We start from the raw sequence: 133,093 nt of genomic DNA, 5'->3' as shown, positions 1-133,093 counted from the left end.
AACTCGTTATAGACTGAACCAGATGATGAAGGAAACCAGATGGTCCTATTCTTCCCAGGAAATGCATACCTCAGGCAAGGCTTTCCCTCACCCTAAATGCCTCAGGAATGGGAATATGTTGAGGGAACGAAGCCAGTGCCTGACCTAAGGCGTCACTGCAAGGTGCTTTGGGCGCTGGGTCCTGTCTAACAGGCCACGGGGCAGTCACCTGCCCCCACGAGCATGGGGACAAGGGTGGCTCCACGTTGTTCAGCACTCGCCTCCACTTTCCAAAATCACTCTTCAAACATGCGGTGAAGGGGGCCTGGCTGTGCAGACAGAGGCTGTGTCGGTGCTGTTGAGGCCACCGTTTGATGCTCTGGAGATGCAGCTCGTGTTTGAGTTTCTGACATGAGTGGATTCTCTGAAATCCAGGTTCCTAGCTTGTTTTCTGTGTCCCTCTCATCTCCGAGGTCAGAGGAAAGCAGTTTATCCAAAAGCGCAAAGCCAGACCTTGAACTCAGCCCCATATTTACAGAGGAATATGTATCTACTATGCCAACGAAGGATCAGAAAAAAGTCATTTTTCAACATGCGAAAAATGCAGTCATTTTTCGACTTGGAAAATACAAGTCTCTCTTCACCCTGTGTTGTCTCATCATGATTTAGACAAGAGTTCTAAGTCTTGCCTCCTAAATACCAATGATTCTATAGAACTGCCTGTGTGCTGCTGAGAAGCTTTTCAAATTATTTCTTGTAACAAATACCTTAAATTTTGTTTGCCTTTTTACACAGGCCTGTTGTTTATTCATTTAGGGCTCAGGCACAACGTTTTTTACTCTCTGCCTCCCTCTGCCGCTGAGATGAGAAGAAATCAAATAGAAGTTCGCCTGGTTCCTATTTCCTCCCCTTTTATTCAGTTTGTCCTTGCCCTGCCTTTATAAAATGCAGCCCCCAGCCCCCGCAAGGTAAGATCTTGAGAATTCAGTGGCCCTCACTGAATCTCAGTGACTCCATCTCAAATGAGATGCACTTAGAAAACCCCATGCAGTGCCCGGCACCAGGACCAGACCAGACATGCAGGTGCCCTGGGCAGGTAACAATTTGTCACCCCTTTAAACATGCTTTGAATATTCATTCAATATGTACTTGGTAGAGATGCGGGAAGCTGCTTTTCTATTAGTAAAAATCATGAACCTTTATGTCAGCTGTCTATATCCTTCTCCAAAAGCAAAACTCTCACAAGAGTAAGGTAGAGCTTAAAGATGATTGAGCAGAGAGACAGGTGGAGGTAGGGGGTCCTCATAGCATTTCTGTCAAACACTCCCAGTAGACAGTCTCTTTTCCCAGGCCTCATGAGCAGGCCTCTCAGCTGCTGGGTCTCCCCTCTCTTTTTCCCCCTCAGAGCGTCCTACTCTTTTGGCCCTTCCCAGATCTGAGGCCCTACACCCTCCAGTCTCTCTCTCTGACTGGGCTGTTTAGCATTGTCCTAACCACATATTTCAAGCCTACACAAATCACCCTTTACTAAATCCCAACTTTGAGAGTATTAAATGCCCATCATATCAAGGGAGATGTTTTAGTTTGTACTCATCAAAATAGATGTCTTTCAAGGGGACTGCCCTGGCAGTCCAGTCGTTAAGACTTCACCTTCCAGTGCAGGGGGTGCTTCCAGTGCAGGGGGTACGGGTTCGATCCCTGGTCAGGGAGCTAAGATCCCACACGCCTCGTGGCCAAAAAACCAAAACATAAAACAGAAGCAATACTGTAACAGATTCAATAAAGACTTTTAAAAAGTGGTCCACATCAAAAAATATCTTAAAAAAAATAAAAACTAAATGTCTTACAAATCACAGTGTCCAGGGGAATGTGATTGTCAGCTGGCGAGGTGTGCTTGCAACCTTAGGACCTGAGGCAATGGGATTCTAGTAGGGAAAGGATGGTTTCTCAGTTACCTCAGGTTGTGGTAACTTTATCAGAAGAGGAATAATCGATTTGGACCATTGCATATAACATGCTGAATAAAGTCAGAATGTATTTGGAAAAATAAATGTCTTTCAGTTATCAAGATTCTCCCTTCCTTCAAGGTGGTTTCCTGTCACAATTTTCAAATTCCAAATAACAGACTTATTCACTGTGCTGAATGGAAGTAGGACCAATTTGCATTCCTTAGGCTGGTAACCTAATGAATGGCATGTGAAAACCCACGTTAACTGGTCCTGACCTATTACCAATTATTCCAATAATATTTGGTGCTCCTTGTAAATTAGTACCCAGGCAAATGTTTAAACACTGGGGGGGGACCACCTATGTGAAGAGAGTTTCCTTCTAGTCTTTCCTTGAACTGGGTTAGGATTCACATCCTTGTCTTATTGCCTCTATAGTATTTCATAAAGAAACTACTCAGATCATTATGGGGAGAAAAGAGCCATTCTGTCACTCTTTTCGTAATAGTCTGAACCAGTCTCAGGCAACTGCTCTGTGAAAAGGGAAATCCTGAAGAAGTAGCCAAGTGAAGGAGCATTGATTCAGTCTGCATTAAGAGGCCTGAGGGAAATTTGCTGGACCTGTGATACCTGGGCAGAACAATACATCATAAGCCTCATTAATGGCTTCAAACTGAGGAAAGATAAAAATCTAATCATTTCATCCCTGCTGCTTCAGCTTGGAGTCTGTCACCTCGGGAGAAACGTCATATCGGGGGAAATCCATTACAACAGTAACATTATTTACCTCCTGCTGCGGGCCAGGCGCTCCCCCAGGTTATTCATGCGTGCTGTCTCAATCCATCCAACAAGGTTTTATTTGGTGTGTTATTCCCATTTTACAGATGAGAAAACAAATGAAAAAATAACTTTCTCGGGCTTCCCTGGTGGTGTAGTGGTTGAAAGTGCGCCTGCAGATGGGGGACACGGGTTCATGCCCCGGTCTGGGAGGATCCCACGTGCCGCGGAGCGGCTGGGCCCGTGAGCCATGGCTGCTGAGCCTGCGCGTCTGGTCCGGCGGAGCCTGTGCTCCACAGCGGGAGAGGCCGCAACAGTGAGAGGCCCACGTAACGCAAAAAAAAAAAAAATTAAAATAATTAAAAAAAAAATAACTTTCTCAACATCTCATGACTGTTCAGAGAGGAATCCTGTTTAACCTACAGGTCTGCAAAGCCGTTTCTTCGGAGGTTTAGGTAAACAGCACCCAAGATTAGCACTTTACCCCCTCTCACCCACCCGGGTGTTTGAAGGCTCACAGATCATGCTCTGGTTTTCAGAGCTCACTGGTCTCCTATCACCTTTACGCCCAGCGCTTCCTCCTATTCCATATCTATCCTAGTTTGCCTTCTCCTGAGCCAAAGAGTCACCTCCTATCCTTTTTATTTTCCCCCTTCATCTCCTAAAGTAATTCTAGAATTGTGGGACTTTCCAATTGGAAGAAACCATGGAGACTTTTTCCGAAGAGGAAAGCCTAAATGGCTTGTCCGAGATCACAAACCCACTGTCTGAGGGAGGTGGTACCTAAGTCTGCATGTCCCCCTGTTTAGTGCTCTTTCCACTCTCTGGTCTGGCTCTCAGGAGCACAGATAGTCTATAAGCAAAGCCTAGTGGAAGAGCCCAGGCCTTCTCCCTAACTGCAGGTCCTGTGCCTTCTCTAACAAGGTGCATTCATTTTAGTTACGTCCTGCATCCTGATAATAACCCTTCCTGTGCCCATGCAGTACTGGGCTCAAAGCAAGTGAGGCTTCTTTCCCCATTTCACTTGTAAGAAAACTAGACTCTGAAAGGAACCATCGGTAGTTACCATTACTGAGAACTACAAAAGCATTTGTCATAGTAACAATCACGAATGTTTAAAATGCTCCATTTTATAGAAAAAAGAAATTGGTCCAGGATGGTTAAATGACATATTGGGTTATATGTTAGATTATATAGCTAGGATGTGGCAGACCCAGGTTTGAACTGGAGACCCTGTACCACCAAGTTTCTGCTTTTTGTATAGTGTACGCTCCCAAGGTAATATGACAAGCAAATGATGGTGGCGTGAGAACAGCCTAGGGTTTCCACATCTAATGCAGTATTCTGCCCTTTAGACTGTGCAAGGCATTCTGGGAAAAGATTGATATGCATGCAGATACATACATATACACAAACACACAGTTTTAAACACCCTTTAGTGTAAATATAACAATTTCATCCAAAGGACTAATGTAATTTTAAACTTCATGGTTATTTTTGAAGCAGCAGAGTTTTTATTTCAATGTCCTAACCTAAACTATGAGCACATGTGCTCTCATTAGAAGAACAGAGTGCCATTCTGAACTTCAGACCCTGTGGGAGACGATGGATGAAGAAGGTACAAATGGGGCTCCCAGTCGGTTTGGGTTTTATGCAGAATTGCAGTTCTCGTTTAACTCCCTGAGAGTCTTGATCTATTATAGGGAGAGGCTGGCAGACATTTTAGACTTGCAAAATGACTACCAATCACAGTTCAGGCTGAATTGGTTCTAAATTCGTTCTGCTGATGTAGACGTTTGGAGAGTGAGGAGGAGGGACGGGTGATGCTGTCCTTATTGAATTCCTCCTGTGCTACAGATAAGAAGCTGTGCTCCTCACCCTAAGCAGATGGTGTGTCCCTCCCTGGCTCTGCCTATTAGCTGAACACACACTGCTAAGCATGGAGAAAGCCTCACCTCAAGCTCTAAGAACCCACTCCCTGAAGCACTGGTTCACTTGGCATTTCCCCTTGGTTTTTACAGAATGCCTGCCCTTCAAGACAAGGGGCATGTCAGACCCACTGTGAGCTGCCCAGATCAGCCGCCTCCAAGGCCCTTCACACAGTGGGACTGCAGCTCTCACATGACACTCCACCCCTTCACCAAGCTTGTCTCAGGAAGAAAAGATGACTTACCAAGTGACTTTGCACCATTACATTAGCTGCTTTTTATATTCTTCTAGAAGATGAAAGAAACTGGCCCGCCTCCCTTTTTCTTTCTGGTGGTGAGTCTAACTCCTCCAGCTTAGAAAAGACCGCCCACAGAAAATTATTTTTGTAAGACTGGAAATGAGCCAGATGGCTGGGGTGCTGCCTCAGATAATCAGCAGAGGCCCCAGCTGAGCTCCTGACCGGAGGGGCTGCAGGAAATCAGCTTCTCGGGGTGAGCTGTGGCTCGGGAGTTTGGAGATGCTGAGGATGCCAGAGGCCAGCTCATAATGGGAGAGAATATGGGGTCCTTGTGACTTCTAGGATTTGGCATTGGCCCTTGCTGCTGCCGTTTCCAGTGTGATCTGAAGACGCCAGTGTGCTCAGGGTCCCCGTCTAACAGAGGCTAATGAGAGGATGAGCTTAGGTGTTCCCTGGTGTGCCTTCCAACTCCAGTATTCGGATCTATATAAGATGCTCAGTGAGTGGGAAGTGTTGATGAGGGTTAATAATGAGTAATTTTCTTAAGAGCTTGAGCATGTCCTACATTTATTTTTTAGCTTTGTAAATGACTCAGTTTTATGACATATGAACAAGTCTTTTATTAGCTGAAGAACTTAAAGCATAATAGCCAGTGAAGGAGGATGGGATGGTTTTCAAGTGTTGCTCTGCCAAGCACCCCACCAGGAGAGCCAGGTGTGCAGTGAAGAGGAGCCACGTAGGGCAGGGCAGATAGGAGCATTCCCAGGAGGGCCTTCATCAGCTCTGGCTACATTTCCCTTACTAGGAGAAACGGCCTCAGGTTGCACAGGTACAAAGGTGACCTGGGACGTTCTCTTGGGCTTTAACACCGAAGTGTGATATCTGAGGCTGATCTGGGACCAACAGATGCCTCCAAGTTTTCAGTTTTGGGTTTCTGTTTCATGGGACTCTGGGCCTAAGTATTTGGTCAGCTAATAGGTTCCCAGTTGGAGAGACACACCTCCAGGCTTGGGTGTACTGAGAGATGTCAGCTCCTCCCTGAATTTAAGGTAAAGCCCCAGTTGTACCAGCTCAAGGGCAGACTGTGTGCCCATCAGGCACCAGACCCATGGTGGGCTGTCCTGGAGCTGTGTGCTGTGTACCTGTTCTGTGCTCTGGTGCCCAGCTCAGGACTTCTCCAGGCCTCGACCTGGCTCTGCTGTGTCTAGAAGAAGAGGAGAAAGCAAGTCCATTGTCTTAGAGCTGGGCTGTCAGCCAGCTGCCAGGAAGGCTCTCAGCTGCATCCTGGGCTGGTGTCTCATCTCTACCAGTAAGATTTGGGTAACCTTATCTCTCTGAGCTTCAGTTTCCTCATCTGTAAAATGTAGACCCTATTCTACAAATATTTAGTGTCTGCTCCTAACCAGGGCCTGCCTTAGGTATTGAGGATACAGTGGGATCAATGGGAACAAGACAAACAGGGTCCCACCATCATGGAAACAAACCTCTCGGTCTCAGGAGTATCCCAGGAAATTATGTACATGCTTAGCATTTTGTCTGATCCCCAGTGGGTGCTCACTTCGTGTTAGCTCTAATGAGTTTTCCTCCAAAGGTGGTAAAAAATCTTTTAAAATACGCTCTTTTCCACTTTGCTCTTTACACATGTATTTCTTTCTGCCTGGAAGGCTCTTCCATGCTCCATTTGTCGCACTAACTCGGGTTCACCCACTTCTCCAGTTAAATGCTCACTTCCTCACGGTAGCACCTGCCTGACCAGATTTACGTTCCCCCATTGTGCGTTCTCATGGCAACTGGCACTCTACTTTGAGACAGTATTACCTTGGTAATACTAGATACCATTACCTTGGTAACTACTACTTGTTTAACATCTGTGTTCCTGACTAGACTGTAAACCTGGTGTAGACAGCGTCCATGGCTACCTGAGCCTCAGCACAGGGCTTTGAGATTCTCCGTGAATGTCTGACCATCCTACTGGCTGACATGTGTGAAGGGCGTGTTCTCCTCCAAATGAGAAAAGTACACCAGACCAGGACAAGAAGAATCTGACCCATCAGGAGCACATGGGCCCTTTCTTTCCTCCCTTTCTTCTCTCTTCTAATATGAAGAGGAGGGGCAACCAAGAGATGGCTGAGAAAACCATGCCCTGGGAAGCATCCTAATCTCCGGGGGAACAAACAGGTGAACAAGTTACGGTGCAAAGGAAGGCATGTTGGGTTTCCCATTGGTAAGAAGCATTTATCCACCAGCACTGAGGGCACTGCTGAGAACAGGGCAGTCAGAATCTTCTTTGAGAAGTCAAGTCACACTCTTTTTTTTTTTTTTTTTTTTTGACATGAAAGTGTTTTACTGTACCAGGAGTTCACAAATCTGTGGACAGCACACCCCAGTGAGGATTCCACATCATTGGGGAGGGCAGATGCAGTGGTGCTCAGCACCTGGACAGAGACACAGACAGAGCCCTTGGACCCACTGTTCACACAGCTTCACATGGGGAAGGGTAGGGGGAGAAGGAACAGGCAGGGTCGGGTGTAGCCCAGCTGTGGATTTTGGAGAAAGATTGCATAGCTCGTTAAACCTTGTCCTTTTTTTTTTTTTTTTCACTTTGCCCTGGGCAACCAGGGTGCCTGGCCAGCACTTGGACAAGTCAGCACCCCTGCCCTGTTAGGGGTTCTGTCTTCCCCTCCCAGTAGGGCCATTTCTGATGGGGAGAGGACCAGGGTGTGGGGAAGCTTGGGGGGGGATAGAGGGAAGGCCTGTGGACAGACCACAGGGGGACAGGGAAAGGCCCTGCTCCTCACATATCCCCCCCTCCCTGGTTAAGTCACACTCTTGTCTGTTCTCTCACTGCCAGGCAGCGCGATTAAAAGAAGTCTTGGGGCTTCCCTGGTGGCGCGGTGGTTGGGAGTCCGTCTGCCGATGCAGGAGACACGAGTTCGTGCCCCGGTCTGGGAAGATCCCACATGCTGCAGAGCGGATGGGCAGTGAGCCATGGCCGCTGAGCCTGCGCATCCGGAGCCTGTGCTCCGCAGCGGGAGAGGCCACAACAGTGAGAGGCCCACCTACCGCAAAAAAAAAAAAAAACACGAAGTCTTGCCTCTTGTAACTGTAGAGAGAAGAAGGTTGAGAAAATGAAATCCAAGGCCACATGACGGGAATGACGTCAGCATCAGAGATGTAACTGTGTTGACCCTTTACTCTGTAGCCCAGTATGGAAGAAGCCCCCCATCCCCACTTAAGTACCTTGAGAAAGAGGCAGTCATTTACATGTGACTCACTGGAAATATTAATGTTCTTGCCCTTTGGTGCACTGTGGGATTTAACAAAGCAGCCATGTGACCTGACCCCAGTGGTTTGCTTTTGGCCAGATTCCAAATCCTCGGGGCAGTGCTGGACTTCCCATGTGCATTCCTACAGGCCCAGCGCAGGGAACGGCGTGGCAGTCCTCTGTGCCAGGCCTTTCCAAACCTCCATGCCTTTGCCCATGCTACTCTCTAAATCAGAGGTCCCTTCCTTCAGTATAAATTTGGAAGACTGTCTATCATCTATCTATCTACCTACCTACCTACCTATCTACCTGTCAAACTTCCATTCATTCTTTAAGACTAAGACAAAATATTTTGTCTCTGACCACCTTCCTTCCCCCAAACTGAAGTTCAGTGCTTTTATTCCTGAACTTTATAATAACGTAGTGAAGTTATTTATAGATTTCTTCCTCAGTAAATTGACAACAGAAACCAAATCTTGTTCGTCTTTGTATCCCCTTCAACTAGTACAGCACCTAGCACATTGTAGGTATAGAATGAATGAAAAGCAGAAAGCCAGGCATTGGCAAACCTCATCCCAGGGCCAGTGGGTCAGCCAGAAAGCTTAAGGACAAGTGTATGTGCCAGAAACTGCTAGTGGGTACTTCTGTGGACAGACTGTGAAAGAATAAGTTGTCGGAGGCTTGTGGGCAAGCCTGAGGAAGTTTCAATAGAACTTGGGGTACATGATTTGAGGGTATAATGGGTATGATGAGGTTATAGCATAAAAATCTTATGTTCATTCTACAGATGAGAGAACTGAGGCTTTGTTAAATGTTTTACAAAAACACACACAGTTAGTAAACAAAAAAATCTGGTTTAGAATCCAGATCTGATTTCAGAGTTTGTGTTCTTAGATACTATGCAAAAACTCAACCAAGGCTACAACCACAACCTGGACCTAGTGTCCTTGAGGTCTTCAGGGAACATTCCCCCAGCTTGTTAAGTGACTCCAGAATGTCACTAACCCTGACTAGGCCCACTTCGGTTTCCTCTTCGGTAAAATGAGGAGCATTGAGCTAGGTGACTGTTAAGGCCAATTTTAGTCTCTGAAATGTCATGATTCTCTGTGGAATACAAATGGACTTCCTACCCTGGAAATCAGCATGGTCAAAATGTAAGTGCAGGGCTTCCCTGGTGGCGCAGTGGTTGAGAATCTGCCTGCCAATGCAGGGGACACTGGTTCGAGCTCTGGTCAGGGAAGATCCCACATGCCGCGGAGCAACTAGGCCCGTGAGCCACAACTACTGAGCCTGCGCGTCTGGAGCCTGTGCTCCGCAATGAGAGGCCGCGACGGTGAGAGGCCCGCACACCGTGATGAAGAGTGGCCCCTGCTCGCGGCAACTAGAGAAAGCCCTCGCACAGAAACGAAGACCCAACACAGCCGAAGATAAATAAATTAATTAAATTAAATAAAAAATTTAAAAAAACCCGTAAGTACACTCATTTATTGGCCCTGAAAGACTTTCACAGTTTGCAATCGTGACTCCAAAACACAACAAAGGCTATGACATATTACCCTAAGTATTATCTTAAAGGTTTAATTATTCTTCCCGAGTGGGCATTTAAAATATGCCCAGGCACTGAAGTATGACTCTTGAATTCACAGAAAGCATCCATTTCCATGAATAGTCATACTTAACTCACAGCAAAGTTTTCACTCACTCTCCACGGCTTAGGGCCTTTATTCTACCTGTAATTCTGTATCATACTGAAAGAAAGTTCAGCATCACACTACCCGGACCTGCGGCACCCCACCCCATCACATAAGTCTCCATCAGACATACGTGCACTTCTCTGCCTTCAGGCTGAATTTTAGGGTAGAGCGCCTCTGAAAATGTCTGTGTGGTTCAGAATGAACTCTGAAATGAAAAGTTCCCACCCAAACCACTGAATAACATTGTGTTGTTGTTTGCATCAAATCTATGCCGTCGCTCCTTTGATTTGGCTTTCATTTGGAATGATCTGTCCGATGCCATTTTTTCTGAAACATTCAGAACAAGATACAATCTCATTATGGTCAGCTACATAGAGTGGACCTTTCAGAGCATAAAGAAACATCTGTCCTCCATCTGTGGTGTCTAAAAAATAGGACTTTCAATAGAGTACATTGTAGGACTCTAATGTTTTTAAAGGGCAAGAAATCCATTTTTGACTAAAATCTCCATAAATATGTCTAACAGAATATTTTCATCTTACATACTGTTTTTCAAAGAGCATTTCAAAGGCCACTAGTGCAGAGCATTTAGTAAGAACATAATCTTTAGGTTCAACCAGACCTGGTTCAAATACTTGTTCTGTCATGCAGTAGCTATGTGATCTTGGAAAGTGACTTAATCTTGATAATTTTAGGTTTTCTCATGGGTGTAAAATAGAATAATTGTACCTGTCCTAGGAGATCATGTTTTCAAAGAGAATGACACTTAGTAGGGCACTAAATAAATGTCAGTTGTTGTTCCTGCTTCACTGTTGCTGTTGTTAATACTTGAGGCAGAGTGGCCTGATTCCTCATGCAGCTGAAAGAACACGGGATTTGGAATTAGAAGACCTGAGTTTGCACCCCACTGCTGCCACTTACTAGTTGGGTGACCTTGGGGAAATCACTGAATCCTTCTCAACTCAGCTTCCTCATCCCTAAAACAAGGAAAATAAAAACTAACTTACCAACAACATATGTGAGGTGTAAATGAGGTGATATATGTGAAATTTCTGTGCCAACTGCCAAACTCTGTATGCATGCATTATTGTGTCATTGTTAATATTATGGACTCAGTGTAAGCGTCCCCTCCAGAATGCAGATGTTGAAACCCTAACCCCCAATGGGATGATGTCAGGAGGTGGGGCCTTGGGCAGTAATTAGATTTAGATGAGGTCATGAGGGTGGAGCCTCCACAATGGGATTAGTGTCCTTATAAGATGAGAGAGTGTGGAGCTCCCTTTCCCTCTCCCCATCTTAATTCAGCTGTTACAAGCCAGGAAGAGGACCCTTAACGAGAACTGAATTGGCGACATGTTGACCTTGGACTTCTGGCCTCTGGTACTGTGAGAAATAAATGTCTGTTGTTTAAGCCACCCAGTCCGTGACATTTTGTTATAGCAGCACCACCACCAGAACTGAAGAACAGATATTTTTTTTCAGGAATTTTCACTTACAGAAATCTTGGTTATGTGCTCAAGTGATGATAACTGATTTCCACTTAGCCTCTGAAGTGAAGATTCTGGGGATGGAGTAAGGCAGCACCGAGGATAGACCGTCTATCTTCCCCAACAAAATGTCACCATTATTGGGTGCTTGTCTTAGAGCTGACCTCTGTGAACATTTAAAGTCCACAGGTCTGAAGAGGTGCTGAGACAGAGAAGGGTTGTTGACTATGGTCTCTTCCTATTGTGTGTTGTTTTGATGTTATAATTCTTAGTTTCTCAGATCTCACCTCCCAACCCCTCCCTGCATTTATTTTATTTTACTTTTATTTATTTATTTTTGGCTATGTTGGGTCTTCATTGCTGCACGGGGGCTTTCTCTAGTTGCGGCAAGCAGGGGCTACTCTTCGTTGCGGTGCGTGGGCTTCTCGTTGCAGTGACTTCTCTTGTTGCACAGCGCAGGCTCTAGGCATGCAGGCTTCAGTAGTTGTGGCACATGGGCTCAGTAGTTGTGGCTCGCGGGCTCTAGAGCGCAGGCTCAGTAGTTGTGGCGCACAGGCTTAGTTGCGCCACGGCATGTGGGATCTTCCCAGATCAGGGCTCGAACCCATGTCCCCTGCATTGGCAGGTGGATTCTTAACCACTGTACCATCAGGGAAGTCCCCCTCCCTGCATTTAAAACAATTGGCAATCCAGCCCCTCTCCAACCTCCTGGGTACCTGATCCCTTTGTCCTCCCCCTAGGGTGGAAGTCCTTGGGCTTGGGGCTTTGAAACCTGCCAGACTTAAGTCTGAATCTTGCCTTCCCAACTTTCTAGCTGTGTTACCTTGGTCAAGTCACTTAACCTTTCCACACCTCCATTTTCTCCTCTGCAAAATGGGAGAGAATAACTGGTTGGGAAAATTCAGTAAGACAGTACATTTAAAATTCTTAGAGCCACGTCTGTCAGCCAGGGTCACTCACCAGCTTCACCCTCTTCCCTTGAGCTCTCATCTTACCCCCTGCTTGCTTCTTTTACCTGATTACTGACACCTCTCTGGGGCCTTTGCTGAGACTGATCACCAAGAGTCAGTAGCTATTGTGCACCTGTAAGAAAGTGTCCTTGGGAAACACTAATCAATACTGTATCTCAGTAAAAACAATAGACTCAGTTGAATGCATTTGCTGATTGAATGTTTGAAAGAGAGAGTGTGTAAGCTTGGATATTCACAGTATCTCTGGTGGATACACACACACAAAAATGATAACACTGTATACCCTTTTCTCTGCATATCTTTTTGTATTTTCTTTGAATTTTGCATCATGTACATGTAATACCTATTTAAAATTACTTTTAAAATGTCAGTGATGTTGGAATACATTCTTGGCTTAGAAACTCTAGAAAGAGTTCTCCAATGCCTTGAATGTTAGCATAGACTCCAAAACTTTCTAATATATGGACAGGGGAAATTGTGGTTCTTGAAGCTGAAAACCACTGTCTAATAATAGCTTGTTAAAGGCTAGAAGAAGAGAGTCTAATCCTGCGGCCTCTTTGCCTTAGAACATCTGTAACCTCTCTCCTCAAGATTTGTAAAGTAATCATTTGTCACCAATAATAGTAGTAATGTTTATTGAGACCTTACACTGTCAAGCACTGTTCTGCGTACATTTCACACACTACCTCACAACAATCTTGTTAATCTGTGTGAATCTGCACAACAGTCTTGTGAATTGAGACATTGTTATTCATATTTTACAAAGTAGAAAGTTGAGTCTCAGAGAGTTTGCTAACTAGCAAGTGACAGAGCTGAGATTCAAACCTGTTAGAGGTTTTCTAATGTTTCTTTTTTTTATTATTATTTACTGGATAAATTTGACAGATAACATTTTGTAAATTTAAGGTGATATTTATTTATCACATTACATACTTATAGTACAGTATTACTGTCTCTATTCATGAACTGTACATTAGATCTCTATGGCAAATCCACTGCTCATTACAAGTCTGTACCCTGAAACACCATCAATCTTATCCCCCCACCCCTGATCCTCTAACCACCATTTTATTTTGGTTTTTGTTTGTTTGTATAGGTCAAACCTGTTGTAGCTTTATAATAAGGGGCATTGGACTGTTATAAGGATTAAATTAATTAATACATTCAAAGTGCTTAGAACAGGATTCCTCGTAGTATTCCTCCCCATTAAGCGCCAATATTAACATTCTGGAGTCAGGGAGGAATTCTGTAAGTTAGAAACATGAACAAGTCAGCAAAAGTACATGAAGTCGTTTTTATAAACTGAAATGTAAGTTAAAGTCCCATTTATTCTGTGAGCTCTATGTTATTCAGGATAGTTTTCCCTTTGTTTTTATTTCCTATGTATGCCATTGCCTAGAAGATCTCCTGCCATAAATTTTAAGTTATTTGTGCCCCCCTCCAGCATTTTTATGTTTTTCATCACAGAGATTTTTAACATAAAATCAGAGAAAGGCAGTATTTTTAAATGTAGCCATTAGGATGACCACCCACACCAGCAGAAGCTTTGTGATTGGATCTTCCTTCGTGGTTTTGATTGGGGTGTGTTCCTACCTGTGGGAGGTAAGAACAAGTGAAGCAGGAGACTTGCAGGGCAATTTGCTGTTCCAAGTGGTTAAGGCATAAAGACACTTTGAGATCCTGTTTGCAACATGTACAGGAGAGGGAACCACATAACTGCCTGCTATATAAAGCAAAGGAACAAGTAATATCTGAGTCTGACTGACAAAATACACCACATTTCTACAGTCAAACGCCAGGCTCATAAAAATATAAAGCAAGAGAGGAAAATCCCTCCATTTTGCCACCAGAACTACCCTGTCCAGTATGACAGCCACCAGCCACATGTGGCCACTAAGCTCTTGAAATGGGGCTACTTTGAATTGAAATGTTCTCTAGGTATAAAATATATGCTGGATTTCAAAATATTAGTGAAAAACAATAAAACATACCAATAGTTTTATATTGATTACATGTTGAAAGGCTATAAGTTGAGTGTTTAGGGTTAAATAATGTAATTAAAATCAACTTCATTGCTTTCTTTTTATTTTGTAAAATTTTATTTTATTTTCTAGTGGATACTAGAAAACTTAAAATTACCTGTGTGGCTCACATTACGTTTCTACTCGGTAGAACTGCTCTAGACAGAAGTCTGAACTTTACGCTGACCTGACCCTTAAGTCTCCAGTACCTTAGTACCTTAGAACTATATAAAGTGACTAAATTCAAATCTAGAAACAAGTAAATTTATTGTGCACATATTAAGAATACAAAGATTAACAATACAGAGTTCTTGTCCTTAAGATAAAGGAAGTAAGTTTCACTGGGTCCTACTTGAGGTCCTGGGCACCCTTGCAAGCTAGATATAATTTCCACTGCACAACTCAACTCTAGCTTCACAGTCTTCTCTGTTTGGAGGCCCAGAAAGCTTCTCCAAACCGATACGTGCACAGATATTCTCTTCCCCATGATCTTTCTTGACACCCTTAGTCACAAATACCCTCTTTCCAACTCTAGCCTATGTGTCAGTCCACTCAGGCTGCTATAACAAAACACCATAGGCTGGGTGGCCACCCTGGACTTCTTGCTACTCCTCAACAACAGCAGGTAATCTCCTTCTCAAGGCCTCCACCCAAGTGCTCCGATATCAATGTGGCTCATTCTCACTCCTCCTTCAAGCCTTTCCTCAGCTGCTTCCTCTCCAGTGAGCACTTCCTTGACCCACATACTTTAAACTGGTAATTGCTCAGCCCAGATACTCCCTTCCCCTGCTTTATTATAACCCTTATCACCCTTATATTATGCCTCCTACTCTTTTATTGTTTATCTCGCCACAATAGAATCTAAACTCCACAAAGGTGGGGACACTATTTTGTTCACTGCTGTCTTCCCAGTTCTTAGAACAGTACCTGCCACAGATGTTCAATAAGTATTCAGTATTTGCTAATGATTGAATGAAATTCTCCGAGCAGGATAACGAGGCACAGAGAAGCTCAGTTTTAAGGTCACAGGACTAGTCTGTGCCAGGGTCAGAATTAGAATTCAGCCAGCGCTCATTTCACCCTCTCAATCTGGTTCAGCAACTGAAAGGGGGCTCCCCATCGAACCGCAAGAGCTGGCCGGCTGTGCTGTGCTGCAGGGGAAGCACACACCAAGGTTCAAACGCAAATCCTGCTGGAAGGACTGAGCTGAAACAGAACCAAGTCTTTTGGCAGCACCGTTGACAGTCTCTGAGATTAAGGAAAGTCATTTGAAGGCATATGCTGAAGCTTTCCAGTTTTAAGACTGGCTTTAACTGCTTTTCTTTCAGCTGTAGCTTTCTGGGATGATGAATGTACCATATGTCTGTATCTCCAGGTTCCCATACAAATTAGGAAACTAAAAATGCCCGATGATTACAACAGATTTCTGCTTGTTTCCATGGGAAATCAACTGCTGTGAAACCTTAGGAAACGGGAGGGAGACTGTTCAGCTCTAGGTGCTGTCTGGGAGTGGCTACACTCTGCCTAGGCTCCAGTCCAGTCTGTTCACAATTTTGGACAGGTGAGATGCTGTCCTAGGCTACTTGCCCTGATTGTGGCCAAGTGCCACCGTGAAGATCAGTGTGTCTTGTCTGACTCCTTTGAGCCTCTGCCACCAGTGGACTGGGCACTCTACTCCAGGCCCTGCAGTGTTAGATCCTGAGCCAACCATACTAGGTAGGGCCCCTTCCTAACGACAAATAGACACTGAACAGTGCCGAAACCTTAGCCTCATCCTCCCACTGTGGTTTCAGCATGTGTTGAGCCCACTAGCAGGTCTTCTGGTGGACAGAGGGATGCACCCTCAAGGATTCTTGCTTGCAGACTCACTGCTGGCTACTCACAAGCAGGAAGAGTTAATCTGGGGAAGAGGGGGGTGTGTTCTAAACACAAGAAGGGGTCCCTGGGCAGCTGCACCAAGGACGTCTCTAGGAGGCTGTGATGGTTGCTTGTTGCCACCTGTCCCAGAATTAGCACCAATTTGCCTAAAAGAGAGAATGCTGAGAGAAAAGGTTGCTAAAAGAGTTCAGTGTTGCTTGCCAGTGGCAATCTTTGACTTATCTGGGGAAAACTGGCTCAGGTGCTTACTCTAGCCTAAGTTGAGGATTGATTAAACCACCTCCACTCTCCTCCAACCTCCAGGCAAGTTGAGGGTGAAAAGATAACCTTTCTCTGCTTTCCTAAACCATAGTGTAACTCAGGCTGCCAGGGTGAGGCCCAAAGCTGGAAACTTGGCAGTAGAGTTGAGTGTAGAGTTTAAATTTGCATCCAGTCGGCTTACTAACTCACTAGCTGGGAGACCTCAGGGAGCTCAGAGCCATAGTTTGAGAGCCTGTAGAGTGGAGATGACGATACCTCCTCCTCAGCGAGGTTACCAGGATGAAATAAGCTAACTTAAGTGAAAGCACTCATCCTGAGCCTGGTAGGCGATAGGTGCTCAGTGCCTGTGGCTTCTCTTTTTCTTTCCCTTTGTTGCTATATTTTACTGGCAAAATTGGAAACAGATAGCTTGTTGAACAATAAATAGGCAATGCCTTCCCTCCTCCCATAACTATTACTACCAGCAGTAGCAGCTCGATTCTTCTCAGAATTACTACTGGGGATGCAGACAGTACAGAGAATTCCAAATCCTGGTACATAACACCCCTATTTACTTGTAACTCATCAGCCAGGCTTGGTTGTCTTGCCTAGGTGGAATATTTCTCAGAGACACTAAGTGGAAAAGGACACTTATGTTGTCTTCTGCCAAAATAAACCATTGGTAGGACCTTGTGGAATTAAGACCATAGATCACAATGCATTCCAAATGCCTTGCCCCAGGCTGGTCAAAATATTTGGACTCCTCTTTAAATGACTCACAGGCATGATTCTTTACCATGAGGCCATCCTAACAGGTTCCAGGTAAGCCAGATTAGAGGAAGCAGAGTTATCATTTTGTGGTCCTGGGGAGGCCTTTAGTAAATCAGTCTTTCCATTACACCTAGGATGTACAAAATCATGCTCTGGTAACTTGATCTGTTTCCATAGATTTCCAGGAATAGCTTCTCAGTACTGTGGGCTCTCTTTCTACCCCAACCCAGTTCTGACACTGACCACCCAGAGTTGGTACAGACTCCACAGGTTAAGGGCAAAGTCCCCCGCAGGACCGCCCTCACTTCAGATGCCAGCCGTGAGTCTTGGGAGCTCGCGAGGCCACCCACTCTTCTACCCAAGTGGCTACAAATTTGGGGGTTCCATGACTCCCTTCATTTTGAAAATTCACTAGAATGACCCACTGAGCTCAATGATTACAACTTTATTGGATACAACCAAGAGCAGCCAAATGAGATGCATAGGATGAGGTCTAGGAGAGAGCACACAGCTTCAGCGTCCTCTCCCCATGGAGTCAGGGCATGTCACTCTCCAGGCACATCTGTGAGTTCGTTAACTGGGAAGCTCCACTGAGCTCCAGTGTCCAGGGTTTTTATAGGGGTTTCACTGCATAGACATAATTGATTATATCATCAGACTCATGATTGAACTCAATCTCCAGGCACCCCCAATCCCAGAGGTCAGCCTGGCCCAAAGTTCCAACACTCGAATTACATGGTTGGTCCTTCTGACGTCCAGCCCCTACCCTGAAACTATCTAGAGGCCCAGATGAGTCACCTCATTAACTTCACAAAGGCACTTCATCACTCAGGGAATTCCAAAAGTTTCAGAAGCTCTGTACCAGGAATAGACAAACACCAAATATATTCTTTATTATACCACAGTCTTTTATTATTTACAAACCATCAGGGCTTTGAGTTTAAACTTTTTCCTTTGTGCAGTGGGGACTTACTTAAAGCAAGTTGAAGTTATCATGTATTGAGCAGCTACTATGTCCAGCCATTCATAGTATTTGGGCAATAAATTGGGCGATTGCATGGACAGTGGTCTGGCTGAAGCTAAGACGGGAAAACTGGGAAAGAGGCAGTAGCCGCTGTGTAGCCACGAAGTGGTGAGAGCTAAACTGGCAGAGCAGAACTGCAAATGGAAATGGAGGAAAGGGAGGAGTTGAGAGAGATTTTGAAGGAAGCTTTCGACTTATCATTTAAAGTTTTGTCTCCATTATAAGAGGCCACACAATGGACTGAGAAGTTAGAACTACTTGAAGAGTTAAACTATCTTCTAAAGATATCCAAGTAATATTGACCAAGTGGGTCCCCTGTGATTAACAGAACTTTGTATTCTAAACATTAAAAATTCAACTGTACACACTGCTATATTTAAAAAGGATAACCAACAAGGACCTACTGTACAGCACAGGGAACTCTTCTCAATGTTATGTGGCAGCATGGATGGAAAGGGAGTCTGGGAGAGAATAGATACGTGTATATGCGTGGCTGAGTTGCTTTGCTGTGTACCTGAAACAATCACAACATTGTTACTCGGCTATACTCTAATATAAAATAAAAAGTTAAAAGAAATTCAACTAACATTAAAGATCTTAATCTTCACTTCTTGAACAAGTTTCAGGACCCCTGTCCTGATCTTTAACACCATATTCCCATTCATTCTTCTGAACAAAATATGTGGACTCCTCTTGTCTTCAAATGGAAGACTGTTTCTGTTCTAAAATGAATACTGTCAGTTTTTACCTTTCAAACAACTTTCTGAAATGTGTTCACTTCTGAGTTCAAGGTCCTTCCTCTCCTTGTAGATCACAAATTCATGATGTATCCCTGTATAAATCATGTATAAAAGAGAACCTGTAATATTGTTGTGTGAAAAACCAGCTATTTCTTCCCGCATACAGATTTAAGTAAACAATAAAAGTAATATTTCAAAATTCTCAGTGTGTACTTTCTTTCCACACTAATTATTAAAACAGTGAATCGCTCATATCAGAGGAAGTACTGCAATATGACAAATATTTCAGATAAGAATTTTTCCAAAAAAAATTTAATGGATTTAAATTTGGGGGTGAAGAGATATGATGATTATTTTAATGTATCATGGGTGATATGTTACACTGAAATAGAAATGAAATAGTAAAAATTATATATAGTTTATTCAGGCAGTAAGCACTCATTATGCTTACTTTAAAATTTTTTTATTATATATCAAGTTAACAAGTTGACTTTTAAGAAAATTGGCAACTGGCAACTCTTCATGTTTGTCAATATACTTAAAAAACAAGCTTGATAGAAAGACTCCTCCTTTGACATTTTATTAAAATAATTAAGTGAACAAGTAATTTTTGAACATCAACTATGTGGGAAACAGAAAAAAATGTAAAGTGTCAAAAAAGAAGATGTAATTAGCTGTTGAATATTAATGAAAGTTAACATTTATTGAATGTTTACAATGTGTCAGGCACTGTGCTAATCTAATCATCACAGACACACTATAAATTAAATACTATAACTATCCCTGTTAAACTATGCCTGAAGCTCAGAGAGGTTAAGCAGCTTATCCAAGTTCTCACAGCTATGGAAGATAAAAAGATGATTCATTACTGTAAGAGTTTACAGAAAAAGTGTTTTTTAAAAAAAACTTTATGGAGAGAGAATTTGAATAGGACATTTTAAAAGGCTGACAAAATTTGGAGGAGAGTGGAGAGATGAGAAAAGAGAAATGAGAGAAAGCAGAAGGTAGTGTGAAGACCTGTACAAAATCAAGGTGGTAGTAAAGAGTTACAAAGGCATGTGCCAATGGGATGAGAGTGTCCCCTCAGAGCAAACAACTGCAACACTTACGAAGGTGATTTGGCCAAAAAATGTTGGATCCATAGACATTCAGTTATCATATTAGTTACAAAAACACACAATGCAGATTAAAATCCAGATAAATCCAAATCCTTTTAGTTAAGGGATTACACTATTTCTGTGCAGCTACTTGAGGTCTCACAGAGGTCAGGAGATGGAACCACACTTGTGTTGGGGGAGGTCACTGAGAAGACGTGACCACTGGTTTGACCTGCAAGCTGGACCCGAGCAGTTGGAGGAATCCCACCGCTCCCCTGTCCTTGGAATATGTGCTCCACTTGCTTCCGCCATTCCCAGAAGCTGCCCCAAGAATGAAGCCTTCAAATAATAACGTGGTGATGAGACTATCTAGACTGTGTACGCGACTGAACCCAGTTAAGACCTCAATATAAACTCTTAGATTCCAGCGGGCAGGTGCAGAAATCTACTTGTCCTGCATCTGCACAAGACAAGCCTTGTAAGTAAATCTCCGTATGAAGCCTTCCACCTACCAATCTGGAGTGGTCTGCTTCTTTCTTCTGTCTCTCCCTGCCCTCCCAGTAAGGAAGCCAGCAGCAGATCACAACCAGGAAGCTCCCAAGGAGCTTTGTGAACCATCAACTCACTCCTCTTAAACTTCTAGATTCACTCCAGATTTGAAACTTCTTCCAGTCCTCGACAGAAAGAAAAATACCGACCAATCTCCACAAAAGTCGTTCCACAAAGACCATGATGACTCCTGCATTTTCTTCTGAAAATGGTGGCAGGAGATGCAGAAGTGGATCTTGTTCTTGCGGCTGAAATTTGTGCCACACCATTTGTCTTCATTAGCCAGACACTGAACAGATCTAACCTTGCAGAGAGTTTCACGTGAAACCTTCCTATCACAAATTTTCAGAAATCATTTTGGAGTTCCAGAGGCTGGCCAGCAATCTACAAATGCTGTATATTAAATGATCTCATCAACCTAAGTAGTAGTCAGCCAAGATTTTAAAAATTCCTTTCCCCTTAAAGCACTTAGAAGTCCCCTATTATTGCCCACCTCCATTCTCCTTGGTAGATTAGCTGGGATAAGCCGCCAGTCTGATTTAAAGAAAAGCACTGTGATGTGATGTGATTGTTAGCCTAGACAGGGTCACAATGTGTCCATCTGGGGACTGTGGCAACCGTGGGTGATTTGGGGACTGGTAGTAGCACCACTCCTGATCATGAAAAATTAAAGTTTGCCCAAGTAAAGAACTGGTAACTTTAAAAGTATTGCTACTTTTTCTTCCTTCTCTGGATACAGACTGAAAGACAAACACTCAAAATTTTGTATTTGTTTTAGATTATTAAAAGATTTTTCGAATGCTTCTTGTATCAGGAGTTTAAGGTGCATCAAAATAGAACATTTCAAGGTGGCTTAATTGGAGTGTGTCCCTGCTCAAAATGAGCTACACAATATCTCTCTTCTCAGTCAACATGGGCTGATGTTGGACATAATTCATCCTTAATGGTGGTCCTGACATATATTCATTACGGAGAAATGAAGGACAAAACATTATATCTGGGAAGATAATCTACAGATAAAACTCCAAAGAAGCAAGGAAATTGATGTTTATTTCCCTTAAGCATTACAGGAAAAAAAATCACATTTTCTAGAAGTTTAAAAAATTCTGATGTTATAAGGCAGAAAGGAAGTACAAGAGTAGAGTAAGAGTGTAGGCTTGATTCCATTGTAGGCGCCTTGATTCTATTCCTGGCTCTGCCACCTACTAGCAGCATGACCTTGGGCAAGTCACATTACCTACTTGTGCCCCCAGGTTCCCCATCTGTGAAATGGGGACAGTGATAGTACCTACTTCATAGTGTTGTTACATGGAGTAAATGAAATCATACATGTAAAATGCTTTAGACCCTGCCTGGCAGAGAGCACTTAACAAATGTTAATTTACTACCCTATTTGTGGCATTCAAATCACTGTAGCAAGTTATCAGACTACCTCTTAAAAATTCCAGACCAGGTTGCTCACAAACCTATTATTGTTATGTTCTAAAGTTCCTGAAACCCTTTTGATCAGAAAATATTTGTTTCAAAGCAACTGGTCAAAAGCATAATTACAGAACTCATAATTTTGAGTTCTGGTTTAGCCAATGAAATCAACAGTTAATATGAAATGACATCAGATAAGGTGTAAATAGACTGTTGTAGGGAGTATCTTACAAACTGAAGAATGTTGTTGACATTCAAGAAATCTGGATGTTTTCAGTTTCTTAAACTTGGTCACTGTTATTTTCATGTTATGGTAAAATCATGCTGCCTTTGGCCACGTGAAGCAATTTATCTTATCCAAACTCTAGTCTTTTTTTTTTTAATAAATTTATTTATTTATTTATGGCTGCATTGGGTCTTTGTTGCTGCGCACGCTTTCCCCAGTCGTGGCGAGCAGGGGCTACTCATCGCTGCGGTGTGTGCGGTCTCATTGCAGTGGCTTCTTTTGTTGTGGGGCACGGGCTCTAGGCATGCGAGCTTCAGTAGTTGTGGCACGCGGGCTCAGTAGCTGTGGCTCGAGGGCTCTAGAGCGCAGGCTCAGTAGTTGTGGTGCACGAGCTTAGTTGCTCCGCAGCATGTGGGATCCTCCCAGACCAGGGCTCGAACCCGTGTCCCCTGCATTGGCAGGCGGATTCATAATCACTGCGCCACCAGGGAAGTCCCAAACTCTAGTCTTTTCCTTTATCTACATTGCTTTTGGAAGAAGTCAGTTAACTCAGAAGTATCCACCCCTCCCGCCCTCAGACACATACTTATCCATTCTTTACTGTAAGATGGTACTTCCTTTTCACTGAGGATTAATTTTTAAATTCCTTTAAAATAAGATAGAAAGCAAGATAGTTTCTAATCATTTTAATGAAATATTATCATGCCGGACAGAAATTCATTGTGCCTTTCTTTGATATCCCATAATCAGAGCACATCACTTCTATCAGCCCTCTACTGAATGTTCCTCAGAAAGTGGGCTGGACAGCTATTAATGTTACAACAGGCCTAGAGAAGCACTCATAGGAGAGTATGTTCACAGCACCAGGGAGGGAGAACACCTAAGGACATGAAGTTATTCCACCACTGTCCAATTCATAAGAAGGAAAAAGCCAGTTACTGTTAAGGACTGTGAAAAGCCTGAGACTTTTATTATTTGCAAGCTAAAAAATCAGCCTGCTCCAGTTTCTTGGATTCTGGTAGAAGACATGAAGCTCCTGGATCAGAGATGGAAACATGTTCATCCCTCACAGCAACAGCAGTAGCCAGAAGTATCAGCATTTTTTATGTGTCCATTCCTTGAGCTCTAACACATTAACAGTAGGTTGTGTTATAAGAGAGGGGACCATGAGCTCAGAGAATGTGAACCCTTTATAACGAGTGTGTCTGCCTGTCCTTTGCTCTGGAGAGAGACATTACCTTTATTATACTGGACAGTAAGTATGCATGCCCTTTGCTCTAGAGGCAGACATTATCACCATCTTTAAAGGCTGTTCACTATACAAATATCTTTGAAAATCTAGTCTGGAAGAAAGGGCAGTGAGTGTCTTGCTCATAAGATGTACAGAAATACTAGAGACCCATGGAGAGCTGTCTCCCAGTGGTCATTGATAAACTATTCTATGATACCTCTTCGAGTGCACAGAATGAATGTGTTTGTCTTATACCACTTTCAACTATTTCTAAAAGAATGTCAAAGAACCTGGAGGCCAGTACAAACGTATAAAGGCAAGGGAATATTCCTCAGTGTAAAGGAGCAAGGTTACACTATTACCAGTGAGAATGGGGGCTCTTTGTCCTATTGAAGACAACAGGCACTTTATTGTGGCTGTTTGTAAGGAAAATGCCTGCAGATCGCATCTATCAAGAGGGCTCATCTTTGTAGGCATTCATTAAATTAGTTAACACGGCCTATAATTCCCTTCTCTTTCCAAAGGGGGAAAACCTTACGACTGTTCTGAAGTCTTTAACTCTAGAATAACAATTCAAACATTCTATTCTGAGAGAGTTTATTCTTCTTGGAATGTTGATAGATATGACCAAGGAAATAGTTCCACTGTAAATGAAGTTAGAGACATGCTAGGTTCAGCAAAGTCAACAAGTATTTTTAATGCAGGACTTCTCAGAGCCCTAAGCATGTTAATATGCATTGTGAATCTCCAAGAGGAATATAGTGTTGCCCAAACGACTTTGACCACAGACGCCTATTTCTCAGGGTACTCAAAGGTTCTACAGAATGCTACTTGGAAATGCCTCAGTAGAGGAATGGCTCTGTCTCACTGGTAATGGATAGTGTAAGACAGAGGTGCTTTGAGAAGATGTTGCCTGATTGGTCTGCCCTGCTCTAGACATATTTCCTATAGATAACAGCACTGGATGCCTTCTTGGATTTTTGGTTACATATTGGTGATTATATGCATTACTGACTGAAATCTAGGGAGGATAAATATGTACCATTTTAAGATCAATGTGAAAAGTTCTAGCACTGAATAAATCCTAAAAAATCACCTATTCCAACCCCTTCACTTCAGATCAAGAGAGCAAAGATCCAAAGATATTAATAGGCTTGTCCTAAGTCACAAAGTTAGTCAATGACAGAACCACACCTGGACTCCGGTCTCTTAATCTCGGTTTACGCTCTTTTCACTACTAGCAATAAACGTGATCATAAATGATCATTATCATTGATACTGAGAAAGCTAACCAGGCTTTCTTGTTGATTTTTTCCCAGAGAGGTAAACAACATGAGTAAATTCAGGAAATTAATAAATGAACTGAAAAAAGGCTCAAGAAAATGTGTCTTGTGTCAGTATGGGTGGAAGCTTTAAGAAGAGAGCATCCAGGCACGCTTGTAGCATCTTCTAAGTAAACAAAGCACAGTCCATGATACTTTTCCAAAGAGAGAGTCATGTTTATGTGAGTAACAAGGGCATCTTCAATTTCACTACCCTGATAAGGTGTCTTGAGCCATGGATCTTCATGCCTCAGAGAGAGAGAGAGAGAAAGAGAGGCTTTTTTAGTCAAAGGAAAGAAGCAATTCCTTAGGCCTGAAATTAGGTGCTTTGTCAGGGCTGATGTCACTGAAATTTGAAGCAAGTTGATGTTAAAATGTGATCTGAGATGTTCTAAGGTACATTCTACGTGCATAATGTGATACAGTATTGAGAAAAGGCTGAAAATGTTGAGTCCTGGGGAAAAAATGAGTTTCCTTCCATAAGAGGTAAATCCTAATGTATTTTGTTTAATAACTACGGAAGTTCTAAACCCCTTAAGAATGTTTCATTATCTTTAAATAATTTACTTCATGTACAGAGCCAGTCATTTGTAGATTTAATTAATGAGTTAATACATATAAGGTTCTTAGATCAGTGGCTGTACATGATTAATAAATAGAAACAAGCAAATATTATTTAGTAATGCAGTGATAGCAGTGATATTTGGGTACAAAAAAGTCACTCCTGAGAATGTCAAACTCATTTTTTACTTTAAACTTATACTACATATCTATCATGTGAAAGTTATTCATCATTGGCCCATATAAACAATAATTCTAAGAATGAGGCTCTCTGCCTGGTATCTTTCATATTGCCTAAACTCAGAACCACAGACACTTCATGATCTTTCATTAAGTTTGCTTTCAGTGATAAAATGCTTTTCAATTAAAGAGTAAGCTGTGAAATCACCCTAGGAAGGCACATTTAGAATATGAATACATGATTGAGAAAAGTACAAATGAATGCAATTTCAAAAACTACTGAAAAACTACATTGTTAACCTTACTGAATATACTTCATGGATTCACTTTAAAAATAAATATTCCTTTTCCATGGATTGAGTAGTGGTTAAGCCTGAGAACTCTGAAATTAGACTCACCTGGGTCCAAATCCTAACTCGTCCACTCATTGGTCATGTGACCTTTGGCTAGTTACTTGATTACAAAGTGCCTCAGTTTTCCCCTCTCTCAATAGCAGAAAATAACACTGCCTACTAGTGGATGACGACAGCGACTAAATGAGACAATATATATAAAGTTAGTACTTAGCACATACCATGTACCTAGTAAGTGCTTATTCATTATTATTATTTCCAAAGAATATCCCACAAGTTACTAGTACCAACTACTTCCAACGCGTGTGCATGTGTGTGGAGGGAGGTGTATAAATTATACAGGGCTGATTTTAGAAGAATTTGACCCAAAGTTTTCTAGAATCCTATTTTTAAGTCCTCAATGACACCACCCTCTCCTCTGGCACAAATTCTTCTGCCTTTTTAGGGTCAAGACTACATTTGACCACATTACCTCTTGGGCAACTTCTTGCTCACACGACTTTTTCTAGGGAAGGTTTCCCTAGCATTTTTATTGGCATAGAGTCAAGGATTTCAAAATTGTTGCTAAAGGTGGGTTTTATCTTGCAGCTATTAATTCAGAAAGTGGTAATGGTTGCAACAATGTTAACAGCTGAAACTTAAAACAACCATGTTTCCTGTTAGCTCAGGATCTTTCCCACAAAGCTCAGAAAAGGTCTGGGGAGCAGATGTGCACAGAGTGGGTAGAGAATGCTGAGTAAAATCCTGCTGGTGGTTTTGGTTTAGAATTTAGATTTTACTTTCACTATTACTGGGAAGGATCAACTGACATCACAAAACAAAACAAGCATAGCAGGTTGGTCTTAAAGAATAAGCCCAGCATTGAAAAATCAAGGTTTAAGCAGATACATGTTCAAAATACATAATTTTAGTATAAACTATGAGCAAAAGGGTTCAGGTTTTAGAGCCTGCAGTTTAATACAAATTATAGTGAAAGTCAGAACCAGTACAAGAAATTGAAACATTTTTAAACTTGTTCTTTCAAAATTTAATGCCAGGCTCTCTGCTAGGTGTTGATGTAGAGATGAATATACAGTAGAGAAGCAACACATAAAGAAATAAATGGCAGGACACCAGTTAAGTTCTGAAACAGAGGTTCAAAAATAAGTGCTGTGGGAGCATAAGGAAGTGAGAATTACACTTGGCTGGATCCTGCAGAGCTCCACAGAGAAGGCGGCTTTTGAAATGTGATTTAAGGAATGATATAGTCCAGCCTGCTTTTTCTTGTAGCTAACAAGACAATGTAATATAATCACCATTTCCATACAATCCACCGGAGCGATTGCAGATATTCTAAGCCTCACTAGAACCTTCAAAAGAAGGTATTGCTATTCTAAGAGACAGATGGGGAAACTGGGCTTCAAAGATTATGAAGCTCAGGGTCACATAGCTGGTTAGTGGTGGACACAGAATTTGAGCCCAGATCTACATCATTCCAAATTTCTTATCATGGTCATGCATTGCTCAGAAAGGTCTACTTCTGCTCCCTATTTGTCAACCAGTACATAGTTAACTTCTGTGTGGAGTCTAAGTATGGAAACTCACTCTGGAAGCCCATTTGGAATGTCAAATTTTGGCCTAAAGAATTGGGTATTCAGTGAAAGATCAAGATGGTGGCTCTGGCCCACAGTTCCCTCCCCTTTCTCTGAACTCCAACCACATTTAGTTAAAAATGGTTTATTTTGACTTATATACATGCCAGATTCCCTCTCATGCTCTGTGAACACCTTGAAGTCAGGGAATAAGACTTACACTTCTTTGAGACCCTCAGGGTTCAGCCTTCACAAAAGTTGGCTGATTGCTGATTCATCTAGTGTTTTACAGAAGGCTTGATAAGTGTGTGTGTTGACTTACAGTAGGTTGACTGAAGTGAGGTGACTAGACTTACAGCTTACATTCTGTAAAATAAGGACACCTAAGCAGTACAACATAGCGGCTTTCAGACTAGCGCCTCTCAGACTTTAGTGTGCACGGGAATCACCTGACTACACGCAGAACTGTCCAGTTCACCCTACTAGAAAGCAGGCACAGAGTAGACAAAAGTATCACAATTAAGCAACTGTCGGGGATGGGGTGGGAGAACTCAGCTTGCAGGGATTCAAATCCATCTCCAAACCTCCTTTCTGTTTCTGGTCCTTTTGTTCTCAGGGCAATGAACTATAGTAAATACAACAGCTACCATTTACTGAGTACTTATAAAGTGCTTGGCCCTGTTCTTGGTGATTTAAGCATGTTATTTAATTCTCACAGCACCCTATAGTACTAATATTGTTGATGGAAAAAAAAAATGTAGCAGTAACTTCCTTACATTTACACAAGAAGAGTAGGGACTTCCTCCTGGTTCACCTGTGTCCAAAGTCTAGAATTGTGGTTCCTTGACACTGGGTAGTGTGGGAGCATTTCAGGGATGACTAAGCTTGAGTTTAGGGTGCCAGTGGCACAAGGAAGATAGAGGTGCACTCAGAAAGCCCTTGGAGAATAAAGCCCTCCACAGGACATTAGTGCCCTTAGTACTCACCTCACTGAGCATTTAAATCCCGGCAAGGCATTGAAGAGCTGGAACTACCTCAGCTAGTACCTGGTGGCCTGCAAGGTACTCAGTACTTTTTAGCAAATTGCTAATCAGTCTCTGTCTTTTCCCTAGGAAACTTCCAGGAATTTTTCTGCCTGCTACCTAGGAGAATGGCTCCACTCTAGAATTTTGTGTTGATCTAGGTTAATTAAGGCTAGTATTCAGGTCATCTCCTAAGGCCTGAGAGGGTTTCAGGTTGTCTTCTGGGAAAGACACCCAACCACAGTACTGGAATTGGAAAAAATGTAGGAGTTTGCCAGAGGAACATGGAGAAATCAGTAAAAAGCCTAAAAGAACAACTTTTGGACACATTTTAATTTTGGCGTGGGGTAAAAGGAGGTGCCTGCTTTCTTAAGAACCAACCAACCAACTGTGTAAAAACCAACCAACTAGTGAAAGAGGACTAGTTGTCTATGAATTCCTCTTTCGGCATACACCTGTCTTTCCCTGAATGCCAGGACAAAGCAATAGTTTAATTGTTTGTGCTCTTAGAAAAGCTCGTATTGGTAATGCATCCCAGAAGACCCTATATTACTTAGTAATCTTTTCTGGACACTTTTCCACTGGGCAGATTTTCCATACAGATAACTGTCAGCTTTCAAGAAGGCAGAGTTCGCTTTTCATCCTGAAATTGGGTAGGGAAAGGTGGAGAAAAAAATTGTTCAGATCAATTTAAAAGAAAAAAAAAAGGGAAAACCTCTCCCCCATACTCTTTAGACAACAGGTGGTTTTGACGTGCCTGGTCAACTCCTTCATGCACAGCACGAAACTGTAGGCAGAGCGTTCAATTCCAGCGTCCCTGGAACCTGCGGCTGAGAGATCCAGGCGCCCTGTTGTTAAGGTCCGGGAACTTGGGGGTTCCTGCTGGACAGGAAGCTCAGGTGTCAAGCGACCGGCTCATGGGCTTTATGGTCCAGAAAAACTGGTTTTTGCCTTTGTTCTCTGTCTCCTTCGGTGCGTCCCACCACCCCTTCCCACCGTTCTGTTCTTCTGTGCGGGGAGGATGATAATGAAGAGGGATTATCTCTATCCTGACCCCGGTCCTTCCGAGGAGTTCCCAGAAGGGCTATTTTTAGGGGTAGCTGCTCCCCTCTAACTTACCCAGGGGAGGAGCTGCGGTTGTGGAGCGAGCGCCGAGCGCAGGGAAGCCTCGGGTTTTCCGCGGATTGTTAGGGATGGCGGAAGGTATTAGCCCCAGCCGATTCCCCCGGCACTGGCCGCCAGGTGGACGTCATAAAGGCCGCAGTGGCCCCGCCGGGAAGCGGCGGGAGATTTTCTTCCGTGTTCTGAAGGAAGTCCCCTTGGCGGCTGGCCCGGGCTTGGGGTGGTCTCCGCGGGGGAGGAAGTTCCCGGGCCCGGTGGCCTGCGTCACAGCGGGCTGGGACGGCGGAGCCGACCGGTGGGCGGCGCGGCGACCCCGGGGCCGGGCGCTGGGGGGCGCTGGCTGCCGCTGGCCCGGCTGCTTGCAGGGCGGCGCTGGAGGCGGCTCCATCCGCGGCCGGGGAGGCGGAGGGGCGGAGGGCTGCGAGGCTGGGGCGTTAGCTGCGTCCCGGCTCGGAGCCCGCGAAGAGGACTAGGAGGAAGGCGCCTCCGTGGCCGCAGCCGCAGTGCTCCGAGCGCGACGAGCCATGAGCAGCGGCCCCGCGAGCGACCCCGCTGTCGCTGGCCGCCGCTGAGCCCGGCCGGGGGACGGCTCGCCGCTCCCCAGCACCCTTTGCAGACGGCACCCTCTCGCCTAGAGGTAAGGGCGGGGACCGCCGAGGGATGGGATGGAGAGGGACGGCCCGCCGAGGACCGGCGGCTCAGTCCGCTAGGTGCGCTGGGGCCACGACTCGCCCCGCCTCGCTCGCGTCCCTGCCTTTCCCCGGCTCTCGGGAGGGCAGACTGTAGTCTCCTGCCCAGCGTGTGGTCCCTGGAGCCATACGCTGCTGGGGCTCGGGGACCCGCCAACCCCTTCCCCACCCTTCCCCACGCCAGCCCCAGCGTCGGGCGAGAGACCCCAGCCTGGCGCCAAGCGCAGCGCGGCAGGTTCTGCGGACTTGGGGGGATGGGGCCAGGGGACCAGGAGAAAACGGGGCCACGCTGGGAGCGATCGTCGTTCTACCTTAAAAACTCCTGAGACCCCAGGGCCTGCCCCTTCTGGTCTGCTCTTCCCTTGCCGCCCCCGAACCCTGAAGTTAGCACTTTCGGAGAGAGAGAGGAATTAGAAGGTCTCCGAAGGGAACGAGAGCGTGATGTCTGCTCCCCAGCAGGACCCTAGGGGAGAGAGGGTTTCGCCGGATCGCGCGGGCCCCAGAAGCCAGGTGTCTAGGCCGGCGGTCGAGGCCAGGACCGCTGCCTTCGACCCAAACCCAGGCTCGCCGGTCTTGCCCTTTCCAGCTGGTTCTCAACGACGAGATGGTGAGGGATGGAGTTAGCAACTCAGCAACCTTAGGATGTGCTCTGTAGACCCTAATTCCTTCTTCTCTCCCTCCGCCAGTTCTTCCCTCCCCCACCCACGCCTGCCGGGGTACATCAGATTCCGGTCCCTTCAAAACCTCGCTCTGTACCTAGCTTTGAATGCCACGGACACCTAGCCCACATCCCAGGACGGATATTTCAGAGGGTTAGGGCCAAACTTCACTTTCGAATTCTTTTTAAGCATTTTAAACTCCCAGCAACCAGTTAGGAAACACTTTCAAGTCCCCATCCACCTTAAAGTAAAAAGTAAGACCCGATCAACCTGTGTGGGAGTGCCGGTGTTGGGCAGAGGGAGACTTGAATGACTATTTCATGCAGCCTTATGGGGGAGGAATAGGTAAAGGAAATGGCAGCCCTATTTTAGTCACACGCTTCTTACAAGCCATCGATAGTGTAAGAAATGTAGCCTTAACCAACGGTCACATTTCCGGACAGGTATGTAGTGGTTTCCTAAGGCATGCCTGAGGTTTCTTCATGGACAAGTCATTAAAATGCCATCAAGATGAGAGATGAGGACAAGTGGTCTTAACCCTCTCGGCACAATACTGCAGAATCGTCAGAGCCAATCAGCTTTATGTGTTTTTCTCTCTATTTTTTAATGATTTATGTAAGCCCCAAAGGTAAGCCGAACTTCCCAAAATTTGCTCAGATTCATAAACCATGTGTTGGGTGTGTGGACATAGATAACAGATTAGATGTATACAACTCTTATCTGTGATATTTGCATTTCTTGTGACTTGCTTTAATAGGGAAGACCCTGGATGTGACCCTGATTTGCTTTACTTTCGAGTGATTATATACTCTTTAGGTCAGTGTGTTTGCTTTTGAGGGAGAGGTGGGAAGCAGCTTTGCAAGGATGGATGTTTTTCATGGTTCACATAATAGACTGACCACAGATAAGGCCCACTAACCCAACAACCATATCAGAGATAGCAACCATGTTTAACAACTTTCTTATTAATAAAATTATCAAAGCCTTTGTTAATGGTACTAGTCTCTTATTTCTCAGATTGACTAGGCACTTACCTAATGAAGTGTGTGTTTAGAAGGGAATGCTTTTAGTAAAAGTAAAAAGTATGAGGAACTGTAAGAGAAAAGAATGAATAGTTTTCCACTTATAGGAAGTTTATCTTTTAAAAAACTACAAAGTTAGCAATATTTTTAATTTCTAAGGTATCTAATTTTTACCAAATTTTTAATGATTCTTAATAGTCTGTAGTATTTTTAAGTTGTAGTCACCAATGACTTTATAATAAAGCCCAAGTTTAAAAAGAAATAGAGTGGAAACACACACTTATTTTGCCAAGTGTTGTGTTAATAATTTAATATGGAGCACCACTATAATACGGTCTAGTTGCTGTAGGTGTCTGACACATTATCTCAGAATCTGACAACAAACCCTTAAGGTAGATGGCCATTCACATTTCACAGAAGAAAAAGGCTCAGAGTTTGTGACTTACCCAAGACTCTACAGCTAAGTTAATGCTTGAACGAAGCCAAGCCTCTAGTATATTTTTTAAAAGTTTTATTGGGGTATAATTGATTTACAATGTTGTGTTAGTTTCAGGTGTACAGCAAAGTAAATCTGTTATACGAATACATATATCCAAAGCCTCTAGTCTTAATGATTTACTTTTTTTATCCAAAGCTGCCTCTTTTTCTTTTTCCTACATAAATTTTTGTTAACTTACCATAATGACTGTATGAGGAAATGGAGATCAAGGAAGTTTAAGTCACCTGTCCAGAGTTTTCCATGTAACTTGTATACAGCAGAATTCGAATTTGGAATCAGGGCCGTTTCCCAAATCCCTGTTCTTGCCACTGATTTCTATTAAATGACTGATTTAGAGCTTAACCTAATGAACATTTCACTCCTGCTCATCAGCTCTTCTCATCCACATGATAATGATGGCCTCATGGGCTGCAACACACTCCCAAAGACTTTATACTCAGTCCCTGGAGTGCTGGCTATATCTCTAGCCCCAGAACACTCATGAAAGCATCTTGCAACCAATATGTGAGGTGACATCACTATGCACCTCGAATTCACTTAATTTCTCTTAAAATGTAAATCATTCTAGACTGGCATAGGGTAAAGGGCATGGCCTCAAGATAGGAAAAGCTGATACAAATTCTGGCGCTATTGCACAATACAAGTGCCAACTAACTCACATTATTGAGCTTCTCTGAGCCCCATATTCTTTGTGTGTAATGGGGTTATTAATAAAACCTACCTAGCTGGGTCACTGTGTAGATTAAATGTAACAATACCTGTGAAGGACAGCTCCTGTCCACCTAGTAGATGCTTAATAAATAGTAGGGGTTACTGTATTCTAGCATGGATCGAAATTTCTGCTTTATTTTACATTTGTGTATTTTATGTGCATATAGCGATTAGTCGATGTTGTCAGTCGATGTTGTCAGTCGATTAGTCGATGATTCACTCTTTTGTATAAAGACCTTATCTGGTTTTTAGCATCTTTACCTTTTGTATCATGTCCTTTTTTTGTAATCTTGACTTATAAACATTTACTCACCTTATGTAGTTTTTCCTTTGCTCACTCTGCACATTTTTTGGAACATTACTAGCCATATTTCAATGGGATGGAATTTGTATTTTTTGGCAAATGCACTATCCTGTTTTCTGCCTCTCCTGTGTGGCCTTGAACATCTAGAACATTAATATACTCCCATTTGCTCCCAGCGCTGGCACAGAAGGGCAAGAGGGTAATCTCAGAGCTTTTCTTAAAGTAGATGGTTTGGCAGGTATATTGAAAATTTCCTAAACATATTAAAAGATAGAGAATAACTGAACTCATTTCCAATATCAGGCATGAAACAAAAAATAACTTGGGCTCTTTACTTAGAACTGTAACACACTGTCACAAGTTCTGGGAGTGAATTTAGGATCCCTTTCTAGTGTTGGATGGGTGTCCTTTTAAAATATTCTATAGTCTGTGAGTGGCAGTTGGTAGAGACATGGTAATATTTAGAAAATGAACAGAGTTAAGAAAAGAAAAGAGGAAATCGGCAAAATTCAAAAAACAATTTTAAGAAAAATGCTGTAAAGCTTAGAGAAACAACTGAAAGTGTTCCAGATGACTGAAGTATTTGGGGTCAAAGGCATCCAGGAGAACTATATGTTCTTTAAAGAACCCTTCTAAGAACTCAGAAGAACCCAAGCTCTGCCCATACTGGAGAGGGGTCGGTCGGAAGAGCAAGGAAGAAAATTAGTTTGGCTAAACCCAAACACTGCCCGAGGGCTGGAAGCACAAGAGAGAATAAGGAAGCTCTTAGGGAAGCATTTCTCAATCTTTAGTTCATTACTACCCTCCCTCCAGAGTTTTTTTTTAGATACATTGTAATGCCACAGATACACTGGTATACCCATTTATGTACTGTGGCCTGTTGGCAGGCTACAAACCTGAAGATTCGTTTACCCTGCCCCACAGACCCAATTTTTGACAGGGACAGGATTGCCCCCCTGTTGAGAACACATGGTAGAGCATGATTCTGGATTATGTTTGAAAACCATAAAAGAGCCATATGGAACTAAAAGACATGAAGAATAGTATATACGTATACATTTTTTTTTCCTTTATAAAGAGGTATACTTTATTGGCTCTCAAGCTGAAATATGTTTGTAAAAATATGTCTTCCAATTGTCCCAGTTTCATCTGGGCAAAATTATTAAATTCATTAAGTTATCTTCCAAAACCACCTCTACCTGTGTTGTTTTGTTTCTGGGTGGGAAGCCCTCCCCAAACTTTAAATACTCAGCATCTTTTATTTACTTACTTCTATTATGCCGGGAAGGCTCTGATACTAAACATTCATTCTTGTGACTGGTCAATTACACATGAGTATAAATTAGTTTGTATTTATTAGAGCATTTGCATTTTACAGTAGTTATTTATTATTATGAAATACTATGTTCTCTATCTAAGAGATTTTAACTCATAACAAGTAGCTATTTGGGGGTAGGGGTGGGGCTTCTGAAGTCACTCAGCTTTTTCATGTTCGGTTCCTTGCTTTGGTTCCCTGGGGACCATGAGCCTGGGCTTTTGATGTGGAACCTCAGAACTGTTAGGGTTAGAGGAGCTTGGCTTCTTTCAACATTTGGAGGCTCTCAGCCTTTGCATGCTCCTTCCCCGACAACAGCTGATCCTCTTCTTCAGCTTCTATTTTAACCATATTGTTCTTTTCCCTCTCCTTTCCCCTCAAACCTCCAGAAACATCCTTGTTTTTCAACATCTTTTCTCTGTTTGATTTTTGGAGCTGCACTGAAAGTCCCACGGGGGCAGAGGCCATATAGGCCATTTCTGTCTTGCTCACTTCTGTATCCACAGCACCTGTACAGTGCCTGGGACAGAGCTGCTCAAGAAACAGTTGTGGAATAAATATTTAATGGTACATTTTACAGTAAAGTTTCTAACATCTTAGAGTGTATCCATTTCCCTTTCTATTATTTTAAATTCTAGAAATGAAATTTGAGAGTGTAATTAGAAGTTATTCTTCTCAATAGGGTCATGAAATATGTATACAGAAATATTTCTATATGTAATTGGAAATTTGGAGTACTATATAAAATATGAAGTCAGAACATCAAAACCAATCCTAGATAAAAGTCACTAAATAAGCTAAATAGATGAAAGCTTTTGGGTCCTGTGTTCTCCCTGTATATATGAGGAACTTGTCAAATCAATAAAAATTACTAACTACTCTTCCTCATATACCTTAGAGATTTATAAAAATTAGAAACAGGTTCAAATATCTTTTTTTTTTTAAATGGGAAAGATATAACCTATAAATCCAACTCCTGGAAAAATACAATAGGGGATTTTTTAGCTAATAACACCTTGATTTTTAAAAATAACTATGAGGATAGCTTCGCTAGGAAAAACCAGCAGGCTAATTTGTATTATCGCCCTTGAAATTAGCAAGGTCCAGGATAAAGTTCTTAAAGTCAGCAAAGTTAGGAAATACTGTACAGAAATTAGCAAGGTCCAGGATAATGTTCTTAAAGTCAGCAAAGTTAGGAAATACTGTACAGCATACAAAAAACCTTTCTAGTTAATGCACAGCTATGTGGATCCCTGTAACCAGAAAATGGTTAAAGTTGAGGAGGTAGCAGCTGGAGGTGTGTCTAGGGTTTGGATGTGTGTTGAGTGTTTAAGCATTTTATCTAAGGATCTGGATAACATAACGTGTTATATTTCTGTGAGTGGCTCCACAGTGGATAGAGAAGTACAGTGTTGAAGGAAAGACTGGAAATGAGCTTGGCAAAATAAAATAAAAATGAAAGGAAACAGTCAAAACTGAGCAGTGAAATTCATTTAAGGAAAGTATAGAATTGTAACTTGAAGAAAACTAAATAAACCAGCCATACAAATATACTAGATTTTTGTTTGTTTTGTTATGTTCATTTTTGTATCACCAGTATCTAGAACAGTATATGTTAGCAAAGGACCAGTAAATATTTGTTGAATGACTACATGAATGAAATGCAAGATGGAGAAAGACTAGCTACATGCCATTAGGGCAAAAGTAAAATTAATCCTAAGGAGATGGTGATAGATAACTGTACGACTGAATAGACTGTTAGAAAACACTTTTTGGACAAATCATTTATGACTATGTGTTAAAGTTTTACTTTAGTCTTACATATAAGAGAAAAGATTTCTGGTAGGTCAGTTTTAAAATTCATCCTGACTAGGGACATTTTATAAGCATATGACTGGTTAGGTATCATTGTTAGGTTAGATAAAAAAAATGTGGGTTCAAGGTCATTAGACTCTTGCCTAACAGTTGACAGTTAACTGATTACCTCTTTAGCTGGTTTCCAAGGACGAGTCTTATCCCCATTCAAGATCATGCAGGAGGCTAGCCAGTGCAATGAGGATGAAAAAAACTAAAGACATAAAGATTGGAAAGGAAGAAGTAAAAGTATCTCTCCTTACAGACTTTGTGTTTGAAATCAGGATTCCATATCCCAAGGAATCTACAAAGCAACAAATAAAGATAAATGCCACACTAATCTCTAACGGACATGTGGGTATTTAAAATTTACAAACAAAATCTTTGAAGTAAATCTGTTGACAGTGACTGTTTCAGTCAGCCCTTGTACCTGAACTTGAAGATGATTTTACTTATCCTGAAAGGGTATCTGATAACATAATCACATCACTAACATTTTATCTAACTTTTTTTTTACTTGACAGCTTTCCCCTAATGTACTTCAATAAGCAGAACAGCCTACTGTTGACCTAATTAAGGAATTTAAGGAGCAAATCAATTACAACGAATTATTTCCAGCATCTTTTTTACTTATGAGTGCCACATCCTGGATTATAGGAGAGGGAGCACACCTTTGGTGCTCCCTAGAGGCTGTCTAGTGTGTCTCAAACATGTTTTGAATATTAAAAAACTGCTCCTTTTTCTATTGCTCCAAATTTGAAACAGTCTCAAAGCAACATTTTAAAATGTTGCCAGATAAGAATGTAGATGCCCAATGATAAAAGAAGGCCATATTGATGGCTGGCTTATTAACTACAACTAAGAAAGTGTTTAAGAAATCTCAGAATTTTAATTTCTCTAGAGGCCAGGAATCTCTTTATTATTCCGCTTGTTTTCAGTTATTTATAATTTTGAATTATCAAAAATCAGCACAAAAGCAGGAAAGCTAATTGCCCCTTCTGAAAGAACACATTTGGTTTGGGTGAGTGAAAAAATATCTTTTAGCAACTAGGTAGACTATATGGTAAGTAAATAATTTTACAGCTTCATATTGAGAATTTTTTTTTTCCTCAGTTACCAGTTACCTATTCTATTAAGCTAATTAAAAATAATTTTATCTCAATATGTGTTATTTATCATATAAATCACATAAACTAAAAACATGGTGGATGACAGCATTTAATGTGTTATGCTTTGGTTTTTAAGATAAAATTAATTTTATAAAGCATGTTATATAAGACAATTATCGTATTATTATTTAAATGTTATGAAGAACAAATTATATTTATGTATAGATATGATACATAGGTTAAAACCATCATATGATAGTATTTGCCAAAGGTTATTCATTATCTAATTATAATATTAGTCCCAGGTCTTAATATTAATTATGTTTAATTACAATTTACATTGCCACTTAAAAATGATATAATCACAGTTCATATTAAAAATGTATCAGGGAAATATGACATTTCATGGTTTCATATTACTGCAGGAGTATAACAAACATTAAATAAATTGGCACTAGTTATAATTCAGTGTTGTTGAACATATATACAAAGACTTAAATCTTTAGTGTAAATAATGATCTAGGGAGCAGTCTCTTAGAACTATCTGAGATGCTGTGTCCTCAGTTTTATCTGCCAGATAAAACATAATTCAACAACAACAACAAAATGATCTGACCTATGAGACAAATATCAAGAAGTTAGTAACTTCCAATTAAATAGGCATCCTATCAGAGGACAGATCAGTCATGCATGAACTAAAATACATTTTAACAGCTTTATTGAGGTATAACCTACCTTCTATAAAATTTATTTGTTTAAAGTATACAATTCAGTGGTTTTTAGAATAATTACAGAATTGTACAACCATTACCGTAATCTATCTTAGAACATTCTCATCACCCCCCAAAAAAGCCTGTAAGCATTAGCTATTACTCCCCACCATACCCCTACTTCTTCTCCCAAGCTCTAGGCAGCCCCTAATCTATCCTCTGTCTCTATGGATTTACCTATTCTGGACATTTCATGTAGATGGTATCACACAATATGTAGTCTTTTGTGACTGGCGTCTTTTACTTAGAATATATTTAAGATTCATCCGAGTTGTAGCATGTATCATTACACCATTACTTTGAGTTGCCAAATAATATTCCATTATATGGGTATACTGTATTTTCTTTTTCCATTCATCAATTGATAGACATTCAGGTTGTTTCTACTTTGGAGTTATGAGGAGTAATGCTTCTGTGAACATTCATATACAAGGTTTTGTGTGGGCATTTGTTTTCATTTCTCTTGGATAGATATGTGCAGAAGTGGAATTGCTGGGTCATATGGTGTCTCTGTGTTTAACATTTTGATATAAATGAAGTATAATTTTTTCATCATCTCCCAAACTAGAATAAAATCAGGGCTAAGACATTTAACTGTCTTCTAAATGAAATTTAACAAAATAGTTTAACTTGTCCAAGTACTCATTATCAGGAATATCAATTGAACTTTGAATTTTATATAATTCAGTCATAGTTTGTGAAGTACTGTTAAAGTACTACTGAATCTCTTTGAATTAAAAGTTCTGATTGAGAAATATAGAAAGAGCTACTGAAGGCTGACCAGAAAACTATTTGCATATTTTTTTAGTTCCTTATCATTAGTGACCTGGATACCACCACTACCTCCAAACTTCCCTTTTGTGCATTTTTCTTCTTTTTGTTGTGGGACAGTGGTGAATATTTTTCATATTCTCTTATTCTAGATATACATATTTATTATCTCCTGCTTGGAATATGTGAATTCATTCCTTTGAGTCTTTACAGTCTTGTTAATTTCCCTCTGGAAAGAGGTAAAGGCACTTTTAAAAGTAAAACACCTTTCATTGGCTAACATTCTTTCAGGCACTACTCGTTTGCCCAGGATGGTGATAGAGGGACTATCTTTTTAAACTGTAGATTCTATCTGTTTTGGTCTATTAGAACTACTCTTTTAATTCACTATCAGACCTAGGAGAAATTTCCCTTAACTCTTTCCTACACACTCTTATGAAATCACCCAGGCAGATTTCCCCTTCTCCCTTCATTTCAAAGTGAATCTATTTGTTAAGGAGGTGTTTTCCTAGCACACACAGGACAAACTTCTGTGACCACTTAACTTTCATTCTTAGAGGTATTCGAAGCAAGGGAGAAGCTATACGTCTAGTAGGTGCCCGAAGAAATCACTGACCACAAAAAAACAGAGCACTATAAATAACCACTTACAGAAACAGGCAAATATACAGAAAACCTCTGAACCAATTCCGACGTACATTTTTAAGTTAGACAAATGCAAATACAAGTGCAAGTATATACACAAACCTACTATAAGCAAAACACAATAAGACTTCTGTGAATGTTGTCAATGGGTAATTTTCGAAAAGTTAAACATGACTCAAATATAGAACGAACATGTCAAAGATTTATTCAACTCCTTAATGAAGGAGCTGGCAAGATGGCAAACCGTTTGGTTTAAAGAGCATTCCAGGAACTATTTTAAAAAGGAATGTTAGGGCTTCTCTGGTGGCGCAGTGGTTGAGAGTCTGCCTGCCGATGCAGGGGACACGGGTTCGTGCCCCGGCCGGGAAGATCCCACATGCCACGGAGCGGCTGGGCCCGTGAGCCATGGCCGCTGAGCCTGCGCGTCCGGAGCCTGTGCTCCGCAGCGGGAGAGGCCACGGCAGTGAGAGGCCCGCGTACCGCAAAAAACAAACAAACAAAACAACAACAACAAAAAAAAGGAATGTTAGAATAACATTGCTAGGTTAGATACAAAACTAGGTAACATCCTTCAGGGCAATAAAAAACATATGTTTTGGGTTTTCTTCTCTACCGAACAAAAATCTGCAAGTCTGGAATGTAATGAGTAGTAATTAGCAAGTCAAAAAAAAAAGATATTTCCCTAAATTATCCTTGCGTAGGCCAGTTAAACAGTTCTTCAAGATAATAATAAAAGGATATTCTGCCCTCCCTTTGCCTCACTTCCAAGTTTTAGATACCTTTTTCGCTAAAAATGCATAGTTGCTCATCCTAAACTTACTTTATAAGGGCTTTGGTTTTTCTTAGTATAATAACAGACATTTGGCCATTGAATGAGTCAAATTCAAAACACTGGCCATGGAAGTTCTCAAATTTAAAATATGGGTTGGAAACTTTGGGTTCTACACTTGACTTCCCTTCTTGGGAGTTCTTTATTTCATTCAGATATCAAAATACCTCTCTGATCTCATCCTGGGGAGGAGTTCTGCTTTAACTCCAACCCCAAGTTTAACCAATTCTTATGGCCCAGCCTACTCTCCAAGCTCTCAACTTAGATAGTAAATCACCATAAGCCCAGTAGAACAGGAGTGCTTTCAGATAGCCACTAGACTTTGACATTCAAGGGCTCAAATTGCCGTAGATCAGCAAAACATCCCAGGCTCAGGAAGAGAAGCAAGGGATCTCAATAGCGTACATGCCATGAAGTTCCTTGATCCAGCGGCTGCTCTGTTGAGATGAGCAAATCTCCATGGGACCTCCAAGAACCATTACAACAGAAGTCAGCAAACTGTGGCCTGCATAGTTTGGGTCTGCAACCTGTTTTTGTATGGCCCACTTGCTGAGATTGGTTTTTACATTTTTGAAGGGTTGTTTAAAAAATTTAAAGAATATGCAACATAGACCAGATGTGACCTATAAGGCCTAAATATTTACTGTCTCTCCTTCTATGGAATAAGTTTATTGATCCCTGCATTTGAAAAACAAAAAACAAAAAACTTTGTACTTAGCATGTATCAAAGAATTACAATCGATTTCCTGTTTAAAAAAAAAAAGCTCTCTAGTAGGCTAATTCAAAGATTTGCACTTGGTAGGGACATTTTATAGGAAAAGAAAATGGTTAGAAAAGTGTTAGATTCAACATCAAAAGAAAATAGTATTTGGTTAAAGGCTACTAAACTCTTGGTTGACAGTTTATCAACTGCTTGGGTGGTAACTAAATTCCCAGAATTTCTTAATGTCATTAAAGTTCATGAGAATCAATTAATTAAGCATTGTATCAGGAACATTAATTTCTGGAAGGAGGTTGCAAGTTCTATTACACAAACAGATTTGGAAATTTGTTTTTTATAAGGCAACGTATTAGTATGTATTAAAAGCATACAGTACGTTATAATAAAAGAAAAGTAGATTTGGGTTCTTTTGATGTCACACTAATACACTTTAATTTACGACTACACAAATAAATAGGAAGATGAAAAACTTGGAAAAGAGTCAAAAGACCATGACAAAGAGGGTTACAGCATTGAAAAACTGATTCTATGTGGAATAAATGAAAGGAACTGGGATATTTCAGCTAAGACAAGGAAGACAAGCAAAAATTTAATTACTTCCAGTGATGTGAAGGGATCTCCAATGGAATCTAAAGAGTGATTGTATATATCTTCTGAAAGGAGATAGAAGTTTAACTTACAGCATATGAATTTTTTTTTTTAGATTCTATATATATGTATTAGCATATGGTATTTGTTTTCCTCTTTCTGACTTACATCACTCTGTATGACAGACTCTAGGTCCATCCACCTCACTACAAATAGCTCAATTTCATTTCTTTTTATGGCTGAGTAATATTCCATTGTATATATGTGCCACATCTTCATTATCCATTCATCTGTCAATGGACACTTAAGTTGCTTCCATATCCTGGCTATTGTAAATAGAGCTGCAATGAACATTTTGGTACATGACTCTTTTTGAATTATGGTTTTCTCAGGGTATATGCCCAGTAGTGGGATTGCTGGGTCATATGGTAGTTCTATTTTTAGTTTTTTAAGGAGCCTCCATACTGTTCTCCATAGTGGCTGTTATCAATTTACATTCCCACCAACAGTGCAAGAGGGTTCCCTTTTCTCTACACCCTCTCCAACATTTATTGTTTCTAGATTTTTTGATGATGGCAATTCTGACTGGTGTTAGGTGATACCTCGTAGTTTTGATTTGCGTTTCTCTAATGATTAGTGATGTTGAGCATCCTTTCATGTGTTTCTTGGCAATCTGTATATCTTTGGAGAAATGTCTATTAAGGTCTCTGCCCATATTTGGATTGGGTTGTTTGTTTTTTTGATATTGAGTAGCATGAGCTGCTTGTAAATTTTGGAGGTTAATCCTTTGTCAGTTGCTTCATTTGCAAATATTTTCTTGCATTCTGAGGGTTGTCTTTTCATCTTGGTTATGGTTTCCTTTGCTCTGCAAACTTTTAAGTTTCATTAGGTCCCATTTGTTTATTTTTGTTTTTATTTCCATTTCTCTGGGGGGGGGGTCAAAAAGGATATTGCTGTGATTTATGTCATAGGGTGTTCTGACTATGTTTTCCTCTAAGAGTTTGATAGTGTCTGGCCTTACATTTAGGTCTTTAATCCGTTTTGAGTTTATTTTTGTGTATGGTGTTAGGGAGCGTTCTAATTTCATTCTTTTACATGTAGCTGTCCAGTTTTCCCAGCAACACTTAGTGAAGAGGCTGTCTTTTCTCCATTGTATATTCTTGTCTCCTTTATCAAAAATAAGGTGACCATATATGCATGGGTTAATCTCTGGGCTTTCTATCCTGTTCCATTGATCTATATTTCTGTTTTTGTGCCAGTACCATACTGTCTTGATTACTGTAGCTTTGTAGTATAGTCTGAAGTCCAGGAGCCTGATTCCTCCAGCTCCGTTTTTCTTTCTCAAGATTGCTTTGGCTCTTCGCGGTCTTCTGTGTTTCCATATGAATTTTGAAATTTTTTGTTCTAGTTCTGTGAAAAATGCCATTGGTAGTTTGATAGGGATTGCATGGAATCTGTAGATTGCTTTGGGTAGTATAGTCATTTTCACAATGTTGATTCTTCCAATCCAAGAACGTGGTATATCTCTCCATCTGTTTGTGTCGTCTTTAATTTCTTTCATCACTGTCTTATAGTTTTCTGTATACAGGTAGTTTGTCTCCTTAGGTAGGTTTATTCCTAGGTATTTTATTCTTTTTGTTGCAGTGGTAAATGGGAGTGTTTCCTTAATTTCTCTTTCAGATTCTTCATCATTAATGTATAGGAATGCAAGAGATTTCTGTGCATTAATTTTGTATCCTGCTACTTTACCAAATTCGTTGATTAGCTCTAGTAGTTTACTGTTAGCATCTTTAGGATTCTCTATGTATAGTATCATGTCATCTGCAAACAGTGACAGCTTTACTTCTTCTTTTCCGATTTGGATTCCTTTTATTTCCTTTTCTTCTCTGATTGCTGTGGCTAAAACTTCCAAAACCATATTGAATAATAGTGGTGACAGTGGAAAACCTTGTCTCATTCCTGATCTTAGAGGAAATGGTTTCAGTTTTTCACCATTGAGGACGATGTTGGCTGTGGGTTTGTCATATATGGCCTTTATTATGTTGAGGTAAGTTCCCTCCATGCCTACTTTCTGGAGGGTTTTTATCATAAATGTGTGTTGAACTTTGTCGAAAGCTTTTTCTGCATCTATTCAGATAATCATATGGTTTTTCTCCTTCAATTTGTTAAGATGGTTTATCACGTTGATTGATTTGCGTATATTGAAGAATCCTTGCATCCCTGGGACAAACCCCACTTGATCATGGTATATGATCCTTTTAATGTGCTGTTGGTTTCTGTTTGCTAGTAATTTGTTGGGGATTTTTACATCTGTGTTCATCAGTGATATTGGCCTGTAGTTTTCTTTCTTTGTGACATCTTTGTCTGGTTTTGATATCAGGGTGATCGTGGCCTTGTAGAATGAGTTTGGGAATGTTCCTCCCTCTGCTATATTTTGGAAGAGTTTGAGAAGGATAGGTGTTAGCTCTTCTCTAAATGTTTGATAGAATTCGCCTGTGAAGCCATCTGGTCCTGTGCTTTTGTTTGTTGGAAGGTTTTTAATCACAGTTTCAATTTCAGTGCTTGTGATTGGTCTGTTTATATTTTCTATTTCTTCCTCGTTCAGTCTCACAAGGATGTGCTTTCCTAAGAATTTGTGATTTTCTGCCAGATTGTCCATTTTATTGGCATATAGTTGCTTGTAGTAATATCTCATGATCCTTTGTATTTCTGCAGTGTCTGTTTTTACTTCTCCTTTTTCATTTCTACTTCAACTGATTTGAGTCTTCCCCCTTTTTTTCTTGATGAGTCTGGCTAATGGTTTATCAATTTTGTTTATCTTCACAAAAACCAGATTTTAGTTTTATTGATCTTTGCTATTGTTTCCTTTATTTCTTTTTCATTTATTGCTGATCTCATTTGATGATTTCTTTCCTTCTGCTAACTTTGGGTTTTATTTATTTATTTATTTATTTATTTTTTGCGTTATGCGGGCCTCTCACTGTTGTGGCCTCTCCCGTTGCGGAGCACAGGCTCTGGACGCACAGGCTCAGCGGCCATGGCTCACGGGCCCAGCTGCTCCGCGGCATGTGGGATCTTCCCAGACCGGGGCACGAACCCATGTCCCCTGCATCGGCAGGCAGACTCTCAACCACTGCGCCAGCAGGGAAGCCCAACTTTGGGGGTTTTTTTGTTCTTCTTTCTCTAATTGCTTTCGGTGTAAGGTTAGGTTGTTTATTTGAATTGTTTCTTGTTTCTTGAGGTTGGAGTGTATTGCTATAAACTTCCCTCTTAGAATTGCTTTTGCTGCAACCCATAGGTTTCAGGTCGTCATGTTTTCATTGTCATTTGTTTCTCGGTATTTTTTGATTTCCTGTTTAATTTCTTCAGTGATCCCTTGGTTATTTAGTAGTGTATTGCTTAGCCTCCACGTGCTTGTAGTTTTAAAAGATTTTTTCCTGTAATTGATATCTAGTCTCACAGCATTGTGGTCAGAAAAGATACTTGATACGATTTCAATTTTCTTAAATTTACCAAGGCTTGATTTGTGACTCAGGATATGATCTGTCCTGGAGAATGTTCCATGAGCACTTGAGAAGAAAATTTATTCTGTTGTTTTTGGATGGAATGTCCTATAAATATCAATTAAGTCCATCTTGTTTAATGTATCATTTAAAGCTTGTGTTTCCTTATTTATTTTCATTTTGGATGATCTGTCCATTGGTGAAAGTGGGGTGTTAAAGTCCCCTACTATGATTGTGTTACTGTCGATTTCCCCTTTTATGTCTTTTAGCATTTGCCTTATGTGTTGAGGTGCTCCTATGTTGGTTGCATAAATATTTACAATTGTTATATCTACTTCTTGGATTGATCCCTTAATCATTACGTAGTGTCCTTCTTTGTCTCTTGTAATAGTCTTTATTTTAAAGTCTGTTTTGTCTGATATGAGAATTGCTACTCCAGCTTTCTTCTGATTTCCATTTGCATGGAATATCTTTTTCCATCCCTCACTTTCAGTCTGTATGTGTCCCTAGGTCTGAAATGGGTCTCTTGTAGACAGCATATATAGGGTCCTGTTTTTGTATCCATTCAGCCAGTCTATGTCTTTTGGTGGGAGCATTTAATCCATTTACATTTAAGTAATTATCAATTTGTATGTTCCTATTACCATTTTCTTAATTGTTTTGGGTTTGTTATTGTAGGTCTTTTCCTTCTCTTGTGTTTCCTGCCTAGAGAAGTTCCTTTAGCATTTGTTGTAAAGCTGGTTTGGTGGTGCTGAATTCTCTTAGCTTTTGCTTGTCTGTAAAGGTTTTAATTTCTCCATCAGATCTGAATGAGATCCTTGCTGGGTAATCTTGGTTGTAGGTTTTTCCCCTTCATCATTTTAAATATGTCCTGCCACTCCCTTCTGGCTTGCAGAGTTTCTGCTGAAAGGTCAGCTGTTAACCTTATGGCGATTCCCTGGTATGTTATTTGTTGTTTTTCCCTTGCTGCTTTTAATATTTTTTCTTTGTATTTAATTTTTGATAGTTTTATTAATATGGGTCTTGGCATGTTTCTCATTGGATTTATCCTGTATGGGACTCTCTGCGCTTCCTGGATTTGACTGACTATTTCCTTTCCCATATTAGGGAAGTTTTCAACTATAATCTCTTCAAATATTTTCTCAGTCCCTTTCTTTTTCTCTTCTTCTTCTGGGACCCCCTATAATTTGAAGGTTGATGCGTTTAATGTTGTTCCAGAGGTCTCTAGGACTGTCCTGAATTCTTTTCATTCTTTTTTCTTTATTCTGCTCTGGAGTAGTTATTTCCACTATTTTATCTTCCAGGTCAGTTATGCGGTCTTCTGCCTCAGTTATTCTGCTATTGATTCCTTCTAGAGAACTTTTAATTTCATTTATTGTGCTGTTCATGATTGTTTGTTTGCTCTTTAGTTATTCTAGGTCCTTGTTAAACGTTTCTTGTATTTTCTCCATTCTACTTGCAAGGTTTAGGAACATCTTTACTATCATTACTCTGAATGATTTTTCAGGTAGACTGCCTATTTCCTCTTCATTTGTTTGGCCTGGTGGGTTTTTACCTTGCTCCTTCATCTGCTGTGTGTTTCTCTGTCCTCTCATTTTGCTTAACTTACTGTGTTTGGAGTCTCCTTTTTGCAGGCTGCAGGTTCGTAGTTCCCGTTGTTTTTGGTATCTAACCCTGGTGGTTAAGGTTGGTTTAGTGGGCTGTGTAGGCTTCCTGGTGGAGGGGACTAGTGCCTGTGGTCTAGTGGATGAGTCTGGATCTTGTCTTTCTTGTGGGTAGGACCGCCTCCGGTGGTGAGTTTTGGGGTGTCTGTGACCTTATTATAATTTTAGGCAGCCTCTCTGCTAATGGGTGGGGTAGTGTTCCTGTCTTGCTAGTTGATTGGCATAGGATGTCTAACACTGTAGCTTGCTGGTCGTTGAGTGGAGCTGTGTCTTAGCATTGAGATGGAGATCTCTGGGAGAGCTTTCACCGTTTGATATTACATGCAGCCGTGAGGTCTCCCGTGGACCAGTGTGCTGAACTCAGCTTTCCCACCTCAGCTGCACAGGCCTGACACCCGGCCAGAGCACCAAGACCCTGTCAGCCACATGGCTCAGAAGAAAAGGGAGAGAAAAAGAAATAAAGAAAAAAATAAAATAGTTATTAAAAAGTAATTATTAAAAATAAAAATATTAAAAAGTAATTTAAAAAGAAAAAAGAAAGAGAGAAAGAAGATAGTAACCACACCAAAAAACAAATCCACCAATGTTAACAAGCGCTAAAAACTATAGTAAAAAAAAAAAAAAACCGGACAGACAGAACCCTAGAACAAATGGTAAAAGGAAAGGTCTACAGACAAAATCATAGAAAGAGGCATACACATATACACTCATAAAAAGAGAAAAAGGAAAAAAAAATATATATATATATATTTAAAAAAGGAGGATGAAAACAACCAAATCAATAAACAAATCTACCAATGATAACAAACTCTAAATACTAAACTAAGATAAACATAAAGCCAGGAACAACTTAGATGCAGCAAGCAAACCCCAAGTCTACAGTTGCTCCCAAAGTTCACCGCCTCAATTTTGGGATGATTTTTCGTCTATTCAGGTATTCCACAGATGCAGGGTACATGAAGTTGATGTGGAGATTTAATCCGCTGCTCCTGAGGCTGCTGGGAGAGATTTCCCTTTCTCTTCTTTGTTCACACAGCTCCTGGGGTTCAGCTTTGGATTTGGCCCCGCCCCTGCGTGTAGGTCATCTGAGGGCGTCTGTTCTTCGCTCAGACAGGACGGGGTTAAAGGAGCCGCTGATTCGGGGACTCTGGCTCACTCAGGCCGGGGGGAGGGAGGGGCACGGATGCGGGGCGGGCCTGCGGCGGCAGAGGCCCACGTGACATTGCACCAGCCTGAGGCACGCCGTGCGTTCTCCCGGGGAAGTTGTCCCTGGATCACAGGACTCTGGCAGTGGTGGGCTGCACAGGCTCCCCGGAAGGGGGGTGTGGAGAGTGACCTGTGCTTGCACACAGGCTTCTTGGTGGCGGCAGCAGCAGCCTTAACGTCCCATGCCCGTCTCTGGGGTCCGCGCTGATAGCCGCGGCTCGCTCCCGTCTCTGGAGCTTGTAAGCGGTGCTCTGAATCCCCTCTCCTCGCGCACCCCAAAGCAGTGGTCTCTTGCCTCTTCGGCAGCTCCAGAGTTTTTCCGGACTCCCTCCCAGCTAGCCGTGGTGCACTAGCCTCCTTCAGGCTGTGTTCACGCCGCCAACCCCAGTCCTCTCCCTGCGCTCCGACCGAAGCCCGAGCCTCAGCTCCCAGCCCCTGCCTGCCCCGGCGGGAGAGCAGACAAGCCTCTCGGGCTGGTGAGTGCCGGTCGGCACCGATCCTCTGTGCAGGAATCTCTCCGCTTTGCCCTCTGCCCCACTGTTGCTGCACTCTCTTCTGTGGCTCCGAAGCTTTCCCTCTCCGCCATCCGCAGTCTCCGCCCACGAAGGGGCTTCCTAGTGTGTGGAAACCTTTCCTTCTTCACGGCTCCCTCCCACTGGTGCAGGTCCCATCGCTATTCTTTTGTCTCTGATTTTTCTTTTTTCTTTTGCCCCACCCAGGTACGTGGGGAGTTTCTTGCCTTTTGGGAAGTCTGAGGTCTTTTGCCAGCGTTCAGCAGGTGTTCTGTAGGAGTTGTTACACGTGTAGATGTATTTCTGATGTATTTGTGGGGAGGAAGGTGATCTCCACATCTAACTCCTCTGCCATCTTGAAGGTCTCTCCTGCAGCATATGAATTTAAAAAGAATTTTCTGACACCAAGTCATCAGACTTTCCACAAATGTTCACAGAGACTGGGTCTTTGTTTTCAAAATTTGAATAGAGTTGGGGCTCTCTGCCCTGCGTTGAGTATATTCTTTTCTGAAGGTCTAGCCGGATAATCCCTTGAGTTCAGCCGTGTGTTTTCAGTTCAGGACCATAACTGGGTGCAAACCACCACCAGATCTGCTCTCCTTTGAGGAGATTAAAACCCAGCCACTGTCCTCGGGACATACTCTGGGACAGGTGGGGTAGGGTAAACAAATATATGTGTGGCAAAGATAAGAGGTAGCACTACCATAGAAGAATAGGGAAATATTTGCAAGTATTTAAATATCTGGAAAGAGAAACAACAAAAAATATGGCTCATAAGGCAAAGACCTGGAGGAAGGGAGGGAGCCATCCATATCTGAGGAGAGAACAGCAAATACAAAGGCATATCCCTGGCATGATGGGGCAACAGCAAGAAGGCCAACGAGGGTGGAAGGCACTGAGCGAGGGGAGAATAGTAGTTATTAGGAGAAGGTACTGTAGGCTCATGAAGTGTCTTGTCCTCCTCTACTCCGACTGGAGCCATTAGAAGGTTTTAAGCAAATGAGGGTCATAGTATGACTTGAGTTTTAAAAGGATCACTCTGGCTGCAGTATAGAGAAGCCATTAGCCAAACTTTTTGGCCTCAGGGCCTTTGTAATCTTAAAAAATTATTGAAGACTCCCAAAGAGCTTTATGTGGGTTATATTTGTAGATATTGACCATATTAGAAATTTTAAACTGTTAAGTATTAACTTATTTTAAAATAATAAGAAAACATGTTAACACAAATAATATATTTTTTATGGAAATAACTATATTTTCCCCCAAAGAAAGACAATGACATTGTTTTAAATTTTTACATATTTCTTTAATGCCTGGCATTCAGTCTGTTCACTAACATCATGTAACCTCCAGAAAATTCCTCTGTCCATTCACCAGAGAATGTGAGTTAAAAAGGCAAATCATGTGTAGTATTCTTATGAAAATAGTTTTGACCTCACTGACTTTCTAAAACAGGCACACTTTGAGGAAAAAAATGGTAGAGACTAGACTGTAGGTGAGAAGGATGGAAGCATGGAGACTAGTTATGAACCTGTTGCAGTAAACCACATGCGACATGCTGGTGGTTGGGATGTAGCAGTATAATTAATTAGAAATGGTCAGATTCTAGGTATATTTTAAAAGTTAAGCCACTAGGCTTTGCTGACAGAATAGACCTGGGTGCAAGATAAAGAGGTCAAAATGAACTCCAAAGTTTTAAACCAGAGGAACTGTAATGTAGAATATTGTGGGAATAGCAGATTTGGGGTTGAAATAAAGAATTGTGTTTTGGACTCACTACTTTTGAAATGCCTATTCAACATCTAATTGTAAATGTCAAGTCAGCAGCTGGACGTGTGTCTGGATTTCCAGGGAGGAACTTTTTATTGCCTTTACATCCCTCAGTAGTTTTAAAAGAAAGAATGCATAAAGGTGAGTTTTCTGAGTCTTTCAGTGTCTGAAATATATTATTCATTCTACTCTCAGATTTGAAAGTTATTTTGGCTGGGTATTGAGCTCTAAATTGACAACTACTTTCACTAAGAATTTTAAAGGATTTTTTTTTTTTTTTTTTTTGCGGTACGCGAGCCTCTCACTGTTGTGGCCTCTCCCGTTGCGGAGCACAGGCTCCGGACGCGCAGGCTCAGCGGCCATGGCTCACGGGCCCAGCCGCTCCGCGGCATGTGGGATCTTCCCGGACCGGGGCACGAACCCATGTCCCCTACATCGGCAGGCGGACTCTCAACCACTGCGCCACCAAGGAAGCCCAAAAGGCCTTTTTTTTAAACAATTTTTTTTAGCATCCAGTAAGTACTGTTATTGAGAAGTCTAACAATATCAGTGGTTCTGAATTTTGTTTCTTCATGTATGCCCTCTAACCCCCTTTATCTCCCAGAAGCTTTCAGGATCTTCTCTTTATCCTTGATGGTCCAACACCTCATGATGATATGGGGCTTTAGTTATTCCTCATGCTGGACACTTTGGTCATCCTTTTTAAAAATATTGAGTATCATATTCTGCAATTTGAGAAGATTTTCTTGCAGTATTTTCTGTGTAATTTCTCTACTCACTTCCTCTTTATAATCTTTATGAAATTTTTGTTTTTCAGATATTGGATCTGTAATCTGTATATCTATTGTTTCTTCCCCATTTGCCTTTTTGTTCTACTTCAAGATGAATTTTCTCAACATTATAATCTAACCCTGATGTTGACATTTTAATTATCTTATTTTTAATTTCCAAGCTTTTTCTGATATGTTTATGGACACAATATCTTCTGCTAGCTCCCTGAAAAGACTAATTATAGTTTAGAGTTTTTTTTAAGTGATTTGCTCTTTGCTTTGCATGTTTCTCCTGCTTTAGGCTTTTGTCTGTGTTCATTTGCTCCTTTCATTGTGTATTTGTCTTCTTTATATCTCTCTTATAAAGGCATTTATATGTGGAGGCATTCCCTAAGTAGCAGGTAATTTATAATTGTCTTCTCATTTAATAGTGAACCATAGAAAGTTGTTTGGGAGTTCTGTGCAAATTGTAGAATTTTTCCACTAAACAACTTCACAATAGGTTGCCCAGGTAGTGAGTGGCCTTTTTTGGGAAGGCTTCCACTTGGATGTCATTATTCCTGGATTACAACTCCTAGCATCTCATTGCCTTCCAAGATCATGTCTAAGTCATCTTTATCCCCCATGCAACCCAAGAGTGTGTGTGTGTATGTGTATATATATATATGGCAGTGTGTTGACTGGACACATAGACATGTGGCTCTGTTTCATAAACCTAAAAGCACAGACAGCAGCAGGACTTGTCTCATATAGTATAGTCAGAAGTGGAGTTGAGTCTAGAACCTTGGACTTGTAGTTAAATATCCTTTCTACAACTAATACACCTCCTACTTTCCATCAGAGCCTCCCTCAGGATAGAAGAGATTTTCTGCTTATTTCAGGAACCTGGAATAGAGCTAGAAATATTCTGTCTGCAGCACCAAATTTCATTTATTATCTTGTATTTTAACTTTCAAAAACATATGAAACCATGTCCCCGTTGGTTTCAGTATAACACTTTTAATCCAGAATCTTTGAGTAAAGTCTATGTACCTAGAGAATACACATGTATATCTTATGGCTTCTCACACTCCCCACGTGGATGCATTCACCTACCCCAGTGTGAGCACTGCCACATGTGGCTAAGAGTTATGAGTTCAAATGATGTCAGAGATACCCACCCCCTCCTCCTAATAGTGGCTTAAACAAGAAAGTCATTCTTTCTTTCCCATACTAGTAGGAACGTGATCATGGGGGTATATAATGGCAAGGGTTCAGCCTCCTTATGTCTTGATGCTCCACCGTTGCTATCATGTATCCCTTGTTGGTCTGATTGAAGTGACATACCCTCCTCAGAAGTGAGGATGAGGGTATGTTGAGGGCAAGCTCCTTTCCTTTAAGGACACAACTCAGAATCAAAGATATCTTTTCTATTTCACTGGCTAAGACTAAGTCACATGGTCACACCTGCCTGCAAGGGGGCTGGAACAGGCACATAAAAATCATCTTGTAAAAAGGAGACACTGGATACCAGGAGACAATAAGTGATCTTTCCTACCGTGGTGTTGCCATCTTATAGCTCAGGCCACAAAGAGCACAGGGCCATGGTAGCACCTTGCAAGGAAGATTCAACATGAAGGCTCTTTCAGTGACTCAGCTTCCAGGAAGTCTCCTGTAAGGGGACGGATCAGTCCTGCAGCTGCAGCTGCTGGCCATCCTGTACACCCCAGAAAGGCAGCGGTGTTCTTGGATGGCAGCAGTCAGAGGAACTGCCTTTCCACGGTGGTGTGATTTTCATGCTGGCAGGTCTAACCACCTGAAGGTGGGGGGTAGGGATGGGTACTTGTTCTTAGGAACTGCTCCATTGGCCTTATCTTTACTAGTCTTAGCTATTGAGGTTTCCTTAAAGCTTTGGGTCATGCTCCAGGGATGCTAGGTGCCGAGGAAGCTTCAGGAACCACATAGTCAGGAATGGGGTGGGGAGGATCTAACAGATTTGCATATCTGGGACCTCTAAATTTCCAGATATCTAGTTCAAGAGTTGGGGTAGGTTGGCATGTTCATGGGTTTTTGTTTCAGTATATCCATGCAGCAAAGACAGGTAAAACAGGTAAATTAGAGGTGGTTGATTTGAAGAAACTGGCCTATCTTGAGGTAAGTGGAAAAAATTACCAGATGTTTTAGAGGACACCACAGTTTGGGGGTACTTTTAGGCATATTCCATGAACAGTAGATATAGAGAAACATACAGTAAGTGGGATTTTCAGAATTCAGAAGCTTCCCAGGAGAGAAGCCTAGCTAATATTTTCTTAATTAAATAATGAGGTTGATAATTGTCATATTTACTGCCAAGCATTTTTCTAAGTGTGCATAATTTAAAGAGATTGCCACAGACCTAGATTTCAAACCTAGGTCTTTCTGGCTGTAAAATTTGCATTTTAACCACTGCATTATGTTATGTTGAACAAAATGGTAAGTAGAGATAACTTACTTCCATTTTTAGTTTAATGTGGCTGCTTATGACTAAACTTAGAGTTCTCAGAATACAGATGTTCAATGACGTAACATATACCCATAAGGCAATAACAGGAATACTTTTATTAGTTTTACTGTTGGCATATATTGCTTTGGACTAAGGATTTCATATCAGCCTAAATGTACAAAACTGGAATCACTTCATAGAGAAAAGAATTTGCACAAATTACCCTGAGGTTTTGTATTAAAATGCTATTAATATCTCACTGATGCCGTAAGAAGGAACATAGCCCACCTTTATGAATGATTTTGCCTAGTAAGCTCAGTCAGCAGTGGCCATTGTGGTTTGGAAGAAAGATGCTTAGTATGACGACAGTCTGTTTCTACAAAATTTTCAGGAGACCTATTCTTCAATAGAAGGGAAGAGAATATTAGACCCAAACTGGAGCCGTGCACAAAGGACCGGATCACATTAGAATATTTGATGTGCAAAACCAAGAATGTTTTAGGTGAGGCAACAAGGTGTGTTATTGATGTTAAGCGGCAGACATATTTATAGAGACTGAGGAATGTGAGTGTCTGACTGCGAGCAACTTTACGTTCACTCAGCTGTATTGAGATTTTTTTTATTAGATTGAAATATACCATGCTTTCAAAAAGCCCCCTTGTGCCACATCCAAATAAGAGCAGAATAGGTCCCTTATATGAGGAAACCACAAGTCTTGAAAACAGTGGTGTTCCTTGATGTTCTTTGGCCGCACTACTGTTTGGTTTAACTAGCATTTTTGGTAATGGAATTGCTTGAGTCTCATAATTAGTTTGCTTAGAATTTTGTTTCTGCCAGACCTCTTCCTGTTGACACATTCAAACTGAACCAAAATTATTTGTATGACATCATAAGCAGTGTAGGTATAGCATTTGAGAACAGTCTAAGGCTCTGATATATTAGTTAATCTATTTGGGTGTGTTTGCTTGGAAACCTGGAATGAAGCCTGTTTTAAAATATGTTTGTTTTTAGACTATAATCTGAGAAAGAGAAAATTTTTCATCCCTATGACATTTTAAGAGAGTCATTCCCTATCTCTCAGCATCGCATACTCCAACTAATTTATTTAGTGAAAGTGGGGAGAGTAGCAGAAACGCTACCTAAGCATCGTCAGTATTTTTATATCAGAATCACCTATGAAGAAGGTTAAAGAAATCTTCATTATCTTTCCTAAACTAAGTATTTGACATAAAAATTGAAACTGTGTATTATCTTTCATTATCAAGTAATAAACTATAAATTTTTATTAAAAATATGGATGTACAACAGGAAAATAGACTAGCTGTACTCTCATTTAGCTATGCGATGAGATTAGATTCTACTCTTAAAATTCTTTAAAATTATTAAGTGCTTGACCAAGAGACTGAAGAGCTAAGAGATTTAAAGCCAAAAAGTTAGGAGTCAGCACCAATGGAAAAGCAAACAGAAAGTTTAAAGATAACATCTCTTAATATGTTATACTCTGAATATAATATGAATTTAAAAGAAAGCATCTCTGATATTATAATGTAAGTTAATAGGACATGTTAAGTAGTAGCACTCCCAGTTTTTAAGAAATCCTTCTTTAGAGTAAGGGAAAACACCCTTTCCTGCCAACTAATTCCTAAATTAAATCAGGAAGAAATTCAATTTTCAATTCTGTTATCCATGAAATGTTAGGTTTAGTGACTTACTTAGAATAATTGGCTCTAAAACCAGATCACCTTGGTTGCATCCAGGCTCTTCTACTTACTGCTGTGTAACCCCTGGGCAGGACGTTTAACCTTCCAAGGTCTCCGTTTCTTCCGTAAGGGTACCTAGAGCCTAGGGATGTTCGGGGATTAAATAATATGATACATGTGATGTGCCTGACACTGTCTAGGCACATAGTAAACCTTAGCTCCTGTTGTGGTGGAGATGGGATTTTTCTTTATCCATAAAGAGATCTTTGCTGGTAAGACCCACACTCACTGTTATTCTAAAATAAAACACCTGTAAAGTAAAAATGGACCCCATCAAAACTACAGTTCTAGTGTTTGATGCATCATCCACATTAGAAAATGTCCTGGAGGGGTAAATCATCGCCATGCCTGTGGAGCTCCTTGTCATTATTCCTCAGACAACGAGGTCAGAGGCTGGGAGTGCCAAAATGCGCAAGGCAGTGTCTGCCCTTACAGAATTTATAGTGTGGGCGGGGAGATGGATTCATATATAAATAACCCCGGGGAGTGAAGGAGTGAACAGAGCAGGTAGGGAGAGTGTTGATCTTGGACTGCCTATGAAGACACCCAGCCACAGCCTTCCAAAATAGGACACTGCAGTTATGGTCATGACCCTGTCAAACGTTACCCTCTTCCCACAGGAGGGTGGGCCACCTGGGGAAGCCTGTCATTCTGATGTGGTGATCGGGGGAGAGGTGAGGTACCTATTAACTACAGACATGATACGAAAATGTGAGTTCATAGAGTACTGAAAGCATTTTAAGTAAGTGAACTCTGCTTTGGTAGGCACAGATAAAGCTCCAGTTTTTCCTTAAGACATCACCTGGTTCATAGGTTTACTTTTTAATCACAAAAAGAGGAAGTACGAGGTTTCTAGGGAAATAGATCTCCACCTCAGCTGCATGTTGGAATGACCTGGGCACCTTTAAAGAAGAAACTTCATGCCTGGGGTATGTTCTGATTTAACTGGACCCGGGTATTAGTATTTTTTGAAACTTTCCAGCTGATTCCACACATTGAGAGCCACCACTCTATGTCCCCTGCGTTTTGTTTCCCCCAAGATTTTCTAATAAATTTCAGGAGCCCGGCTCAGCCCAGATTCTGTCAACAGGTTTTGCAGTGGGTAATTCCTGATTGAACACCAGTACATGTGTTTCCCCTTTGGAAACACATGGCACTCTGCTGTTTCAGTAAGTGATGTTGGCTCCTGGGGAAATACTCACCTTAGGCTCCGAGCAGAGGAGCGGTGGGCTTTCCCACCCCCAGAGAGCAAGTCGCACCCATTTTTCACATCTCAGTGGCATGACCAACCCACAGGTTTTGTTCTAGAACCGTCTATTGAATAATGTAACAACAGGTTCTTCCTGTCTACCCTGAACCTCTCATGCCGCCGTTTGAGGGCCTGTTTTTACATCTGAAATTGAAGCACTTTGTAGTCGGTACCTTAGTCTATCCATATACTTCTAGGTTCTTGAATCATCTGTTAGACTTTATATTCCTTTGCTTGTCTCGATTTAGGTAACCTGTCTCCTTAAATTCTGTTTCTCTTGCTTTATTCTTTCAATCAAAAAATACCTACTGAATGACAAATATGGGTCAGACACTCTCCTGGACATTAGGGACAAAATAGTGTCCAAATCTGACAAAAATTCCTGCCTCCATGGGACTTACGGTCAAGGGGGAGGAGACAAGAGAAACACGTAAGTAACTAAAATGTGTAGCGTGTTCAAAGGTGCCAAATGCTATGGAGAAAAGTAAGGCAGGGCAGGAAGAAAGGGAGTGCCGGGGCTGCAGTTGTAATACATGAAATCAGCTTTGCTGTATTATCCACACGAGAGCTGGTGAAGGCTTGGCCCAGAGTGGTAGTGACAGAAATGGTGAAAAGTGGTTGGAATGCAGATAAGTGCTGGTATCAGGGAGAGGAGAATTCCAGGCAGAGGGTACAGCACATGCAAAGGCCCTGGGGCAGGAGTGAACCTGGGATGTTGAAAAAACTGCAGGAAAGACCAGTGTGGCTGGAGCTAGCAAGAGTGAAGGAGGCTATGACACTGGTGCTGAGCGTGGGAAGAGTGCAGACTACATAGGGCCTAGTAGGATTTTTGTAAACATTTTGGCTTTTTCTGAGTGAGACGGAGTTGTCAGAAGGTTTTGAGCACAGGAGAAACCCAATATTTTAATAGGATCATTCTGCCGCTCAGTTGAGACAAATGTATATGGGTCAGTGGTAGAAGCAGGGAGACCAGTTGTGAGGCTATTGCAGTAATCTAGCTGAGAGATGATGATGGCTTGGACCAGGGTAATAGCAATAGAGCTGAGTTGGAAATATTGAAATCTGGATATATTTTTGCAGGTGGAACTTGCTCTTAAATAACTGTCTATCTAATATTTTTCCACATTCCTCTTGAAAGATGGAACTCAGACTCCAGTAAGGGACTGAATAATGCTAGTTATAGCAAAAGGCTGACTTACAGGCTCTTCTTACCACCAGTTTAGTATCATGTTTTTTGCAGAATGATGGTAGATTCACCATGGCTTCCCACAGTCCTGACTCTCCCATCCTCCTGCACTTGTGCTTTGCCAGTCATTTACCATTGAGAATTCTGACCCAAACTATCAATGATCACTCTTGCCTGCCGTTGCTTAGTAAGTACCTGTCCTTCCCTTCTTGCAGTCTTTACCTTATTCTATGGTAGGTCCCTGGAAGGTGATTTAGACAGGCAATGGAAGTAGAGGAAAGAATATGATACTGCTACAGTTATTATCTAGGAGCCCAAGTTCAAAATAAATCAGGCCGAGAACCTCTCTTTTCCCACTCCTCTCCTATCTTCCCTCTCCCAACTCCCTGAACTAGGCAGAGAAAGATTTTCCTTTTCAACCTCCGCATAAATCTCGCAGGTGGCCTTTCATACCTTCTTTGCTTCTCCTCTGCCCTGAAGCAGAGTGTGGGTATCATGAGAAGATGCAGAGTGTTGCAAAAACAAATCTGGTGGTTCTCTTCTTCAAAACTAAGTGCACCTAACTCTAAATTCTGGTATTTACAGAAATATTTCTGTTATACAGGCATACCTCACAGGTGTTGTGTGTTTGATTCCAGACCACCACAATAAAGCAAATATTTCAATAAATCAAATCACACCAAATTTTGGTTTCCCAGTGCATATAGAAGTTATGTTTATAGTACACTGTAGTCTATTGTGTGCAATAATAGCATTATATCTAAAAAACAATGTACATACCTTCATTTTAAAGGACTTTATTGCTAAAAAATGTTAACCATTATCTCACAATGTAGGGTGGCCACAAACCTTCAATTTGTGAAGAGCAATAAAACAGGTATAATAGTTATTCATTTTTAACAACTGAGAGAATTTCAGAATACGTGTATACTCATTCTTCATCATTCATTCATCCAGCAACTATTTACCGAGTCCTTTTTATGTGCCAGGCACTGTTCTGCACACTGGGAGGTACGAGTGAACAAAACAAAGTCCCTGTTTCTTATGTGTACCTTATAATGCAGGAGACAGACAAAAACACTAGTAGACACGTATGTAGTACACCTGATAAAGATAATGCTGTTGATAAAAGTCACTTAGGAGAATGAAAAACTGGCATGCTTGGATAGTGTGCCACTGGTGGTGACAAGTTAGTATTAATATTTTAAAGAGGGTCACCAGAGACAGTGTTCCATTATCATGTTAATGATAATATGACATTTTCACGGTAACCTAAACAAGTGAGAGAGTAATTCAATCCCACATCTGGTGGCAAAATGCTCCTTGCTGTAGAAGTCCTTAGGTAGTTTTCTTCTCTCTGTATACTTCCAAAGTGACTTCATACTGTCCCATGGCTTTAATCACTTCCTATACCCTGATGACCCCCAAATTTATATCTCCAGCCCAGATCTTTCCTAACTCTAGCCTAGTATATCCAACTGTTTCTGGAGTCCCTCCACTTGTTCGTCTTAATAGATGTCTCATATTTAACATGTCTCTAACCAAATTCCTCATCCCCCCCTCCCCAAATTTACTCTTTCTGTCGTTTCCTTCTCCCTTCAGAAAATGTCACCTCTATCCTTTCTGTTCCTCAAGTCAAAAATCTTGGTGTCATCTTCTTCTCTCTCAAACCATACATCTGATCCATTAGATACATCATGAGTCACTTATATTGGGGAAAACAAGAAAAGGAGGAAACTTGGGGAGTTGGGATGAAAACATTAAGGTTAAATATAAATAGAAAGCAGAGCACTAATAGAAGTATATGCAGGTTGTATTTGATGATATGAAGAAAAATTGAAGCTAAGGGAACATGTACCCTAGAATTCAGGTTGACATGAAATCATATCGTAAGTCAGATTCCCCTAAAAGAGCTACAATTTCAGAATGGTCTACATGTTTGGGTATGTCTTAACATCAAGAATTAGTTGTTTGTCTTTTTCGTATTGAGCTGCATGAGCTGAAGACCTAAATAGACATTTCTCCAAAGAAGATACACAGATTGCCAGCAAACACATGAAAGGTTGCTCAACATCACTAATCATTAGAGAAATGCAAATCAAAACTACAATGAGGTATCACCTCACACCAGTCAGAATGGCCATCATCAAAAAATCTACAAACAGGGCTTCCCTGGTGGCGCAGTGGTTATGAGTCCGCCTGCCGATGCAGGGGACACAGGTTCGTGCCCCTGTTTGGGAAGATCCCACATGCCGAGGAGCGGCTGGGCCCGTGAGCCATGGCCGCTGGGCCTACACGTCCAGAGCCTGTGCTCCGCAACGGGAGAGGCCACAACAGTGAGAGGCCCGCGTACCGAAAAAAAAAAAAAAAAAGTCTACAAACAATAAATGCTGGAGAGGGTGTGGAGAAAAGGGAGCCCTCTTGCACTGTTGGTGGGAATGTAAACTGATACAGCCACTATGGAGAACAGTATGGAGGTTCCTTAAAAAACTAAAAATAGAACCACCATATTGACCCAGCTATCCCACTGATGGGCATATACCCTGAGAAAACCATCATTCAAAAAGAGTCATGTACCACAATGTTCATTGCAGCTCTAATTACAATAACCAGGACATGGAAGCAACCTAAGTGTCCATCAACAGATGAATGGATAAAGATGTGGCATATATATGCAATGGAATATCACTCAGCCATATAAAGAAACAAAATTGAGTTATTTGTAGTGAGATGGGTGGACCTAGAGTCTGTCATACAGAGTGAAGTAAGTCAGAAAGAGAAAAACAAATACCGTATGCTAACACATATACATGGAATCTAAAAAAAAAAAAAATGGTTCTGAAGAACCTAGGGGCAGGACAGGAATAAAGACGCAAATGTAGAGAATGTACTTGAGGACACGGGGATGGGGAAGGGTAAACTGGGACGAAGTGAGAGAGTGGCATGGACATATGTACACTACCAAATGTAAAATAGATAGCTAGTGGGAAGCAGCTGCATAGCACAAGGAGATCAGCTCGGTGCTTTGTGACCACCTAGAGGGGTGGGATAGGGAGGGTGGGAGGGAGACGCAAGAGGGAGGAGATATGGGGATATATGTATATGTATAGCAGATTCACTTTGATATAAAGCAGAAACTAACACACCATTGTAAAGCAATTGTACTCCAATAAAGATTAAAAAAAAAAAGAATTAGTTGGCAGAACTAAGGCTGCCAACCTTAGTTCTTCCCAATCAACCCAGGGATTGGGAAGAGACTTCAGGTACCTATGGGAATTTTTTACGTAAAGTGCACCTGAAGCATTTTCTGTCCCCTGCTTCTGGAAACATTGTGTGATCTGAAACTGGAAGCAAGAAATTGAGAATCATAATTTTAAAAAGACAATGGGGCTTCCTTGATGGTGCAGTGGTTGAGAATCTGCCTGCCAATGCAGGGGACACGGGTTCGAGCCCTGGTCTGGGAAGATCCCACATGCCGTGGAGCAACTAGGCCCGTGAGCCACAACTACTGAGCCTGCACGTCTGGAGCCTGTGCTCTGCAGCAAGAGAGGCCGCGATAGTGAGAGGCCTGCGCACCGCGATGAAGAGTGGCCCCCGCTTGCCGCAACTAGAGAAAGCCCTCCCACAGAAACGAAGACCCAACACAGCCCCCCCAAAAAATTAATTAATTAATTAATTAGAAAAAAAAGACAATGAACATTTGAACCATGTTTTAGAAAAACAAATCCTCTGTAGACATATCTGCAATAAAGCAAAACACTGCTGAAACATCAAGAAAGGGAGGATCTGATAATTTTCTAGGGGCAAGAGATGGTTAATAGTTAAGTTTCTTGACCAAATTAACTTGAATAAGAACAATGAAAAGGAAGTAAGTAGTCACTGTCCTTCTATTTTCATTTGGTATATGCTTCCCAGTATTCAAATTCTCAGTACAGAAGGTTCTTGCTGTTTTGCTGCACTGAGTTCCTGAAAGTCACATGCAGGTCCCCCTAAAGGAGATTGGAACAGTGTGAAATTGGGGGATTGCATTCTCCACCCAAGGGTTTACCATCAAACGAAAAATAGGTGTAACCAAGAGTATAACATAAAAGATATTCTGTGGTTCTGGTAAAATTGTGTTTTTCTCTCTACGTACGACAGAAGTGTAAGTGCGATACCAGTTACCCCCTCGTGGAGAGAAGCTGAGTCCTTTATAAACTTTTAAAAGATCTTTCCTCAGACTGGATTTCTCTCTCAGTGCCAGACTTTAGGCTAGAGTTTTGATTGCCCTGCATTCAGTCCTCAGATAGCTAACTCCCCAAATAGGCTTTTTGGCCAATGGATGACAAGGCTGAATTTCCCATAAAGGAGGTTGTTAGAGACTAAAATAATTTCTCTCATGAAGTAGAATGAGTTTGAGCATTGGAATCTTGACAGAGTGGAGTGGGAAGTTTTGGTGTGCCAGTCACAGGCTTTGTAACCTTGGAGAAATCATTCGTCTCTCTTGTACATTTCTTCTTCTGAAGAGCTAAGATCATACCTGCCTCATGGGTTTCATGTGGAAGCTCAACAGATAACTTGTTTAATGCCTGGTATTTAGTAGGTATAATAATATTAACTATTCATTGTTAGATCTTTCCTCTCCCTTTTAACAAAAACGATCTTTCAAACCTTGTTTCTTTTGTTTTATAAAGAATTGTTTTTAGTTTGATACCTCAAGTTAGAGCTGAAGGCCCTAAACACCAAGAAATTCTTATTCTTAATAGTAAACTCCCTATCATACTTATCAAACTGGATTGTTAGCTCTATTGATAATATTAGTAGTTGTCATATATGAGTGCTAATTTCCTGCCTAGTACAGCAATTAGTGTTTGCCAGAATTACCTCTTATACACTTCCCAGAAACCCAGTGAAGGAAGATACCATCCTTTTCCCCATTTTAAAAATGAGGAAACAGAAGGATTGAGTAACCTGTTCATGGTCACCCAGCTCACAAGTGGCAGAGCCAGGATTCAGACCTGGACGCTTTGACTTCAGTGCCGTGTCCTGAATACTATAATACTAGAGTAATCCTTTAATACTGCAGTAGTACATTAATATGAATGTCTCTTCTTGCCTTAATCGCCGGGGACATAACTCCTCCAAAAAAGTAGAGATTGGGCATGGAAAATTTAACCTATTCCTTCTGTTTTTATTTCTTTTGCCTTTTCCTATAATAAAACCAGAGGTCTAGACTGAGTAGAGATTCTATACCATTTGGGGAAAAATAAGTGTGTGAAAATAATACATTAAGCTGAACTTTTAAAATCATTTAAGACCACATGTCACTGAGGAAAGTCTCATTTGATCCCTGCAGACCCTTTGCCTTCCCCCTATTTAATGCTGTGAATTAAAAGAAAAGAAAGGTACAGTTTATTTATTAGATCAGCTTTGTCTTTATTACCGTGCTTCCACTCCCTTGGATATTTTTTCTTTAATCCGTTTACATGTTTTTTGCCTGTTGCCATGGTAAAGCTCATTCCATGATAGGAGAGATCTTGGTGCCAAAGGTTTTCCTAGTGTTAAATCCTGCATTTTCACTTCCACATTTTTATCTTGGTGTTACTAGGGCAACCCAAATAATTTCATTTTCTCTTTGAAGTTGATACCTTTTAAAGCTCTTATACCCTTATGCTGACTCATTCATGTTCTTACCACTTTTTTCTAGTTTAATTCCTGCAGCTACTTTCTTTCCACACACGTTTTTCTGCTCTTCTGTAGTCATAACAGCTGATGTACTGCAGTGTAGTGGTTAAGTATTTGGGGGATTACAAATCCCACTGAGGATTAGAAAAGCGCTATGGACTTTCTCACCAGAAAGAAGCACCAGTTTAAGAAAAAAGGATGAATAGACAATGGGGAAAGGATTGTCTCTTTAATAAATGGTGCTGGGAAAACTGGACAACCACATGCAAAAGAATGAAACTGGAACACTATCATATACCATACACAAAAATCAATTCAAAATGAGTTAAAGACCTGAAACCATAAAACTCCTAGAAGAAAACATAGAGGGTAAGATCATTGACAGTGTTCTTAGCAGTGAGCTCTTGAGACCCAAAACAAAGGCAACAAAATCAAAAATAAACAAGTGGGATTACATCAAACTAAAAAGCTTCTGTACAGGAAGGGAAACCATCAAGGAAATGAAAAGGCAACATATGGTATGGGAGAAATTATTTGCAAGTCATATATCTGATAAATGGTTAATATCGAAAAAATATGAAGAACTCATGCAACTCAATAGGAAAATAAAAAACCCAAACAATCCAATTTTTAAAAATAGGCAGAGGATTTGAATAGATATTTTTCCAAAGAAGACATACAAATCGCCAACAAGCACATGAAAATGTGCTCAATGTCGCTAATCATCAGGGAAATGCAAATCAATGTCTGTCATCAAAAAGAAGAAATAACAAGTGTTGGTGAGGATATGGAAAAAGGGGAACCCTTGTGCACTGTTGGTAGGAATGTAAATTGGTGTAGCCACTATAGAAAACAGTGTGGTGTTTCCTCAAAAAATTAAAAATAGAACTACCATATGATCTAGCAATTCCACTTCTGTGCATTTATCCAAAGGAAACAAAAACACTAACTGGAAAAGATGTGTGCACCCCCATGTTCATTGCAGCATTATTTACAACAGCCAAAACATAGAAACAACTGAAGTGTCCTTTGATGGATGAATGAATAAAGTAAGCGTGGTGTCTATATACAATGGAATATTACTGAGTCATGAAAAAGGAGGAAATCCTGCCATTTTCAACAACATGGATGGACTTTGAGGGCATTATACTAGGTAAAATAAGTGAGACAGAGAAAGACAAATACTATGTGATCTCACTTGTATGTGGAATCTTAAAACAAACAAAACAACTCATAGATACAGAGAAGAGACTGGTGGTTACCAGAGGCTGGGCGGGGGGTGGGCATGGGGGTCGTGGCTGAAATGGGTGAAGGCGGTTGAAAGGTACAAACTTCCAGTTATAAGATAAATGAATTCTGGGGATGTAATGGACAACATGATGACTATAGTTAACAATGCTGTATTGTATATTAGAAAGTTGCTAAGAGAGTAGATCTTAAAAGTTCTCATCATAAGAAAAAAAATTTGTAACTGTGTGGTGATGGATATTAACTAAACTTGTTCTGGTAATCATTTCACAATATATAGTATGTCAAATCATTATGTTGTACAGTTAAAAATAATACAATGTTATATGTCAGTTATATCTCAATTACAAAAAGAAATAATGGATGGAAATACTGAATAAATAGTCTCTCTTATCCAAATTTATTTGGTTCTTGGGTTTTGAATAGCAAGTTGCAAGAGTTTGTGTAACAAAAAATCTATCCCAGTCTATTCCAGTTCAGATTGTGAAAGTTAAGGTACCTATTTATTTCTATTTTTTATTTTATTTTATTTATTTATTTTTGGCTGCATTTGGGTCTTTGTTGCTGCGCACAAGCTTTCTCTAGTTGCGGTGAGCAGGGGCTACTCTTCGTTGCGGTGCACAGGCTCTAGGTGCACAGGCTCAGTAGTCATGGCGCATGGGCTTAGTTGCTCTGAAGCATGTGGGATCTTCCCAGATGAGGGCTCGAACCCGTGTCCACTGCATTGGCAGGCAGATTCTTAACCACTGCGCCACCAAGGAAGCCCCTATTTCCATTTTTAGTTTTACTTCATCCCAGGACAATTTCATGCTTGCTTTTATATCTCTGTCCTTCTCTGACAGGGCTCTTGACAAACTGCCTGCAGAGGTTAAAGGCTAGTGGTGTGCTTCTTTCCTAGTGCTGGTCTGGCTCACATAAACCCTTTGGGTTTGAATCCATACAAATAGATGAGGAGCAAAAAGAAGGGATAACACATTTTGAGTCTCCTTGCTTATAGATCTGTTGCCCACATAGTCAACTATCGCTTTTTATTTATCTTTTATCCCCAGTACTTGACACAGAGTGGTTGGATAACAAATGTTGAAAGAGGAAGAATGGGAGGGATGGAGGAAAAAGGAAGGGAAAGAGGAAGAAAGAAATGGAAGGAAGAAGGTTCTACCCAAGGGAGGAAAAGAAAAAAACATAAATAAAACAGACTAAAGGAGACTGTCCTCTGACCAAAGACTGAATTTCCTGTGTGTAACTCAGAAGTCAGTTGCGAAGGAGGAATTCTAGACAGATTCTGAGTGAGATGACTACTCCGCAGGCTGGTACACATTTGGACGGATGCAGGAGAGAAGAGCAGCCTTTGGCCCTCATAGCTGCCACCTTAGAAAAAGACTGCTGGTGAGTCCCTGTGACTTTTTGTCCTTTCAGTCTAAGAACATGTAACTTGGGGCACCCTCTGTCTCATGGAATCTGAACAAGCTCAGGCTACCCCTTCCCTCATGTCTCCAGAGACAGAAGATATCAAGTCCAACCTTATTCGAATAAACAGAACCAAAACCTTTCTAATGAGTGATGGAGGGCAAAATGATATGTCTCAAAGGGGGAACCAAAAGCCGTCACATTTCAGCCCTTTCATTCTGCCCAGAATGTTCTCCTGGTCCTGGGCTCCAACTTTATCAAAGTAACTATTCCTACCTATACTTCCTATTTTCATGTAGGCATCACTTCCTAAACCCCCTGTAGCTCAGGTACCTCAGTATAGTAAGTCCCCTACATACGAACGAGTTCTGTTCTGAGAGCACATTCATAAGTCCAGTTTGTTGGTAAGTCCAACAAAGTGAGCCAGGGTCCCCAACTAACACAACCGGCTATATGGTACTGTGCTGTAATAGGTTTATAATACTTTTCACACAAATAATACATAAAAAAACAAACACAAAAAATAAAACATTTTTAATCTTACAGTACAGTTCCTTGAAAAGTACAGTAGTACAGTACAGCATCTGGCATCGAGTGAACAGGCAAGAAGAGTTACTGACTGGAGGAGGGAGAGGAGGTGGGAGGTGGTAGAGCTGAAGGATCGTCAGCAATAGGGGACGGAGGGCAAGCTGCAATTTCACTCATGCCTGACGTTGATGGCGCAGGTTCTGGTTCCTTGCTGGATTCAGTTCTATCTACCCTCTTGAAAAAACGACCCAGTGATATCTGGGTAGGAGCTCTTTTTATCTCATCATGGATAACACGGTAGCACTGGATTGCATTCCGAACGGCTGCCGCAACCTTCATGTACCGTTCTACGTTCGGGTCCTGTGCCTCAAAAACTAACAGTACCTTCTCAAATAAAGAAAATCCCCTTGCCATCTCCTGCATCGTGAACCTCTTCAGTTCTTCAGTTACTACTTCTGCCTCTTGTCTCTCTTCGTCCTTTTTCTGGGCTTCCAATTCCATCAGGTCTTCATCAGTAAGCTACACAATGTAAGTACACAAAAACACAACCACTTGTAGAGGATGCACGCACGTGACAGTGTACGCCAGACACGTGAACTAACTTACGTGATTGGACATGCAAACACGTTTGTATCTTTGAAAGTTTGCAACCTGAAGGTTCGTATGTAGGGGACTTACAGTATACTACCAGAGTACCCAAAACTTCCACTTCATCACACCTGTCACAATTGTGATTAAATGGTTGTGTGTCGTTATTTACTATGTCTTTTCATCATGATATAAGGTTCATAAGGACAGGAGTTATATCTGTCTTAATCATTGGTATATCCACATTAGTGAGCTCAATACCTTGCAGATAAAAGCTACTCTAGTACTTGCAGAAAGAATGAATAAAGCTGCCAGGCACCGTGGTAGGTGCTAGGAATATAGAGCTTTTCAATGGCACCGAATCTATCCTTGAAAAACTTTGTGCCTCTAGAGTAGCTATCTCTAATGATAATATATCCCTCTCTCAGCCTCCAGAAAGGAAAGACCAAGGATGAATCAAAATCCTGGCCTTCTAGACCTCATTTCCCTAGGTTACACTTCTTTCCCACAAGAATACCAACACTTTTCATATCTGAGAACATTGAGTAGAAATGAACCAACTTATCTCTTACCAATTTCTATTCCTTTGTTGAGTAGACATTTACTTTGTTTTTCCAGAAACAATTTTAACTTATGTCTGTATAACCATTTTTTAGGGCCCTACAACATTGGTCTGTTAAGTTTTTAACATGGGTCATCTGAAATAGGATTAAACATTACAGGATAAGTAAAAACAAATAAATCCCCACAGTTGTTCCGTAAACCTTGTCTTTTCCCTTGGCCCTAAGCCACCCAAAAGATTATTCACTCATTCCTAAATCCCATTTTACTTCAGAACTTCCAAGGATCTCTCAGCTTTGAAATGTTCGACTTTTAAAAAGACATTTTACTTGTTTCTTCCTCACTTTTTCCTTCTAAATCTGTTTTTAAATGTCTGTGACCTTTCTGCATAGTTTTTCAGTATTTGTGATTAATAATTAAAACCTCCCAATTTAACAACTCTTGAATCAGTTTTATTCCTTTCAAGCATCCTCAATCTGCCTTTTCATCCTACTGATGAAGCTGTTGAATAAAACTGGTTTAGATAACTGGATGTCACCATGCAAGTTGATAATATTACTGGGCTTTAGTATCTTGTCTTCTAGGTCTTTGAACCATTTAAAAATACATTTGGCAGAGCTCAATATCTTTGAAATAGTTTTCTCAGGAAGACCTCATCTGGCCCCAAGCCATCTTTCTTACTAATAATAGCAACTGCAAGTAAACAGTTTCAAAATATTGCTATACAGTTTGTCTATAAAGATGGCACTGTTTGGGGTCTTATTCCAAGTTAGCTGATGGGCTCTAAATTTTTCCCTCTATTTTCTTTTTGCTGACAAAGTATTCAAATTAATAAGTCTGAGATCTCACACTTGGAACTGTTTTTGGAACTGTTCTTGGAACTTTGTTTTGAATGAATTATTAATTTGTTCGATTAATATATATTGAGCACCTGTTATGTGCCAAGACTGTTAGGTGTTGGGAAGACAATGGAGACCAACATTCACCCAGAACCACACAAATGAATGGAAAATGGTGTCTATGACAGGGACAACCAAGAGAGGTCCACAGTGCTGTGAGAGCCTGCAGTGTTGGATTTGCCCTAGTCAGTGAGATCAAGGACAGCTTCTCTGAGTAAGTGGTACTAAAGCCAAGCTCTGCAGGGTACATAGGAGTCTGAAAAGTGAGGAGAGATTGAAAGAACATTCCTATCGTAGGGTTAGCACCACAAGGACCTGCTACTATTGCTTGTATCTCCTTTGTAGTGACTTTATGAGAGCCCCAGAGATCACTCAACCTTTGCAATCATGTGCATCACCTAGTTTCTTTCCTTTTTCTGGAGGGCGGGAAATAGGGTCTTATTATGTGTTTTTGGAAAAGAATAATTATCTTCAGAAACAGATGTATTTTAATGAATTGATTTATATTTTCCAAGGATTTTTTCATTTAGATTCTTGGCACAGTCTAGGTGTGAGAGGCAAGTAGCCTTTGACCGTATTCTCCTGGCGCCTTCATATACAGAAGCTTCTTATGCCCTTTGCCAGCCTTTAGGATGTGAGACTCTAGGAGAACTGAATATCACCATGTTAGATTTTATTTAGCTTTGCTGTGAGAGAATAAGAGTTGGAAGAGGGAACTCATATAATGTCTAACTTGGAAAAGATGGGCCATTAAATCAATGTGTTAACTTTACAGCCAAACCCAACAAATATTTTTCTTTTAGGCACAAAGCCTTGCGTTAAATATTTATTGGTTGGATGGACAAAAACCTAATATTCCAATTTTCAGGTACATTCATGTCAGTTTTAATATGCTGACAGTAAAATTCTGGTCATTGTTGATTTTCTCCTGTAGTTTTTTTTTTTTTTCTTGGAGACTGGAGGATCTGAACTTCTTCCTTCCATCATGGATTTTACCGAGCACAGCCAACAGAAAAGACAGACCAAGAGCTAACTTCTTGAGAATAACCTTCTTGAAAAGCCGCAAAGAAATTTATTCAGCATTTAATATTTTTCTGCTATTAACAACCCTACCATGGTCCCTGATCTTAAAAAAGAAATTGTGAATGTCAGATTCTTATAAAGATGAGTTAAAGGATGATAAAAATGGTCATACTATAAATCCATTAGTCTTTCAATCTCTCACTTTAACCGCCAATCTCTTGTTTCCTGAGGAGGGTTACTTTTGTCTCCTACTGTATTTAACATGGCTGGAAATTTGAAATTTTACCCCATTGAAAAAGAAAGCTTAGTAGCAAAGTTTTGATAACAAGTTGCTTTAACTTCCCTGTCACTCTTTTGGTTGGTGCTCTGTTTTCATACATACCAGTCTACTTATGTGTATGAAAAGGTGTTTGTAAAACACACCAAACTTTCTGTTGGAACAGAAAAGGCAACATTCCCCCCACAGAATCATTAGGAATTCGATTCAACAAACTATTGAGCATTTTAGGCCCCATAGCATGCAATATGAAAGAAAAGGTGATCCCTGCCTTTTCAGACTGCTCTATTTTGTGAAAAATAAACAAAAAACTTTTTAGGGCTTCCCTGATGGCGCAGTGGTTGAGAGTCCGCCTGCCGATGCAGGGGACACGGGTTCTTCCCCTGGTCCAGGATGATCCCACATGCCGCGGAGCGGCTGGGCCCGTGAGCCATGGCTGCTGAGCCTGCGCGTCCGGAGCCTGTGCTCCGCAACGGGAGAGGCCACAACAGTGAGAGACCTGCGTACCGCAAAAAAAAAAAACACAAAAACTTTTTAGTTTTAATGTTCTAGAGAGCAGGAATTTTCCCGTCTTCTCCACCTACCTCTCCTCCCTGTCCCTTCCTCAGAGAGAAAGTTGCCTTCCAGGTAGATGGCTTCCTGCACTTGTTTAAATCTTCCGGCCTGCACTGTATATTCATGGTGTGTCAGCTGCTTAGAACTACTATGCTCTCTTTGTTCAAGGGGGAAAACTGGACTAAAGATAAGCCTCAGTCTTTTTTTGTCCATTAAAGGAAGAAATAAATCATCTTCAAAACAATCATTACAGATTTACTAAATTGAAATCTAGACTTAGTTTTTGGATGTGAAGACTGGTAAGAACCGAAACCTCGTCTAAATCACATACGGGGAAACACACAGTCTTTTCAAGAGTTTAGAATCTTATGGGGTTGGGGGGCGGGGGGTTGAGTATACACTAATTCCTGGAAGATTGTTCCCGGTTTAAAGGAGGTAGAAACAGTGTGGAATGAAGAGGTGACCAAGAAGACCAGTGGGGTGCAGAGGGCTGAGGGAATGAGTAACATTTTATGATTTTATGATAATCTTTTATGGTCAGGGTTTAAAAAACGATTAGATCACAATTTAGCCTCATTCTCAAAAAGATTTCTGAGTTGAAATTTACTTAAAATGTATAGATTAAGCATTACATAATTATTAGTGTCATATACATGTAGCTGAAGCTCTTTGACAAATATTCTAAAGAAATCAAGATCTCACTAAGATTTATAAATGCAGTATTCCAGACCATTATATTATAAATAACACTTCTTTGTTTGGATCTGTTTTCTGCCACTTGTTTCTTAATAGGGTAATGTTTTGATAAGGGAGTCACAAAATGTGGCCATTGGGTACAGGTTGGTGCCTAAGAAGTCGTCATCGAATGACACACTCTTTTTATAACTGGTGACAGACATTGTACATTAAAATTTCAGTGACCCGGGCTTCCCTGGTTGTGCAGTGGTTGAGAGTCCACCTGCCGATGCAGGGGACACGGGTTCGTGCCCCAGTCCGGGAAGATCCCACGTGCCACGGAGCGGCTGGGCCCGTGAGCCATGGCCACTGAGCCTGCGTGTCTGCAGCCTGTGCTCCGCAACGGGAGAGGCCACAACGGTGAGAGGCCCGCATACCGCAAAAAAAAAAAAAAAAAAAAAAAATTTCAATGACCCTTAACTTTGAAATTATAAATTATTCCTGACTCTTGTCCTCTTCTCAAACTGTCTCTTCAGTAGTGGATGTACTTTGAATAGTCACTATTTACAGTGTGAAGCTGTGTGATAATAGTTACTCTCTTATTTATTGTAGTATCAAACTATAACAGAGGATAATAACATAATAGAAGAATTTGGTCTTTACTACAAAATGCTCAATTGGGTGTGTATATGTTTAGGCCTCTTTGAATTTAACAAATATGTATTGAGGGTCTATTCTAAGGCACTGTGCTATTTTCTAGAAGATACAAAGTTAAACAAGATATAAACCTTGTCCTCAATGAAATGAAAACAACCACCTCTTTAAATGCACCATTGGCACCAGAAACAATAATCAATCACATGTACAAAGAAGAGCAGTTACAATTCATGCTTTCATAGGAATTTCTTTCAAGCACATTCTCCTAGTAGAGTACACAGGGGTGAGGCAGGCACTTTGTCTATTTTGTTCACTTCCATTCCACCAGCACCTAGCACGGTGCGTGGCATATCTTAAAATTTATATTTTTAATGTACATTTTAATATACATTTTAATACATATTTATTATAATGCTATAATTATTTATAGCAAGTGCATGAGTAAATGAATTATGCTTGTGAGAGAGAAAAATCAGCTACTGATAATAGTACATAACAAATTTTTGGTGGTGGTGGGATGAATTGGGAGATTGGGATTGACATCTATACACTAATATGTATAAAATAGATAACTAATAAGAACCTGCCGTATAAAAATTAAATTAATTTTTTAAAAAAAGCTTATGACTGTGTTAAAGATAACTGTGGAAACTAGTATGTAAAGCAGCAGCCTTGAGATGTGTGACCTGAAGCACAGTGACTAAAGGGGTTTTCTTTAAATATGGGAAGGGTATAATGAGAAAGAGATATTCTATCTTTACTGATTAAAAGATAACTAAAATTGCCAGGTAGGCATAATTTTTGTTCCCCACCTGTCTTAGAAAAACAGGTTAAGCTCATTTTGAATACTTTTCAAATAATGTGATTGGGCCATTAATTTAACACACGGCATAGCAGAAATATTCAAGGAGATGATAGTACAGAAGTATCCACTGGGTTGCAAGTTCAACTTGCCTCGTGATTCCTTCTGAATCTAAAGTTCTCATTTATGGGACTATAAGAGCACTATAGCTTAAGAATCATTTAAATGTATTAATAAGAGTTTATTTTTCATTTTATTTTCAAAGAGGGACATGAAAAGAGAAATTCTATTTAAACCATTTGTTTCCTAGTATATTTTAGATTCTGTACATTCAGATCAGCATGATGTAGTTAACTAGGAGCTGTATAGTAAGAGGTAAGATTTGACCAGAAGTCAAGGCTCACCGCTAGCTGTGTTCCTTGGGTAAGTCACATAATCTCTCTTGGTTCAGGTTGTTCACTCATAAAATGACAGTTATGGAGTGGATGACTTCTGAAAGTGCCTTTTGGGTTCTGAACTGTTATAACCCATTTATGAGTTTCTTTAAATTAAGTATATGTCTATAGACCCATATAATTATGGTCTTCTCTAGTGGATTTTTCTAAAAAAAATTTTGTCACATATACCACAACTACAGAGTAAAACACAATCCAGAGTCACACTCTCCTAAGAAAGAAAGATATTTCTATAAAATTAGAAACTTCGGCTTTTGTCCTGTTTTTTATTTCCATCTTTGCACTGCTAGAGGAAACGTAATTTGTTTTATAATTGATGTTTGGAGCATGTTCTGATGACTTTATTTTGATTGGTACCACTGAGAAGGACCCATAAATAAATCATGGTATTTCTGTGCCCTTCCTCTTTTACACTGCTTTTCTGCACTGGCCTTGGCTCTGCCAATGTCCCGGCCCTGCACTGTGGGATCTTCCTCCCATGACATTACTCAGACACACGCTTTGCTTTCATAATCATTCTTTCCAAAACGAAAGGCAATTGCACCCCCTATCTTTATTAAAATTACTAGTTATTCACTGATTTATTCAGCAAATATTGAGTGCCTACTATATGCCAAGCATTATTTTCTAGGTACAGGGACACGTCAAAATACAAAATAGAATTGAAAAGAAAGTTCCTGTCCTCAAGAAACTTTCATTCTTTTAGGGGGGACAGACAATAAGGAATATAAGTATTTTTTGACAGATGGGATGTGGGATGTAAGAGACAAAGAAGACTCACGGATAACTCCAGAAACGTTGGTCTGAGCACCTGGAAAGATGGAGTTGCCATCAAGGGGGAAAAGTTGCAAGAGCAACAGGGCTTTGCCAGGGATGGGAGAGGTGGAGATAAGGGAATGGAACTGGAGTTAGTGTGGCACGTAGTGAGTTTCATGTGTCTACTGGATGTCCAGATGGAGATACCGAGTAGGCAGTTGGGTCTGCCATTTAAAGCACTATGCTCACAGGGGAGTGAGTTAGGGGAGAGAACTGCATCGAAGACTAAGCATTGGGCACACCAAAGTCAGAGGTCGGGGGAAGATGAGGTAACAGACAAGTAGTTAAAGAAGGAACAGCATGGAAAACAGGAGGAAAACCTAAAGGCTGTGACATCCTGAAAGCCAAGTAGAGAATGGTCACTTTATGCCAAATGCTGAAGATAGAGCAGGTAAGGTGAGGGCTGAGAATTGACCATTAGATTTAGCCACGTAGATGAATAATATATGTGGGTTTCTTTCCTGTAGAATTCACACTTGATGCTCAGGAATTACTGAATTTTTAAAATTCATTTTTGTAAGGGGACACTCACTATGTTACTGATATGATTACTATTATCACTTGGAATTGGCCCTTGTTTCCTTGAGTGGTATATGAGTGTACTGTCTAAAGGTGATGCCATTCTCCATCTGCCAGAAAAATGTGGAACAAAGCACTGTTAGCCATATATACCCACCTGATAGCTGTTGGAAAACAGTGTTAGCAATCAGATTTGAATCAAAGTAGAATATGTTTGGTATTCTTAAAGTCATGGGTTAACAAATAGAGTAGAATTTGTTCTGTAATTAATTCTGGAGAAGATATTAAACTTCTCCTGAGAGGGAGGAAGACAGATTGTTTCAGGAAGAACCAGATAAATGAAAGAAATAAAAAACTCTGAGTTTGCAACTAACTTTACCAATATTCTTTACCTAAGGATTATGTTATGTGATATTTTTGAGAGGTAAAATTTTATAGACAATGAGGCCATTAAAATGACTTTTGGTAATAAGTATTTTTAATAAAAGTAATGCAAATAGATTTCTGCAAAAGGATACAGAGGCAAATATATAACATAATATAAAAGTTTATATATTTTTAATTAGGATACCAGAATTTCTTTTTTAAAATTTTTTTAAAAATTTTTATTGGAGTATAGTTGCTTTACAATGTTGTCTTAGTTTCTACTGTACAGCAAAGTGAATCAGCTATACGTATACATATGTCCCCTCTTTTTTGGATTTCCTTCCCATTTAGGTCACCACAGAGTGTTGAGTTCCCTGTGGTATACAGTAGGTTCTCATTAGTTTTCAATTTTATACAGAGTATCAATAGTGTATATATGTCAATCCCAATCTACCAATTCATCCTAGCCCCCCCTCACCTTGGTATAGGATACCAGAATCTCTTGATTGAATGTGAAATGCCATGTTTCCAAAGACATTATTAGGTAAGCTAAAATCTTACATAATGGTTGGAAATTAGAGCTGGAAGAAATATAAAGATAACCATTTATATTTCTAAAATAGAAAAAAAAATTAAATATAAGTATAATTATCCTAATTGATCTTTAGGGGAAAAAACTATAAACTCAGCAGTTTATTCAGAAGTGGCTTCTTCAGCTTGAAATGGTCACAAATCATGTGGAAACCACAATGATAGTGAAAGAGAAATTGTGTCATCACTGTAATACACAACTTTAAGAGATGCTGAAATTTGTGAAAGAATACAAAATTGTTTTTCAATTAAGCAAGCACAAGGTTCATCAACCCTCTGTTTAGTTTTGGCGTTTTTAAGTCAACTTCTCCTTTACTTCCTCCTTGCATCAAAAATAATTCCAAGGATTAAATCTGTGCTGGATATTGGCTTTGAGCCTTGTGATATGTAAAAACAATAAAGTCTATGTGTATGTGTATTATACATCTGTGTGTGTATTATACGTATGTCTGCATACATTTATATGTATTATATATGTACGTACATATAAGGGCATGTACATACACGAGCACATACACACACTTACCCAAAAGAGGTTAAGTACATTGAGTAGAGTTATAATGCTGAAAGTCTGTTTCATCTTGACTGTTTGTTTCTCTGACAGTCCGTCTTAACTAGGCTGTACCAGTATTAGGAAGCAGTAGATAATACTTAAGTTTCTTAGATTCCTCAGTTTGTCTTTATTTTCCCTATTAAGAGAATGATGCCAATGAAACAACTCAGCCAAGGACTCGGAGAATCTCATGATTAAGTGCCCAGGCCTTTGCTTTTTCAAGGTGAGCCATAGATAAAGGAAGGAACAGTGAGCCTCTACCTCAGTGGTTCTCAAAGTGTGACTCATGGAACACCAGTCACCTAAACATTTTCAGGGGGTCCACAAGATCAAAACTAATTTTTAATGCTAAGATATTTTTTTGCCTTTTTCACTGATGGTACAAAAGCAATGGTGGGTAAGTCATCTTAGCATGAATCATAATAGAGGCACCAAATTCTACTGTACAGTATTCTTCATTGGCACACTTTTACAACTTAAAGGAAGAAAAAAGCCAGTTTCATCTAATGTCCTCATTGAATCAGTAAAAATTATTATTTTAATAGCTCTCGACCTTTGACTACGTATTGTAATAATATACAGTGTGATGAAAGGGAAGAATACATAAAGCACTTCTGCTGAATTCAAAGTACAGTGGGTGTCTCAAGGGAAATCCTTATTGGAGTTGAATTAGCCACTTTATCATAACGTACCATTTTTAATTGAATAAAACAACTGATTATTCAGACTTGACTATGTGGAAGATACTTTCTCAAAATGATTGAAGCGAACTTGACATCTCAAGGCAAACAACTGATAATATTTGCTGCCACAAATAAAATTCAAACTTTCAAGTGATGAATAGAATTTTGGAAAATTTGTTTCCACCACCATGAGTTGGATAGCCTCCAATTACTTAAAAAATTTTCTGATGAAAGCAGTAGTGATATTAATGAATGTGATTTTTAGGTATGATTTGTAACATTTGGAAGATCTCCATAACTAAGTGATCCAGTATTTTCCAGATGACCAACACATGTTTTTACCAAATCATGTACAGATAAAAGATCCATTCAAAGTGAAAGATAGACGAATGAGTTGTTTTTTTTTTTTAACATCTTTATTGGAGTATCATTGCTTTACAATGTTCTGTTAGCTTCTGCTGTATAACAGTGAATCAGCCATATGTATACATATATCCCCATATCCCCTCCCTCTTGCATCTCCCTCCCACTCTCCCTATCCCACCCCTCTAGGTGGTCACAAAGCACCGAACTGATCTCCCTGTGCTATGCAGCTGCTTCCCACTAGCTATTTGTTTTACATTTGGTAGTGTATATGTGTCAATGCTACTCTCTCACTTCGTCCCAGCTTACCCTTCCCTCTCCCTGTGTCCTCAAGTCCATTTTCTAGGTCTCCGTCTTTCTTACTGTCCTGCCCCTAGGTTCAAGAGAACCATTTTTTTTTTTTAGATTCCATATATAGGTGTTAGCATATGGTATTTGTTTTTCTGACTTACTTCACCCTGTATGACAGACTCTAGGTCCTTCCACCTCACTGCAAATAGTTCAATTTCGGTTTTTTTTATGGCTAAGTAATATTCCATGTATATATGTGACACATCTTCTTTATCCATTCATCTGTCGAGGGACACTTAGGTTGCTTCCATATCCTGGCTACTGTAAATAGAGCTGCAATGAACATTGTGGTACATGATTCCTTTTGAATTATGGTTTTCTCAGAGTATATACCCAGTAGTGGGATTGCTGGGTCGTATGGTAGTTCTATTTTTAGTTTTTTAAGGAACCTCTATACTGTTCTCCATAGTGGCTGTATCAATTAACATTCCCACCAACAGTGCCAGAGTGTTCCCTTTTCTCCACACCCTCTCCAGCATTTATTGTTTGTAGACTTTTTTTTTTTTTTTTTTGCGGTACGCGGGCCTCTCACTGTTGTGGGCTCTCCCGTTGCAGAGCACAGGCTCCGGACGCACAGGCTCAGCGGCCATGGCTCACGGGCCTAGCCGCTCCACGGCATGTGGGATCTTCCCGGACCGGGACACGAACCATGTCCCCTGCATCGGGAGGCAGACTCTCAACCACTGCGCCACCAGGGAAGCCCCCTGATTGTAGATTTTTTGATGATGGCCATACTGATTGGTGTGAGGTGATACCTCATTGTAGTTTTGATTTGCATTTCTCTAATGATTAGTGATGTTGAACATCCTTTTATATGTTTGTTGGCAATCTGTATATCTTCTTCGGAGAAATGTCTATTTAGGTCTTCTGCCCATTTTTGGATTGGGTTATTTGTTTTTTTTATATTGAGCTGCATGAGCTGCTTGTATATTTTGGAGATTAATCCTTTGGCAGTTGCTTCATTTGCAAATATTTTCTCACATTCTGAAGGTTGTCTTTCCATCTTGTTTATGGTTTCCTTTGCTGTGCAAAGGCTTTTAAGTTTCATTAGGTACCATTTGTTTATTTTTGTTGTTATTTCCATTACTCTAGGAGGTGGGTAAAAGGGATTTTGCTGTGACTTATGTAATAAAGTGTTCTGCCTATGTTTTCCTCTAAGAGTTTGATAGTGTCTGGCCTTACATTTAGGTCTTTATCCATTTTGAGTTTATTTTTGTATACTGTGTTAGGGAGTGTTCTAATTTCATTCTTTTACAGGTAGCTGTCCAGTTTTCCCAGCACCACTTATTGAAGAGGCTGTCTTTTCTCCATTGTATATTCTTGCATCGTTTATTGAAGATACGGTGACCATATGTGTGTGGGTTTATCTGGGCTTTCTATCCTGTTCCATTGATCTATATTTCTGTTTTTGTGCCAGTACCATACTGTCTTGATTACTGTAGCTTTGTAGTATAGTCTGAAGTCTGGGAGCCTGATTCCTCCAGCTCCGTTTTTCTTTCTCAAGATTGCTTTGGCTATTCGAGGTCTTTTGTGTTTCCATACAAATTGTGCAATTTTTTGTTCTAGTTCTGTGAAGAATGCCATTGGTAGTTTGATAGAGATTGCATTGAATATGTAGATTGTTTTGTGTAGTATAATCATTTTCACAATATTGAGTCTTCCAATCCAAGAACATGGTATATCTCTCCATTTGTTTGTGTCGTTTCTAATTTCTTTCATCACTGTCTTATAGTTTTCTGTATACAGGTAGTTTGTCTCCTTAGGTAGGTTTATTCCTAGGTATTTTATTCTTTTTGTTGCAGTGGTAAATGGGAGTGTTTCCTTAATTTCTCTTTCAAATTTTTCATCATTAGTGTATAGGAATGCAAGACATTTCTGTGCATTAATTTAGTATGCTGCTACTTTACCAAATACATTGATTAGCTCTAGTATTTTTCTGGTAGCATCTTTAGCATTCTCTATGTATAGTATCATGTCATCTGCAAACAATGACAATTTTACTTCCTCTTTTCTGATTTGGATTCCTTTTATTTCTCTTTCTCCTTTGATTGCTGTGGCTAAAACTTCCAGAAATATTTTGAATAACAGCGGTGAGAGTGGGCAACCTTGTCTTTTCCTTGATCTTAGAGGAAATGGTTTCAGTTTTTCACCATTGAGGACGATGTTGGCTGTGGGTTTCTCATATATAGTCTTTATTATGTTGAGGTAAGTTCCCTCTATGCCTACTTTCTGGAGGGTTTTTATCATAAATGGCTGTTGAACTTTGTCAAAAGCTTTTTCTGCATCTATTCAGATTATCATACGGTTTCTATCCTTCAATTTGTTAATATGGTGTATCTCATTGATTGACTTGCATATCTTGAAGAAACCTTGCATTCCTGGGATAAACCCCACTTGATCATGGTGTAGGATCCTTTTAATGTGCTGTTGGATTCTGTTTTCTAGTATTTTGTGGAGGATTTTTACATCTATGTTCATCAGTGATATTGGCCTGTAATTTTCTTTTTTTGTGACATCTTAGTCTGGTTTTGATATCAGGGTGATGGTGACCTCATAGAATGAGTTTGGGAATGTTCCTCCCTCTGCTATATTTTGCACGAGTTTGAGAAGGATAGGTGTTAGCTCCTCTCTAAATGTTTGATAGAATTCGCCTGTGAATCTGTCTGCTCCTGGGCTTTTGTTTGTTGGAAGATTTTTAATCACAGTTTCAACTTCAGTGCTTGTGATTTGTCTGTTTATATTTTCTATATCTTCTTGGTTCAGTCTTGGAAGGTTTTGATTTTCTAAGAATTTGTCCATTTCTTCCACGTTGTCCATTTTATTGGCATATAGTTGCTTATAGTAATATCTCATGATCCTTTGTATTTCTGCAGTGTCAATTTTTACTTCTTTTTCATTTCTAATTCTGTTGATTTGAGTTTTCTTGCTTTTATTTCTTGGTAAGTCTGGCTAATGGTTTATCAATTTTGTTTAACTTCTCAAAGAACCAGCTTTTAGTTTTACAGATCTTTGCTATTGCTTCCTTCATTTCTGTTTCATTTATTTCTGATCTGATCTTTATGATTTCTTTCCTTCTGCTAACTACGGGTTTTTTCTGTTCTTCTTTCTCTGATTGCTTTAGGTGTAAGGTTAGGTTGTTGATTTGAGATGTTTCTTGTTTCTTGAGGTAGGATTATTTTGCTCTAAACTTCCCTCTTAGAACTGCTTTTGCTGCATCGCATAGGTTTTGGGTCATCGTGTTTTCATTGTCATTTGTTTTGAGGTGTTTTTTGATTTCCTCTTTAATTTCTTCAGTGATCTCTTGGTTATTTAGTAGCATATTGTTTAGCCTCCATGTGTTTGTATTTTTTACAGTTTTTTCCTGTAATTGATATCTAGTCTCACAGCGTTGTGGTCAGAAAAGATACTTGATACAATTTCAATTTTCTTCAATTTACCAAAGCTTGATTTGTGACTCAAGATATGATCTATCCTGGAGAATGTTCCATGAGCACTTGAGAAGAAAGTTCATTCTGTTGTTTTTGGATGGAATGTCCTATAAATATCAATTAAGTCCATCTTGTTTAATGTATCATTTAAAGCTTGTGTTTCCTTATTTATTTCCATTTTGGATGATCTGTCCATTGGTGAAAGTGGGGTGTTAAAGTCCCCTATTATGATTGTGTTACTGTCGATTTCCCCTTTTATGGCTGTTAGCATTTGCCTTATGTATTGTGGTGCTCCTATGTTGGTTGCATAAATATTTACCATTGTTCTATCTTCTTCTGGTTTGATCCCTTGATCATTATGTAGTGTCCTTGTCTCTTGTAATAGTCTTTATCTTAAAGTATATTTTGTCTGATACGAGAATTGCTACTCCAGCTTTCTTCTGATTTCCATTTGCATGGAATATCTTTTTCCATCCCATCACTTTCAGTCTGTATGTGTCCCTAGGTCTGAAGTGGGTCTCTTGTAGACAGCATATATACGGGTCTTGTTTTTGTATCCATTCAGCCAGTCTGTGTCATGTGGTTGCAGCATTTAATCCATTTACATTTAAGTAATTATCAATTTGTATGTTCCTAATACCATTTTCTTAATTGTTTTGAGTTTGTTTTTGTATGTCTCTTCCTTCTCTTGTGTTTCCCGCTTAGAGAAGTTCCTTTAGCATTTGTTGTAAAGCTGGTTTGGTGGTGCTGAATTCTCTTAGCTTTTGCTTGTCTGTAAAGGTTTTAATTTCTCCATCGAATCTGAATGAGATCCTTGCTGGGTAGAGTAATCTTGGTTGTATGTTTTTCCCTTTCATCACTTTAAATATGTCCTGCCACTCCCTTCTAGCTTGAGGAGTTTCTGCTGAAAGATCAGCTGTTAACCTTATGGGGTTTCCCCTGTATGTTATTTGTTGCTTTTCCTTTGCTGCTTTTAATATTTTTTCTTTTACTTAAGTTTTGATAGTTTGATTAATATGTGTCTTGTTATATTTCTCTTTGTGTTTATCCTGTATGGGACTCTCTGCCCTTCTTGGGCTTGATTGACTATTTCCTTTCCCATGTTAGGGAAGTTTTCAACCATAATCTCTTCAAATATTTTCTCAAATATCTTCAAATATTTTCTTCAAATATTTTGTTTCTTTTTCTCTTCTTCTTCTGGGACCCCTATAATTTGAATGTTGGTGCATTTAATGTTGTCCCAGAGTTCTGAGACTGTTCTCAATTCTTTTCATTCTTTTTTCTTTATTCTGCTCTGCAGTAGTTATTTCCATTATTTTATCTTCCAGGTCACTTATCCGTTCTTCTGCCTCAGTTATTCTGGTATTGATCCCATCTAGAGTATTTTTAATTTCATTTATTGTGTTGTTCGTTGTTGCTTGTTTCCTCTTTAGCTCTTCTAAGTCCTTGTTAAATGTTTCTTGCAGTTTGTCTATTCTATTTCCAAGAATTTGGATCATCTTTACTACCATTATTCTGAATTCTTTTTCAGGTAGACTGCCTATTTCCTCTTTATTTGTTTGGTCTGGTGGGTTTTTACCTTGCTCCTTCGTCTGCTGCATATTTCTCTGTTTTCTCATTTGTTTAATTTCCTGTGTTTGGGGTCTCCTTTTCGCAGGCTGCAGGTTCCTAGTTTCCGTTGTTTTTGGTGTCTGCCCCCCAGTGGCTGAGGTTGGTTCAGTGGCTTGTGTAGACTTCCTGGTAGAGGGGACTGGTGCCTCTGTTCTAGTGGGTGGGGCTGGATCTTGTCTTTCTTGTGGGCAGGGCCGCATCCGGTGGTGTGTTTCGGGGTGTCTGTGAACTGAGTATGTCTTTAGGCAGCCTCTCTGCTAATGGGCAGGGTTGTGCTCCTGTCTTGCTAGTTGATTGGCGTGGGGCGTCCAGCACTGGAACTTGCTGGCAGTTGGGTGGAGCTGGGTCTTAGCATTGAGATGGAGATCTGTGGAGAGCTCTTGCTGATTTATATTACGTGGCGCTGGGAGGTCACTGGTGGTCCAATGTCATTAACTCAGCTCTCCCACCTCAAGAGGCTCAGGCCTGACACCAGGTCAGAGCACCAAGACCCTGTCAGCCACACGGCTCAGAAAAAAGGGAGAAAAAAAGAATGAAAAAGAGAATAATAATAGATGAAAAAAATATTTAAATAAATAATAAAAAAAAGAAGAGAGCAACCAAACCAATAAACAAATCCACCAATGATAACAAGTGCTAAAATCTATACTGAGATAAACATAAAAATTAGAAACAAATAAGTCGCAGACAGCAAACCCCAAGTCTACAGTTGCTCCCAAAGTCCACCTCCTCAATTTGGGATGATTCGTTGTCTATTCAGGTATTCCACAGATGCAGGGTACATGAAGCTGATTGTGGAGATTTAATCCGCTGCTCCTGAGGCTGCTGGGAGAGATTTCCCTTTCTCTTCTTTTTCGCACAGCTCCTGGGGCTCAGCTTTGGATTTGGCCCCACCTCTGCATGTAGGTCGCCTGAGGGCATCTGTTCTTCGCTCAGACAGGACGGAGTTAAAGGAGCCGCTGATTCGGGGGCTCTGGCTCACTCAGACCAGGGGGGAGGGAGGGGCACGGATTGCGGGGCGAGCCTGCGGCGGCAGAGGCCACTGTGACGTTGCACCAGCCTGAGGCGCGCCGTGCGTTCTCCCGGGGAAGTTGTCCCTGGATCACGGGACCCTGCAGTGGCGGGCTGCACAGGCTCCCAGGAGGGGAGGTGTGGATAGTGACCTGTGCTCGCACACAGGCTTCTTGGTGGCGGCAGCAGCGGCCTTAGCATCTCATGCCCGTCTGTGGGGTCGCGGCTGCTAGCCGCGGCTCGCACCCGTTTCTGTTGCGCCTTCAAGTGGCGCTTTTAATCCCCTCTCCTCGCGAACCCGGAAACAATGGTCTCTTGCCTCTTCTGTAAGTCCAGACTTTCTCCCGGACTCCCTCCCTGCTAGCTGTAGCGCACTAGCCCCCTGCAGGCTGTGTTTACGCTGCCAACCCCAGCCCTCTCCCTGCGCTCCAACCGAAGCCCGAGCCTCAGCTCCCAGCCCCGCCCGCCCTGGCGGGTGAGCAGACAAGCCTCTCAGGCTGGTGAGTGCCGGTCGGCACCGATCCTCTGTGCGGGAATGTCTTCGCTTTGCCCTCCGCACCCCTGTTGCTGTGCTCCCCTCCGTGGCTCCGAAGCTGTCCCCCTCCGCCACCCGCAGTCTCCGCCCGCGAAGGAGCTTCCTAGTGTGTGGAAACCTTTCCTCCTTCACAGCTCCTTCCCACTGGTGCAGGTCCTGTCCCTATTCTTTTGTCTCTGTTTTTCCTTTTTTCTTTTTCCGTACCCAGGTACTTGTGGAGTTTCTTGCCTTTTGGGAAGTCTGAGGTCTTCTGCCAGCGTTCAGTAGGTGTTCTATAGGAGTGGTTCCACATGTAGATGTATTTTTGATGTAGTTGTGGGGGGGAAGGTGATCTCCATGTCTTACTTCTCCACCATCTTGAAGGTCCTCCCTGACGAATGAGTTTTAACATCAAGGAGTTTGAAAAGTTCATTGATATAGTTTTCAGATTCCGTATTGCAACTAACCAAGTTAGTTTGATATATTATCAAAAGTTAATATCCCCAATTATATAAAAAGTCTGTTAAGAAAGTCCTCCTTTTGCTAACTGCACATATATTTGATTCATAAATTTCAATCAAAACAACATATCTCGGGCTTCCCTGGTGACGCAGTGGTTGAGAGTCCACCTGCTGATACAGAGGACACGGGTTCGTGCCTCGGTCCGGGAAGATCCCACATGCCGCGGAGCGGCTGGGCCCGTGAGCCATGGCCGCTGAGCCTGCGCGTCCAGATCCTGTGCTGCACAACGGGAGAAGCCACAACAGTGAGAGGCCCGCGTACAGCAAAAAAAAAAAAAAAAAAAAAATCTCAGCAGATTGAATAAGCAGATATGAGAATCCAGCTATATTCTATTAAGCCAGCTTTTAAAGAGATTTACAAAAATATAAAACAATGCTATTATTCTCATTAATTGTTTTTGTGTTGGAGAATGTAGTTATTTTTTATAATAACAATTTATGTTAACTTGTAATGGTTTTGTTATTTTTAAGTGAGTTAATATATATTTTTGAAATTTCTTGGTTTTAATTTCTCATGTGGCCAGTATTGATAGGTATCACCCACCTAAAAAGTGCTCTTTGAGGTCCTCCTCACTACATTTTAGAACACGAAAGGATCCTGAGGTCAAAAAGTTTGAGAACACAGCTCTCAATAAAATACACATTGGTATATTTTATTCCTGAAATTGTTCCTTGCTTCAAAGAACAAGCCCAATTCCCTCCAAGATGTACAGGAAGTTATCATGAAGGAGACAATAACTAAATCTATCAAAGGATGCAGACTACAGCACAGGCACCATACTTGTTAGTGCTGTCACTGTAGCTGGCTAGGGTGCCCCCCAATCTGACTGAGTGAGCATTGCTCCACGAACAAGCATCCGAATTCACCCATCAATTTAACAGACAGTTGTTCAGGGCCTCTTGTTTTCCAGGCACTGTGGTAAGTGGTAGAGGTGCAAAATAGAACAAGACAGTAGCTTTTAGGCAGAATGTGGAAGTTAAGATGAGTTCGTGCCTGTCTGTGACCGCCACTGGATAGCTGTGACGAGAAAACATTTGGGGCCATGAGATTATAATGATCCATTGAGAAGAAAAAGGTCGTGAAAGGTCAGGAAAATCAAACTTTGGACTAGTCTGAAATGCTAATAACACTAGGAATAAGTGAAGTTTTTCATTTAGCTTGGGTGGCTTGCCTGCAACATATGTTTTGAGAACACACATATGCATAACATATAGGTTTTCCCCCTTCAAGAAACTTCCAGCCCAGTGGTGGTAACAAAGTAGAGTTAAGAAAGTTGTGTTTTGGGACTTTTCATGGTGGTCCAGTGGGTAGGACTCTGCACTCCCAATGCAGGGGACCCTGGTTCCATCCCTGGTTGGAGAACTAGATCCCGCGTGCATGCTGCAACTAAGAGTTTGCGTGCCACAACTAAGAAGTCCTCATGCCACAACAACGAAAAGCCCGAGTGCCACAACTAAGACCTGGCGCAGCCAAAAATAAATAAACATTAAAAAAAAAAAGAAGAAAAGGAAAGTTGTGTTTCAATAAAATGAGGCAATCATATCAAATGCTGCAAAGATGTCGAGTAGGTAGGTCATAGGTGAAAGCAGCATGAAGCGGTTGAATTTTCAACATCATGTTAAGGAAGACTGCTTAAGAAAAAGTCAGATAAAGCAGTGAGATGGAATGGAACACATTATAATAGTTTCCAAAGATAAACAGCAGTGAACTCAAAGAAGAGGCTCTGGTTTTCTTTAGGCTGTTTATTGTACAGCCTTTAATTCACTATTAGGGAAGAGAAGATCCAGGAAACAAAAAGGCTTGGAAGAATGAGCACCAATGTAGCTTTTCCCTGCCTTTAATCAGACTAAATAACAAGGGCAGGTGGAAAGAGCAAGATTATTGGATCCAAAGATGGCAAAAGGGAGAGAAACTGTCTTTTTGGCCCTCACTGGCCACCCTTATTCCTTGCCATGATATAAGGAAAGAATATTCCTTCTCCCTGTAGCTGGATGGTTACCTTCAGGTCTTAGATCATAATACAGGCAGTGGGACTGAGCGATAAGAAAGGACAACGCAGGCTAAGAAAAGGATGTGTCTCTTTTCCCCTTTTCCCAGAGCCTCAGTGCACCCTATTCATTTATCCTCTGTCATTTAGATAGAGTTAGGTGTTTCCAGAGAAAACTGTCAGAGGATAAGTTTGAGGTTCACAGTGAAATTTAGGAAATAGAGAAAAAAATCAAGTCAAAAGCACAGGAACCAAAAAAAGAGGGAGGGCAAAAAAAAAAAATTGAAGTTCTCCCCAACACCTCCTCCCCACAATGAGATTGTCCCTTTTACAAGAAGAGGACCAGTGGCAAAGTCGTTTGCCTTCCCCAGGGAGCAAGCAAAAGGCTTTACAAACAGGGCTTAGTAAATAATTAATACAAACCAATGCTGAGGATACACTTAAAAAAATAGTTTGAAGCAAAAACCCAAGATGATAAGATAAATAGCAAAAACATTTTAAAGGATGGGCTCTACTCTTTCTGGCATCTTTGTGCTCTGTTAAGGGGAAGGGAGACCAGGAAATAACGGGTGGCTCTGGTCATGCTCTCTCTGGTCCATGTGGAGCTAAAGGGCACCCACTGGCTAGACAAGAGTTAGCAAAGGTACTTGATTTTTCGACATGGGGCTCCTTATTTCCTCAATTGGTGGATTTCTCAATGGCTTGTTCAAACTCTGAGGTGCTGTGACAGCTCCTGGACTGATTTCGACCACTGAATCCGACGAGTTGAAGCAGAATTTCAAATGCTGTTAACAATGCAGTATGTTGTGCATAAAGATAAATTAATTCACCATTAATCTCTCTTTTCTCAGAAACATGATTCCGGTGACAGAGTTCCGGCAGTTCTCTGAGCAGCAGCCTGCCTTCCGGGTTCTGAAGCCATGGTGGGATGTATTTACCGATTACTTGTCCGTGGCCATGCTGATGATCGGTGTGTTCGGATGCACTTTGCAGGTAGGTCCCTAGACTCATGTCAAAACAGAGCCAGGGGCTTCCCTGGTGGCGCAGTGGTTGAGAGTCCGCCTGCCGATGCAGGGGATGCGAGTTCGTGCCCCGGTCCGGGAAGATCCCACGTGCCGCGGATTGGCTGGGCCCGTGAGCCATGGCCGCTGAGCCTGCGTGTCCGGAGCCTGTGCTCCGCAACGGGAGAGGCCACAACAGTGAGAGGCCCGCGTACCGAAAAAAAAAAAAAAAAAAACAGAGCCAGAGCAAGTCACTAAGCCGTTGAAACCCCTTTAAAAAGAGTGTGTGATTTTTAACCATGTATATATTAGTTGCTCTTCTGTACTTATGCATGGTGTTTGTAATCATGGCAGGGAGCCTGAAGCCTGATTTCCCAAACTTTCCTAATTAGGTAAATACGGTACTTGTAAGATTTAACAGAGCTCAAAGAGCAGTTGACTATAGTCAAGTAATATTTGATGTCACAAACATTAAAGGGAGCCCTTTATCTCTCAAAGTTGGTTTTATACCCACAGCAAAATATAGAATATAGAAAAATATATTATGTATAGCCAGAGTGCCATTTATATTGTTAAAATGGAATGTTTTTCTTTATCTCTTATATTTACCCCCGATAAGATTTTCTGGGAGGACTGACATTTTGATGAGATATTATCTTACCCAATGCTTAGTTCTGAGTTAAATTGTAACTGAATCATAATTTGTTCTATATAGATACTGTATATTCATATACTGAATCCAGATTTTTTGCAAACCTATGTATCAGGCACCATACTTTTAGGACATATATACCTGTAAGCAGTTCATTTCTAGGGGGAAACTAAATAAACAAACAACAGAAAAGTATTTTTTTTTTCTGAAAAGCTCTATGCAAGTCCAAAGGAGACGAACAAGAGAAATGGTGTATTAAAACTTGAGAACCAGTCAGGAAAAGGGAGCTGGGGATGAAGAAAGTGCCAGGAAGAGGAAGGAAAGCTCCAAGTCATGGATATGAGAAAGGACATGACATCACTAGGAAACAGTCATTAGGATTGACACCCTTTGGGTGTCATCAGCATGAGAGTTGAAGCCATGCCCGGGAATGGAGTCACCCCAGGAGAATGTGGTTGGTGAGATGATGTCAGGAATCACAGTAAAGAGTGAATGAATGAAAAGGAGACTCCTCTGGAGAAGGCTGAGTAGGGGCAGCCATAAGGATGGGGGGGAACCAAGAGAGAGGAGGGGCTCAGGTGTGGTCAGTGATGGCAGGTGGTTCAACTAACTCACGGGCTAAGGGGAGAAAAGCAGTAACTAGGGCATTAGAAATCTTAGTGTCACTGGTTGGAAAAGTGAATGGGAGTTAAAGGCTTATGGAACTTTCAAGTAGATCATCTGAGAGAAAGGAGAGCCAGGAGAGAGCGAAATAGCTAGAAGTGGTGCAGAGGAGAAATAAAGACCTTTTTAATGTTGATTTTAATAATAGTTAACATCTAGTGCTTCCTACGTGTCAGACACTCTTCTGAACACTTTACACATGTTTTAAATCATTTCATCCTCATGCCAACCCTAGGATATACTATTATCATCCCCGTTTATAGATGCAAAACTAAGGCACAGAGAGATTAGAGAAACTTCCAAGGTGAGTAGCAAAACCCTTATTGAAGTCCAAGCAGTTTGGCCCCAAAGTCCCTATCCTTAATCCCTAACACCATGCTGCTTTTTATTTGTGGGCTGAAAATATCTCGCCCTCCTCCCCCCACCAAAAAAAAGGATGCCAATGAAAAACTAGAGTTTGAAAGAGAGAAAGGGCATTAATTCATTCATAAATAAAACAAATAGTTGTTGAAGAATCTACTGTGTGCCAGGCACTGTTCTAGGGGCCAAGCATTATCAGTGCAGGAGGAAAGAAATAAAAGACAAATATCCCAGCCTTAAAGAACTTAAATTCTGTGGGGGAAAAAACAAGCAAAATAAGCAAAATCAGTTGGTAAATTATATATGTTAGAAGGTAATAAGGACAATGAAAAAGAAAATAAAGCATACGAGGATGGTAGGAGATCACAGCAGGTGAGATTAAGAGTTGTGGTTCTCAAATAGGGTGGCCTCACTGGGAGGTGACTTTTGAGGAGGGAACTGAAGTCGGTGCGGGAGTGGGCCTTGCAGATGTCGTGGAAGCGGGCCTTGCAGATGTCCCGGGAGGAGCCATCCAGACAGAGGGAACAGAAAGAGTAAGAGACACGATGAACAAAGCAGTCACAGGACCCCTCCCCTTCTGCAGGAGAATTTGACATTTGGCTTTCTCAGCTTTCTAGCTCAGCTTCCCTGGGAGCCTGATAGAGGTAGAATGTTAACTGTGTTACTAGGCAACATTGCTTATGGCATAAATGGCTGCTGATTGGTCAACTGCATCTGGGCTGGGAGAATGATAAGCGCCTGGTAGGAAGCCATAGATGGGATTTCTGTGACTGTGGTGACACTTGTAACTGGGCATGTCCCTTGATACATGGAAGGTGTATCTACTGAGTTACAAGAGCTATTGGCTCCTTTGGAGCATAAGGCATCAAAGCCAGAGTAACTCCGGAATCTGCCTACAGTGGATCTCTTTTTCTTGCATCTGAGATGATCGTGGAGAAGCTTAGGGAGAGACTAGCTCCTGGGCAGCCGTGTGGACCACCACACAGGCAGTTGTGAAGATTCCCCCAAAGGGAGAGAGTCTGATGCTGCCTGGCTGACAAGCTGTGACTCCAATCCTGTTTCTTTCCAATGATTCTCGTACCAAATGAGGTTTATGATAATACTATAAGTTTGAATGTTGAGATGATCCTAGGAAGACCCCTGGTGATGTCGCAGGCCTGAAGCATGGGTATTCCTCGCATGTTGAGGGAAAAGCCAGGTGGCCAGTGGGCTATAGCAGAGTGAGGAGAAGAGTGGTAGAAGAATGAGGCCTGAGAGGTAACAGCTGCCGGATCATGTAGGGCCTGGAGGCCACTGTAAAAGTTCTGTCCTTGCTCTGACAGAGGTGGGACATGTTTGGAGGGTTGGCATTATCTGACTTAGGTTTTGACAAGACCACTCTAGGTGTTGAGAATACAGTATGGTGGGGGGGGCGGCAAGAGCTGAAGCAGGGAGACTACTGAGAAGGCTAGTGCAATAATCCAGGGAAGATATGAATCAGATGGCTTGGACCAGGACTGAAGCCGTGGTTCTGGATATATTTTGAAGGAAAAAACATTAAGACTTGCTAGAAAATTGAACTGAGCGTGAGTGATGTGTATGAGAGAAAAAGAGAAATCAAGAATGACTCTTAAGATTTTGGGGCCTGAGCCACTTGGAAAAAGTTTGTTTTTGAGCATGTTGAGTTTGAAATATGTTAGATATCCAAGTGGAGAAGTAAGCAGTTGGATATAAGACCCGGTAGTTCAGGGTAAGAGAAGAATGGTCAGGAGGAAGGATGTGATGGATCCAGGATCCAGGTGGGATTATCCTTGATTTGGGTGGAGGGCGTACCTTCCACAAGATGCATTTTATTGCAGGAGAGGAGAGGCACAGTAAGATGGGAGTGTGTGCCTTGTAGCTTCTGTGAAATAGTAAGTGACACATCTGCTGAGCGATTGTGAGGTAAGGGAGGTAGCAGGATGTGGCAACAAGGTAGGTAGTAGAGAAGGGCGAATTTTGGAGTGGCAAGTTTGGGAAATAGCAGAGGGAGGTGACATAGATCTGCAGGAGGACTCTATGTCTGTCTTTATTACTGTGCCACGCGCAGCACCAGCACTGCCACAGGACCTGCTTATGAACAAGCACAGGAGTCGTTTCTCCTTTTTTTTTTTTAATTTTTAATTTTATATTGGAGTATGTAGTCGTTTCTCTTGTTTACTTATTTCATAGCAGGATGAAATGCAGAAAAGAGAAACCACACAGAGTATCTATAAGAACTAGTAGCTAACTTGGAACAAAATAAATGAAAATGGTAGTGTGGACCTATGGAAATGTCTATGATGAACATCATTTAGGGATGTGGCCACAGTGAGTTCAGAAGGGGATTCAAGAACAACTTAAGCATCTCTTCCTGAGCCCTGGTCAGAACCCTCTTCCTGGAGCACAGCCCCCGTCATGTCTCTCTGCTGCACAGAAGCATCCCACTTAGCACCCTGCCCAGCACGCTGAGTACCTGCTCCTCAGATGGGTGACCTAATCTGGACACTTCACACACAGGCCTGTTTTATCCTTACAGCCTTTAAGAAGAATATGGACGCCAGTTGGGTACAGGAAGTGTAGTCTGAGATGTCAAGATTCTAAAAAATGTGGAATACCCCAAAGGAAGATTCCATCAGAACATGAAGGTTACCAGGCTCAGAATTCATATGGGATGGACCATTTGTTCAACAAACATCCCTAAGCACCCGAGATATGTCAGGCATTATATGGGGTGCTCGAAACACTGAAAGAGAAATACAGTACAGCCCCTGCCGTCAGACTGCTAATAGTCTACAGACTGTACAAATACAGAAGCAGTGCCATTTGGTGTGTAAGCGCTTTTATGGTGATAGATTTCAAGAGCATTAAATATGATGTCATCTCAGCTACTGGAAGTTAGGGACTTGAGGAGGTGAATTTGAGCTAATTCTCAAAGAATGAGTATACAACTCCAAAATATACATTTTTAAAAAAGAGGAATGGAAGAAAAAATCAGCATAAGCAATAGATTTAGTGTGATCATTTCACAAAGCCCTCATTATGGGTCCTCATGGCATTTTCAGGGGCATCCTGCACTGGGTGGGGCATTCCCACAGAATCCAGGATGCTAATAGCACTCGCATCGAGTGATACTGGTAAGGAACCTGTGCTACCTGTGTGTAGAATCCTTATGTACTTTATTTAGCTCCCAGAAGGACCCTTGGGGAGTAGATTAGTCCCATCTTTCAGGTGAGAATTCTCGTCTGAAAGGTTACGTAATGCCCCCAAAGCCAAGAGGGATGCAGCGAGGGTTCAGATCTCAGGTCAGTTCTCCAGCATGTGGCTTTCACCCCTGTGCACCCTGCTGTGGGATATTATGGAATCATTACAGTTGCACAGATCTGTGGCCAAATTTTGGCTCGTAAAACAGGATTTTAAGTATAAAAACAAGTGCAAAATGACTGAAAGAGAAAATAGAAAGTTATAAAAAGAATTGATTTTCTGAATTACAGCTTAGATTCTCTAAAAGATTATTCACTATACACCTGCTATTAAAAAAAAAAACTTCCAACCTATAGTGAACATTGAAGAGAAAAGAAATAAGATATAAATTACTGAAGAAAGTAAAACCACTCAGTATTCATATTACAAATGAAAGTAATGTTTCCAAGGGGGAGAATTTAATCTCTTATTTTAGCTCTCTTATGATAATCCTCTGAAATTGGTTTAATGACTGATAACTTCATAAACAAAAGGTTCTCTGTGAAGCTCAAAATCCTTTCCCATTTCCAAGGTGATCTTACAATAATCAAAATATGTTTTTATGCCTTGATTTTCCTTTTGTGAAATGAAAGTGCAGTCATTCTGATCTTACTTACAAAACAAGTTAACGCTTGGGGTTTGAAAACACGACAAAGCAAAATCTAAGTAGGGTTAGAAGAGCACTCTGGTGGTAAACTAGGAATCCAATTGTTTTGGACTATTTTCTAAATGGCTTCTTCCAATGGCAAACACTATTTCATTATCTCTTTATTCCTAAAAGATTGTGTGCCTATAGGTTTAACACTATGTAGCTTTAAAGATACTGGGGGAAGGAGGAAGTCATCGACTATCAATGGGATGTTGATTCTTTCTTGCCCTGATGTAAAAGGATTAAAGTCAACACTTGTCTTACTCATCTGACAAATATTTATTCGTTTCTGAGCAAGTAGCTATTTTCAAGGCTGCCATGGGATAAGAGCATGCATAAAGAGCATTCCTTAGATTACATCAGAAAGAAACAAAGAAACAAATATAAACTCATTGTAAACCAGGAGAGTGTACGTATCCTATTTCTGTACAGTCACAGACCCTCAAGGACCCATAGCGTAAACACCCAATCTTGTGCTATAAATAAACAACATTATTCAACTACTCAAAACACTCAATAAAATAGACGAAATCCTGAAAGGTCAACACGTTGCTTCCTGGAAAAATAAGATTGCTTTAGATCTCTGCTCCGTGACTCCAGGTTATCTTATGATGACCAAATCCACAACAGCCCATCGTCAGGCCATTACCAAATATAGAGTTAACAGTTAGAAACCAGAAGCAGGAACTGGAAGACAAGCCCCCTGAAAACCCTAGGGGACTGCTCTGTGACTGCTACACAGGAAAGACATTTCCTGCTTTCTGAATTGGGTGGGTGGGGGGGGAAGCCAAGGGAATGATTTCAATGACTTGAAACCACCTACCAAAAAAAAAATTCCTTGTGGACTAAGCCAGTCGCCAGGAGCAAACTGGCTGGCACCAGCAGGATCACACTGGACAAGAGTTGGTGCATCTGAGCTGCTTGGTTGGAGTTAATCCCCACTTTTATTTTTGGTACATACTCAACTGCTTCTCTGATTTAGAACCATCAGCATCAACGCCATGGCACATGGCCTTCAGCCGATAATGCTCACAGGCAGTTCACTGGAAAGCACGGGTGGTAAAAATTATAGACCGCAGAGGGATTTCAGAGTAGTTCATTTTGATAATGTGCCCTGAATCCTTGCTTCTATAATACCTCTCTCCCCCAGTCCACTGTCCCATACTAACCGGGATCTCTAGTAGATCTTTTTCTTTTGCCAGATCTGAATTTACAGATGGAGACTCAGAAATTCGTACTTAGATTAGCCTATTGTTTAAGGTGAAATTCAGAATGCTAATGAAACAGCAGATAGCACCAATGGGTAGGCTTAAAATGAAGACCTCGTCTACGATATGTTTTATAAAGTTTCTGTGTACCCACGACATGTCAATATTCTACTTCAGTCTTTGGAGAATATGAAACAAAAATCATTTGATGGTGAACATAATTTTAAAGAAAACCTTTCGCATCTCTGTAGGGATGGCGGTAGATGCTGTGAGAGAAACACTACTTCAGAATCCCTGTTACATCTAGTAACAAAAATATGCCTCAGTTAGGACTTCCTTGTTATGGTGGTTTATTCAAACTGATACTTTTTTCTTCCCTAGAACTTTATTTCTTGTCATCTATCACCTTGACAACTTAATGTGCAGTGAATTCCTGGCCACAAGAATAATATATGAGTGCCTTTCACCTCACTTGCTTGGGTTTAACACAGGGCATGAATCTAAATGCTTTTCTTAGATCATCGGATGCCGTCCAATGCCAGTCAGTGAATGGGGAACATTTCCTTTTATTTCACTGTTATGGATTGTTATGACCATGTTGCCATTGATTGTTTAATATTACATCTTTTCCCTCAAATAATAAAGCACTGACAGAGTACTGGATGTTTTTCCTACGTGAAGCAAATGAGATTTACTGTATATTTAGTCTCTGTTGTGGATCCTGTACTGTAAATCACCAAAATCCATGTTTAAAAATCTCTGTTAAGTGGGTTTATCACGATATGGAGGGAGATAATCTTGTATTTCTAATCAGGACCCCTGATTTGGAGACCCTCCCCGATCCTCTCATCCTATCAGGCGAACAGATCCACTTGAATTCTTCTGTCCTCGCTTGGTTCCTCTCCAAGGCCCTTCTTTCCCATTTCGCTGAGAACACTGACCACATCTGGATCCTCCCAGCCATACAGTGACCCTGTGCTAAGGCTTAGGCCAACACTGGACTACATTTTAATTACAAGGCTAGTAAGTTTCTAGGTTATATCTGGAGTCTTCTATTTAATATAAATAATGAGCGCTGCTCCTTTGTCCCCTATACTACTGTTTTCTTGTAAAATCCTGCATTTTTATTATTTTATAATCCCTATTGTTTTGGGACATCTGGCCTTCATATAGTTTTTCTTTAAATCTAGTGTCATTGTTTTGTGTCTAATTTTTAAACTATGAAATAAAACACTCCCAACTAGAAAGATGCATACCAACTAAAAGATTTAACAAAAAATAAGATACCACTCAGAATGGCAACAAAAACTATCAGATATCTAGGAATTAAGCTAATCAAGAATACACAGAGACTTCCCTGGTGGCACAGTGGTTAAGAATCCGCCTGCCAATGCAGGGGACACAGGTTCGAGCCCTGGTCTGAGAAGATCCCACATGCCGTGGAGCAACTAAGCCTGTGCGCCACAGCTACTGAGCCTGCGCTCTAGAGCCCACGGGCCACAACTGCTGAGCCTGTGCACCCCAACTACTGAAGCCCGCGCACCTAGAGCCCACGCTCCGCAACAAGAGAAGCCACGGCAGTGAGAAGCCCGCGCACATAACGAAGAGTAGCCCCCGCTCACCGCAAGTAGAGAAAGCCCGCGCGCAGCAACAAAGACCCAACGCAGCCAAAAATAAATAAATAAATAAGTTTATAAAGTAAAAAAAAAAAAAAGAACTTAAAAACTTTTAAATGCCTAGTCAATGACATATAAGACAATTTGAATAAATGGAAAGACATTGTATGTCTTTGGATGGCACAAACTTGATATTACAAAGATGTTCAGTCCTCACAAATTAGTTTATAAATTCAAAGCAATATTAAGAAAAGTCTAATTAGATTTTTTTTTAAGAAAAAGCAACTTGGTGAACATATACCAAAATTTATTTGAAGAGTGCTCACTTATGGTGGTGAAGAGGAATAGAATGGTGTAAGGTGATAAAAGGAAAGAAAAGAAACAGAGGAGGAAGAGGAGATGAAGGAGATGGGGAGGGAGGGGTTTTGCAGGACCTGATAACATACTGTACCTTGAGAAATATGGAGAGTTCAGCCCTCTGCCCCGAGGGTCCCCAATCCCACCGCACACACAACAAAACACTTTGACTATATGAACTAATTTCTTCAGAAGCTCCATCTAATTCTCATCCCTTTTCCAGTTGTAAATTTATAAATCTCTGTGCAAATATTCTATTTCACAAGCAGGAAATTTCCTAACTCTAGATTTCACAAGTGGGTAAATTGTTAGCTCTAAGATTTAGCATCCCTCTGTTTCAAAAACAAAACTCTAGTTGGAAGAATTACCTCTAATTGTTAGGAATAGAAACTTTATAAGGCCAGGCCTCGTCTGTAGGGTTCATTCCCACATCCCCAGAATGAAAGACAATAGCAGTCCTGTGGGTCATGTGTAAGCGCTCACCAGAGTTCATTCTGTGGAATGAAGGGACGAGTGAGTGAGGAAAAGTGGATGAGACATTTTTGGCATGTGCTAATGTACAGTGAGCATTTAACGGCTGTGGAAAGGGACTGAGACCTTTGAATTACAGAGATACTGTGCTAATTTCTGGGTATTTTACACCATAACTTAAGAGATTGTGACCAGCATAAAAGAGAGACCAAAAACCCTTATATGAGACCTGGCTGAAGGTATATATAGCCTAAAGTTGAGAAGATTGATGGGACTATGAAAACAGACAGGAGATGCTCAGAGAGCTGCCATGTGGAAAGTGTAGATGTTTTAAACTGATTCCACGTGTCCTAGAACACCAAATAGAACCAACAGCAGAAGTTTTAGGAAAGAAGATTTTCGCTCAATACAAACTCAACTTTCAAAAAGTTAACAACTTTCTGAAAATGTCATGTTAGGTAGTGAGATTCCTATTATTGCAGATGCCCATTGTAGAGAGTGAATAGCCTGGTGGAGGGGAGGCTACAAGGAGAGTCCACGTGTCCTCAGACAGAACCATGCGCATTTGTCTTTAACATATAATAAATAGTTCCAGGCAATGGGGTTAGGCAGTGATAAAAATGACAAGGCCCTGCCAAAAAAATAAAGATACATTTAAAATATAATGTCAGATGTAAGTGCTTTGTAAGGAAAAAGCAGTGTAAGGAGAGAGAGGGACAGGGGTCCTACTTTAAGTAGGGTTGTCCTCTCTGAAAAAGTCACATTGGAGCAGAACTAAAGGAACTGAGAGAGGGAGGTATGTGGGTATCTGGGAGAAGAACATTCCAGGCAAAGGAATCACAAGAGGCCAGTGTGGCAGATATAGAGACAGCACGGGGGAGTGTAGCCCCTTGCAGTGTTTTCTTGCTAGGATCCACTGTGTAAGACTTGAAGTCAGTATTGACCTAAATTGAGCATTACTGCAAATGTCAGCCTTCTGAGATTTAAGCTTCAGACTTGCCAGAGTTAAGAAAAAGCATTTAATCCTGCGGTATCTGGAACCTGGGACCTTATGAACTACCAAAACAATTAGTATTACCTCTTTGTTGACACTTAACTAACCACAGTGTGTGGAAGCAAATGTTAAGAACATATCTCATGGCCCATTCAAGACTTCAGGTTGCTAAAAGGCAGGATCTGTGTGTGAGACATCTTTGTACCCACCTTTGTGTCTTAGACCTAACGCTCAAGAAATGTGTGTTGAGTGAATGCATCAATGTGCTTCAGCAGCTCTAAGAATTCATTGACTCTTTTAATAATAAAAACAATTGTACAAACTGTCATTTAAAACTGGATCATAAACTGATGGAGGAAAGCTTTGTGTGGGATAATTAACGACAAGGTGATAAAAATCAGATCTCCCCTGAAAAAAGTAGAAAAAGCGGCCAGCAGCAAATGATCTCTCTTTAGTAGCATCAGAGATTAACCACAGCACTCTGCAGAGCTGGACAGGAATACTAGGAGCATCTTCTCTAGAGTAATTAGCATAAACCTAGTGCCAGAGAAGGGAGACAGGCCCTTATGCTTGAGCAATAAACCTGAAAGAAAAAGTCCTTTGAGGATGTACCGCAAAAATGTGCTAATAATAGATCAACAATTCCTGACTTGTATATGTTATATGCCCTCACATGTTAGAAAACTACAGCCAAAGTTTGTGTATAAAAAAAAATCATGCTGTTGTGACAGAGAAACTTAAGAAACTATAGACATTGAGGCACCTCAGTAGAGCAAGTTACAGAATCATTTCAGTGAGACCAATGAAGTATATTTTTACAGAACTGAGAATTTATGTTTTGGCCATATGTGGTTGTTTTATAATAAAGTTGAATGCCATGGTGAAAACCAGGTTTTTCTTACCCGGATGATTGCCCATTCATACAGATGTCGTATGGAGAAGAATATTTCGGGCATCCCCAAATAAACCACATTATGAGTGTTGATTGAGTTCTGTAACAGTATTAGTACTTGATCTTGTACCCATGGAATAGATTTTATGAACTGCCCTGAGAGCCTAAAAACCTCCATGTTGTTTTGTGGGAAAATGGTTTCTTCTTTCTAAACAACGAGTTTTCAAATGAACTTTTGAGGGCTTGCTAATGTTCATTAACTATTTAGTATACTTTAGTCTTTTGGAGATTTTTTAAAATTCGTTTAAAATTTAGTGGTTTCTGAGTCATGGTGATATTTTCATGATATTTGTTTATTCTAATCTAAGAAGGTTATAATCCTGCACTAGTTAAATGTCTTTTAAAAATAAAAATAATAGAATTTCAGAATTGGAAAAGAATTTAGAGGTGATTTAGTATAAGTTCTCATCCAGTATAGAAATCTTTTATAGTTCCTTGATGGATTAATATCTAGTTTCTACTTGAGTGTATTTGGTGATAGCAAGAAGTGTTCTGTTTAATGAAATTTTTGCTATGAAACTGCAGATAAATCAGCGCATATTTATTGAATGTTGACTAGGTTCCCAGCACTGTTAGGTATTATTGGGAATAAAAAATAATTTAAGGCTCCATCTCTGCCCCAAAGGAGCTTAAGGAATAGTTGGAGAAGCAAAATAACACATTCATTCATTGTACCAGTTTATTCAGTATGCGATGTTATAGGCACTGTGCTAAGTTCTGACAACACAAAACTTGGTCTTGGACCTGAAGTTGTTTAAACTGTTGCAAAGATGGACATTCACATACATCCTTCTAAAACAGAAGATAATTGCTGCGAGGTGTGTGTGTGTGTGTGTGTGTGTGTGTGTGTGTGTGTGTGTGTTCATATTGCAATGACCATATATTGCAATAGCTGCAAAAGAGGAAGGATAGTTAAGTCTACCTGGGGAAATCACGTTTCTTGATATTCTAGGTAGGATGGTTTAAATTATATTCCTGAAAAAAAAAATGTGTTGTGGTGTGTTACAAAGAATAAGACTTGTGGGGCAAATGTCCACATGGACGTGTCTAGCAAATAAGACTTTCAGCTTTTTAGATGTAACAGCACTTTATTTCTAAGAATAAAGGAGTAAAGGCTTTTAAATGTACACATGACTGTTCATCATGTAATAGCAAGTTTAAATCTTTAGCTCTCCTAAGAAATAAACTATGTTAACTGGCAATATTAGAGTTAGCTACTTTAAATTTGAGTTGGCATCTCCCTACTCAAGGTATATTAGTCTTAAGAGCTACTGAGATTCTTTGCACCGATACCTAAAGCTAAGGCTGTGTAATCTTAAATTCCAATACATTAGCTTATGTTTTGGGATGTTGATGTTAAGTTTTAAAATGTTGCTGCTGGATACTGGACTCAGAAAATACCTAATGCATGATGAGACAATGTTGTAGAGATCCCTTTCTGAATCACTTTTGTGTATCATTGTACTGGTCAGTTTCTTAACTTAATATTTTTAGAAATTCTGCAGTATACGCCACAAATCTTTTGTCTAATAAGCAGGCCATCAGCTACATCATCATTTTACCTTGTAAGGAACCTCATATGCTCAGCGGAAATATAAAATCTTGGTTAATTTTTATAACTTCAGCTAGGTCAAGTAAATTAAAGAGAAGAGTTAAATCTTTCCCCAGAGCTTCAAGCAGAAAACATGGACTCTGCCATGTGATTTTGGGTAAAATACGTGGCCTTTCTGAGCCAGTTTTATTAAAGGAGCAGGCTTGGCATCATTTCCACTTCACAGATAAGAAAAAAAAATGATGGTAAAATAGAAATTTATTATTTTTAGTCTTTTAAACTATAGACTTCAAATGCCTTCTTTTCATCTGGGGCATTTCCATATGTCACAGGTGTGATGAGTTGGGCCTCTGATTGAGAGAAGTCTGAGATCAAGGTCCACAATGCCCAATTCTTCCCTCCCACAGCTATCTGCCTTCCTCTCCCAGAGGATCTGCAGGAGCTATATAGACAGAGGACAAGACAGGCAAAAGAACATTTAATGAAAACTAAGCTCTGGCCCCAAACCTCACCGTCACTCTCCTGGTGAGCTAGGCTAGAACTCGGTTAAGTCACAAGGACTTCCTTTGCCTAAGTGCTGAAGACCTGGACCAGAAGCTGGAGGAAGCACAGGAAGCCTCCTTACCCTCTTTCCCTGTACTTTAATCTCTGTTTGCCCAGATGAAGAAAAGGGGAACCTGGGCAAGGAGGAGACAGGGTGAGGAAGGGGTGGGGAGGAGGAAATTGACTATTGATTCTCCCTAAAGCCAAGAGGAGAGCTTATGTGAGCTATCCTCCCCTGGCCCTCCTAGGGTATAATCCACTTCCAAGAGAGAGCAGCTCCAGACCCACCCTATCACATCAACTTCAAGGAAGAAGAGAGACTTCAAAGTGATGGCTTCTAAGAGGAGCTCTAAAAAGAGACTCCAAACAAACTAATTCCAAGAGATCCCCTGCTTGAACTCAGAGCCTTAACCCCTTATGAGCACCAAGGTTTAATACTACTCCTGAAATGTTGCCATGTCTACTTGCCCTCCTTCTAGAAAGAAGTAAGGAGGAACAAAGAAGAGTCTTGAGTCCTGCCCAGAGATCAGCCATCTAGATGAGTCAGAAAAAAGGAAAAATCCATAACTGAAATTCACCTTATATGGTAAAAGATCTATTCGCTTGGAATGTGTGGAACCAAATTAATGGTATTTCTGCAGTCCAGGATAGCTTAACTTCCAAAAAGCATAATGGCTGGGAAAAAAATTCTCCTACCGTCCACCACACCTAAATGATAAATTGTCATGACTCTTACCTTACCTACAAGTCTTCTTGTCATAACAAGGTACAGCTACCACAGCCTGGCAGTTGACATCATTCACTTGCCGAGTACTAGAGCAAATTATTCTTTGATTACTATAGAAAATTTCTAAAATAAATGATCTTTTTTTAAAAAGATTCTTTTAATACTTTTTTGTTTATTTGTATGATTCCAGTGTTAGAATTCTGTATCTTTGTGCTGTTTGTACATTGGTGTGGATAGTCCAGAGGATTTATGTTTCTCCGGGACTCTCCCAATTTCTTTTATCTTACTACTGCTCACAGATTTATCAGTGAACTGCAGGGTGTCCAGAGATAAGTCAGTTGAGTACAGAACTATGGTTTCAGTCCCTGGGGGTCGCTTCAGAGCTTTTTCTTATTTCAAGAGCATAATTATAAATATTTCAAAATTTTAAGCACCAGAAACAAATTGTCTTGGTTATGAATCACTAACAATATGTTCCTAATGTTTATCCATAGTTTTTGTAGATGCACTGAATTTTCTCGCATGGTTTGACTTTGAAATGGATGCTTTCCACTTAGATCTTATATTGCCATGGATCGGGCTTCCCTGATGGCGCAGTGGTTGAGAGTCCACCTGCTGATGCAGGGGACACGGGTTTGTGCCCCGGTTTGGGAAGATCCCACATGCCGCGGAGCGGCTGGGCCCGTGAGCCATGGCCGCTGAGCCTGCGCATCCAGAGCGTGTGCTCCGCAACGGGAGAGGCCGCAACGGTGAGAGGCCCGCGTACCGCAAAAAAAAAAAAAAAAAAAAAAAAAAAAAATTGCCATGGATTAAATAATTCATTAGTCTACTTGGCTTATGGGAAAATGCCATGAAGCAAAATGAAAACAGTTTTGAATCTCGTCCACTCCCTCATTTTTCTTTTCTTTTTTTGTGTCCTGGAGAAGCTTTTCTCAAAAGAAAGGAGACGAAAACATAACATAGATACAACTAAAATACAAGCTACAGGAAACGAAAGCATCCTTGATGGCTGGAAAGTCTCAGGCTGACCAAGGGTTTAAAAAAAATTCACATTCATAGTATGTATAGTCATCCTTACCCTCTAAAAGTCAGTGTCTGTATATTCATAGTGGTAGGAGAATTGCCTTTATTAAGAGAGGTATCAAAATGCATACAGGATCCTAAAGTAGGTGTGATGGTTTCTTCTTTCACTTGGAAATGAAATGAATAGGTTGTGCCTCCCAAATCTGGCACTCTCTTTGTGTACCTTCAATGAGTCAGCACTTAGCTCCGGCTTTAGGAATCACTAGGCTGACATCACTTGGCAATTTGGAGGTTGTGTGAAGTGAGCTGTTTCATCTCAGAGGAAGGTAGCTAAGGCAAATTTTTCCAGATGTCCACTGGCATCTGATTTTATACATGTGTGTACTTGCCGTTGTTGTGGTTTGTTTTCCTTTGGGGAGGGGGCACAGTGTGTGTTTATTCACCTCATATTTAGTACATACTTACTTTGTGCCAGGCAACGTCAACAAGGTTGGAGCTTGCCTTTAGAGAGCTTATTGGTCTAGGAGGTAAAATGATAATAGCCAATTACACTGTGTTTCCACAGGTACTACGATAGAGGGAAAATCAGTACTTAAAAACTGCTCCAGTTAACTGTATACTTTTGTTCTGTTAATGTATAGTAATGACTCGGGTAATTATGCTTTAACTTTTTCAATGTTTAATTCTTCCACCAGACTGGTGGCATTTTATGTTCCTCAAGCAGAGAAATTTCTGATGATGCTTCACTAGAGAAGATTTGCTTGATGTCTGGTTTTTAATCATGTACAGATGAATCCTATAGCAAGTGTAGTGTTGTTATACCTTATCACCAAGAGAATTCGTTAATTCAAAAATCTAAGTTTTAGGGCTTCCCTGGTGGCGCAGTGGTTGGGAGTCCGCCTGCCGATGCAGGGGACGCGGGTTCGCGCCCCGGTCCGGGAGGATCCCACGTGCCGCGGAGCGGCTGGGCCCGTGAGCCACGGCCGCTGAGCCTGTGCTCCGCAACGGGAGAGGCCACGAGGGTGGGGCCCGCGTACCGCAAAGAGAATAAAATATAAAATAAAAAAAAAAAAAATCTAAGTTTTAATCAGCTCACCCCTCCAACCCCTTCGATTTTTTTCCCTAGGACATTGCCTTCATGCCCCAGAGGTGCCAGGGTATGATCTTGTGCCTCTCCTTTTCCTGTTGCTATTGAGGAAATGAGCAACCAATAAAAACAGACTTTTTACTCAGCCCTTGTGTTTATTAATAAACATCTGAAAGTTTGTCAATTATCTCTAGACTGCTCGCTCTCTTTCTCTCTTTACTCTCTGGGTCTAAACTTCCTCCATACGCAGGGTGTTATTTCCTGACCAACACATGAGTTTTAAACATTGTCATTAAAGAAGAAAGATACCATGTGCACAGCAGGCAGGAAATGATGCCACACCCTTGCAGTTATGCTTTTCCATTTCCCCTGGAGACAAGGACTCGTTTGTGTTAGTGAGAGTGATGCAGTGTGTGTGGTGATCATGGATGCCTGTTTTTGTGCTCCAGGGGTGATTGCCCCCAAATACACGTGTATTGGACTTGGAGAATAGTAAGCCTTTTGAATATGACATTTGCTGAGAATGAAATCACTTAAATCTTCGCCCTTTTAAAACCATCTTCCCTGCCTTTTCAGTTCCTTCTTTCTCAACAAGATTTCTTGGTACTTAAAATATTTTCAGTAGTTAGCCTTAAAACAGATTCTGCATTCTCAGAGTTAATCCTATCACTGATGAAGGTAAATCTCACATCTCTTGAGGATAGATACTTTGTCTTCTAGCATCTTATTTCTGAGAGAACATAATTAGTTTGTACATTAACTGATAACTTAGTGACATGAAAGTTAATTCCCTTCCCTTGTATCTCCATCTCTTTTCCCAGGAGAAATGGGTCTACCTCAGAAAGGAAGAGCAACAGTCCACCTTTTTATTTATTTATTTAAAAAAAAATTTTTTTTGGCCACGCCGTGCGGTATGCAGGATCCTAGTTCCCCTTCCAAGGGTCGAACCTGCACCCGCTGCAGTGGAAGCTCGGAATCCTAACCACTGGACCGCCAGGGAGGTCCCATCTTTTTAATCCTATTCCTTGTTCTTCCCAAATGCAGCCCTTTGCCTCCTGTCTCTGGAACCCACAAGGTTCTGACCTTACCCTCCCCGCAAAACCTATCCAAGTCCAGCAGCTTCAAGGCCCAAATGAAGTTGCTCCTACTGCATGAATCCTTCTCTGCTCACTGCAAGCCTTAGCTTTTATTTCATTTACCACATCATTCACATGGTATATATACAGCCTTGCATGCACTGTTGTTTGACTTTTCATGTGGCTATTTATGTCTCTCCAACGAGACTGTAAGTGCTTTTAGTTATGCCGCCTTAATTTTCCTATAATGGTTAGCATAAAGTAAATATTCAATAAGTTTTAGTAGATATTCAATAAAGTAGATATTCAGTAAGTTTTAGAACGTTAGTTATGCCTCCTTGATTTTCCTATAATGGTTAGCATAAAGTAAATATTCAATAAGTTTTAGTAGATATTCAATGAAGTAGATATTCAGTAAGTTTTAGAACGTTAGTTATGCCTCCTTGATTTTCCTATAATGGTTAGCATAAAGTAGATATTCAATAAGTTATAAACTGTCCTTATAGTTTTAGACTATATGGATAGTCTGTCCTTAGTATCTCTCCGAACAAGCCCTGGGGAATAGGTCTTTGGGATCTGTTTCTTGCTAGGTCACTCTCAGATCAGCAGAGATAGCTTGTTTTGTTCTATCAGACTGGGGACAAATCTGGACAATCAGCTTCAGGGTGCAACCCTTTGGAACCAGTTGTATTTGAATCTATGGAGTGGAGGGAGGGTAAAAGATAATCACCTTTCTGTTGGCCCACCTGCCACTTTGTGGCTCCAGTCTACATGTCTGTATCCAACTTGCCATAACCAAGTTAAAGCACCATCTTTTAAACGAACAGATCACAATCTAGAGAATACCCCCGGGTCACACATTAACATATTGGAATGACGCCTGCTGTTTCACCATATGCAGCAAGTTTTCTCACTCCTTTCAGTGATAATAGAGTCATAACTAAGATTTAAAGTCTAAACCAGAGAAATAATTTGGGGGTTACAGTTCATAGAAAAAATATTGTACTTAATTGTTGAGGTTGTAGGAAAATAAGTACTCTCATATGCTGTTAGGGGGAGATGTATAAAGAAATCCAGCCTTTTCTTGTGGGGAGAGGAATTTGACATTGCAGGTTTACCTTGTTTGGCGCTACCCAAGCAATGTTGATTCTTCATAATGGTAGTCTTGAGACTAATTTTATATTACAGCACACTGTCTCTCTCTTATGAAAAGATAGTAAAGCAAGAGTTATGCTTGAAAACACTCCCTGTGTTCAACGGGTATAGCCATGATAAAATATAAAAGGAGGTACCAAAAATGCATACATGGACTCAAAAACAAGATAAACACTTCTGTGGAGCATAAATGGAATACTGAGTGGGGCTGAAGCAACAGCTGGGCTGTCATCCAAACGCAGGCAGTAGCGGCCAGGAGCTCAGCTCCTGCCAGTAAAGGAACTAAAAATGCACCAAGCAAGATAAGAGACCGGAGCCTGGTCACTGTTTGGAGCCAAAGGTCCTCACTCCCAAAAGGAAGCTAAAAAGAATGGCAATTAACTGGCCGCTGGAGCTGGTACTTCAGAGGAAACCGTGCATCTGGGGTGCCTCCCAACCAGGAACTGAGTCAGCCTGCCCATGTCTCCCTGACTGGAACTGTGAGATCCTGACATCACAGTAGAACATCAAAACACCATGACGAGCCCTAATGGTGGACTGGAGAGCTGGGTGCAGGAAACCACAAAAGAGTGCGCAAGAGAAAACAATCTCAGAACAAGCCTACCACCCAGAACACGTGAAGAAAATTATGTTAAGAAACTCTCTCAGCAAAACTGACAGTTGGAATATTGATACTCTCCACTTGAGATGAAACTAAGTTTTAAAACAAGCAGTGAAGTTAAAATAAATACATTTACTTTAAAAAGTTCAGAAAAGGGCTTCCCTGGTGGGGCAGTGGTTGAGAGTCCGCCTGCCGATGCAGGGGACACGGGTTCGTGCCCCGGTCCGGGAAGATCCCACATGCCGCGGAGCGGCTGGGCCCGTGAGCCATGGCCGCTGGGCCTGCGCATCCGGAGCCTGTGCTCCGCAACGGGAGAGGCCACAACAGCGAGAGGCCCGCGTACCAAAAAAAAAAAAAGTTCAAAAAAAATAAAATAAAAAGCAGAAAAAATAGATTTAGAGTGGTCAAAGAAATAACATTAAAAAGTAGGTAGATATGACATAAGATCAAATGGATATAAAAAATTTAGAGATCATGGAAATTAAAAAGCCACTGAACTTTAAAATATCAATAGGTAGAATAATGACACTGTACTCAGTTGTAGAAAGATGTAATGAATTAGATAAGAGTTCTGAGTTACCCAGAGGCCAGCACAGAGAGAGACAGGTATTAAAAAGCACAAACACACACCCGTGGAAGATCAGTTGAGAGACTCTAACGTACATCTAATAGGAATTGCAGAAAAAAATGGAAGAAATGATGAAGCAAGTTTTGAAGCAATTATTTAAGGAGATTTTGCTAAAGTTTTCCAAAATTGAAGAAAGTCAAATCCTTAGCTACAGATACCAAGCAGTGTTCATCTACATACACTTAAAATTAAAGTGAAACTATAGAAGATCTGGGGTTAAAGGTAAAATCTTCAAAGCTACCCTAGAGAATTATTAAGGGAGATACTTTAATCAAAAGGAAAAGGAACCCAGGGGCAAGATAAAGGATCTAAGAAAATTGGTGAGCACATGATAAATATGTAAATAATCACAAGCAACTACAGATTATTTTTTTTTAATTGTGTGTTTCAAAGGAAAGCTAAAACAAACTCTGGGAGCAACAAAACGGGATGGTTCAGCGGCTAGTTAAAACATGCTTGGAAGGGGAGGTAGGGATTCTGAAAAGCTTTAAGTGTATATGTTTTGAGAAATTATAGATAACCTTTATTACAGAAATTTAATCTTCACCTTCCCAACCAGCTGAAGCAGGATGGAAAACAGGAGATGTGGAAGATGTTATCAATGCAACAGAAAACAGGAAGAAGGAAGAAATGGTATATATAGAAATAAAAATATGGAGAGGGAGGCGCAAGAGGGAGGGGATATGGGGATATATGTATATGTATAGCTGATTCACTTTGTTATACAGCACACCATGGTAAAGCAATTATACTCCAATGAACATGTTAAAAAAATAAAATAAAAATTATGGAAATAAATCCAAATATCAGTAAATATCCCAATATGAGTGAGGTTAGCAAAATAATGTAATAGATTAAATTCAGTTGTAAGAGAAAGAGGTGATTAGTTTAGATTTTTTTAAAAATACATAAAACAGACACCTAAAAAAATAAAACAAAATCACAGACAAAGGTGCAAAATAGAGATTAAAGAAGGATATTTAAAAAACAGAAAAAAGCCAGTGGAGCTCTGTTAATATTAGACAGCATTTCTAAAATGCACTCTTTATCAAAACAAGGTATCTATTTAAATTTTAAAACATGCATAAATTCTTGTAACACCACGCAGGATACAAAAGAATCTCAACACCCCAAGGAATTCCCTGGTTCTGAACCTTTGCAGTGAACCTCTGGCAACCGCTGATCTGTTCTCTGGCCTGATTTGCAGAATGCCATGTAAAATCAGGCAGCATGTACTTTTTTGAGACTGGCACTGTCGTTGGAATGTTTTTAATAAATTGCCTAAATGCACATCGTCATTGGAATGTTTTTAATAAATTATAGCACATCCACACCATGTAATAATGTGGCCCTTAGAATGAAGTAGATCCCTATGTGCCGATGTGTTAAGGTCTCCAAGACATACTATGAGAGTGAAAAACTCAAGGTGCAAGAACAACTCATGTAGGAAGATCCCATGTGTTTATATGTCATGTTTCTGTAAATGCACAGATATAGATCTAGAAGAGTGCGCACCAAGCTTATCAGGGCTTCCTAAGGAACGGCAAGGGAGTAGGAAAGGTGAAGGGAGGATGCTCCCTTCTGTGCTTAATGTGTGTTTTTTAAAAAAGATTTATAATAGCAAAAAATAAAATGTTTAAGCATAACTTAACAATAAATGTCCAAAATCTATTTGGGGAAAGCTATGAAACACTCTTGGGAGACAGAAAATTAGATTGAACAAGTGGAAACACACACCATGGAGAGGAAGAATCAACACCATAAAGATGTCAGTGCTTCTTAAATTAATTTATAAATGTAATGTAATCCCAATAAAAATACCACCAAGTTGTTTTTTTTTTTTTCTGGATCTAGACTATAAAGTTGATTATAAAGTTCATTGTGAAAGACGAGCATGAATTTGAGCACTTGCAACACTCATGACTGATTCAGTTGTCTTTCTCCTGTGCTTGACCTGGAAGGGCACATCGCTCTTGGTATCTCTAACATATCTGACGTACAGCAGAGCCTCCACAATGGTTGACTTTTCCTGAGGCACACGCAGAACTACTCAGCACTTGTGTTCTACACATCCTACACCACCGCCATCGATGTCATTTATGTCTCCCTCATGTAACAGATAAGCTGGCCTTTATTTATGTTGCTCTATTTTTGTTATATCAAGCCGTTTCTCTGAAGCTAAGTGGTTTGGTTTGGTTTGGTTTGGTTTGAACCTCAGCCCTTTGGTGTCTCATTCATGCAAATGTGAAACTGTTTCAACATGGTACCACTGTTCCCTGCTGCTTCTCACCGCAGTCCTTTTCTGGAAACTGCCTAAATTAAGTAGATCTTAGTTTTACATTATAATAATGGGTGTTATGATTCTAACAAAGGGACTGAGAATCAAATAACCATCATCAAAGATAAACAATCAAAGATGTAGATGAACATTAATGATTTAAAACTGTGATGATTACTATTAAAAGGCCCTAAGTTTACATTGACCATGCGAGGTATTTCAATATGTGATCTAGAGTGTACATACTCTACTTAAAAATGCATCTCTTTGCTAGTATAAATGTGATAATTACAATTTAAAATATTTGATTTCTTTTCCTAGATCTGAGCAGCGTTTCAGGGCATAGTTTGGATGGGTTGCTTCCTTTTTTAAAGAAGTTTGAATTTTACTTCGTTTCTCTTGAAAGACATCCCCCTGTAGAAAGTAAAAGCAAGAACTTCAGTTGATTTCATTGACCTTAGAATTTTTTTTCAAAAACAGCTGTGGTGTTATCTCAAAATAATTTGCAAATGGGAATTCATGAATCCAACTTTAGTGAGCCCATTTCTCCAATCACTGCAACCCTTGTGTTTCTTTTCCAGAGATATTACCTAGATATTATGACAGACATGGAACAATTTTACATGTATATTTTTTATTCCTCTAGGAACTTTCACTGTAAAGTCTTGAGGAGCATTTTATATACTTATGTTACTGGATGTCAGCTGCTCCGTAGGACCTAGAGGATATTGGATCAAATTCCAGTCTGTGGCCTAAGTTCTGACGGACTCATAGAAGAATTAGGTTCTCATGGTCCCAGCTCCTGCTTCCATGGAAACAGTTTATAGATTTTTAGCATCCCAGGCAAACTCTCCTTGTCTGTTCAGTTTTGATCCAAGCATGAAATTTAGTCCTATTTTTGCTGTGATTTCCACAAAATTCATTCATAATAGGGGTGTATGTGTGCATTTAGCCGATTTTACCAAAGGTTTAGGGAAGAGTGAAAGGTATTTACATCTCAAAATAGAAATAATGAGTGTACACCCCAGCCTCCTACCATGTTGCTTGAGCTATTTCCTTCGATTCTAGCCCCTCTCTGCTCTGCTGACTCACTCCTCCTACCTCCAAGCCTGTTCATCCCAATACAGCGCGGGGTGGGGGTGGGGGGCGGTTAGCATCTTTGTTGCCTGGCTTCACCTGACCTTTGCCCTCAGTGACTCACCTCCTTCTATATCCCTATCTTCCTCATTCCCAAACTGAGATGTTTTCTTGAAAGTAGATGATTTCGTTCAAGAATTATTCTCATGGAGGACTTCCCTGGTGGTCCAGTGGTTAAGACTTCGCCTTCCAATGCAGGGGCTGTGGGTTTGACACCTGGTTGGGGAGCTAAGATCCCACATGCCTCAGTGGCCAAAAAACCAAAACATAAAACAGAAGCAATATTGTAACAAATTCAATAAAGACTTAAAAAATGGTCCACATCAAAAAAAAAAATTTTTTTTTAAAGAATTATTCTCGTATCTGCTTTTAGGAGAGTAACGTTCTCACCTTGCTATATTGTGGATCAGATTCTCTTGTTCATCTTGCTTTTTAAATTTTTTTCTCTTCCCCCTACCCTCATTTCTTTCCCCTCTTTCTCGCCCTCCCCCTATATAAAGACTCTGTGTATCTCTAGTCTCAATGCTTTTTCGTCCAAAGGCAGTCTGAGGGCTGTCCCTAGAAGAAAAGGATGGGATTCCTCGTCATAATGACATGTGTGTGTATGAGCTGGTGGTGATGGTCTGAGCCTCGATGGTTTGTAGGATGGGATGTGGGCGGCGGCTTTCTCCCTGGTCTTACCCCAAGCATTCTCCTTTAGCCCTGCACCGGCAGCCTGGAACCCTACCATTATGCCTTTGCAATTTGTTTTGCAGCCTTTCCTTAAGGCTTGTTTTGTACTTTAATCTTTAAATTTCTGGGTAAAGGCAAAAAGAAGTGAGGTATAGGTTTAATTAGACAAGCTTCTCAAAAGAGCAGAAAAGGTGAAGCAGAAACTTTCAAGTTCTTACAAGCTGCTATTTACAGATATCCCCCAGAAACACCCTTTACCCTTTTCTTTTTTTAAAAGAAACCTATCTGCCTTATTTTTTTCTGTCTTCTTTCTCTTTTTTACTCTACCTTTGAAAATATTGATGTTTCTCCCAATTCTTCTCAGTGTTGCAAAGTTTCTATTAACCATGGAAGATAACTTCCTTCCTCTCTCCTGTGGCTATTTCACTGTTTAAGTCCTCACACTCTTTACTGTTGGACTCCGTAACCTGCCCTCTTCCTTTTCGTAGTCCTGGATAGACAACCGGCCATCACATTCTTTGGGACTTCAACTATGAGCTGTGTCTCTGCTGGAGTCTTCTTAGGATGTGTTCTTTTGGCAGCATGAGCAGCAATTGTTCGTGGTGACTAAATTCCAGCATCTTTTTCTACTCTGTGCCCATTTCTGAGTAGTTAACAGCTTCTGGAAAATAGAGCACTGTCTCTACCTTCCTGGGATTTAAATAGACACATTTTAAAAATTACATCTTTGTGAAGATTGAAAGAAATATGACATCAGAAGGCGGAGAGGAACTTCTGGAGATTGTCTACGTGTTCCCCTCCTACGTTGGGCTCTTCTCTTAAAGCCATCGTAGCAGAAACTCGGAGGAATGCGGAGACTATCTGGAATGGTGGAAATATACTAGTCTGCTCTGCTGTTTCCTAGCTACGTGAACGTGGGCAAATGATTGAACTTCTCCGAACTTTAGTTGGGTTCTTCTGTAGAATGGGGAGAAGATGACCTACCTCTCTAGCGTGGCAGATGCGAGCCAGTCAGGTACCTTTGTGCAGAATATAAAAAGACATCCCATGAGGGTGAACAACTGACCGAGGGGGGCAGAAGCAGGATTTCAGCCCACACTTGCCCCTCAGCTGGGCACCCTGGTGCAGGACATAACCTGAAATCCTCTGTAGCAGCCAAGCTCCAGAGGTTTATCGTCTTTCCCCATGAGGAGCAAGCCTGGAGAAGGGCTGGGCAGGGGGCAGTAATGGGGCCACCTGGTTGCTTGGCAGGGACGTAGCACCTCCAGAAGGTGCCTGCCTTTTTACCTTCTAGCTCGTCTCTATTTTCATCACACCATTAACAATGTCATATTAACATACTAGCTCAAAGGTGTCACTCTTGGAGAAGGTGCTGGGGAAGCATTTCTTTCCATGCTGGTCTCTAGCCCCTACCTTATGCCTACTTCACAGATTATTGGGGGCATTAAATGAGACCACGAATGAGAAAACATCTAGAATATGGCCCCAAACACTGACTTTCTTACTTTTTCTCTTTGATATTTCTTCAGGATAATCCGGCATCTGTCAAGACTTTCTCTTACTATTCTCTTACTATTTACTACCAAGGTAGAGTGCTTGACCTCCAAGAAATATAAAGGATGCCCCATTGAGATGAGATTAAAATGAAAGCTTTATGTTTATTTTAAACTTAAAGGAAAAATAATTAAGTTTTCTAATATTTGACATATGGATTGGCAATACTTTATGGGTATAATTATAAGTAGACATATATATGCCCACAAACGTGGGCATGTTTAACATCAGGTAAGTGATTAAAATGTTTGAAGGCATTCTCAAACATTCTCACACCTCTGTAGCCATTGAACCCTCTGAATGCAATTACATTTGTTTTTCTTCCCTGCCTTCTTTTGATTTACATAGTAAGTAGTAGCCCCCTGCTATATCTTTTAGGCTGGAGCCTTTATAAATCTTTATAAATGAAACTTCCTCTCTTCCCCTAACCTCATTCTTTCATTGTTATCTGCATAGGATATGGGGAGAGAAAAGCTTTTCCCTAAAATATGTATAATTTATATAAGGTAATTTGTTACTTAGGATAAAGTCAAATTGAGATCTTTTTGGTTTAATCCTAGAAATTCAATAAAATAAAATAAGAATGTGGGCTCTGGGTCCAGGTGGCCTGGGCTTGATAACATTAAGCAAGTTACTTAACCTTTCTGTGGCTTAGTCTCCTCATCTGTGAAATTGGGATAAAAGGAGTGCCTGCCTTATCAGGTGAAGGTGACAATTAAAATAATTAATACCCATGACATTATTGGAACAGGATTGCATATTAAATACAACAGAAAGTTTGTTGCTGTCATCACTATAATCACCATCCTTATCTTCATCCCTAGGAGACGTGTGGTCTACACCCAGACCTATGCAACTCTGAATTGGAAGGACTAGTGTCAGTTCTAGATTCACTCACTTTCTCAGCAAATACTGATGGTCTCCTATGTATCGGACACTCAACTAAGGGTTGGGTGCTCCGCTGCATTGTCAAACCTTGTAAATACTTTTCTCTATGGGGCTTTATCTCCCATGTCACCAGGTTATGGTCATATTCTCATGCCATAGCAGTCTACTTTGTAATAGAGTCAGTTTCTACTTCTAGAATCAACATAAAGAGCTTTGCTGTTGCAAAATCATGATACTCTATGGATTTTCAGCCATTTGACCTAATAAGGTACAAATAGACTTCCCCTGCATTATCAATTCCATGTTATTACCATCAATTTCTTGGTTATTATTCTTTCTCTGAACTGTTTGCTTATTGTCCAGATGATTCCACTTACGTGTACTTCTTCCTGGGGATGATTCCTCCAGGTTGATTCAAGGAGTATTTTGCCTCATCCTCCCTCATCTTCAGAAAGAATGTGTTCTCTCTTACCCAAACTGCAATCTTATGAGACTGCTGGACATTCTTAGGGCTTAATATTCTTTTCAACAAATTGAAGCATTGGTAGAGGGATAGAAGTTGATGTAATATTTTGTGTGAAAAGCAGCAAGTTTAGACATAACTATTTTACTATCGAACATTTCTGTATTTTTTCATCTCTGTCTGAAGAAATAGTTTTTACAAAAGCTTAGTAAATTCCCATTTTATTAAAGCCATTCACGTTCATCTACGCATGTCTAAGATATGGATAGAAAGAAAAGAGGATACAATAAAGACGGGAATTTCTCCCGTATTTCCTCCTTTTAATGCTTCTCGTACAGAAACTAATATCAGTCTTGGGAGCCATCCAATTCAAGACTGAGTCTGATAAGAAGATGTATTTCCCAGACCAATGACTGATTCTCCCAGGCTTCAGTGAGAGAAGAAATGCAAATTTTTTTAAATACATGAATGTTCTTTAACTATTTATTTTGTTGTGAATCGTTCTGTGTCCTAAAAAACTGCTGCGTTTTGTGTCCTGAGTTAGACATGGTGAACAAAGATATATTGATACAATTCATTTTTCCAACATGTGGGCTAAGAATAAAAATCTCGGTGCTGGAATTGAACATTGTATTCTCCAGGCAAAGGAAATGGACATTTATTGGATGGTATTGCTGCTTTCTTCGCACTAATGACATTATGAAAGCTCTTTGAGTAATATAATTTGAAAATATTCTTTCTTTGTTTCAGGTCATGCAAGACAAGATAATCTGCCTTCCAAAAAGAGTGCAGGCTTCTCAGAACCAGTCTTCCGTTTCGAATGTCTCTCAAGCAGTGGCCAGTACCACCCCACTGCCTCCACCGAAACCGTCTCCCACTAACCCAGTCACTGTGGAAATGAAAGGACTGAAGACGGATTTGGACCTTCAGCAGTACAGCTTCATTAACCAGATGTGCTATGAGCGAGCCCTCCACTGGTACGCCAAGTATTTCCCTTACCTTGTCCTCATCCATACCCTGGTCTTCATGCTCTGTAGCAACTTTTGGTTCAAATTCCCTGGTTCCAGCTCCAAAATAGAACATTTCATCTCGATCCTGGGGAAGTGTTTTGACTCTCCCTGGACCACACGGGCTTTATCTGAAGTGTCTGGGGAGGACTCAGAAGAAAAGGACAACAGGAAGAACGTGAGCAGGTCCAACGCCACTCCGTCTGGTCCGGAAGGCGGCCTGGTCAACTCTCAGTCTTTAAAGTCAATTCCTGAGAAGTTTGTGGTTGACAAATCCACTGCAGGGGCTCTAGATAAGAAGGAGGGTGAGCAAGCGAAGGCTTTATTTGAGAAGGTGAAGAAGTTCAGGCTGCATGTAGAAGAAGGTGATATATTATACGCCATGTATGTTCGTCAGACTGTACTTAAGGTTATAAAATTCCTAATCATCATTGCATATAATAGCGCCCTGGTTTCCAAAGTCCAATTTACAGTGGACTGCAATGTTGACATTCAGGACATGACTGGATATAAGAACTTTTCCTGCAATCACACCATGGCACACTTGTTCTCGAAACTCTCCTTTTGCTACTTGTGCTTTGTAAGTATCTACGGATTGACGTGCCTTTATACCTTATACTGGCTGTTCTACCGTTCTCTGAGGGAGTACTCTTTTGAGTACGTCCGGCAGGAAACTGGAATTGATGATATTCCAGACGTGAAAAATGACTTTGCTTTTATGCTTCATATGATAGATCAGTACGACCCTCTGTATTCCAAGAGATTTGCAGTGTTCCTATCTGAAGTGAGTGAAAACAAATTAAAGCAGCTGAACTTAAACAACGAGTGGACTCCGGATAAACTGAGGCAGAAGCTGCAGACGAATGCCCATAACCGCCTGGAATTGCCTCTCATCATGCTCTCTGGCCTTCCAGACACTGTTTTTGAAATCACGGAGTTGCAGTCTCTAAAACTTGAAATCATTAAGAATGTCATGATACCAGCCACCATCGCACAGCTAGACAATCTCCAGGAGCTCTCTCTGCACCAGTGCTCGGTCAAAATCCACAGCGCGGCGCTCTCCTTCCTGAAGGAGAACCTCAAGGTCTTGAGCGTCAAGTTTGATGATATGAGGGAGCTGCCCCCCTGGATGTATGGCCTCCGGAACCTGGAGGAGCTCTACCTGGTTGGCTCTCTAAGTCACGATATTTCCAAAAATATCACCCTTGAGTCTCTGCGGGATCTCAAAAGCCTTAAAATTCTCTCTATCAAAAGCAACGTTTCCAAAATCCCACAGGCAGTGGTTGACGTTTCCAGCCATCTCCAGAAGATGTGCATACACAACGATGGCACCAAGCTGGTGATGCTTAACAATCTGAAGAAGATGACCAACCTGACAGAGCTGGAGCTGGTCCACTGTGACCTGGAGCGCATTCCTCACGCCGTGTTCAGCCTGCTGAGCCTCCAGGAATTGGACCTCAAGGAAAATAATCTGAAGTCTATAGAGGAGATCGTTAGCTTCCAGCACTTGAGAAAGTTGACAGTGCTAAAACTGTGGCATAACAGCATCACCTACATCCCAGAGCACATAAAGAAACTCACCAGCCTGGAGCGCCTCTTCTTTAGTCACAATAAAATAGAGGTGCTGCCTTCCCACCTCTTCCTATGCAACAAGATCCGATACCTGGACTTGTCCTACAACGACATTAGATTTATCCCGCCTGAGATCGGAGTTCTACAAAGTTTACAGTATTTTTCCATCACTTGTAACAAAGTGGAGAGCCTTCCAGATGAACTCTATTTCTGTAAGAAACTCAAAACTCTGAAGATTGGGAAAAACAGCCTATCAGTACTTTCACCAAAAATTGGAAATTTACTATTTCTCTCCTATTTAGATGTCAAAGGCAATCACTTTGAAATCCTCCCTCCCGAACTGGGCGACTGTCGGGCTCTGAAGCGAGCTGGCTTAGTTGTAGAAGATGCTCTGTTTGAAACCCTGCCTTCTGATGTCCGGGAGCAAATGAAAACAGAATAACTTATTTTTGTTTAAAGTTTGACTGAAACATGCTTCTACCAAATACAGTATAAATAATTAGGTAGTCTTAATGCCTTTCCTATTTTATTATTTTTTTCTTTTTCACACAAAACAAAATGTACACAAAGACTGAGTAAGGAGTATGTATTTTTAATAAAAAGTTAATTGTATTTTTTCAATATTAATATTTTAAAGTTTTATTTGTCCTGGAACCTAATGTATCTATTACTGTTTTCTACTGACAGAAACAGATGGTTCCGTCTGTTTTTTTGTTTTGGTTGTTTTGTTTGTTTTGGTTTTTCAGTTCATTCTTGTGAAGGGAAGGGAACTTTAAGTTGCATGCTTTTGGTGTTTTTTAAATCCATGAAGATATTTTGCCAAGGTCATTTTTAGCTTGTTTACACCTGTACAGGGTCCTTATTTTTGTTTTCATTGTATGTGTACCAAGGAATCTGTGCTAGTTATTTTAATTCCAGCTGCCTTCTCCATTGGCCAAGTATTTCATTCTATAGAAAACACTTCTCTGGAGTGTAAACTCACATAAGGGCATTGTCATAGACTATTATTTGCGAAATTTCCCCTTGCCTCCAACAGAACCCTAAATTCTATTCTTTCACATACCTGACAGTTATTTATCCTTAGGCAAGGATTTTGTAAGTGAGTAAAGACAATAATCTCCCGTGGTCAGCTTGCTTGAATTGGTCGTTTATAATTTAACTGATTTACATTTTTACCAACATTTAAAAAATATCACTGAAAAGGAAATACAGAGGTTCTTCCCATTTACTATCAATATTGTATGTAGTACTGGTGAACAACCTTAGAAATGCTAATTTATTTTAATTAAAATAGGTAATTAAATTTAAAAATCAGAAGCCTGTTTGTTAGTAACTTAATCATCTTTGATATCTTGATATGGGAATACATCCGATGGAAGAAAAAAACATGTGCTACTAAGGCACTCTGCTAAAGAGCTGATGCACTCCAGGTAGGCACACTGGTTCCTCTGGGTAGTGTGGAAGTGGGGATCTCTATTCAAATTCTGCCTGTTACACGAAATAATCCACGTATATGTACGTATATAAATCTATCTCCCTCAAGCCTGTCCTTGCTGCAAATGCTCGTGATGCAAGCACAGAAAGTCTGCTCTCTTTGGCTTAAAAAAAAGCATCTCATCTAAAATGGTTCTGTTCCTTTTTTCTTTCTTTTTTAAGTGTGAATAAATTGCTAAGTAGATAGAAATAATTTTTGCCTGGTGGTTAGCCAAGTTTTATTTATCTCTGTACTTAAACATCCAACATAGTATGGGTCTTGGGCACAAGTTTTCACTGACTATTAAGCTGTATAGAACAGGAAAATGAAAGCACTATTTGTGCCCTCAATCCAGGACCAGTGCTACCTATCATGGGAATTTTGTTTTATGCTCCAAATTCACACTGTTTTCGGAACCCTAGTCTGACCTAAGGAAGTTTTGTGACTTAACGAAGAAAAATAGAAAGATGGTTTGGGGTTTCAAGATGCTGCTTTTAAAATCTACCCCTTGATCCTGGTGACTTTGTTTAATGCTACTTTGAGTCATACATGGAACACAGCTATGGGAACTACTCAGCAGATATATGTACCTCAACTGTGTTTTAAATGTTATGATACTTCGTGGGGTAAAGGATTTGGGGAAGAGATGCTTTTCATTTATTTAATAATTGAATCATGTAGACCAAAATGCTTTGCTGTCTCTGCTCTGTGTTTAAGTGTTACAATGGTGATTTTGTATAGCTGGTTTATTTTGCCCTGGAATTGAAACAAAATGTTTAAAATAGTAACATGGTTATATTTCTTGTAGGATAAAATATTCAATTCTAGAATGTTGTTAGGATCCTGATTATGAACGATGTGTTATATTTAGAAACATAGCGCTACCTGTTTTAAACAAACAAACAAACCTGGAAGGTTGTCCATGGCTGAGCATGACCCTGTTGCAAGGTGAGCTTTGATAACTACTGGTAAAACACTAGGTGCACTATTTTTCTGGATAAAATTTATAGTTGTTTTCTGTATCCCCCTTAAAAGGGACCTATTCAGGTTAAAAATCATATTTATGCTGAAATCTTTATCTGGTGTTAACGCATAATCTCATATGTGTTCATAACTGAAGTAACTAATAATTAGTCTTTGTGACAATTTGCTCAAAATGCCAAAAGAATTTGATTCGCTTTCTTAATGATTTCACAGGCTGACCCCTAACCTAAGTTCTAAATAACATCCAGTAAATCAGTATAGTTCTATGACTTTATGGTTTAACTAGGAAGGAAAATTCATAGATGTTTCTGTTAGATTTTATAAAAATTCAAAATGTTCAAACTTCATCTTGAGTCTAAATTTTCTGACCCTGACCCTTTTTAATATTGTATATTTTTGTTCACATTCTTAAGTGAAAAGCATTAAATTACTCTTTAGCCTTTAACTGGGAAACTCAGGTAAATGAACTGCTGACTTTTCTAAAGTTCTTTAATGAATCAACTCAGTGTTAAAAGGGGTATTAACCCAATCCTTTTCGTATTTTTACAAGTGCTCTTGCTAAAAAGGAACAACTAGCTCTATTTCTCCAACTTCTGTAAGACTCATGGGAAACAGCTTATGTAAATATAAAAGCATCATATGTACTCTTAAATCCTACGGCTATTGGACACCCATAGTGAGTATGCTTTTTGGTCAGTTTTAATGGTTAAGTGTAGAACAGACAGTTGTCCGGAGATGGTCTGGTTGAAACAGAGCATCTAAGTATATCCCAGTGGAACTCACCTAAGAAGACCACATCTCAGAAAACTAGTTCTATGTTGGGTTTTCACTTTGTTTTGTTTTTAATACAACACTTTTAATATAAATGTTCTTGATACAGTGAAACCTGTTATTTACACTGGTAATTTTCTGATTGTTCATTCACCCACCTTTCTCTGCCTTAGGTTTCCAATGTAGCTATTGTAATGCGTTCTAACAATTTCCATGGCATCCTGTGTGCAGGCACTGCTTTTTCAGAAAGGCTCGGGACATGAGCCTGCTGTGAATACTTTGGTCATTTAGAGGTGCCTCCTTATCTCCCTCTGAAGCCATCTTTATAGAGAGGGGCTTAAGCAACCTGGAATCTTCCTTGGGTTACTTGGGATGAAGAAAGTCCACATTTCTGCAATATGCTATCTTATGATTTCTGTTATAAGAAAGAGAAGAAAAAATCTTTACATCTCTTGTTATCATTTCCCCCAAGGGTTTTGCTGTTGTTTATGTTCCTAATTCTAAGAAAAGTCCATTTTTTAAGGCGTATTTTACTCTCTAATCTAATTTCATACCAAACACCTGATCAGTAGTAATGATATATTTACTAAAACAGTGAACACTCATGATCCATCTTTATGAAAACTGTCAGCAATATGCAGTAGTGAATAGATAAGATAAACCTCAAAACAATTTCCATTTGTGTTTAGAGACTAAAGTAAGATTCAATTTACATTCTCCTATAAATCCTGAATGTGATAATGCCATGCAAGCAATTCACATATTTGGTAGGATCTCAAGAACTCAGGGTACGTAGGGTTCCATAGCAAAACAGCACAGTTATTAGTGAGGGGAATGCCTCAAGGGTCGGTAAGACTTTCTCACTTTTTTTCTTGTCTATTCAGATACATTGTAAGAAAGCCTGGACAGTCTCGACCAGACGTGCCATTGATTTTTCAGATTTAGGCCTCAGTGACATGCTTCTAACACAATTACATCCTTCCAAACTAGCTGTCCACTCTTGCTCCATCTTCCCAGAGCCTTTCACTGATAAAGGTAACATCCTTGAATTCCTTTTGGGGTGAGGGAAGAGGGTCTCCTCCCACCCCAAGGAGGTATATATAAAAAGGGGTATATAACTTCGAACAACTTAATTTCTCGGCCATGTTAAATAACAGCCCCTATGTGTGGTTTCGGATGTGGAATACATTTGCTTTCTGCTGAATACCATTCCCTCTCCCATACGATTCTGCCTGTTTAATGAACATTTTTACTAGGGTTGAAACTCAATGCCTTACATGGTCACTTAGTTTTCCTTCTGCTGCTTGTTTTCTCTCGCTTTATGTGTTCAGATTGTGTCAAATGCTGGCAAAACCTCTAAGACTGTCAAGAAAATGCTTGAAAGTTGATTTGTCACAGTGTAAACTCATGATACAATGTCTTAAGGTTATTTGGCTATGTAGGACATAGGAACAGAAAATAAAGTCATTTTTGTAATTTAAAATTGAGATTGGTCCCTTTCTTATTCATTTGTAGAAATCATGTTTCTCTTTTGGATTTCTCTTGTATTTTTGCATATTCTGTTATTAAGGCTTCCTGTACTCTGCAGGAAATAGGCTGCATGCATTCTTTCACTTTGTATTTAGCTAGTTTCTGCAATTGTGACTAATTATTTCCTTCCTTAATTCTCTGTACTGCATCTCCCCAAGGTGCCCCTGGAGTTTCATTTGGGTAATTAGTGCCTGACTGTGTAATCTGGAGCGCAGTTTCTGTGCGTTTGCCAGATCACATTGTACCATGGCTGTCCAGCCCAGCTTTCGGTAAATACTTTTATGGTAATGATTGTCATTAAAGAAATCAGAATGGTTCTGTACAACCAGAAGGCCTCCCCTAGTTAAACACATACACCCCAGGCTTAGGGAAGCCCTTTATAAGAAAACTTTATGTACCACTTATGCATAAGAAAATTGTGATGGGTAAATTTCGAAGCTAAATTGTCACTTTACATATTTTTCCATAGTTATTTATGACTCAGTTATTTTACTGATAATCCTTTGGAGAAGAACTGTTGAGATGAGGAAAGATTGTGAGTGTGGTGAGAGAGGCCTTGCGAATGTGTGTATCAGAGTATGTGAGAGCTCTGGAGAAACTATGGAGACAAGAACTGAGATGGGCAGCAGATTAGAGACATCTGGTGATTTCAGTGTACTATGCACATAAGAAAAAGTCTCTTGTCCACTGCCACCTTCCACTGCCCCATCTTCCAGTCCTTTCATTTGTACAGAATATTGAGATAAACACTGAAATTAACTAGATTGATTCAGTTGTTCGTTATTGTTGCCTAGCAAGATATAAGATAAGCACTTTGATTTGGATGGAGAAGTATATGAAGAGAGTAGTCACTAAAACCAATTTTAGACTCAGTGGGCTACTTAAATAGCCATAGCATAAGGCGTGCGTATTTCTGAATGTACATTTGAATGTCATCCTAAATATCCAAGTAGGAAAAAGTGAAAAGCTCTTCATAAGCTACATTATTTTTGTGTGTAAATCTTTGAATACAGGCTATACTTTAGATTTCATATTTAAACATTTTTGAACAAAGCAAGGTACAAGTAAACATTTATGTGATCAGGCATACCATAAGTGATGAAGTATTTTCAGAGTTTGGAGATTTTGCATGAAAAACACAACATTAGGCAAAGATTTGATTACCAAACATCTGAACGGAAATGACCATTCTGATTATTTTGATTCAGGGATTCTTCTTTTGTAAAGTTTGGGAACAATTAGAAGATGGACTTTATTTTTTTAAACACTTAAGGAATTAATTTTTTTAATTGAAGAATAGTTAATATACAATGTTGTGATAGTTTCAGGTATATAGCAAAGTGATTCAGATATACAGATATAAATATATACAGATATATTCTTTTTCAGATTCTTTTATGTTATAGGTTATTACAAGATATTGAATATAATTCTCTGTGCTATACAGTAGGTCCTTGTTGTGGAATTAATTTTATTTCAACTCAGGTTACATTTAGACAGCACCATTAAAAAAATATTTAGTTCCATTCTTATTAGTTTCATGTAATACAGATCTTGGGGAAAGTGACACAAAGAGGCAACATGCAAGTTTTGCATTTTATATCTCCTCCATAGTTCTTCTAAGAAAAAAAAATCAACTATTCAGCAGAGATTTTGGTATAGGAAAAAATTGCATTTCTTCAATCTGAATTACGAGGTTCTTGGGATTCCATTTTAATTTCACATAGATTATGTGGAATAATTTTGTTAAAATCATACTCTAGGGGCTTCCCTGGTGGCGCAGTGGTTGAGAGTCCGCCTGCTGATGCAGGGGACATGTGTTAATGCCCCGATGCGGGAAGATCCCACATGCCGCGGAGCGGCTGGGCCCGTGAGCCATGGCCGCTGAGCCTGTGCGTCCGGAGCCTGTGCTCCGCAACAGGAGAGGCCACAACAGTGAGAGGCCCGCATACCGCAAAAAAAAAAAAAAAAAAAAAATACTCTAAGTAACATTTGAACAGCTTTCAACATCTCAGGCTGATTCAGTCCAAGTATAGATAAAATCAATGCAAAATGTGAAGCTACAATCATTGTAAGTTTGAGAAATAAATGTCCACAAGTTTATGAAATAGTTGATGTGTTCCATTTATGCCCATTGAGTTGTATGTATAAATTATATTTCTTAATGATTTAAATTGCTTTATGAAAAATACTTTAATGTAGCCAATCTCAACAAAAACCTGAGGCCATGTACATTAATGACCTCTAAGTGGTGTTAAAGAAAAAATTAATCTGATACTTGTTAGAATGGTAAGGAAGACTTTATTCAGGACTTATTATTTATTCAGGGTTTCTTCTTAATTCTCCCCAGGTTCTAGCCTCTGGTGATGCAACTTGCGTATTTTCTTGGGAGTCACATTCTAAGCCTTAACAGTATCAGCAGGCTAACAGGTTTAGTTGTTTTATGCATCCAGAAACAAAGACAGGATGTTGACTGCCCTAACTTTAGTATTTTTCCCCTTTGCTTTTTTTTTAATTGAAGTATAGTTGATTTACGTTGTAGTGTTAGCTTCATGTGTACAGGAAAGTACTTCATATATATATATATATATATATATATATATATATATATAATTTTAAGATTATTTTCCATTCTAGGTTATTACGAGAAGTGAGGAAGTGTTTAAAATGAGTTTCTGCTTGTGAAATTGAAAACTAGAGATTCAGCTTCAGTCAAAACTACTCAGTCAAAACATTTAGCTACATAAATAGTTTAAGTCCAGATAACCTCTTAAAGAAACTGAATTGGTTTCAAATGGGAAATATGAAAAATGTCAGAGGGATTAAATACCTGATTTATATTACATAAGGCTTTTGTTTGTTGTGGGGTAGTATGGGGAGTAGAGGTGTGAGTCAACGGGGAACCTCCTGATAAAGGATGCTCAGTGCACTTTCTAAACTTCAGGCTGATTTGTTGCCCTTCAGTTCTACCAACAATGTGAAAACAATCAAAGCTCAAGTATGGAAAACTAACTAGACCATTATTTTCATATAACTTTTCCTAACTCAGAAACTGATATAATAAAACAAATAAAAATAATTTTTTAAAAAGACACTACTCGTGACTATTGAGAGCTTTAATTATAAATCTGATCAAGAACTTGCATCAGGGGATAGATGGAGGAAGGGATAACTTGGGAGATTGGGGTTGACATATACACACTGTTATATATAAAATAGATAACTAATAAGAACCTACTGTACAGCACAGGGAACTCAACTCAGTACTCTGTAATGACCTATATGGGAAAAGAATCTAAATAAAAGAGTGGATATATGTATACGTATAACTGAGTCACTTTGCTGTACACTTGAAACTAACACAACATTGTAAATCAACTATACTCCAATAAAAACTAAAAAAAAAAAAAGAACTTGCATCAAAAATGCCTGAAAGTTGACTCTAAAACCTTGTAGTAAATGCTTGTAAGACAGAAGTTGCATTCTAGGTTGTTTTAAAATGTTTAGACTCATACACATTTTTTTCTTATGTGTACAGGGAGGAAACAATCATTATGCAAAAATGTATCTAGGACTCTATAAATGCTTTAAATAGACCTGACAATAAAGGAGTTATACTTTACCTATGTACTTTAATCGATTAGCCAGGGACCCACTGAGTGTTAGACATTCATAGAAATGCCCCTTCTACCTTCAACTCTGTCCATCCAAATCTAATTTTGGCTCTACTTATACTAAGATCACTGAGACTTTTTAAAAGAATTTTAAGGCTTATTTAGAATTTCTCTTAACACTTTCTACATGCCTCATTATCTAGGGCCCTTATCACTTGTACTATGGTTATTTTAGGACTTATCATATCTCTCCTTCCAGAGTTGGTGTTCCAATGATTGTGGAAACCAAGACTTAATTTATCTTTGTATTTTTCTAAAGTGCTTCCCATTGTGACTTCTATGAGATGGACCTTGAAAAGATATTGCTGAATGAATCAAGAGGCCTAACTTGCATTAGCTGAGGACCTTGGAGCTATAAAGGGCTATCACTCCTGTTCAAACTGGTTCTCGAATGTATTATTTTCCCAGAGCTGCCGTGACAAACTACCACATACTGGGTGGCTTAAACAAACAAAATTATTGTCTCACAGTTCTAGATCAAAGTGAAAGCAGGGTTGGTTCCTTCTGAGGGCTGTGAGGGAGAATCTGTTCCATAAGTCTATGGTTTGTTGGCAATCTTTGGTAACCGTTGGCTGATAGATGCAGCACCCAATCTCTACCTTCATCTTCATATGGCGTTATCTCTGTGTGTGTTGTCTCTGTGTCCAAACTTCTCCTTTTTATAAGGATACAGAATATTGGATCAGAGCTCACCCTGATGCTGCCATCTTAAGTCGATAGTCTGCAAATACCTTATTTCCAAATAAGTTCACATTCACAGGTACCGGGAGTTAGGACTTCATCTTTTGGGGGGACACAATTCAGTTCATAACACTGAACGAGACAATTCTCTTTCTTGATAAAGCTATTAAATTCCAGGTTTCTTAGAAACACAGAATTTGGAGCCCTTGGTTAGTCCAGAGGTTTTCAAATAGTATTCCAAGAAGCTCTAACTCTTCCACAAAGTAGCCACTCCCAGATCTCTATCTCAGGAGGACTTGGGGACCACATAGGGCTCCTGGTTTCATATCTGTACCAATTACTATTGCCTTGTAACAAACCACCCCAAAACTTAATAGGGTGAAACAATTATTTTATTACACTCCCAGATTCTGTGGATAGGGAATTCGGAAAGGGCACAGCAAAGGCAGCTTATCTCTGCTCCATGATGTCTGGGACCTCAGTTGGGAAGACTCGGTGACTGGAAGCTAGAATCTTCTGGAGACATCTTCACTCCCATGTCTGGCATTTGATTCTCGCTGTTGGCTGGAACCTCAGATGGGCCTCTCCATATGGCCTGGGCTTCCTCACAGGATGTCAGCTTCAGGGTAGTCAGAGATCTTAGATGATAGCTTAGGGTTCCGAGGCGACTATTCCAACAGCCAGAAAGTACACTGCCTCACACTTTATGATATCACTTCTGCCATTGGTTGAAATAGCCATAAATCTTGTCCAGTTCAAGGGCAGAGGAGAGGGGACACGGACCCCCACCTTTCAATGGGAGGAGTGTCCGTGTCACATTGTAAGAAGCATATGTGGAGCCGGAGATAGTGTTGAGGCACCTGTGAAAAATATCATCTGTCACACTATATACACCATCCTCTTCAACCACTGGGCAGCACCTCTCCATAACTGATGTTCACGAGCAATTGTAGCTAAGAAACACAAAATCCATAAAGGCCAAGTACACTCACAAACTTCATACAATCTTTCAGCATATCTGGTGATTACTGTAAAAAACCAGAGAATTGAGAAAGCTAGTCTTTTCTTCACTCCTTTTGTTCCTAATTTCTTTGGGCAAGCTGGGAGAGCCTGGTAGAATAACTATTATGAAATAACTGGAAGAAAGCCATCATATCATTTTATTGAATCACATCTTAAAAATCGTCAACTTTTTGACAGGGTATAAGTAAGGTGCTTTCAGAAATTTTATTTGATTATCATATGTTTCTCCCAGTGTTAGCCAAAATTTCCTCAGTTGCTCAGGGATGCATGTGGACACAAACATGCATACACCCTGGGTCTGTTACTTACACAGATTAATAAGAGGAAAAGTCTTATCAGTGTCTGTGGGGAAAAGTGCAGAGCCCTGCGTGGTCCCTTAGCCAAGTTCCTCAGCTTCCGTTTTTTCCAGGCACAGAAGCTGTCTCCTTCCCTAGCTCCCTTCCTGACAAACCCTCACAGTGACTGCAGGACAGGCAGCAAGAACAGATCTCTGAAGCCTCTGACCCCTCGCTTGCAGCAGCCTTATCTGTTAGGTCCTATCCTTCTAGCTCAGGAAGAACATTTGGGGGCTGGAAAAGTTTTCTAGGAAACAATTACTCATGAGCAAATGGACCAGAAAAGTCCCAGAGATGTTCTCCAGCAGACAATTTAAACTAATGACTCACAGCTGGGCAGCCTGCCTGCTACAGCTGATGTGAGCTGTCTATGTAATGCTGCCTTAAGATCTGTGTTCTCCCTGCATCCTACTTAATCTCCAAACCAGTTCCCTGAGGGCTCTCCTTGCTCATGTTCACTCTCTAAAATCCACCAGCATATTTAGTTCATTCAGAAGGAATAACTATTGAAGGGCGTGTCTTCCACCATAAGGTTGTACCACAGGTGTCAGCTGGAGTCTGAATGTCTCAAGATTTAGATGAAATTGGCTATTCCCCCATTCCATGCCCTTTGGAAGTCCAGTGTCCTCCCCAAAGTTCACAAATTTCTGGTATGGTTATGGATTCAGGCCACTGGCTCTGAACCTCTGTTTCTATAGAATGTCTTCCACTCATACTCACTGTTCCCCCTGTTTGATCCCTGTTCTACACCTGAAAGACAATCTGCACTTTCCTTTATTTCCCCCAGTGCACACACCAGGCTTTGGTGCATTTCAGATTTTAACGAAGGTTTGGAGAGATGCAGAGCATTCATGAAAGCCACTTTAGGGCCCTAATTTTGTAACAGCCCTTCAGCCGGTCTACGAAGAGATTTGGCCATCCCCTCTACCTCCCTTATCACCCCTCCCCCTCCCCCCCTCCCCCCTCCCCACACCCATCGTTCCCTCTCCCCAGCCCTCTGGTCTTTGCTCCATCACAGCCCTAATCTCAAGTTCCTCACTTCCAGCACCGGGTAGTTTTAACGTTCTCCCGCTATCTACATCCTCGCTCTCACCCCTGTCACCCTGGCAGCTTATCACAGTTTTTCTCAACACACTTCCATCCCATAAGAGGAGTTCTCATGTCTGTTGTTAAGTTGTCTTATCAGCCAGTTTGTTACAAGTCGTTGCTCTGAGCTGCACCTCTCTGACTATTCCTCCTGTCTTCAAAATGTCCTGCCTTTCTCCTTCCTTCTGAAAATGCCAAATCTCCAAGCTTAATCCTCACTCCTCTGGCCCCCTTCCTTCTTAGCCCAGCCACGAGTGACCTCATTCACTTTCAGGGCTTTGTCTGCAGCCTTTCTGTAGCCACTCCCAGATCTCTGCCTCTGATTACCACTTCTCTTCTGCCTCTCACCTCCAGCTAGCTTCTGGGCATTTCCACTTGTCCTGTCATCTCAAGACACACCTTAATGTGTCTGAGAGCAAAGCTCATCTAAGCATAACTAGTCGTGGCAACAGCCTCCTAAACGGTCTCCCCACAGACCTCTGGTCCCTCCACCCTCACTTTCTCTTCTCCATTACTAGACTAGTTTTCCAAAGTGTAGCTCTGATCTTATTGCTCCTCTGTTCAAAAACCTTCTCGCTGTCTTCTTAATACAGTCTTAGACTTCAAGATCTACCACAATCTAGGCCTGACCTGCATTTCCAATACAGGCCCTGGAATCCAACGTGAATTCAAATCCTCACTCACCATTTACCTGATGTATGACTTTGGGAAAGTTAATGTAAACTCTCTGGCCTCTGTGTATGTTAAAGTTATCCGTATTTTGGCCCTTCTCAGGAAGTACTAAGATGTTATATATCCTAATGCTGGTACCAAGTCTGTCCTTACTAGTTGTAAATTTCTTCTTTTTCTTTATTTTATTGAAGTATAGCTGATTTATAATGTTTTGTTAATTTCTGCTATACAGCAAAGTGATTCAGTTATGCATATATATACATTCTTTTTCATGTTCTTTCATCACAGGATGGTTTATCACAAGATATTGAATATAGTTCCCTGTGCTGTACGGTAGGACCTTGTTGTTTATCCATTCTGTATATAGTAATTTGCATCTGCTCATCCCAAACTCCCAATTCATCCCTCCCCAACTCCCCCTCCCCCTTGGCAACCACAAGTCTGTTCTCTATATCTGCGAGCCTGTTTCTGTTTTGTAAATATGTTCATTTGTGTCATATTTTAGATTCCACATATAAGTGATATCATATGGTATTTGTCTTTCTCTGGCTGACTTACTTCACTTCGTGTGATAATCTCTAGGTCCAACCATGTTGCTGCAAATGGCATTATTTCATTCCTTTTTATGGCTGCATAGTATTCCATTCTTGCACCCTCAGCCACAAGTCATAGCTATTTTCAACGTCTCTATGATACAACCTAAAGTTTGATAGCCAGAAAGTAAAATGGAATGCCAATGTAGTAATAATGCAATCAACCAAGTATCTGGTTAGCTATATGGAGAGCAGTTAGTGGGGGCTGTGAGGAGAAGTGGGTAGAGTTTGGGAAGGAAGGCTTGTTCCCTTTTCTTGGAAGTTCAGATGCTGAAACGTAACTGGAGATATGGGGAGGAAGGGCTAGAGCCCAAATGCTGGCTGCCTCATAGCATCTGAATTCAGACCAGAGTTTACATCTCATCTCTGCCACTGTCCGGATGTGTATATTAGAGCAAATCACTTAGTTCCTTGAGTCATAGTCTCCTCATCATACAATGGAGGGTGATGGGGGAGGGGTACCCATCTTAAAGGCTGTTGTGATGATTAGTTGTGTAATGTGTAAGACGTGCTTAGCTCAATGCTTGCACTCAAGAGATTTGCTTGTGTTATTATGACTATGTACTGAGCTCTGGATAATGTAAAAAGTAGCCTACAATACTGCACATTTTCCTAAAGTCAACACTTATTTAGCACCTAGAATGTGCTAGGCATCGTCTCAAAGGCATTGTCTTTGCCCTCAAGGAGCTGAAACATCCCAGGAGAGCCACAGGTAAGCAGTTACCACTGGGCAGCATGATGAGTGGTGTAGCAGACATGTAAATGCAGTTAAGTCGTCCCTAGATATCTGTAGGGGACTGGTTCTGTGGACCAAAAAAGCCCAGAAGGCTACAAATAGGAAAAATGTTTATTTGGGGTCTGAAAAATTGCATTTTGGGAGACAGATTCAGGTAAAGCCAAAAGAGTGTTCCAGGGAAAAGAAAGAGTCAGGGGCTTATAAAGGCAAAAGCCATGAGGCTGTACTCTGACAAAAGAAAAGAAATATTTGTCCTTAAGGGATAGGCTGTCACCAGTTGTTTTAAGGTAAGGGTCGGGTAAGCATCTTGAGTTTCTGGCAGTTGTTCTGGGTGCCTGCATTTAAGACAATAAGTGGTCAAAAGTTCAGATTCTATGCGGGCGAGATGTGTACAAGTCACACTTCCTCAGTGGCCTTCCAGCTCCACTTAGAGAGCTCTCTTAGCAACACTGGTGCCATTTTGATTTTCCTTTCACAGCTCCAGGACTCCTGTGCAGATACCAAAATCCGTGGATGCTCAAGTCCCTTATATAAAATAGTGTAGAACAGTCAGCCCTCTGTATCCACAGGACCAACTGTACTACGCTGGAAACGCAGGCGCTTTCTCCACCAACCAGCATTTTCTGAGCACATTCCAGGTGCCAGACACTGTTCTAGATGCTGAAAGTTCAAAAATGAATATGATCCCTGTGTTTAAATTGTTCATAATGTAGTAGGAAATGACAGCCGTGTCTTCAATAGCTACAGTGTGTTCCAAGAGCTCACCTAGATGTCCATTCACACTACACATGGGCACAGGGAGGATGCAGTCAGATTCACCTGATGACAGGAAGGGTTTCAGGAGGTGAACCTGAGCCGAGTCCTGATGCAGGTGACGCCCAGGAAGAATTGAGAGCACTGTGGGGAAAGAGATTTTTTGAGTGGGCACAGAGGCCTGAGAGGCCCATGTTGTCATTGGAGGTCTTAGGGGCAGGGAAGGATCAAGAGCCATTGAAATGCGTGGGAAGTGAGGATGGATAGATCAGCTTGAGGGTGCCTTGGATATGCCACCAACACCAGAGAGCTCTTTGGTTTATCCTTCAGGCAGTGGGAAACAGGAAGGAATTTAAGCCTATCCTCAGTTACTTTCCAAGCCTGGATAATCTTACAGAGGCTGTCTGAGACCTTCCTCTCTGTTTTCAAATCCTTGTAAAAAGAAAAAACTACCATCTGGTTGGTCTTGAAGAAAACCAAAGGCTGCAAGGAGAAGCCAAGTGTGGGCAGACTGACAATGCCCAGAGCAAACTTGGCCTTGCATAATGAGACTCATAAACAGTAATGTGTTGCTTTAACTTGTCCTTGGCGTGGGAGACCTCAGGGAAACCACCCAGACTCATTCTCCTTTGTCCCTGCCTCTTCCTCTTCTTTCACACCCTAGTTTCTTCCTTTGCTGCCATTTTTTTAATAGACCAGCTGATTGTGGGAAACTTGCCTTGTTTAGAGTCTAGAAAGTCATAAAGGAAACCACTCAATTAAACTGAACTCTTAGTGTCATTCTCGAGTCAAAACCTCCCCCCTCTGCCTCTGCCCCTTGTGGTTTGGGGTTGCTCATTTGGAGGTGCTGTGGGTCTCAGGGCACAACAAGGTGTACAGTTTGCATCTGCCCACCCTCTCCGAAGCCGGCTCCTGGCTGAGCCCGGCTGCTGGCTTGAGTCACGTGGGCTGGATGGTCCAGACCAGAAGATGCAGAGGAGGACGTGGTTGGACTCAGCCGAGTGTCCCCGTCTGACCTCTTGCTCTTTTTCTGTCCCCAGAGGAAAGGTGGAGCTTTCCTGCCCACAGAATTGAATTTCCTTTCCCCATTCTTCACAATGCTGCATTCCTGTCCTACCTCCTGGGGGGAATGGGACTTGGTGTTTCACGTGGCTAGCTCTCTGCAGAATCCCTTTTTTTCTCAAAACCATAGGCCTACTGGGAAAGCTACAGGTTGAAAAGCCAGAGGTTATCCGCCTCCTCTGCTGGTACCACTTCTTAGTTTATTTGCACTTCCTGCCTCTCTCAGGGTGAGGCTCAGGTTCTGCCAGGACCCCGTGAGCCTGCCATGGTGGAAGCATCTCTGTAACCCATGCTCACCCTGACTACACCCAGGGAGTCCCTTGCTCTTCCAACCACTTTCAGACCTAGAGGAAACACCGCCCCATAGTGACCGCTGTCCAGAGCTGACCAGGTGACACAACCTGGAAGTGAGGGGCAGTTCATGCCGGCGGGGTTTACTTGAACCAAAGAGAGAAAGGAGACCCAGGGATCCTCCCTGCTATGGACCATTCCGAGGCTCGGTTGTTTGTTATGCCCTGCCAGAGCTGTCCCATGTCACCAAGAAGCCAGCTGTGCTTTACCATGAAGCTGTGACCAACTCGTTAGCAAGTACTTGCTTTCCTCCTTCCCTGCCTTGCTTTTCTTTTTCCCTCATTTTCACGACCTTGCCATTGCACCTCCCAGAGAAGCATTAGCAGGTAAGCTTTACCTCAGACGGTTTTCTAGGGAATCCACCAACAGTGGTCCACTGACCCATTAATTTGGTTGGTTTGTTTC

General features: G+C 40.7%; 1 protein-coding gene and 1 long non-coding RNA gene across 6 annotated transcripts; one reads left to right on the top strand and one right to left on the bottom strand.

The window, feature by feature from the left end:
- Positions 1-25,065: 25,065 nt before the first annotated feature.
- Positions 25,066-29,912, bottom strand: LOC141275691 (uncharacterized). 2 transcript variants are annotated; one of them, XR_012323881.1, is made up of 3 exons: positions 29,614-29,912; positions 29,252-29,373; positions 25,066-29,137 (listed from the first exon to the last, which is right to left on the bottom strand). It is a non-coding gene; the product is annotated as an uncharacterized lncRNA (long non-coding RNA). The 2 variants fall into 2 exon arrangements; XR_012323879.1 differs by having other exon boundaries at positions 29,252-29,376; positions 29,614-29,908.
- Positions 29,913-30,060: 148 nt separating this feature from the next.
- LRRC8C (leucine rich repeat containing 8 VRAC subunit C) lies at positions 30,061-121,675 on the top strand. Of its 4 annotated transcripts, none has more exons than XM_073811334.1 (4): positions 30,061-30,253; positions 66,145-66,481; positions 87,689-87,830; positions 115,135-121,675. In XM_073811334.1, exons 3-4 carry the CDS (start codon positions 87,693-87,695, stop codon positions 117,403-117,405), a joined length of 2,409 nt encoding a protein of 802 aa, XP_073667435.1. In that variant the 5' UTR covers positions 30,061-30,253; positions 66,145-66,481; positions 87,689-87,692; the 3' UTR covers positions 117,406-121,675. The 4 variants fall into 4 exon arrangements, with proteins under 4 accessions (XP_073667435.1, XP_073667441.1, XP_019775683.1 ...); XM_073811340.1 differs by lacking the exon at positions 66,145-66,481 and adding an exon at positions 31,408-31,592; XM_019920124.3 differs by lacking the exon at positions 66,145-66,481 and having other exon boundaries at positions 30,062-30,253.
- Positions 121,676-133,093: the final 11,418 nt, after the last annotated feature.

The sequence above is a fragment of the Tursiops truncatus genome, chromosome 1 (assembly GCF_011762595.2).
Source record: "Tursiops truncatus isolate mTurTru1 chromosome 1, mTurTru1.mat.Y, whole genome shotgun sequence".
NCBI classification, from domain to species: Eukaryota; Metazoa; Chordata; class Mammalia; order Artiodactyla; family Delphinidae; genus Tursiops; species Tursiops truncatus.
This window is presented reverse-complemented; position numbering and strand designations above follow the sequence as displayed.

Excerpts from the sequence above, each read along its gene's own strand:
- LRRC8C (XM_073811334.1), top strand. The coding sequence starts at position 87,693 with ATGATTCCGGTGACAGAGTTCCGGCAGTTCTCTGAGCAGCAGCCTGCC. Across the intron at positions 87,831-115,134 it reads TGTTCGGATGCACTTTGCAG|GTCATGCAAGACAAGATAAT; the intron begins GTAGGTCCCTAG and ends TCTTTGTTTCAG.